Source organism: Prionailurus viverrinus, chromosome A2 (assembly GCF_022837055.1).
Source record: "Prionailurus viverrinus isolate Anna chromosome A2, UM_Priviv_1.0, whole genome shotgun sequence".
NCBI classification, from domain to species: Eukaryota; Metazoa; Chordata; class Mammalia; order Carnivora; family Felidae; genus Prionailurus; species Prionailurus viverrinus.
The window spans coordinates 4,978,140-5,094,768 of NC_062562.1; the positions used below are offsets into that span (position 1 = coordinate 4,978,140).

The 116,629-nt window shown below is 57.4% G+C and overlaps 11 protein-coding genes across 23 annotated transcripts in view; 4 read left to right on the forward strand and 7 right to left on the reverse strand.

The window, feature by feature from the left end:
- CLEC4G (C-type lectin domain family 4 member G) overlaps window positions 1–1,443 on the forward strand; it is a 3,303-nt gene extending 1,860 nt beyond the window's left edge. Inside the window, exons 6-9 of the mRNA XM_047827134.1 lie at window positions 1–16; window positions 238–386; window positions 518–633; window positions 902–1,443. The exon at window positions 1–16 is cut by the window's left edge and continues 74 nt beyond it. Coding sequence (XP_047683090.1) covers window positions 1–16; window positions 238–386; window positions 518–633; window positions 902–1,040 — 420 coding nt within the window. The 3' untranslated portion in view covers window positions 1,041–1,443. The remainder of the gene's footprint in view (window positions 17–237; window positions 387–517; window positions 634–901) is intronic.
- A 12,571-nt stretch (window positions 1,444–14,014) lies between these two features.
- Window positions 14,015–24,791, forward strand: FCER2 (Fc epsilon receptor II). 7 transcript variants are annotated; one of them, XM_047849992.1, is made up of 14 exons: window positions 14,015–14,114; window positions 14,211–14,262; window positions 16,647–16,733; window positions 18,545–18,665; window positions 18,899–19,021; window positions 19,672–19,791; window positions 20,116–20,169; window positions 20,703–20,765; window positions 20,982–21,044; window positions 21,148–21,210; window positions 21,311–21,400; window positions 23,222–23,667; window positions 23,794–23,900; window positions 24,127–24,791. In XM_047849992.1, exons 5-14 carry the CDS (start codon window positions 18,964–18,966, stop codon window positions 24,263–24,265), a joined length of 1,203 nt encoding a protein of 400 aa, XP_047705948.1. In that variant the 5' UTR covers window positions 14,015–14,114; window positions 14,211–14,262; window positions 16,647–16,733; window positions 18,545–18,665; window positions 18,899–18,963; the 3' UTR covers window positions 24,266–24,791. The 7 variants fall into 7 exon arrangements, with proteins under 7 accessions (XP_047705948.1, XP_047705946.1, XP_047705945.1 ...); XM_047849990.1 differs by lacking the exon at window positions 14,015–14,114 and having other exon boundaries at window positions 14,121–14,262; XM_047849989.1 differs by lacking the exons at window positions 14,015–14,114; window positions 14,211–14,262 and having other exon boundaries at window positions 16,063–16,733.
- A 3,838-nt stretch (window positions 24,792–28,629) lies between these two features.
- Window positions 28,630–30,901, reverse strand: TRAPPC5 (trafficking protein particle complex subunit 5). The gene is made up of 2 exons (XM_047851068.1): window positions 30,813–30,901; window positions 28,630–29,239 (listed from the first exon to the last, which is right to left on the reverse strand). The coding sequence occupies exon 2, from the start codon at window positions 29,225–29,227 to the stop codon at window positions 28,661–28,663; it is 567 nt and encodes a 188-aa protein (XP_047707024.1). The 5' UTR covers window positions 29,228–29,239; window positions 30,813–30,901; the 3' UTR covers window positions 28,630–28,660.
- A 1,049-nt stretch (window positions 30,902–31,950) lies between these two features.
- Window positions 31,951–34,652, reverse strand: MCEMP1 (mast cell expressed membrane protein 1). Its single transcript, XM_047848998.1, has 7 exons — window positions 34,524–34,652; window positions 34,067–34,204; window positions 33,406–33,534; window positions 33,129–33,179; window positions 32,904–33,050; window positions 32,559–32,624; window positions 31,951–32,449 (listed from the first exon to the last, which is right to left on the reverse strand). Exons 1-7 carry the CDS (start codon window positions 34,615–34,617, stop codon window positions 32,433–32,435), a joined length of 642 nt encoding a protein of 213 aa, XP_047704954.1. The 5' UTR covers window positions 34,618–34,652; the 3' UTR covers window positions 31,951–32,432.
- A 5,238-nt stretch (window positions 34,653–39,890) lies between these two features.
- On the reverse strand, window positions 39,891–41,586 carry RETN (resistin). Of its 2 annotated transcripts, none has more exons than XM_047849646.1 (4): window positions 41,447–41,586; window positions 41,140–41,314; window positions 40,697–40,774; window positions 39,891–40,185 (listed from the first exon to the last, which is right to left on the reverse strand). In XM_047849646.1, exons 2-4 carry the CDS (start codon window positions 41,252–41,254, stop codon window positions 40,049–40,051), a joined length of 330 nt encoding a protein of 109 aa, XP_047705602.1. In that variant the 5' UTR covers window positions 41,255–41,314; window positions 41,447–41,586; the 3' UTR covers window positions 39,891–40,048. The 2 variants fall into 2 exon arrangements, with proteins under 2 accessions (XP_047705602.1, XP_047705604.1); XM_047849648.1 differs by having other exon boundaries at window positions 39,895–40,185; window positions 41,140–41,264; window positions 41,447–41,545.
- Window positions 41,587–54,604: 13,018 nt separating this feature from the next.
- Window positions 54,605–62,906, reverse strand: STXBP2 (syntaxin binding protein 2). 3 transcript variants are annotated; one of them, XM_047850519.1, is made up of 19 exons: window positions 62,826–62,906; window positions 61,543–61,592; window positions 61,194–61,275; window positions 60,612–60,688; window positions 60,361–60,439; window positions 60,175–60,278; window positions 59,630–59,778; window positions 59,356–59,440; window positions 59,136–59,266; window positions 58,941–59,048; window positions 58,571–58,628; window positions 58,367–58,432; window positions 58,175–58,255; window positions 57,701–57,839; window positions 57,068–57,177; window positions 56,085–56,180; window positions 55,345–55,430; window positions 55,072–55,229; window positions 54,605–54,747 (listed from the first exon to the last, which is right to left on the reverse strand). In XM_047850519.1, exons 1-19 carry the CDS (start codon window positions 62,860–62,862, stop codon window positions 54,662–54,664), a joined length of 1,782 nt encoding a protein of 593 aa, XP_047706475.1. In that variant the 5' UTR covers window positions 62,863–62,906; the 3' UTR covers window positions 54,605–54,661. The 3 variants fall into 3 exon arrangements, with proteins under 3 accessions (XP_047706475.1, XP_047706476.1, XP_047706477.1); XM_047850520.1 differs by having other exon boundaries at window positions 61,194–61,300; window positions 62,826–62,894; XM_047850521.1 differs by lacking the exon at window positions 55,072–55,229.
- A 2,799-nt stretch (window positions 62,907–65,705) lies between these two features.
- Window positions 65,706–68,542, forward strand: PCP2 (Purkinje cell protein 2). The gene is made up of 4 exons (XM_047848933.1): window positions 65,706–66,173; window positions 66,706–66,820; window positions 67,113–67,237; window positions 68,423–68,542. Exons 1-4 carry the CDS (start codon window positions 66,123–66,125, stop codon window positions 68,540–68,542), a joined length of 411 nt encoding a protein of 136 aa, XP_047704889.1. The 5' UTR covers window positions 65,706–66,122.
- Window positions 68,543–68,606: 64 nt separating this feature from the next.
- On the reverse strand, window positions 68,607–70,165 carry LOC125160210 (protein PET100 homolog, mitochondrial). The gene is made up of 4 exons (XM_047848934.1): window positions 70,094–70,165; window positions 69,264–69,350; window positions 69,062–69,094; window positions 68,607–68,737 (listed from the first exon to the last, which is right to left on the reverse strand). The coding sequence occupies exons 1-4, from the start codon at window positions 70,118–70,120 to the stop codon at window positions 68,654–68,656; spliced, it is 231 nt and encodes a 76-aa protein (XP_047704890.1). The 5' UTR covers window positions 70,121–70,165; the 3' UTR covers window positions 68,607–68,653.
- Window positions 70,166–70,402: 237 nt separating this feature from the next.
- Window positions 70,403–84,444, forward strand: XAB2 (XPA binding protein 2). Of its 2 annotated transcripts, none has more exons than XM_047849218.1 (19): window positions 70,403–70,481; window positions 76,443–76,591; window positions 76,884–77,007; window positions 77,236–77,433; window positions 78,875–79,009; window positions 79,103–79,267; window positions 80,125–80,269; window positions 80,560–80,711; window positions 80,793–80,912; window positions 81,064–81,195; window positions 81,291–81,422; window positions 81,519–81,632; window positions 82,564–82,726; window positions 82,828–83,018; window positions 83,165–83,287; window positions 83,380–83,551; window positions 83,785–83,914; window positions 84,107–84,216; window positions 84,311–84,444. In XM_047849218.1, the coding sequence occupies exons 1-19, from the start codon at window positions 70,431–70,433 to the stop codon at window positions 84,370–84,372; spliced, it is 2,568 nt and encodes an 855-aa protein (XP_047705174.1). In that variant the 5' UTR covers window positions 70,403–70,430; the 3' UTR covers window positions 84,373–84,444. The 2 variants fall into 2 exon arrangements, with proteins under 2 accessions (XP_047705174.1, XP_047705175.1); XM_047849219.1 differs by having other exon boundaries at window positions 81,294–81,422.
- LOC125160348 (ATP synthase F(0) complex subunit C2, mitochondrial-like) lies at window positions 74,079–74,519 on the reverse strand. The gene has a single exon (XM_047849220.1). It carries the CDS (start codon window positions 74,502–74,504, stop codon window positions 74,079–74,081), a length of 426 nt encoding a protein of 141 aa, XP_047705176.1. The 5' UTR covers window positions 74,505–74,519.
- A 1,133-nt stretch (window positions 84,445–85,577) lies between the features above and the next one.
- CAMSAP3 (calmodulin regulated spectrin associated protein family member 3) lies at window positions 85,578–100,276 on the reverse strand. Of its 3 annotated transcripts, none has more exons than XM_047849216.1 (18): window positions 100,053–100,276; window positions 94,429–94,682; window positions 93,972–94,094; window positions 93,797–93,892; window positions 92,632–92,679; window positions 92,243–92,381; window positions 91,493–91,632; window positions 91,315–91,408; window positions 91,187–91,241; window positions 90,972–91,045; window positions 90,650–90,719; window positions 89,116–90,502; window positions 87,737–87,876; window positions 87,358–87,656; window positions 86,778–86,877; window positions 86,410–86,522; window positions 86,208–86,326; window positions 85,578–86,109 (listed from the first exon to the last, which is right to left on the reverse strand). In XM_047849216.1, exons 1-18 carry the CDS (start codon window positions 100,198–100,200, stop codon window positions 85,804–85,806), a joined length of 3,705 nt encoding a protein of 1,234 aa, XP_047705172.1. In that variant the 5' UTR covers window positions 100,201–100,276; the 3' UTR covers window positions 85,578–85,803. The 3 variants fall into 3 exon arrangements, with proteins under 3 accessions (XP_047705172.1, XP_047705170.1, XP_047705171.1); XM_047849214.1 differs by having other exon boundaries at window positions 89,116–90,553; XM_047849215.1 differs by lacking the exon at window positions 92,632–92,679 and having other exon boundaries at window positions 89,116–90,553.
- Window positions 100,277–116,629: the final 16,353 nt, after the last annotated feature.

Consider the following 116,629-nt stretch of genomic DNA (forward strand, 5'->3'; position numbering starts at 1 on the left):
GCCCGGCTGGGGAACAGTGAGCAAGACAGAGGGGAGAGAGGAGGGGACAGGTGGACCCTACGTGTGGGCCTCGGGATGCGCCCCGTCCTGCCCTTTGACCTTGGCCTGTTCTCTGTGGCTCCGCCCCTAGACCTCGGGGGTCCACCTCCCCCCCGTTTCCCCCCCCCCCCCCCCCCCCCCCGTCTGCTCTATCTACCCCGGGGGCAATTCACCTCTTTGACCTTCGCCATCCCGCAGGCTCCTGTGAGGAGTGCCCCGCATCGTGGCTGCCCTTCCAGGGCTCCTGCTACCTTTTCTCCATCCTGCGGGCCACGTGGGAGGAGTCGCAGCGCAACTGCGCGAGCTCCGGCGGACATCTGGTGATAGTGGGGGACCTGGAGGAGCAGGTGGGCAGTCCCCCCCACCCCCCCCCGAGGTCCCAGGAGGGAGGCGGAATTCACCTGAGGGGGCGGGGCCTGGGAGGGGCGGGGCGGGGGCGAGGCGGACGCCCGCGGGCTCAGTGTCCTTCCCCGCGCAGGGCTTCCTGAGTCGGAACACGCGCGGCCGCGGTTACTGGCTGGGCCTGAGGGCCGTGCGCCGCGCGCGCCAGATCCAGGGCTACCAGTGGGTAGACGGAGTCCCGCTCAGCTTCAGGTGAGGGAAGGGACTTGGGGAGAGGGACGGGTCAGACCCCAGGGGCAGTGCTGTGGCCAGATCTGTGGGGATGGGCAGGCTGGACCCCAGGACCTGGCGGAGGGTTTAAATTCCGGGAGTTTAGAAAGCTGCATCCCAGGTGCACGCTCAAGTTAGACCCTCGGAGTGTCTAGGTTGGACCCAAGCAATAAACAGGATAGATCCTCAGGGCTGGACGCCAGGCCCGTCCTCAGACTCCCAGCAACAGCCCCCCGACAAACCTCCGCAGCCACTGGAACCTGGGGGAGCCCAATGACTCTATGGGGCGCGAGGACTGCGTGATGATGCTACGCACTGGGATGTGGAACGATGCACCGTGCGACAACGAGAGGGACAACTGGATTTGTGAGAAGAGGCGCAGCTGTTGACCCCGCCCCGCGCCCCGCGCGCCCCGCCCACCGCCCGGCGGGCGGTCCCCTGAGCGGTTCACCTTCCCGGCGCCGCCCACCGCCATCGATTTCTTCATTTTCCCCCATCCACGGCTACCGAGAGCCATCCCGCCCAGTCCTGTCAGGTACAGGCCCTGGGACCTCTGCTCCAGCCTCACCGCCGGCCCTCAGGTGGTCATAACCGAGCCTCCACCCGACCCAAACCGCGGGCGGCCCACTGTCCCCACCTCCCTCCCCGGCCCAAACCGGGCAACTCGGAACGAGCTGTTTGGTGTTCTTGCATTTTTTCCCCCCAGACTGGGAAGCCTTACAGACGGGGGTTTTGTGAGCTGTCTTCGCAGCCCTTAGGAAGCATCAATAAATGCTTGAGAAATGAATCTTGGTTCATGGCTTTGGTGAGCTGTTCAACGTTTAATCCCAGAGACCCTGATATTTATCCCTGTGAGTGACCCTGACCTCTGTCAGTGACCTCCCGGTCCTATGGTGCCCCAAAACTCAGGGCGTAACGTGTACTGGGCCAGGATGGCTGTAGGGCACCGGGGACACTGGAATGACTCAGACCGAGCACTCTGATCTAGCGGGGCACTGGAACAATGCTATGATCAGTGACTCCAAGGAGTGGACAAGACCCTGAGGCAGGTGGGAGAGGGGCTGCCCGGACCTGAAGAGCAAGCCCTTTCTGGCTTGGGCATCTAGGTTCGGTGACCACTGGCTGGAGCGATCAGGAAATACATTGCAGAGAACATGGCCTTTCGAGCAACAACGGGAGGACCTGGGAAGGAAGGTCTTTGCAAGCAGGGGGTGTTAAGTATGGCTGAACCCATTCTGGGGGGTGCAGGGTGCACCGAGCCTGGCTTTCACAGCTGGGGACTTTTGATCTGAATTCACCCTGCACTCCCAAAGTTTCCTGCTCCTGTCCTGGAGACATGGGGGCTCTCCCAGAATTTCCAGTGGAGACAGGTCCAACTGAGGGGGAGGACAGGCTAGTGGCCTTTAGTCCCGGGCAGCTTGGGAGCTCCCAGACCCCCTGGCCAGGGGAGACCTCGCTGAGAACCCTGACACTTCTCTGGGTGCTCTCCTACTCTACTGGGTGCTCTGCTCGCCCAGAGCGAAGCACTAACCAGGCTCAGGAGCCACCTCTGTCCCCAACAGATCACCTACCTAGGGGACTGCTGGCCAGACTGATGAATTTCCAGGCAGTCAGCTTGGAGGGGTATGAGTGTTGTGGCGCTGCTGTAACTAATGACCGCCAGCTTGATGGCTTACTAACAACACCCATCCTCTTACGGTTCCGGAAATCTGAAGTCCAAAGTTAGTTTTCCTGGACCAAGATCAAGGTGTCACCAGAGCCAGGCTCCCTCTGGAAACTCCAGGGGAGAATCAGCCTCCTTGCCTTTTCTAGCGTCTAGACCTGCATCCCTCATACTCCCTGGCTCCTGGCCCCTTCTTCCGTTTCCAGAATCGGTGGGGTAGTATCTTGCTTCACTGACCACAGTGCCGTCCACGTCAAATCTCCCTCTGCCTCCCTTCTTACAAGGACGCTTGTGATTGCTGTTTAGGGCCCACCCAGATAATCCAGGAGGATCCCCTGGGATATTGTAAAACAGTTGTAAAACTAATCACCCTGACTTAGCTCAGATGCCACCCACAGGTGAAAGGTACAGTTCCTTTTTCTTTCTAAACATTTATTTATTTTTGAGAGAGAGAGAGAGAGAGAGAGAGAGAGAGAGAGAATCCCAAGCAGGTAAACACTGTCAACACTGTCAGTGCAGAGCCCGACGCGGGGCTTGAACTCACAAAACCGTGAGATCGTGACCTGAGCTGAAATCAAGAGTCGGACACTCAACCGACTAAGCCACCCAGGCGCCTCCCCACCCGCCTTTTAAAAATTTTATTTAAGTGATCTCTACACCCAACATGGGGCTCGAACTCATGACCCCGAGATCAAGAGTCGTATGCTCTTCTGACTGAACCAGCAAGGCAAGATTGCCCTCACTGCAGACACCAGCTGCAAGTTTGGGGTTGCTTAGGCCACCTGCTCTTTGAACTAACTGATTCTGACCGACTGATAGAAATTCAGAGGATCTCACAATCCCCCCTCTCCCCGGTTCCATCATTCGCTAGAATGACTCATAGAACTCAGGAGAGTTTGCTACAGTTCTTACAGTTTTATTATAAACGACACATCCAGACTGGCCCAATGAAGAGACCCGTGTGGCGACGGCCAGGAGGGTCCCAAACACACAGCTTTTGTGTTCAGTCCCCAGGGACTCAGGTCATGTCACTTTCCGGGCACAGTGATGTTTCCACCAACCAGGAGGCTCCTCTGAGAGTTGGTGTCCAGAATTTTTATTGGGACTTCATTTTGAAGGCGTGGTTGATGGAATCAGAGGCCACACGATCCCGTCTCTGGAGCTCAGGCGGTCACAGCTGGTCTCTCTGGCATGACCAGCCCCCGCCCTGAGTTATCCCCTCCGTATAACTCAGGTGTGGCCCAAGGGGCCCCCACAAACGACAAAGACACTCCTATCACTCGAGAAATCCCAAGGGTGCAGATGATCCCTTCCAGGAACAAGGGACAAAGACCCTCCAAATTCTGAAATATCTACATCTTCCCACCTCTAAATTCTTAGTCACATCTGCAAAATCTCTGTTGCCATGTAAGATGACAGTCAAGGTTCCAGGGATCATGACGTGGATATCTTTAGGGACCACTGTGCAGCCTCGCACCAGATGTGACCAGCTGACAAACAGACTCGCAGGTAGGGCAGCAGCCAGAACACCTGCCTGGTGGCCCAAGTGCTTGGTGAATGGGGTCAGTGATGGTCTGGAGGACAGATACCCCGCAGCACAGATGGGCAAAGAGGCCCAGGTGTCTCTCCCGGGAATGGAGCTGAATGGGCACCGTGGTTGAGGCAGAAGGGGGTGGCCCCAGAGTTAAGCAGGAGCTGCCCCGGGATCTTTTATTTATTTTGTTAATGTTTATTTTTGACAGAGAGAGAGAAAGTGGCAGGGAGAGAGAGAGGGAGACACAGAATCTGAAGCAGGCTCCCGGCTCTGAGCTGTCAGCCCAGAGCCCGACACGGGGCTTGAACACACAAACTTCGAGATCGTGACCTGAGCCAAAGTTGGATGCTCAACCGCCTGAGCCACCCAGGCGCCCCTGCCCTGGAATCTTTCAGAGACCCGGCTCCGGCTAGAGCAAGCCCCTCAGCTCAGACATTGGGGTCTGGGGCCTGAGGGCACCCTGGATAGGAGCCCAGACAAGGTAACTGGCCTAGAGCCCCCTCTCATGCCCTCTGCCATCTGCCCTGCCCCCTCCCGGTCAGCTCGCAGGCACTGCCTCCCCACTGCCTGGCTCAAACCTGTCAGCATCCAGTTGGCACACGAAGACCCTGCATGAAAGGGTCAGGGTCAAGTTCCCCAACTTTGGCTTCTTGGTCCCAGGCCCTCCCTCTTCCAAGATTCGACCTCCCTGGGAAGCAATGCGTCCCTGGAGCCTAACCTAATCCCAGAACAGACCTCGGCCTTTGGTTGGCTTTTGTTTTCCTGGAGAATCAGTCTTGCCGGAAAGACTAAATTCTAAAGCTGACACAGGCGGGGACCTGAATACTGAGAAGCCCTGTGATGTCTCCCCCGCCGAGAGGCTGGCTGGGCCCCAGCAGTCTTAAAGATGGACCTCCTTTCCTGGAGACCCCAGAGGCTCTGAGAGCCCCCGTAAGATCCAAAATACACCTGTAATGTGCCCGGGACATAACAGTAATTGCTCAGAACACCTGATAGGCCCGTAGCGGACAGAACAACAGTCCCCCAAAGATGTCCGTGTCCTAATGCCCTGAACCTATGAATATGCCGCCTTATATGGCCACAGGGACTAGGCACGTGTGATTAAATTAAGGGTTTTGCGGTGAGGACATCATCCCGGGTTGTCCAGGTGAGCCCGTTGTAATCACAAGGGTCCTCGAAAGTGAAAGGAGGAGGCAGGAGAGCATGGGGGGGGGGGGGAGACGTGGCTATGAAATTTTTAATTTAATTTAATTTAATTTTTTAAATCCTTATTTTTTTTAATGTTTTTATTTACTTTTGAGACAGAGAGAGACAGAGCGTGAGCAGGGGAGGGGCAGAGAGAGAGGGAGACACAGAATCTGAAGCGGCTCCAGGCTCTGAGCTGACAGCACAGAGCCCGATGTGGGGCTCGAACTCCCAGACAGTGAGATTATGACCTGAGCCGAAGTCGGAGGCTTAAACGACTGAGCCACCCAGGTGCCCCCAATTTTTTTTTTAATTTTAAAAATAACGTCTTAACCTCCCACCCACCCCCAAAAGGATAAAAAAACAATTTCCCCCCAGAGCCTCAAGACCAATGCCACTCTGCTGACACCTTGACTTCGGGCCAGTGAGACTGATGTCAGACATCTGCTTTCCAGAACCGTGAGATATGAGTCTGTGTTGTTTTAAGCCACTAAGTTTGAGGTAATTTATCACCACAGCCACTGGGGACTAAATAGGAGTTTCCCTGAAGGTCACCCATAACTCAGCGGTAACCAGCCCTCTGTGATAATCCTGCAACATACCTTAACGTGTCTGTGGGTGCCTATACCCCGCCGTAGAAGCATCTCGACTTCACAGAAGCCACTGGAAACACCAGTAACAAACTTTAAGCACCCATAACATGGCAGTCACCACTTGAGATCTAACCGTCACCTCCCGTCAGCTGACAACATACATATACCTCCTACCTTGACTAAGGTGGCCACACGTCTCTACTTGTCTCACGTGGTCCTTGTTTGCACTTGCTCCCCATATAACTATTTTTTAAAAAATAATTTTAGAGGCGACTGGGCGGCTCCATCGGTTGAGCGACCGACTCTTGATTTTGGATCAGGTCACGATCTCATGGTCACGGGATCGAGCCCCGCCTTGGGCTCCTGCTGAGCGTGGAGTCTGCTTAAGATTCTCTCTCTCCCTCTGCCCCTTTCCCCCACTCCTGGTCTCTCTCTTTCTCTCTAAAAAACAAATTTTTGTAAATTATTTTAAAAATCAACTTTGTTGACGTGCAACTGATACACAATAGAATGTACCAACTTATCACACCCATTCGGACAAGGTCTGTCAAAAAACAGCAACAACAAAACGGCAGGTGCCGGCCAGGATGTGGAGAAACTGGAACCCTCATGTATGGCTGGTGGGAGAGAAAATGGGGCAGCCGCTGTGGAAAACAATATGGCGGACCCCCCCCCAAATTAGGAACAGATCACCATTGATCCAGCAATCCCATTCCAACCCAAGCGTCTGCTGCCAGATGAACAGATACACAAAATGCAGTCCATCTATATGATGGAATATGATTCAGCCTTAAAGGAAAGACATTCTGGGGCACCTGGGTGACTCAGTCGGTGAAGCGTCTGCCTCTCGATCTGGGCTCAGGTCATAATCTCACGGTTCATGTGATCGGGCCCCATGTCAGGCTCTATGATGACGGCGTAGAGCCTGCTTGGGATTCTCTCTCTCTTTTCTCTGCCCCTCCTTCCGTTGGGTCTCTCTCTCTCCTGTCACTCTCTCTCTCTCAAAAAATAAACTTTTTTTTTTGAGAGAGAGTGTGCAAGTGAGCAAGGGACAGAGAGAGAGAGAGAGAGAGAGAGAGAGAGAGAGAGAGAGAAGAGGGGCTCACCCACCGTGGGGCTCAAACTCATGAACCATAAGATCATGACCTGAGCCAAAGTCAGAGGCTTAATGCCTGAGCCACTCAGGTGCCCCCCAAATAAATATAAACTTAAAAAAAAAAAGGACATTCTGACACCTGCTACAACACGGATGAAACTTGAGGACACTATGGTCAGTGAAATAAAACCGGTCACAAAAGGACAGATCGTGTACTATTTCACTTACGTGAGGTATCTAGAGCAGTCCAACTTGTAGGAACCGAAAGTCGAATGGTGATGGCCAGTCCCTGGGAGGGAGGGAGAAACGGACAGCTGTTGTTTCATGAGTATAGAGTTTCAGTTTTGCAAAACGAAAAACTTCTAGAGATTGGTTGCCCAACAATGTGAATATACTTAACACTACTGTTAAGTGTATGCACTATACCACACGCTTAAAAATAGCTAAGACACGGGGGGCGCCTGGGTGGCTCAATGGGTTACGCCTCTGACTCCTGCTTTGGGCTCAGGTCAGGATCTCACAGTTTGTGAGATCGAGCCCCACGCTGGGCTCTGTGTCGACAGCATGGGGCCTGCTTGGGGTTCTCTCTCTCCCTCCCTCTCTCTCTCTCAAAATAAATAAACATCTGTTGAAATAGCTAAGATGTGTATTTTGTTATGTGCATTTATACCACGATCACAATTTTAAAAAGGTAACGCACCCACTTCAAGCTTACAATTCAACAAGGTTCCAGACGGAACATTTCCAACCTCCCCTCACATTCCTTCCCGACCCCCTGCCCCAGGCCACTGCCACTCTGCCGTCCATCGTGACTCGCTACGCTTGCTTTTTCTGGATGTCGTCTGAATCGAGCCCCACGGTATGTACCCTTTTGTGCCCGGCTTCTCTCTCCAGGCGTGACGTTTTTGAGATTCACCCATGCCCTTGTGTGTATCCAGTCTGTTCCTTTTCGTCTCTGTCTCGTCTGCCATCGCGTGGCTGGACCACAACGTGCACATCCGTTCACCTGGTGACAGGTGTTTGTGCTGCTGCGATGTTAATTAGTATGAATTAAGCTGCCGCGAACACTCCTGCACAGATCTCTCTACGGATTTCCATGGTCGCTTCTCTCGGGGGAATCTCTAGGCGTGGATCGGATGGTAGGTGAACGTGAAAGTTTATAAGACACTTCCGGTCTCCCAAAGGGGTTGCGCCATCTTGGGTCCCCACGCTCAGCAATGTCTCGAAGCTCTGGCGGCTCGGGGAGGGTATTTCTGACCCAGGAAAGCCTTCAGCAGTTCTAAATCCAGGTGGAAGAGTTTATCTAGAGAGGCGCAGGAAGGGAGGAAATGCTGCTGGAGGTTGAGGCAGATAAAGGGGGAAAGCAGGAAGCTGGTGGTAACATGTGCCTGATAATCCGTGTTCTCGTGGGAAGATAAGCCTGGGGACCGGGAAGCAGGAGGTGGGGGGGGGGGGGTCTCTGCTATTTGGTATTACAGCCCCTGAACCAAGACCAAGGAGGAGGTTGGTGAGCAAAGCTGGAGAGAAGGAGTCAGATCAACTCTCTTGTGAGCAAGGAGCAATTTCATTCATTCATTCATTCATTCACTCACTCAGTGCAATTATTCCCCTACCCATAAACACTCCTCAGCATTTATGAAATGCCAGGCACAGGGATTCCAATGGAGAACAAGAGGTCAGGGTCTCTGGCCACAGAGGAATCCGAAAAAACAGGCAGAGCGGAAGCAGCCATTTGTGAAATATTATAGACTTTACGAGCCCGTTTATATGAAATTATCGAAACAGGCAAAACTACTCTGGGGTAAAGGAGACGTGAGAACTGTAGCTATGTGGGAGCAGAGGCAGGGGTTGCTTAGGGAGAGCCATGAAAGAACTTTCCGAAGGAATGGATACGTCTTCACAGGGATTTGGGTTCCACAGGCGAATGCATTGGTCAAAGGTCGAAGACAACGCACTCGGGATTTGCACGTTTTATGGTTTTACTCAAAAGGAAAAAAAGTCAGAATGGCAAACATTGGACTCTAGTTGGTGTTTTGTGGGCTAGAGTTTTAGGGGGGAAATGAGCTGATGTCTGCAACTTACTTTGAAAAATGCAGAAAAATTTAAGATGGGGATTGAGGGGCGGAGGGATGCGTTGATGTGTAATATACCGATTATGCAGTCTAGGGGTGGGTTTCTCATCCTTAAACTCATTTTTTCTGTATGCTTGAAAATCGTCATAATGAGGGGCGCCTGGGTGGCTCAGTCGGTTGGGTGGCCGACTTCGGCTCAGGTCATGATCTTCTCGGTCCGTGAGTTCGAGCCCCGCATCGGGCTCTGTGCTGACAGCTCAGAGCCTGGAGCCTGTTTCCGATTCTGTGTCGCCCTCTCTCTGACCCTCCCCTGTTCATGCTCTGTCTCTCACTGTCTCAAAAATAAATAAAACGTTAAAAAATTTTTTTTAAAAAAAAGAAAATTGTCATAACGCAATGTTGGGGTTCAGGTTGTGGTTGGTGCCTTTCTGGGGCTCCCAGTCTGGTGGGCAGAGGGGCAGGTGATGAGGAGGGATAGAACATGGTATGCTCCCATGATAAGGTTGCAGGTGGAAGGTTCTGGAAAAGCAACCCCCCCCATACCCTGCACTTCTAGCCTGAGGGGGGAAGGCAGGGGAGGGAAATGAGGGTCTGTCTCCGAGGGGCCAAGGGGTCTTGTGCGGGGAAGCAGGGAGTAGGGGCATGGAGGGTACCCCGGTGCCCTCTGACCCTTTCCCAGTGGGTGTCCCCACCAACAGCCCCCTGAGTGACACACGACCACACTTTCTGGGGCTGAGTCAGCAAGTCAGTGGTGACCCTGAAGCCCAGCCAGGTTTCCTGGACAGACGGGCCCCACCCATCACCCCACTTTCCCAGGAAGTGACCTTGTGACAGAATAGACTGTTCTTTCCAAACTCCGACTGCCCTCCCCCCATCCTAGGAAACCCCCTGAGATCCCAAGGCCTCTTACCAGGTTGGCTGAGGTGTCTGGGGAGTCCCCCAAGGTAGGGCAGGACACACTCTCCTCAAGCCCTTGCTTGCCACTTACACACCGGGTGAGGCTGGGCACGTGACTTTCCTCCTCTGTGCCTCTGGTTTTGCATCCACCAAATGGGATGACAACAGCAACAGCATTTTCGAGTATTGCGATCGGCTGAATAATGGCTCCCAAAAGGTGTCCCTGTCCCAGTCCCCGGAACCTGTGATGATGTGGCCTTACATGGTGAAAGGAACTTTACAGACGGGATTCGTTAAATCAAGGATCTGGAGGTGGAGGCCATCCCGGGTTATCCGGGTGGGCCCAATGTCAGCATCACGAGTCCTTATAGGAAGGAGGCAATCAGAGGGCGCCTGGGTGGCTCAATGGGTTAAGCATCTGGCTCTTGATTTCGGTTCAGGTCATGATCTCACTGTTCGTGAGTTTGAGCCCTGTGTTGGGCTCTGTGCTGAGGGTGCAGAGCCTGCTTGGGATCCTCTCTCTCTCTCTCTCTCTGCCTCTTTCCTGCTCTCTCTCTCTCTCAAAATAAATAAATAAGTTAAAAACTGAAGAGGGAGGCAGGAAGATCAGAGTCTGAGAAGGAGATGTGACAACAGCAGCAGAGTCGGAGAGAGATCAGAAGTTCTCCGCTGCCGACCTCAAAGCTGGAGGAAGGGGCCACAAGCCAAGAGGTGTGGGCCCCTGTAGAAGCGGAAAGAACAGCAAGGAAACCGAGTCTCCCCTTGACTTTCCAGGAGCACAGCCCTGTGGACGCCTTGATTTTAGCCCAGTGAGGCCTGTGCTGGGACTTCTGACCTCCAGCTCTGTGAGATAATAAACTTATGTTGTTTAAAGCCGCCAAGTCAGCGGCTGGTACTTCCCTAGTGCAGTCCTAGGACGCTCACACGGCTGTGACGCCTCGTGGTGCAGCTACGGCGTGCCGTGTGCCGAGCCCTGGGCTGGGGACGCGGTGACAGTCCTGCCCCTCCCACTCCCGGAGCGCACCTTCCAGCGGGTACCGGTAACAAGCAAACCACACGCGTCCACACACAGGAGGTAGGTCATAGAGACCGTCCCAGGGGTGACTGTCACCTCCCTCAGAGAGCAGACACCTGGAGGACGAAGAAGGGCCACGGAGAGGCCTCGAAACCCAGAGAAGCCTGTGGGTGTGGCTGCAGCAAAGGGGCAACCGTGCAGGAGAAGGCGCCAGCCACACAGGGCCCGGCTGGCTGCGGGGGGCCGGGGCTTCCTTGGAGGGGCCTTCGCGGGGCGGGGTGTAGGGGTTACTCACGGGAGAGGCTCCAGCGCTCCCCAGGGGCTTGTCTCCGTTCGGCACCCGTGGAAAGCTTTAGGAGCACGAGGCCCTAGGTAGGAGGATTGTGTTTATTCCCACTTTACAGATGGGGAAACTGAGGCCCGAGAGGATACAGTCAGCCCGCAGGGAAAAGGGGTGGAGCTGGAACGCCACCCGCCCTCTCCTCTGTCCACCCAGTGGGGGGTCGCCCAGTGGGGGGGCAGTGACCAGATGTGTCCAGCAGGGGGCACACGCCTCCTGTGCCGGCCCAGCTGGAGAACCTTCGCGCAATAAGGCCCGATGGAGTAGAAAAAGCAAATGATCTAGACCAAAGTCTTACGGGGCTGGGGTTCTGGGTCTTTGAGGGGCCGGGGACCTGGGGCCTGGATTTCTGAATCCCTGAGGGGCTGGGAGCCATCCTTCAGCCTGGTCCCCACACGGTACCCTGTCCCCTCAAAGAACCGTGGACATTGTCAGAAAAAATCCCCGAATCTCCCAGTGTGGGCCTGGAATGTTCTCAGGATTCCTGGGATGAGCTGGCTCAGCCCCCCAGTCACTGGGGATGTGCTGGGGTCTGGGGGGCGGTGTGGAGGTGCGGGCAGTGGGCCCCGGAAGGCCTTCTGAAGAAAGGATGTGGACAAGCCGACTTCTGGACCCCCTCAGCCTGAGCCCCCCTCCAACCTCTCCCTCCATCCCAGCAACACACAGGAACAAAACCAGCTGGGCTCCAGACCCCCAGGCTCCAGGAAGATGAAAATGCAAAGCCAGCCTCCTCCTGTCCCACACTGGCCTTCCCTCTTCCTGTTGACAAGGTCACTGCAGGGGTGGGGGGGGGGAGCAAGGAGGGGTGTGAGTGAGTGGGGGGGGGTGTGGCTGGGAGCTGGGACTAGCCCTCTGGCCCCTCAGCTCCCAGTCCTGGGGAAGGTGCCCATTTAATGTAGGAGCTCAGGGCTGGGGAGAGGGGAGTGCAGAGGGCTGTTGGCGGAGGTGGGGGGGGGGGTGGGGTTGGGCCTCTGAGCCTGTGAGTGAGGAGTGAGTTCAGGACCAAATGAAGGTCAGGGGAGGGGGCTGGGCAGAAGATGGAGAGTAGGAAATCAGCAGGGGTTGGGGGTGATTGAAGCCGAGGGGGGGTCATGGAGAGGCAGAGAGAAGTCCCTGAGGGGAAACTGAGGTGGGCATGGGGGCGGGGAGGAGAGCAGAGGCAAACAGGAGGGCTGTAAGTGGAGGAGAGCTACTTTTTCCCCATCAGCCTCTCCTCTGGGACAGCAAAGGGGACCCTCGTGCGTGTCTGTGTGACCGTGTATGTCTGTGTCTGTCTGCACGTGTCCGTGGGCCTGGAACGTTCTCCGCGTGTCTGTGTGTTTCGTTTCTTTGTATGTTTCTGTGCGTTTATGGGGGGGGGGGGGTTGTGTTGGTACGTGCGATTGTGTTACTTGTGTCTCCGAGCACATGGGGTGTGTCTATCTTGTGTGTGGGGGGGTGGCCACATTTGGACCTGTGTGTGTGTCCCTACCCCCGCGCCTACCTGTGCGTATCCCTCCTGTGATTCGTCGTGCGTGTGTGTGTCTGCGGTTAAGCCGCGTAGGGACCATCGGTCTCTCTGTACCTGCGTGCCTCTGCCGATGACGGTGTCACGTCACCCCGTGTGTGTGCGTGCCTCTGTGTGCCTGCGTGTTGGGGGCCCCCACCTGTACCCCTCACTCGGCTCTCACGTGAGCCCGACCCCGGCCCTGCAGAATTTCCACTTTCCCAGAGCACTGGGGTCCTTCCTGCAGGAGGTGATAAGGCTTCCGTGCCTGTCAGGGAGGCGCTGGCCAGGACCCAAAGCCCGGTGCCCTCCTCCGTCGGGGAAACTGAGACCCAAAGAGGGCAGAGGCTGTGGAAGCCACGTGGCCAAGCTGGGGGAGGCCGCAGGGCAAGCCCCTCTCTGGGACCTGGGGCCTCTGGGAAAAGAATGAATGGATTTCCCCTGTCTGGGAGGGGGCGGGGCACCACTCAAGGCTTTGAGGTTGCAAAGCCCCGGGAGAGGGCCTCCGGCAGCCAGCGTGAAACAGAAGGAAAATCCAACCTTCCCGAGGGGTCTGCTCAGACCTCACTTCACGTCCCTCAGGTTCAGAACCCTCCAGTCTAAACTAGCCCTTCTCCCCCTCCCCCACCCCCACCCCCACCCCCAGGACCCTAACCCTGCTTTTCCAGCACCTAAGACTGTCCTGCGGATTTGTGAATTTTAAACTTTGTTTTTATGCTGCATCGTGGATGAACCGTGAGGGTGTCATGCTAAGTGAAAGGGACTAAACACCAAAGCACAGACCCTGTAGGATCCCAGTTAGATGCCGTCCCTAGAGGAGTCCCCTCCGCAGAGACAGGAAGTAGATGGCGGGAGCCAGGGGCTGGGCGAGGGCAGGGGGAGTTGGTGTTTCGGGGGGGGGACGGAGTCTCAGTTTGGCAAGATGGAAAGTTCTAGAGACTGAGGGTGGGGATGGTGGCGTGGTGTGAGTGTGCTTAACGCCACTGCAAATGATTCAAATAGTAAATTTTGTGTTCTGTATATTTTATCACGATGAAAAACCGAAACCTCCCTCGCAAGAACTGGGCCTTTGTTCTCCGAACCTGGCACCCAGTAGGTGCCCAAATAATGGTTGTTGAGTAAATGAAAGAGGAGAGGTCATCTGTCCCCAGCAGATGGAGGGACAGACAGAGACACAGAGAAAGCGTGTTCAAGCCCGAAGCCAGAACCTCCTCTTTGTCTGTAAATCATGCTTCAAAGCAGTGGTTCTCAACTGGGGGTGATTCTGCCCCTCAGGAGGCACTCGGCGATGTCTGGAGACATTTTTGGCGGTCGTGACTAGGTAGAAGGGGGGACTACTACTGGCAGCCAGAGGCTAGAGGCCAGGGATGTTGCCAAAGACCCTGCAATCTACAGGACAGCCCCCCACCCCAACAACAAGGAATCATCCGGCCCCAGTGCCAACAGAACTGAGAATGAGAAACCCGGTTTTAAAGCCACCTCCGCCTGCAAGCCCTTTGGGATTTGACACACCCACTTCCCTCCCGCCCACACACCCCCTCCTTCCTTTCTCCCTTTTGCAACACCAGGAGGGACCGATCAGGTGGGGAGAGCCGGGGGCTGGGCCACCAGGGTGGGGTTGGGGTCAGCGTGGATGTTCCTTCATCACGTTGGAATTGAACGCGGGGCCCTGTCCTAGGTGCTGAGGTTCTAAATTTAGAGGTTGAGGCTCCTCTCCGCACAGAGCACAGGTGAGAGGGTTGGGGATCCGAACACCCTTGGGGGTGAGTCGGGGTTGAATAGTGTCGGGCGGGGGCCAGGGTGGGGACCCTCCCGGGGATCGTTTGTGGTTGTTGCAGGACCCCTGACTCGTTCCTCCTGCGTCCAGATCCAGGTCTGTGCCGAGCGGGGGCCGGGGCGGGGGGGCCGGGGGGGGGGGGTGGGCTGCCCCGGGCTCAAGGATCCCAAACGTGAAAGAAGAACTGACACCCTCGATGGGGGCCCACATCCGCACGGTTTCCTGTTTTTCCCTTGAAGTGAACAGAGCCCTGGGTCGATACCGCAGAAGGGAAGAGGGAGGGGTCAGTCGCGTGACAGGGTTTACTGCAGCCCCGAGTAGGGGGGTTGAGATGTCACCCCCAAAGCATCCTCTTGTCTAAGTTCAGTCTTGGCAGGGACCCAGCTTCGCAGGAGCCGTGGAACCTTCCGGAAGGACACGGTGGAGACAGTGGGCACCAGTGTGGACGGGGGCTGGGCACCTGGGCTGCAGAGCTCTCAGAGGCTCAGGAACACCAAACCTCATCCCCACCCCCTCCTCGATTCGACACCTCCTACCCCGTCCTGTGTCTTCACTGCCACCCAGCGAGGCTTCTTCCCAAACTTTCTCCTCTTCCTTCCTGTGTCCTCAGCACTAGGACAGCCCCGCTGTCTACCAGAGGCTGCGACTGAGACCCAGTCAATTGTTACAGCATCTTCCGGGTGCCCCCCCCCCCATCCTCACCCATCACCAAAGCCCGTCTCTTCTCAAACCCGTCCTGTCATTCCCACAGCCACTGCCCCAGACACCTCCTCTGGTGCCTGGACCTGGTGACAGCTCCCCCGTGTCCCCACCCCCACCTGGCCCCATGATGACACTCAGGGTCCCCCCCCCCGCCGCCAGGACTCCTGCTGCCTTCTGTCCATCCAGCAGCCCCAGTGACCGCTCTCTGGTGCCCACCTGACCACTCTCTTCCCTACAATGACCATCCCCTGTCCCTTGGCAAAACACGCCGTGGGTTCAAGTCCCCGCAAGTAGCCCAGATCGAGTTGAGAGGGACAGTCGGGGCCCTGAATGAACAGCCTCAACCCAACAGTCATTCAGGCAGTACACATGTACTGAGGGCCACCCCTCCATGCTGGAAACACAGTGTGACACATGAGGCAGCTTCGTGCCTGCTGTCCTGGAGTGCAAAGTCCAGGGGACATGTCGGGCCAGGCCCCTCCCCACCTGGTGGTTGGCCCAGATCGGTCCCGGTGGGAAAGTGGGACACAGGGGCCCAAGTGGGCATCTTCCAGAGTGAGAGGCAGAGCATCAAGCCTGGAGGACGGAGGCAGCCCTTCCCGGCATGGGGATTGGCCTGGGGTGTCCCCCAGTCAAGAATGGGAAGAGGGTTAAGGATCAGAGGACACAGTTTAGGGAGGAAGGGCAGGGTGTGAGGTGTGAAGAAGTCCCCATAAGGGGCGCCCGAGTGGCTCAGTCGGTCAGGCGTCCGACTTTGGCTCAGATCATGATCCCACAGTTCGTGGGTTCGAGCCCCACGTCAGGCTCTGGGTTGATGGCTCAGAGCCTGGAGCCTGCTTCTGATTCTGTGTCTCCCTCTCTCTCTGCTCCTCCCCCACTCCTGCTGTCTCTCTCTGTCTCTCAAAAATAAAATATATATATATATATATATATATATATATATATATATATAAAAGAAGTCCCCATAAATCCAAGGCTAGGGGCACGGGGGTTAGGACTGCTGACTTGGGGCCTGCGCTGCCTGGGTTCAAATCCCGGCATTGCCATTTATGAGCTGTGCAACTTTGGACAAGTTACCTAACCTCTCTGCGCTCCACATTCTTCACCAAGAAGGCAGCATGAGGAACAAAAGCATCTACCTCATAACGTGCGAACGTTAAATGTTTCGATACACCTGGGACACCGGGAACTGTCCCCCCCCCCCAACTCCCTGGCACACACTGGTATTAAATTCAACCCTGCAACAAAATTGTTACTATTTGACCAGAACGTTATCTCATGGATCTCTCTGTTTCCTCCCTACCTCCGGGCTCCCTCCTTGCTCATCCCTCTCTCTTTCTCCTTTTCTTCCCTCTTCCCTGCCACAGTGGTACAATGACTTAGCCACGTTAGTTCAGTCCTGGCTCTCCCACTTACTTCCTCCAGCACTCTGGGAATGTGGCTTAGCCTCTCTGGACCTCAGTTTTGCTCACCTGCGTAATGGAGATAATAATAGGACGGACTTTACCCGGTTGTGGGGAGCATCAGGGGAGGCCATGCGTGTAATATGGGTAACCAGGTGGCAAGCCCATAATTAGGCCTGTGAAAATAGAAGCCGTGGGTGGGCCTGCTTTCAGAAGAAAACTGTCTCCCCAGGCCAAGGTCCTCACCACCGCCCGCGGCCCCGCCGGCCCCTCCAACCCGCCCCAGCGGACCAGGACAGCGACGCCGTTCGCAGCGCATGTGAGTGCGAGATACGTGTGAGTGGGTGGGCGTGCGACTGCGTGTCTGCGTGTGAATGTGGGAGCACACGCGTGTGACCCTCTGTGCGTGTGCGTGTGCGTGTGTGTTGGGACGTGGGACGTTGAAGGTTCCTTGGAAGGAGCGGCCTCGGGGCTGGGTCTCAAGGGACAGAAGGGCGGTGGGCAGCGGGCAGCGTGGACAGAATCGGCAGGCGCGCGGTGTCCTGGGTTGGGGCAGTTGAAGCCAGCGCCTGGCGTGACCGAGCAGAACAGATGAGCTTGGTGGGTGCACCGGGGGCTGATCGTGCGGATCCCGGAGGGCCGCGGAAAGCCGTCCGCAGGGCTGGGAGCTCCTAAGTCAGAAAGACGGCCCGGCATCAGGACCCTGCCCCCTGGCACTCACTGGCAGACACCCATCAGGAGGCCGTGTCCCCAGGTGGTTGAGCGAATAGGCTCCGATGTCACCTGTCCTGGGTTCAAGTCCCCGTTCTACCATCGTGTGGCATGGACAAATTACTTACCTCCTCGGAGCCTCAGTTTCCCCAGCTCCCCACCAGCAGGTTAACCGAGCGCCTGCTGCGTGCCACGCCCATCGTGCTTCATCCAGTGGGCTTGGCACGGTCACCCCTCATTGACAGATGAGCAAACTTAAGTCGCTCGTCCTGGGAGAAGCCGGGACTCAGCCCCCAGTCTGTCCAGCTTGGGCTCAGGCACGTTTGGCTGCAGGACGGTCAGGCCTCTGGCCTCTTCCATGATGGCACAAGGTCCAGTTGGAGCTGCCGTTAATCAGAGCCTGGTCACTCCCCACACCCACCTCCCCGGGGCTCAGAGAGAGGAAGCATATTGCCCATAGTCCTACGGCAAGAGAGGCAGCCTGTAACCAAACCCGCCCTCTTTGGCACAAAATAGGTGCTCGAAAGACTTTGGGGTGGCTGGGTGGCTCCCTCGGTTAAGCCTCTGACTCCTGATTTCGGCTCAGGTCATGATCTCACGGTTCATGGGCTCGAGCCCCGCGTCAGGCTCTGCGCTGGCAGTGTGGAGCCTGCTGGGGATTCTCTCTCTCCCTCTCTCCCTCTCTCTCTCTGCCCCTCCCTGCTCACTCCCTCTCTCAAAATAAACAAATAAACTTAAAAAAAAATTTTTTTAAAAAGTCAAGATACTTTAAAGATGCCTTGGGCACATTGCAGAAGAGGAAGCTGAGGTCTGGTGACGGAGTTTCTGCACCGCCCAGCAAGGCCTGACACACAGCAGGTGCCTGATAAGTGTTTAGGATCTGAAGACCCACTGTGCGCGCACGGCATCTTGCCGAGACACTCACCTATGTTGTCATCTCATTTGATCCTACCTCGACCTCGTGAGTTGGGTGCGAGCGTCCCTCCCATTCTATAGAGGGGACACTGACGCTCAGGAAGGTTGAGTCCCAAGCCACGCTGGCAACCGGCGGTGACAGCAGCAAGCTGCTGATGATATTTGTGGGGCGATGGACCAGCCCTTGATCGAAGCACCTGACACATCCGTGAAGGGCACGTCACCACTCTGTGGTGCGGGTGTTACTGGCGTTTTATGGATGAGACGGTTGGTTTTGAGGTTCGGTCACTCGCTGCATTTATGAGGCACCTGCCATGTACCCGGCCCGCGTCGGCTCTGGGGCGCCCACCTCTGGTCTCAGGCCTGTGTCTCCCAGTGAAATGCCGCGCTGACTCCTGGTCACGGACGAAACAAAATCAGCCAATGGTCACCGAGCTCCTCGAGTCCCAGACGCTGTCCTGCACCCGTAACCAGAGCCTGACGTCTAACCTTAATGCTCCCCAGAACCCGGATCCCGGCCAGAGCCGCGACGACACCCGCTAAGTGGGCTGCCTTGGGAGGTGGTGAGCAGCCTGTCACTGGGAGAATCCAAACAGGGCGGCCATGGAGGAACATGTCTACTCAGGTGAGAGGGCTCTCTGGAGCTGACCCTGGCAAAACCGAGCACCTGGCCTCCTCCCTTCCACCCAAGAGAGGAGAGGGGTTCCTGGGTCTCTCCCTGGGAAGAAGGCCCAGCAAGGGGTGAGGGGGAGGTGAGCCCCGACTGGCCTTCTGGGCACAGAGCCAAGCAGGAGGGGGAAGCCGCAAGCCCCTCCCTGCCCTGACTCAACGCCCTCCAACAAAAAAAATCGGCTCCAGCTCGGGTGCTGGGAGCCCGATAGATTTGGAAGAACGGGGACTCAGAGCAAGTAGAATCCAGCACGATGAATCCTCACGGCCAGGGCGAGGGCAGGGGGCCCGGACCCACGGTGGGGAGTCAAGGTAGAGTCCTGGGGGCCCCAGGGATTGTGGTGAGGCTCCGGGGGGTCTGACATCCGGGGAAAAGGCTGGGGAAGGGCTTGGATATGGAGGAAGAACACAGACCCGGCGTCCTGGGTTTAGAGAAGGGGTGCGGGGTGGAGGACAGCCACAGGGTGAGGGCAGGAGGTCCAAGGGGAAGGAGGACCCAGCTTCCCGGGCATGAGGCTGGAGCTCGAGCGTGAGGGGGTAGGGGAAGAGGGTCACAGCGAGAGCTGGGTGGCAGTCGGCCACCTGATGGGGGACCATGGAGGGAGGGTCTCAGCTCCCGGCCCCCCACCCCGGGCTGCCTTTCTGGACGGCGCCCTGGCCCCAAGTCAGGCTTGCTGACCACTGGGGTGTGGGCAGAAGGGCTGGACGGGCGGAGGGACATTTTCAGAGATGCACAGACGCAGAGATGGATGGAGTCGGGGTGGGGGGCCACCGGTGGGGCACGAAGGCGGCATGTGGGGAAGGTGTGCGGAGCAGGCTGGGGGTCCACTGAGACCCACGGCTTTAGTGTGGGCTCTGGACAGGCTCCCAGGACTTAGGGGCTGTGGGTGACGGGGAGACAGGCAGAGCCAAGCCCCGTCTCACGCTGCACCCCTTGGCGCTCCCCCCTCAACGCCCGGCAGAGTTCCCAAACCTTCCCGGAAGGCGGCGGTGGTGCTGTGGGCAAGGGACCCAGATGGCACTGTTGGGGCTGGTGACCGTCATGCTGTGGGCCGGGCTGCTGACCCTGCTTCTCTTCTGGCGTGAGGACACCCCCAGCCCCATGCAGCTCCTCTCTTGTGCTCTCTCCCAGAACCCCACTTTCAGATGCTGGGACGTCACGCCCCTCCGAGTCCAATTTCCCCATCGTGCCTCCCACCTTGTCCCCAGCGGCCCCCTCCCGAGGCCCTCTGCCCGCCCCCCACCCGAGAGCTCCCCACCCCGTCCAGCGTGTCTGTCTCCCATCCTTTCTGTGCCTCCCGAGTGGTATATACCCAAGGCCTCCCTCCCCAGCTGACAGGTGGGGGGGTGTGTGGTCGGGGGCTCCTGAAAACCCGTCTTTGCCCCTCCTCTTCTCCCCTCCCCAGACTGGGACGCTGTACAGAATCTGAAACAGCTGGAAGAAACCGCTGCCCAGAACGGTAGGGGGGAGGGGTGGGGGGGGAGAGGAGGCAGGGAGGGGGGCTCTCGTCCTGCTTCGGCCACTGGCCACTGTGGGACATGGGAGAAGGACTGGGCTCCAGCATCCCCTGCCGGGAAGTGGGGGTCAGCCTGCATTGCCCCCTCCCCTTGGGGTGAAAACCCGGAGCCTCTGGGAGAGACGGGGGCTCTACGAGGTGTCTGATGGGCTGTTAAGTAATGGCTCCAGGCCTCGGTTCCCTCACCTGTAAAGTGGGCATCGTTTCAGGGTGTCGAGGCAGAAACGAGCTGAGACTTGGTGAAGCATTTAGACCTGCCTCCAGTGAGCTTTCAGGAAACGCCGGCTGCTTTTACGTTGCGTTCTGGGTGGGGGGAGGGTGCACGTGTTCATCCTATTCTTGCCTGCGTCTTCCTCGGTACCTTGTCCCCAAAATGAAAATGTGAGGGGACCCTGCACTCGGGGCCAGGGAGGGGAAGGATTTGAGGACGTGCCTTCCTGGTTCCTGAGGACACACCGTCTTTCCTGCGGTCCCAGTCTCCCAGGTTGCCAAGGACTTGGAAAGACACAGAGGGGACGAGATGGCCCAGAAATCCCGGGGTGAGTGATGTCAGCTCAGGTCGAGGAGGAGGAGTGGGGTGGGGGTGGGGGAGCCTGGATTAACATGTGGACAGAGTGCTCTAGGCCACCTGTGAATGGCAAAGTGAGCAGGGGACCCCGAAGACAGAGGCGAGAAGGACAAAGGGGCCAGCGGGGGAGCTGGGGGGGGGGGCCCTGAGGACCTGCTTACCACTGAGCCCCCTCCCCTGCACCCAGCTGCCCAGGTGTCACAGAACATGGAGGAAATCCAAGCTGAACAGAAAAGAATGAAAGCTCAGGGTGAGAGGCTGGTGGGGACGGGGGTCCTAGAGCTGGGAGGGACCGTGAGGCTGGGGGCCGGGCTCGGGGACTCCCAGCCCTGACCCTAGCCCGGCCCCGTCAGACTCTGAGCTCTCCCGGAACCTGGATGGACTTCGTTCGGACCTGAGCAACCTCAAGTCCCAGAGTGAGCCTCGGGAGGGGACGGGGTAGAGGGTGGAGGGGGGGGGGCGGAGGGCGCGCTCCAAGCTCGTCTCTGACCACCGTCCCCCACCCAATCACCCGAGGCTTGAACGAGAGGCGCACAGCCTTGCACTCGTTGGAAAGGCTCCAGCAGGAGGTGGTAAAGCTGTGGGTTGAGCTCCACGTGTCCAACGGTGAGTGTGCTTGTGAGTCTGGGCCTGTGGTGTGCCGGGGCGTGCGAGCGACGGGACGGGTGTGGGGGGTTGTGTGCTAGAGGGCTGCACGTGACAGCGTGGACGGGTGTGGGCTTATGTGTGCGGCAGGGTCCATGGGGGACACGCGGCAGTTTCTCTCTGAGTCCGGCCACCTCTCTCCACGGAACTGGAGCGGGGGGGGGGGGGGGGGAGCTCGCACGCTTTTTTCCCTCCTTCAGGTCGAAGCTTCCCTGTGTGTCACCATCTCCGGGTTCACTTTGCTTCTCCTTCCTCTGCCCCTCGTGGCTCAGAGGAGGGTCATCAGTAGGACGCCCTCAGCCACAGCCCTCCCAGAAGATTGTCTGACCAGCCACGGGGCTCAAGGGGGCGGGTCCCCTCTGCAGAGACGGGGCAATGCTGGTGGTGGCAAGGCTTGGGGTGAGGGGTGGCCCCGGCAGGCTTCAGGAAGAGCAGAAGTCCCGTCAGCATGCCTTCGACCTGGGACAGGAACCCGGGCGCTCCCCACCCCCACCCTTGGTTTTTGACTTTCCACCCCTGGGAAGCCCCTGCTGCCCTAGTTGGCGAAGAGAAGAGGAAGGTTCTGTGCTTGGTGTGGAGTGCAGCCCCCCGGGACATGCCGTGGCTGTGGGAATCCCAGCCAGAAACCCGGCAGTGGTCCCTCTGGGGAGGGCTCTGGGCCACGTTCATGTGGATGGATGACCTCCCAGTTCCTACCCGGTCCCTGGGGTGACCTGGGGGCTGAGGCCAGCTCCAGGGCTGTCTCTTGATGGGGACACAGGCAGGGTACCTCCCTCCAGGTTTTCTTCAAGTGCCCAGGGATACCCCCTTCCGGTTTTAATGTTCCCCACCCCCCTGACCAGTGGCCACATACTGGTTACTGGCCCATGTGTGAGAAACACATCCAGCTTTGATCCCCCAGAGGTTGGGGACCCCAGGTCTCTTTTAAAAATTCCTCCCAAGCTCTGGAGCCCTCTCTACACATCATTCCAAGAAAAGCTGTTTTCAATCAAGAGTGAGTCAACCCAGTAACAGTGGGTTTAACCCCCCATCTGGGAGTCCTGGGTGGGAGGTGTGGTGACAGTGCCTAAGAGTTTCTCCGGGATGTGGACAAGAGGAGACAGAGACCAAGGCAGCCCCAGGTCAAGGCCATGCGGACCCAGCCCTCCCTAAGCTCTCCTGCTCGGTCCCTCCAACTAGACAGAAATCGTCGCATTCTCCCCAAATCTGGTTAACAAGGCTGGTTTTGAGGGTGCCGATAGCAATGGCCACCAGGGTTGTCACTGGAGCTGTTGGTGGGGACAATACAAGGGAACCATGATGCTGGCAACCGTGGCCTCGGCAGGTCGGCCCTGGTGATTAAGCCGTGGCTGGTGTGAAGACGGTGTTGGCCGTGCTGGTGGCACTGGAGAGAGGTTGCTGGCGATCCTGGGTCCCCCCGGTGATGGCGGTGGGACTGAAGGTGCCGCTGAGAGCAGTGGGGTTGGTGGCCATGGTGTTGGAGGTTGACACGCTTCTGACTGTGAACGTGTTTGTGGTGATGCCGTTGGTGGTCGAGGGGCCACGGGCCACAGAGCTGGTGACGTGGTGATGCCGCGGGTCTCTTTGTGGGGCTGATGCTGGCAGAGGCCAAAGAGCTGCTGGCCAAGAGGTGTCTACGATGACGGTGTCGGTGACAGGCATTCTTGGGGGGGGGCGGGGAGGGGTGATATTTGTGGCAATGGTGCGGGCAGCCGAGGTGCTCCCGCCGGGCGGCTGGTCTGGCCAGGAAGAGGGGCAACCTGCAAGTTGGTCTGCTTTCAGCCCGGACCCCAAGAGTGACCCCAGGAGAGACGCTGCCACCCACCCTGCCTATTGTCCCCACGGTGCCGGCCACGGCGCCGGCCACAGCGCCCGCCACGGCGCCGGCCACAACGTCCGCCACCGCGCTGGCCACAGCGCCTGCCACGGCGCCGGCCACAGCGCCCGCCACGGCGCCGGCCACAACGTCCGCCACCGCGCTGGCCACAGCGCCAGCCACGGCGCCGGCCACGTCCGTCACGGCGCCGGCCACAGAGCCCGCCACGCCCGCACCCCTGAGCCTCTCCTCCGCCCCAGGCTCCACGTGTAACACGTGCCCCGAGAACTGGGTCAACTTCCAGAGGAAATGCTACTACTTCGGCGAGGGCGCCAAGAAGTGGATCCAGGCCCGGTTTGCCTGCAGCAAACTGCAAGGGCGGCTGGTCAGCATCCACAGCCAAGAGGAGCAGGTGGGCGGGGCTCTGCAGAGGGCGTGGCCAGCAGGGGGCGGGGATCCCACCGCGACCTCTTGTGCGGTGGCGGGGGGGACCCCAGGCACAACCCCGCGGCCCCTCCAGCCCCGTCCTGCTCCCCAGGACTTCCTGGCCAAACGCGCCAACAGGAAGGGCACCTGGATTGGCCTTCGGGACCTGGACATAGAGGGGGAGTTTATCTGGATGGATGAGAACCCCCTGAACTACAGGTGAGGCCCAGACTCCGACGGGGGGGGGGGGGGGTGCCTGTCCGCAGTGGTCGGGTTGAGGGGAGGGGATGTGGGCAGCCGGTGTCCCTGGGCTTGCAGGGCGTGGGGAGTGGGGATCCAGGGATGGGGGGAGGGGCCCAGACCCCGAGGGATGCGTCTAGGCCGAAGGCAGTAGTAGGGCTCCTGACCCCGACCCCATCCTCTGACCTGAAGTCTTCTGCTCCAGCAACTGGCGGCCGGGGGAACCCAACAACCAGGGCCAGGGCGAGGACTGTGTGATGATGCAGGGCTCCGGGCAGTGGAACGATGCCTTCTGTGGCAGCCGGCTGGACGGCTGGGTGTGTGACCGGCTGGCCACATGCTGACCGCCCCTCCCCCGCCACCTCGGCCCCCTCCCTGGGGTTCCCCGGGAGGTCCTTGGAGACGCAGACCCTGACGGCCCCCTGCCCACCTGCCAGGTGCACCCCTGCGTTGCTCCCCCAGCTCAGACACAGGAGCAGCCGGGCCCACGGCGGGGCCCGCAGCCGCGGCCTGGATGCCTGTTTTGTGGCTAAGGCCCCAGCATCCCTTTCTCCTGCCCAAGAGGAAGAAGGGCTGTTGACCCCTCCCCGGCTCCTGCCAATGCCCCTGAGGGCCTGTCCCTTACTCCTCAGCCCAGCAGGCTGTCACCATGTCCCTGCCTTCAAGGGCTCAGAGTACCCACCTCGAGAACTTTCCAGAGAGCTTCAGACCCCTGTGAGCTTCCTCTGTCGGGCCGCCCCGCAGTCTGCTGGAGTCAGGACCACACCCCCGCCCCACCCCTGGCCTCCTTAGATGCAGCCCCCGTGCCTTAGCACCCCAGGGAGAGGTCCCCAGCTCAGGCAGCCAGTCCCCTTGCCCCCAGCCCATGTCAATAAAATGGGGGCGAAGATGGCCCCATCTCAGAAGCCTCCAGGCGTGGGAGCCGGGAGTTCCAGAACCTGGTGCCTGAGTCCGTCTGAGTATGCAGAGCAGCTGAAGCAGCACTTGTATCTCTCCACCGTTTCCTCTCTACTTTATGACAAGGAGCATGTACTAGGCAGGGCTGGAGACAAAGACTCTGGGATCTAATGGAGCAGAGAACACCCTAGACGCCTAAAAGTACCGCAGGGCAGGGCAGTGGGCTGGTCCCCGCCCCCCCCCCCCCCCAGGCTGCTGGCAGGAGGGCACAAGCTCACGCATGGGAAGTGCTGAATGGACCCGGTATACAGAAGGCACTCAGGAAATGCTAGCAGGCCCAGGGTGGCCTGGCCACCCAGGTCCAAAGGTGCTGGTATGACTCTGACACAGGTTTTGAAAGAAACAGGTGGCACCAGCCCTGCACCAGAGGCTGAGGAGGGAGGCGGGCCAGGATCGCAGGACACCCCTCGTCAAACTCCTCACCTACCCACCCCATCCCCAGCTCCCGGCCTAGGAAGAAAGAACCAGGGGCGCCTGGGTGGCTCACTTGGTGAAGGGTCTGGCTTCGGCTCAGGTCATGACCTCACAGTTCGCAGGTTCAAGCCCCGCATCGGTTTGTGCTGAGGGCGGAGCCTGGAGCCTGCTTCCGATTCTGTCTCTGCCTCTCTCTCTCTCTCTCTCTGCCCCTCCCCTGCTTGCACTCTCTCTCTCTTTCTAAAAATAAATCAACATTAAAAAAAGAAAAGGAAGAACCAGATGGCTCACGTGATTCTCAAGCCTCCTGGAGGGGAATCTGTGGGGGGAGGACCACACTGGACCACCTTGGACCTGGGAGTCAGTGGCCCGGGCCTAGGGGGCTGGGGAGGGCCCTACAGTGGCACCCAGGAGACCTGGGGCCGGGAAATGGCAGGGATAGAGCTCGTCCTAGGTCACCTGTTACCAAGCCATTGTCCCTCCCCCCCCCCCACCAATTTCTGCCTCCTCCAGACCCCTCCCAGCCCCCAGGCCAGAGCACAACTACCTACCTGAGCTCCGCAAAGGGGACTCCCAGCCCCACTCTGCAGGTCACCCAGGCCCATGTTGGGATGACAGTCATCACCGGTTTCCCTCACTGAACCCTCCAAATCCTCAGGGAAAGCCATGTGCAGAATCTGTCCACTCCTCACCCCTCCAGCAACCGCCTTGGTATAGCCCCTGCCCTAGCTTGCCTCAATCTCTTCTTCACTGTCCCAGACCTTCCAGAAGTTTCCTTCTGGCTCAGAGGAAAACAAAACCCACAATCTTACAGGGTGCTTTGCAATTGCAGAATCCCTGCAGCTTGCCTTGTCTCCCCAGCTTCACCTCCTCTCTGCCCTCCCCCAACCCCAGCACCTACACCAGCCTCCTCACTGGCCCTTACACATATAGGCTTGCTCTTTGCCTCAGGGCCTTTGCACGTGCCCCCTCCCCTGCTAGCTCTTCAGTGAGGGCTATCCTGGGCTCCCCGTCCTTCCTGTTTAAAATGACACCCCTGACTCCGGCTCCCTTTTACCTTTGATCTACTTTCTCACCAGAGAACGTTTCCCCTTCCAACCAAACTTGTCACTCACGGATCTGTGTGTGCTCGCCGCCCCCCCCCCCCCCCCCAGGGCTAGCATGTGAGCTTCAGGAGGGCAGGAGCATTGGTCTTGCTCTCAGCTGTGACCCTAGCAGCTGACACAGAGTAGGTGTTCAATAAATAGCTGTTGGATAATCAATGTGTGTCCATGGGCAAATGACCTCTTCTCACAGAACTCACTTTGTGGTCTGTTCAACGAGGGGGAGCCTCATGTCTGGCTGGCTCACCGAGGGCTGGTGCTGGGTTCCTCCTCCTCACCCCCCACCCCCGGGCCCCGGCCAACCTGTCTGGGGGCTTCAGGACTTCAGCAGGGACTTTACTTGCAGCTCACAAACCCCCGCCCCGCATCCCGCCCTCGGGGACCAGCCCATCTCTTCCTCCCCCTGCCCTTTCTCTCTGGCAAACTTCACTGCCAGGCCTCTGGATGCAGCAGGCTGGGCCATCCCTGCCTCCCGCAACCTGCCCCTCACCCAGCAGACCCTGCAGGCCAAGCTCGCCAGGGTCCCCGGGGGACCTGAGGCTGCTAAGCCCAAAGCCTCCCGAAGCTCCCCCTGAAAATCTGGCTTCGCAGGCACCAGGTGCCCTGCCCACTCCACCCAGACGGGCGGCACCCGCCACTGTGCTGACTCCTGGACTCCAGACCTCCGATCCTCCTTGGCTTCCTAGACATTGACCCCTCGCCCCCGATTCAGACTGCCACTGTGACCACCCCCTTCCCCAGACAACAGCTATTTCCTGACCATGGCCATCCCTGTGCTATACACGGGAGGCGCCCCCAAGTTCCATTTATGGACCACGTATCTTCGAGATGTGCCGACACCCCCCCCCATCACCCTGGTTGGAATTCCCGAAACTGCCCCCTGACCAAACCCAGCACCTCGGCCCCCCCATGCCCGCCTCCACCATGCACCCCAAAAACGCAATGGAAAAGCTGCATCCGTCCCGCCCTTAAACCCTCCATCAACAGTGAGGGGACCCAGCCCAGGGCACCGCCAAGTTCTCCTTCACATCAGGCTCACTGAAATCCAGGGGAAGGGGGAGGGGGAGGGAGGAAGAGACCTTTGAAAAGTTTCCCCCCAGAAGTCTGGCAGGATGGACCCTGGGGAGGAGGAGCTCTCAGGAACCCCGTGAGGGTGGTGGGCAGAAGGGAAAAGCAGGGTTGCCTCAGGCGTCAGATTTTACTTTTTCAACAAGGCACACACGGGGCACCTGGCTAGCTCAGTAGGTACGGCATGCAACTCTTGATCCTGATCAGGGTTGTGAGCTCGAGCCCCGTGTTGGGTGTAGACGTTACTTAAGAGTAAAATCGTAAAAAGACACAACAAGGATATGTTCATGTATCATCGATATCAACTTCAAAATACAGTAGGCGCCCCGAGATTTCGGAAGGGAGCCCATCCATTTCCCCAGGTCTCCAGGGGGGTAATTCTTAAAATGCGGCCCCCCGGAGCATCAGCCAGTTCCTGGGAACTTCCAGAAATGCAAATCCTCAGCCCACTCAGATCTGCAGAATCGGAAACTCTGGGGGTGGGGCCCGGCCACCCCAGTTGGAACATACTCTGTGCCCTAGAGCACCGCTTCTCAAAATAGGGTACACAGGAATCCCCTGGGGATCTTGCCGAATGACACGCTGTTAGTGGGCCTTCGGGGGGGCCCGAGAGTCCGCATTTCTGACAACCTCCCAGGAGATACGGAGGCTGCCTGTCGTGGGCCACACTTTGAGAGGCGAGGCTCTAAAGCAGGGGTCAGCAAAGGATCCCCCTCCGCCTGTTTTCTAGACACACAGCCGCACCCAATCCTTGGCATACTGCTGTCTACACCGCGGAGCAGAGTGGCTGGACAGAGACTTCTAGGCATAAACTCCTATCTGGTCCTTTACAGAAGAAGTGTGCCCGCCTGATGGAGCCTCTCTCCACCTGATCCCTCACCCCCCACCTCTCCGGCCTGGCCTCCAATCGTGATTCCAGAGAGGGTCAGCATCCTCCTGCCTCCAGCCACGCCAGCAGCTCCTTCTGCAGACTTCTCTACACACTGCCCCCGCATTCCCCTGGCCCCGTCTGGAAGCCCACCCCCACCGCAGCCCCACGGCATCCCAAACAGGCTTGGGTCCCGGCCTCCCTCACCAGCCTGAGGCAGGGACCTGGGTCGAGGCGTTGAGCGGATCTCTGAGCCCCCCCCCCTCCCCCCCCCAAGACACAAGACACACTTGGGACGGAGGCTCTCTGCATCTTTATCTCCCGCGGGGTCAGCGGCCCTCCAGCGCCCGGTCTCGGGCTATGACGGCCTCCTCAAACTTGATCATGAGCGTGGTGCCCTTGTGCCAGTGCGCCGTGACCTTAGCAGGAAAGCCGCTGTGCGTGAGCACCGCCTCCACGATGCCCGCCGTGAAGCTGGCGCAGTTGAGCGTGCTGTTCTCCTTGGGCACGGAGATGTAGGTGTTGATGAGCGGCTCCCGCTCTATGATGTAGAAGGTTCGCGCGTCGTCGTTGGCCTGCTCCAGCTTGTCGGCCTCCTTGCCGAAGAGCGCCTTCCACACGGCGCCCTTGACGAAGAGCAGGGCGCCCAGCACCTTGGTCTCGCGCCGGGCACCCTTTTCGCGGGCCACCAGGGCGTCCAGAACGCGCGCGCCCACCTGGCGGCCCAGCGCGGCCAGGCGCGCCTGCAGCTCGGCCACGGAGAAGACGCGGCTCTGGCAGTGCTGTACCAGCTCGGAGAAGAGCAGCGCGAAGGCGCTCAGGCTCACCTCGGTGCGCGGCCGCACCAGCGCGCGCTCCAGCAGCGCCGACTTCCCGCGCGTGAAGCGCGCCTCCATCCTGCCGCCGCCCTGCGGGGACACAAGGAAACGCGTGTGGGGCGGGGAGGGGGGCGCGGAGAACACGCTACCGGGTCTGTGTGCTCCACTGCTGACCTCCCGTGTAGGAAGAGAAGAGGGGGAAAGAAAGGGGGGCGTCCGCCTGCGCGTAAAGCACGCCCCCTCCATGAAGCCTAAGCCCGTGAAGGAAGACGGGGAAAGAGGCAGGTTTGCACCTTTGGGGGAAGGGGGGAGGTGGGAAGACACAGAGGGGGAGGGGAAGGGGGCGCTGGAAACCACTCTTAAGTTCCAGGCGATTGCTCCTACGTGGAAAGGACCTCTGTGCCCTGCCCCCTCTGCCACCTGTGGGAGCGACTAGAGAACCAGTGCATGGGGGGGGGGGGGGGGGACGGGACAAGGATGGGGGGCCGTGAGAAGACTCGGGTACTGTCCCCTGCAAGCGCTCCAGCAAAAACAGCGCCGACTTCTGCAGATGAAGAGAACATCCCCGCCTCTCCCCTGCGGAAAGTCAGAGAAACGAGAGAAGGCAGTAGGGTGCGTCAAGACCCATGGCGGGGGTGGGGGTGGGGGGCTGCGGTTTGGGGGACGAACAGTGGAGATGCGAGGGGCAAATTAGGAGGAAACGGCTCTGGCAGCGCCCATGTGTCAGGCACGAAGCACGCCTCCTTGAGACGTGGGCGGGCCTGCGTTTGTAAGGAAGACTGCAGGGGGGGCGCACAGAAGGCGTTGGGAACCCCTCCATCTCCGCGCCCTCCAGAAATGTAGCTGGACAGCGGAGGACAAGGTGGAGGAGGCCGAGGCCGACTGTGAGACCCGAAGTTTGGGGGGCCCAGGAGGGGGCGCTGTGATCCTCCCATCCTAGCGCCCCAAGCCAGTGGTCAGTGGGGGAAGAGACCCGGAAAAGGCTGTTGGAGAAAACCCAGAGGGGGCGCTAAGATCTCCGCAGAGCGGATCTACGGTGGGGGTGTGGGGGACAGGAGCTGCTGGGGGGAATCCCAAGGGCGCGGAGACACCCTCCCTCCCCGCCCCGCGTCCTCGCCCATTCAAGTGTGAAGCCTCTGCCAAGGGTGGGGTCGAGAGGAGGAGCGGAGAACCCCCTTCCCACTACCAGGGAAGGAGCCAGAGGCCGGCGGGGTCTGGGGAGGGTGGGCCTGCCCCAACGAAGTCTGCGTGGCGGCGGGGGGGGGGGGGGGGGGGAGGGTAAGGCCAGCGGGGGAGGGGGTCCAGGGGCTCCAAGACGCCCCCCAGGTGCGCAGCCGACTACAGGAGGGCCCAGAGCGTGAGACGGGGGCGGGGGGGGGGGGGTGTTGAGACCCCTCCACCGGGCTGTGATGGGGGCCAGTAAGCTAAGCCCCGGAGAGGCGGGGGCCCCAAGCCCCCCACGCCGGCGTGAACCGGGCAGAGGGCCGGGGAGGGAGCCCACCCTCCTCAAGGACCCCCCCCCTTGAGTGGGCCGAAGCGGACGGACCGGGGATCGGGGGCGCCGAGACCTTAGCCCGGGATCCCCAGGCCCACCGGGCGCGGGAGGGTCCGAGAACGGGCGAGGCCCGACGCGGGTAGGGGTCGCGGGCGGGCGGGGTCTCACCAGGGTACTGAGGCCTTCGGTTCGGCCGAGCAGCTTTACGGCGCCGTAAAAGGCCTTAAGTGCGCAGGCGCTGCGGCGGACAGGCTCGTGGGCGGGGCGCGCGCGTTCACGGAGATTCCAGAGAGCGGCCGCCTGGGGGCGCGCGTGTCCGGGGCACCCGACGGAGGGGTGTGGCCCTGAGGCCAAGGGCCGGGCTGGCGTGGGGTGCCAAGCGCTCAGGCAAACTGCACGGATGGCTACCGGCTCAAGGGCACACAGTTGACGATGGGCCCAAGTCTCGGTCTCAGGGGCACATGTGTGCCCTTGGGCATACGTCTATTTGGCCTGGGAGCACACCTATGCCTTGGGGACACAGTCTCTGGTCTTAGGGACACGTGTATATCCTTGGGCACATGTTCTCTCAGGGACACACGTCTGCCCGTGTGCACATGTCCATTTGTCTTAGGGACAAACGTTTGCCTGTGGACACGTTCTCTTAGGGGACATACGTCCACGAGCCAGGGCACAGTGCACTTAGGGGCATGCGCACTCACGAATACATGCTCAGTGGGCATATACACTCAGGAATAGTTACACCCGTGGGGACATGCTTAACGGTTCAGATGTATCTGTGGGTCCCCCTACAGTTAGGGAGACATTGTTAATTTTTTTTAATGTTTATTTTTGAGAGAGAGAGAGAGAGAGAGAGAGAGAGAACGCGAGTGGGGGAGGGGCAGAGAGAGAGGGAGACACAGAATCCGAAGCAGGTTCCAGGCTCCGAGCTGTCAGCACAGAGCCGGACGCGGGGCTCGAACCCACGAACTGGGAAATCATGACCTGAGCCGAAGTCTGACGCTTAACCGACTGAGCCACCCAGGAGCCCCACTTAGGGAAACAGTGTATATCTCGGGCCACAAACCCTACTGGGCACACAGTCTTAGGCACGGAGACTGTTCCTCGCTGGGTACAAGTTCATGGGCACAAAAGGACCCATTCAGGGCATTCATGCTCACACATGCTCGTGCCCCCAGGGCTCCTGGTTATCACGTCCGCGTGCTTGCTGTGTGACTTTCCTCATCCCTTAATACTTGCAGACCCTCCGCCACCGGGTCCCCACCCCCACCCCCAGATGCTCCCAGGAACAGATCTGAAAGCCACATTCTTTCCCATTGGCCTTTATCGTCACAAATCACAAAACGTGAGTGCAGAAACAAGGGAACGACAAATGTACCCGCTCTGCACACCCTCGGTGACATAATCAGTCACACACTGACACCCACCTGTTCACACAACACAGGGAGTGACGGGGTACACACTCAACACCCTCAGTTACAGTGATGTAGGGGGTGCTCCACACACACACACGCATGCACACACACACACACACACACACACACACACAGAGCTCCATGACATTCACACACAACATACCACAGGACATTCACACGTGTTCACAGTGCAACACGTGTTACCAACACCCGCACCCAGGCTGACACACTTCTGCGGTCCTTGCTGACACAGCCGCCCACTGTGTCATGTGTTATCGCTCCCATGACGCCATGAGGCACACATGCGGCCGTCTTCACGGGGAAGTGCAGCCCCGTCCTCCAAGCTGCAGCCTGGGTGTCAATGTCTTCTCATTTATTGAGCTGTGGGCTCTGAGCAGGATGAAGACCCAAGGTCAGGCAGATACCTCCCCCCCCCCCCGAGAGAAATCAGGGCCAGAAATGTGGCTCCCTCCTCATCCACCTCCCTAGCCCAACTTACGTGGCTGCGGCTTCTTCTCTAGTATCTTGGAGATTTCATGTAATTTAGTCTTGATTTGGCTTAAGTCTGGGGGCAGGGGGACAGGAGAAAGCTGGTCTGGGCCTCAGACAAGGTCCTCACCTTTATTGGAAGCCTCTTCCCTGCCCACCCCGCCCCCGCCCCAGCCTGGGTGTTGCAGAGCCCATGTACTTGGCCTTCCCTTTTTAAATATCCCCGCCCAGAGGGTGACATCCATCACCCCCTAAACCCTGAGCACTGGGAGGGCAGACCCCTGCTGTCGCCTCCCCCAATCCCCCAGCGCCCAGCATGAGACAAAGCCCGCCCAGTAAGGGTCTGCAAGGGCACCTGTTGACAGCGTCTTCACTTTCTCATTCCCCATGTGGACATTTCTCTTGATCATGTCAATGTCCTGCCTGGCCTCCGTGATGAGCTGCCGGATGCTGCTCCAGCCCTGTTTCTGCTCCTCCTGACACTGTTGTCCCGAGATGGAGACTGAGGCAAGAAACAGACACGTGTGAATCACCGCTGCCCACCCCGACCCCATGGGCCTCCGCCAGGTTCCACCCTTACCATTCTGGAGCTCCCTTTTCACGACCAGCAGCTCCTGGGACACCTCAGAATCTGTTCAGGAGGAGGGGCGGGGGAGGCAGGAACACCCTTGAAGCGCTCCCAGTTGGGCTGTCCTGGGAACAAGGGTGGGGGAAGGGAGAGCAACGAGGGAGAAGGGAGACAGGGTGGGAACACGGGGCCTCCCCCACCTCCCGAGGCCCCCCTTTACGCCGCCCCAGCCCCTCCCCACCCACCAAAGAACGACAAAAAGGAAAGTGAAACCGAAGACCCTACTCACTCTTCACCAGGACCAAGGCCAAGAGAACGATGCAGAACAGGGCAAGGAGGATGTACAGGCTCAGGGTGGCTCTGTGCAGCCAACGAGGGACCTGGGCAGAGTCTGGGGCCGGCCTCGACCAGGCTGGGACTGGAGCAGAGGCAGGACAGGTGACCTCCAGGGCCCAACACTGCCGCTTAGACGGTCGGCACGGACTCTACACTGAGCTCCGACTCAGAGCTGTCTCACCTGCTCCCACTCCTGCTGATACAGCCACTGCGACCACCAGCATGCACCCCGCCCACAGCCACCAGTAGTTGTCCATAACGCTGTCACCATCAGGTCTCCCCCTTGCCATCCCCTTCACCAGCACTCACAACATCAGCAGCAGCTGTCACTGAAGCCCATCCACCTCAGTGCCTGTCGTTATCAGCACTGTCCCCAGCAACAAGTCTCATCAGCTCTTGTCTAGGTGGTTCCTTCCTGATATCACCTCACCAACATTACCCACACTGTCACCAACACTGCCACCAACACCAGTACCACTCGCATCATCATCACCACCACCTGCGGAGCTACCCCCCCCCCACCCGCGACTGTAACTCACAAGCCCTGACGCCACCACGCCCCACACCATTGCCCCAGGCCTCCTCACAGTGCCCTTGTTCCCGTGATGTCCTACCAGGGGCCCCTCCCGAGGCTGTGAGGTGCGGGCTGGCAGGTGGCTGCTTGCCTCGATTCTTGGGTGGTGAATGGCTGCCCCTTGGTTGCTCCTGGTTTCTGAAGGTCAAGGTGATGTTCTCATAGTCAGGGTCTGCACCTGTAGGTGGGTCAGTGAGAATGGAAACCTGCCTGGGGCTCTGGGGCTGGGGTGGGGGTCGGAGGGGGGCTCAGAGATCTTGGCTCAACCAAACCCCTGCAGATAACAGATTTCTGGGGATAAAAGAGAAGGAATGAGGAAACAAGATCTGCTTCTTGGTTAGGTGGAGAGGGCGTGTGTGAGTGTTTGGGGGGTACACGTACACACGTGCCTTTTGGGGTAGGGGAGGGAGCCCTGTGACCAAGCTTTCATCCCCTTACCTCTCCCATCCCAACCTCTCCCTCCTGCCGTCTCCCCTCCCCGCCTTGAGGTACCGAACCTTCCTTATGGTCTGGGGCCCTCTGTTTCTTGTCTTTGAAGGCTGCTGCTTGCATCCTGACCTCCTGATTCAAGCAGATTTCCTCAGACCCCATGGTTCCCAGTCTGCCAATTTGCCCACACACACCCCACCCACCGGAAGGTGTCACGGCAGATGAGGAAATCTCTGGGTTGAGGGTGGGGGGAAGAGAGGTCAGCCTCCTCTTTTCGGTGATCTGGGACCCTCTGACCCTGGGGCATCCTCTCCTCCCCTCCCAGATCCAGAGGGTCTTAGGAGTCCAGAAGTCTCACGGAGGGTCAAGCAGAGAAGCCCATGGACCCAGAGACAGGACAGAACGGTCAGGAACCCGTGGCAGTCATCCTGTTGCAATATACAAATGTATCATCAGGCTTACACAATGTGACATGTCAATTTTGCTCAATGTAAATAAATTCAAAAGAATTTAAAGGATGATCAAGAACTTTACAGGAAGCTGTGTGTGTGTGTGTCTCCCCAAATGAACTTTGTCCCCTGCCCCTCTCAGGAGAAAACCTGGGGCACCTGGGATCCCCACCTTTTAGGTTTGAGGCAGCCGGGCTTGGAAGCAGGATTCCTGAGCCTGCCACGTCTTTCTCCCCCCGGCCCCAGTCCCACCCCTCAGCTCCACCCCAAGAATTCTGCTTCTTTAAGGCCCCATGGGACGAAAGGAACGGAATTAAGGCAAGAGGACCAATTACTGGAGCCCCACCCACATCTGGGACTGAAGCCAGACCCACGCCTTGACCTAACCCTGGATGTGGTGTCCCCTGTCCCCGGGTCCCCAGACAGAGACTAACTGGAAACACTCACTCTCATCCACACATCTGCTCATCTACCCACACTCACACACACTCCCAAATACCCTTATGCATCTGCTCACGTATTCACATGGCTTGCTCATTGGCATGCCTCTACATGTGCTTGCCCTAGAGAAATATCCATATTCATGCATTCACAGGGTGGCACTCTGTCTAGATGTCTTAGAGCTCTCTTTGTCTGTGACCTTGAAGACTGGAGATAAAAATGAGACAACGTGTACAGGGAATTTTCTCTTTAACTTTAGAACAGTGCCTTCTGGTAGAAATGTAATGTAAACCACATCTCCAGTTTAAAATTTTCTGGGGGCGCCTGGGTGGCTCAGTCCGTTAAGTGTCCGACTTCAACTCAGGTCACGATCTCACGGTCCGTGAGTTTGAGCCCCGCATTGGGCTCTGGGCTGATGGCTCAGAGCCCGGAGCCTGCTTCAGATTCTGTGTCTCCCTCTCTCTCCCTCCCTCCCCCATTCATGTTCTGTCTCTCTCTGTCTCAAAAATAAATAAACGTTAAAAAAATTTTTTTAAAAATCATCTTAAAATTTTCTAGCAGCCGCATTAAAAAGATAACAAAAAGACAGACAGTTAATTTTAATAATGTATTGTACTTAGCATAGTACAATTATCACTTCAGCATGTAGACGAGACTAAAAAATTATTGAGATGTTTTTGGTTTTTGGTTTTGAGACCTTTTTTTTGGTACTAAATCCTTGAAAACAAACGTGTCTTGTGTTTACACTTAAGGCACATTTCAAGTATTTGATGGCTGCCCTACTGGACGGCGCTGGTCTAGACTATTGATGAAGTTTTGGGGTGATGGATCCAGAGCCGACGGCCAAGAAAGAATTCTTAAAGATGTCTTGGTGCAAAAAAAGGTGATTTTATTAAAGCATGGGGACAGGACGCCTGCGCAAAAAGAGCTGCGCTGGGGTTGTGACAGGTAACTCAAATATATCCTCATTTGGGAGGGAATCAGGGATGGAGTAAGTCTCTAAGGAATTTTGGAAGCAAGGGTTCCAGGACCTTGCGGGGGGGGGGGGGGGGGTGGCTGTAGCTAAGGAAACACCATTTGTTACTGTTTGATAAAACCTCAGTCACGAGACCCTTCAGATGTATATGGGGGAGGGGCCAGAAGCGGGAGGATGGTTGCCAGCATATATCTTGGGGCAGTTGAGATAAAGGAAGTTGATTTACAGGATCCTTGAGGTAGGGATCGTGTTAAGCTAAGGGGTTTTTTTTTGCCCCCAGGAAAGTGTCATCCTTGAGGCAGCTGAGCTCCTAGAGGGAGGTCCCTCTGCTGGTTTCAAGGACTTATCAACGGGCTGTAGGCAGTAAGCGGATTTGATTTTTCATTTGCCTTAGTTTCCCACCTCACCACGGCAAGCACTTAAACCCCTTTCCTTTGTTCTTGGGTAGCTGGGAGTGTCCAAGGAATATCACACAGATCCCACCGGGCGAGGGGGGTGGGGTGGGGTGGGGTGCTAGCTTGTGCTCAGCCTGCCTGGTGCTCCCTCATCAGCTACCCTAGTTTCCTCCCTTTGGAACAATAAGTAAAAGAGAATTTAAAAGACTTTTATGTGTGAGAAGTATGTTTTAGCTCTTAAATGTGTGATTAAACTGTTCTCTAAACTATTGCCAACCTTGTCTGCTCAGAGATTGGTTTAGTAGTGATTAGATGGCAGGGGCGCCCGGGTGCCTCAGTCGGTTGGGCCGGCCAACTTCGGCTCAGGTCATGATCTCATGGTTCATGGGTGCGAGCCCCGCGTCGGGTTCTGTGCTGAGAGCTCGGAGCCTGGAGCCTGCTTCGGAATCTGCGACTCTCCCTCTCTCTCTGTCCCCTTCCCAGCTCATGCTCTGTCTCTCAAAAAATAAATAGACGTTAAAAAAAAAATTAAAAAAAAAATAGTGATTAGATGGCAGCTCCTCCCTCTGACCTTAGAAAGAAGTCAGCAACTGAGGAATTCAACTCCCTTTCCTGATGTAACAGCCGCGGAGGAGCCGGACCAATGGGCAGCTGGCTCTGCTGTGATGGACAGGTGCAGGGGGTGGGGCCGAAGCACCGCACCTTACGGAAGCTCAGTTGAAGCCAAGACCAGACTCCAGCCCTCTGGCAAAATGGTAGCTGTGAGACTGGAGGCCCACAAGCAGTCATGAGAGGGCTCTGTGGGGTTCCCTGACCAGCCCCTGCCATGGAATAATAGTCTCAGTTTTCTCTTAAGAAAGAATATGCGTCTCAAGTCCAACCGACCGTAAACCAGAGGTTGGTTTAGAGTGGGCACATGATCCAGGCCCAGCCAATCAGAGTCTAAGATTTGACACAGGGGTGGGCAAATGAGCCAGAGTCAGCCAATGAAGCTCAGGCCCGGGACTTTTGTTGCATTTACCAGGAAAAAAAGGCATTTCGTCTTTTTTTCCTCTCCACTGGGACTCTCAGAGACTGGGAAGATGTAAGCCTGGAGCTGTGATGGGGAAGGAGCTGCTGAGAGAGAAGCCAGCACTGAGGAAAGCAGACCGGAGAGGCAGTCGGGTCCTGGAGGCATCATCTGATACCTGGATCCAGCCATACCTGAATCCATTGTTCTACCCTGAGCCTCTCAGTTACATAACCCAGAAATTTCCTTTTACTTTTGCTCACACTAGTTTGAAGTGGCATTTGTGGCACTTGCAACTAGACCAATCTTGGCTGCCTCAGGGGGCTGGGCAGTTGGCAAATGAGGAAATGGAGGCTTAAGAAAGGAGCTTGCCTGTCCAAGTGTGCACTGTGGGACTGTGTTGGAAGTGAAGTCTCTGAAGAGTACCTTCTTGGGGTCCAGATACAGGGGGGCAATTGAGTGGGACTTGGAGGTAAAGACTCATTCTGATCAGAATCTGGGGACAAAGGAGGGCACCCCCCTCCACATCCGTGAGGGGGCGGGACAGGCCAGGTACTAGACTCAACTTCTCTCCTCCTCAACACACTTCTGACTCAGTGGTCCCACCTCAACCCCATGGCCGCCGTGGGGTTAGGAGGGAGGACCTAGGAGAGGAACCTCTGGATTGGGGTCTGGGTGGGCTCCAGGGGCAACAGGACTGTTTGTGATGTCAGCTTATGGCCGCCAGGAGCAGACAGGAGGCTGTGGCATCGTAGGAGGTGGGTGGCGGTGGAAGAAGAGTCCAAAACATCTTGAAAACCAGGGTCCCACTCCATTGCCCATTCCCAAGTCCCTGGAGCGTGCTGCTGGGGACTGTGACATTTGAGGCTGGGGTCCCTTTCAAGACCGGGCACCAAGTGTTCTGAAGTCTGAGTCTGTGTCTTTCAAGGGACTGGGTTTTAAGATAATTTAAAACTATCTTAACTAATAGGATTATTATTTGATAATAATAACAATAATAATAATAAATTAGGATTAGGAGTCCCAGGGAACTGGACTCTGAATCACCAGATTTGTGCCCCCAGAAAGCTGTGCAGGGGTCACACGTGACTCATCTTCTGGGTCAGAATTCAGACTGAGATCGCTGTCATTCCAGGCTGGGATGGGGACTCTGTCCAGGGCTTAAATATGTCTATGTGTCTATGCTCCTCTTTCCACGGGCACACCTTTGTGATTCAGGGGTGCCTCCTTGTGCCTACGTGTGTGTATGTGTGTGTGTGTGTAGGCGTGGTGTATCCCTGTGTGACCATAGTAACTGGGTTGTGTACTGTGTGTACATGGCCATGTGTAACTGTGTCTGGACATGGAGGGTGTGCACCTGCGTGGGGTATCCACGTGCGTATGTGGTTATTTATTTAACAGACATTTCCTGAGTGCCTACTATGTGACATGCTCTCTTTGAAGCGCCAGGGATACACCAAAGAGCGGACAAGTACCCTGCACTCTGTTTTCATATTCAAGTGTCTGTGAGGGTGTATATACCGCGGGTTGTTGACTAACTCCTCGAAACTGCGCCTGCAAGTGTGAAAACGTGAACTCGCGGTTCGTGGCCTCAGGTAAGAGTTCTCAGCCGGCTCCGGTGGAGATTCCTGCCTGTCCACGGCCTGGCTTTGCCTGTGCCTTGAGGGACCCTCAATGAGGTTGGGGAGTGAGGGATGGGGGCTCAGGACTCTGGGCTGAGACGTGATTCAGGGGTCCACCTTGACCCTGGGCCTACTGGGGGCTTGGGGGGCCTGGAGTGTATGAGGGATGGCGGGGCGGGGGTCCCCGTGCCGTCCAGACCTAGACCCCTGATGAAGCCTCGTTGTGGGGGCTGGGGCAGAATGAACCAGCGCCTTCCTGGAAGGCCAGAAACCCGAGGGTGATCGTCAAAGTGGCCTCAAAGGTAACACCCACTTCCCCTCCTGAAGGAGGCCATGCTCCTTGGGTGTGAGTGTCCTTATAGAGGAAGTTGAGGCCCTCTTCTCCGAGGCAGAGGTGGGGACAAACATGGCAAGAGGGGGATGGCCAGAAGAAAGCCACGGGCGCCGCCCCCCGGCCACCGCCTCCCTCCAGCGTCTAGGTGCCCCGGTCTTTTCGGAGACGCCAGCTCTCGCCCCCAAACCCCACCAAGACGGCGCGGCGCCCAGCCCCTAGCCATCGTCTTCTCAGGGTTTATTTCCAGCCCCGCCCCTCCGAGGCCCGTCCCCGCCCCTCTGAGGCCTGGCCACGCCCCATCTGAAGCCCGTCCCCGCCCCTCTGAGGCCTGGCCACGCCCCCCAGCCCGAGCCGCGCTCGGGCGACCTCAGGCAGGGGCCTGCACGCGACAGCAGCGAGCCCCCGTCCAGTCCATGCCCGCGCACTGGCAGTGGCAGGTGGTCTCGGCGCGCACGTCCCACGAGCCGCAGGCGGAGCCACAAGTGCAGGCGGTGACGGCGAAGCCTGCGGGCGACAGGGGAGGGAGCTTGGCCCCGAGCCGGAGGCTACGGGCCTGGGGGTCGGAGGGGGCTGGAGGCTCCAACACCTGGGAATGGGGGCCGCAGTGCTTGCGGCAGGGAGGCCGGCGGCTGGGGGGCCTGGACTCTCCAGTGTCCTAAGGAAATGCGGTCCCGGAGCGGGGGCGCGGGGAGGGCTGGGGCTGCAGACCAGGACTCCAGGGAAGTGGACTCAAGCAACCGAGGCTGGGGGCGCCTGGGGGGGGCTTAGCTGGTTAAACCTCGGACTCAGCTCAGGATCCCAGGGTTGTGGGATCGAGCTTCGCGTTGGGCTCCTGCTGAGCCTGGAGCCTGCTTGGGATCCTCTGTCTCCCTCTCTCTCTGCCCCTCCCTTCCTCTGTCTCTCTCAAAATAAAGAAACCTTTAAAGGGAAAGAAATAGAGGCTGGTCTTAGGGGGAGGGGGTACGGGGTACTGGGAATATAACTGAGAGCCTGGACAAAGGACTTCTGTACTCACCTAAGGGGCAGGTGGCCAAGTCACCCCTGGAGGTGACGGTTAGGCAGTTCAGGCCGATGGTCCTTATTGTCTCAAGGACTGTGGGAGAAGAAGGGACCGAATGAGACCAAGCTGCCCCTCCCCCACTCTCATGCTGCCGGGGTGGTTTGGAGACCCGCCCAGGGGGTCTGGAAAGCGCTTTGGAGGAAGGCCCAGGTGGTTGGGGGGGGGGGGGGGTGCTGGTGGAGAGCGAGAGCCGTGGGCGGGCAGCTCACCGCCTCCCAGACTCCCATGAGTGTTTTAGAGGAAGGAGGATTTGGGGCTTCTTTTGAAGGCCCAGCTGCATGGGGGCTGCGGTTGGGTCGGGTCTGGGGGTGAGGTTTGGTTCTAGTTGGGGCTGGCTTCATGGTGGCTCTATGTCAGGAGTTAGAGGGGTTTCTGAGGCCCCTGCTGAGGGTCCTCACTTGAGCGGGTGCCGTCCTGGATCTTCTCATTGATGGCTTCCTCCACCGGACACAGAGACCTGCCACACACCAGCAGCCCCAGGACAGGGAAGAGGAGGAGGGGAAGAGCCTTCATTCCGCAGGCACTGCAAGAGGGAACCAAGACGCCCACAGCTGGGTCCGGGGAGGATGGGGCCTACAGAGCAGGAGGGATATGGAACCCTGGGTCCCTGTAGGGGACGCGGCTGGAGTCCCCGCTTTGCCATGGCCCCCTCGGGCTGGGGCTCTGGGCTGAGCCAGGGCTGGGCTCTGGGCAGCCGTCACTTACCCTCTGGATGGACTCAGCAGGCCAAATCTCGGACACTGATTTCGTGCCCCTGCCACATATCCCTCTTTAAAGCTTCTGAATGTGGAGCTTCCTGTCTTGGCAAAGTTTCTTGGCCCCCTGACCCTCCCATCCCATATCCGGGGCCAAGAGGAAGCCCCCCCGGCCAGACTCCAGGGGCCTAGGGGTGGGAAGCCCTGCCCCCCTCTCCCCCTGCCACGGTTTCCCCATTCAAGAGCCCCCCCCCCCCCCTTGTCACATCCGGGCTGGGGCTGGTCCAGGAGGTAGTGCCTGGGGCATGATTCCAGAAGCCCTGGTTCCAGACGCTGGGAGTTTGCATGCAGGGGTGGGGAGTGCAGGCGTGTCCAAAATAACCTCCCCGTGTGTGAACTGCATAGGAGGTTTATACCTGGATGCCCATCAACAATGGAATGGATACATTCATGGTTTATTTTCCTTCAATGGAACGATCCGCAACAGATGGTGACAAACGACAGCCCATGGGACAAATCTGGCCCACTGTCTATTTCTGTGCAGCCCAGGAGTTAAGCATGGTTTTATGTTTTTGGGTTTTTTGCGTTTTTTTTTTAAAATTATTTTTTCAGGGCAAGAGAGACAGAGCGGGAGCGTAGGAGCAAAGAGAGAGAGAGAGAGAGACGCAGAATTCGAAGCAGGCTCCAGGCTCTGAGCTGTCAGCACAGAGCCCGACTGGGCGCTCGAACTCACGAACCGTGAGATTATAACCTGAGCTGAAGTCGGACGCTTAACTGATCGAGCCACCCAGGCGCCCCAGAACCTCATTCCTTTTTATGGCTAATATTCCTCTGTATGGACAGGCCACCTTGTGTTTATCCATTCTTCTGTTAGTTGTCGTGTGCATTGTTTCCACCTATTGGGTGTCGGGAATGATGCCTCTGTAACCATTGGTGTATAAACATCTCTGAATCCCTGCTTTCAGGTTTCTTGGGTATATACCCCGGAGTGGGATTGCTGGATCATATGGCAATTCTATGTTTAACTCTTTGGGGAGCTGCCAAAGAGTTTTTACATTTTTAAATCGTTGGGGGGAAAAAATGTAATCCTTAGTGACATATGAAACGTATATGAAATTCAAATCCCAGCGCCCATAAATAAAGCATTCTTGGAACGTGGCCATGGCCACTATTTTATAGATTATCTGAGGCTGCTTTTCGTAGGTCAGTGGCAGAGTTGAGAGGTTGTGACAGAGACTGACTATATGGCCTACAGAGGCGAACCTGGCTATATCGGGCCCTTTACAGGAAAAAAAAAAAAAATTGCCCAACCCGGTCAACAGAAATAAGTATGAATGAGAGATCACGCTGTATCGTTTGCAACTATATGCAACAGTCTGGAAGATTCTCACCATTATAATTGTGAGCAAAAGAATCTGGGCCAGGGGCGCCTGGGTGTCTCAGCTGGTTAAGTAAGCATTCGACTTCGGCTCAGGTCGTGATCTCACAGCCCATGGGTTCGAGCCTTGCTCTGTGCTGACCGCTCAGAGCCTGGAGCCTGTTTCAGATTCTGTGTCTCCCTCTGTCTCTGCCCCTCCCCCGCTCATGTTCTGTCTCTCAAAAATAAACATTAAAAAAAAAGTAAAAAAGTGAAAACAATCCAGACGCAAAAAAGAATATACCACACAAATTCATATACTAAAAAGGACCAAAAATGGGTGCCTGGGTGGCTTAGTTGGTTGAGTGTCCAACTCTTGGTTTTGGCTCAAGTCAAAATTTCACGGTTCGTGGGTGTAAGCCCTGCATGGGGCTCTGTGCTAACAGCACGGAGCCTGCTTGGGATTCTCTGTCTCCCTCTCTCTTTGTCCCTCCCCTGTTCACACGATCTCTCTCAAAAATAAATTTGAGGGGCGCCTGGGTGGCTCAGCCAGTTGAGCGACCGACTTCGGCTCAGGGCATGATCTCACTGTTCGTGAGTTCGAGCCCCACGCCGGGCTCTGTGCTGACAGCTCGGAGCCTGGAGCCTGCTTGGGATCCTGTGCCTCCCTCTGTCTCTGCCCCTCCCCCACTCGTGCTCTATCTCTGTCTCAGAAATAAATAAACATTAAAAAAATTAAAAAATAAATTTGAAAAATATACATTAAAAAAAACAAAAGGACCAAAAAAAGAAGAAAGGGGAAAAAAAGCACAACGAATCTATGCTGTTGGAGGATGGAAGTTTCCTGGGGAGTCTGACGAGAAAAGGGCAGATGGAGGGTTTCTGGGAACGGAGTGAAAAATTTGAGCTTACGCTCCGATCCACACCTGTGTCTTTCTGTATGTCGTATTTTGGTGAAAGTGATAGGTGTGTGTGAAATCCCTACGTAAAAACAGCCGTGTACACGAGCCAAAGTATAGGCAATGCTTATTGAGCACCTACTATGTGCCAGATGTGATGTGGTGGGGAGCATGGGGACACCCCTCCCCCCCCACCCCGCCATGCACTTTGCCCTGTCGGAAGAAGACAGACACCAAGAGAGTGCTCAGTCAGCCTCAACCCCCACCAGTCACTTGTGCCCTGAAGGACAGGAACCCGGTTCTGGGAGAACTTCTGACATTAGAATGTCCCACCCAAGGGACGCCTGGGTGGCTCAGCTGGTTGAGCGTCTGACTCTTGATTTCGGCTCAGGTCATGATGCCACGGTTCATGGGTTCGAGCCCCGTATCGGACTCGGCGCTGACAATGCAGGATTCGCTCTCTCTCCCTCCCTCTGCCCCTCCTCTCCCCCTTTCAAAATAAATAAACTTAAAAAAAAAAGAAGAAGAACATGGCCCCCAGTGGAAGAATCCAGGGAGGGTTTGTGGAGGAAGAGATGGCTGAGAAGAAATCAGAGGATGAGACAAGTTAAGCAAAAGAACCAGTGAGGGGAGGCTTTCTGGGTGGAAGGAACAGCATGTCCCAAGGCCCTGGGGAAGGACAGGGTGCACCGGCTTTGAGGAACTGAAAGAAAACTAAGGGGCAGGAAGACAGAGAGCTTGGCTGGGATAAGCAATGTCACAGGCTCCCTTCCTTGAAGGGACAGACACAGCTTGGGCACAAGGGTGACTCAGGAGGCAGCAAAAGTCATCGTTTGAGAGTTCTGGTTCTTCAAACCCTTTGGTCTCAGAACCTTTCGGGTAAAAGCTTTTGAGGGGCACAGAAGTAGGCAGCTCTGACTTCAGGTTGGGTGAAAAGCAGGGGGAGTATGAGGAACCCCTAGGATTCCTTGGGATCTTAGTTTGAAAACCCTTAGTTAAGTAACAGGAAAGGGCCACAGGCCTTTTCATTGTCTTTAAAGAAAAATAAAATATTTTCGGGACGCTGGGTTGGCTCAGTGGGAAGAGCATTCGACTTTTGATCTCTGGGCTGTGAGTTCCAGCCCCACGTGGGGTGTAGAGATTACTAAAAAAAGGCAAAGTTAAAAAAAAAAAAAAGAAAAGGGGCACCTGGGTGGCTCGGTGGGCTGAGCATCTGACTCTTGCTTTAGGCTCAGGTCGTGATCTCAAGGTTCATGGGATGAGTCCCTCACCAGACTCTATGCTAATAGCACGGAGCCTGCTTGGGATTCTTCCTCTCTCCCCACCCCTCCCCCACTCATGCATGGGCTCTCTCTCTCTCTCTCTTTCTCTCTCTCCCTCTCAAAATAAATAAATATTAAAAAAGAAAGAAAGAAAGAAAATAGAAGTGCCTGGGTGACTCAGTCGGTTAAATGTCTGACTTCAGCTCAGGTCATGATCTCTGGGTCTGTGAGTTCGAGCCCCGCGTCAGGCTTGCGTCGGGCTCTGGGCTGACAGTTCAGAGCCTGGAGCCTGCTTCAGATTCTGTGTCTCCCTCTCTCTCTACCCCCCCTCCCCACCCCCCCCACACAAACACGCTGTCTCTCTGTCTCTCAAAAATAAACGTTAAAAAAAATCTTAAAAAAAGAGAAAATGTTTTCATTATCCCTGACTTCTTTTTTTTAAGTTTATCTATTTATTTTGATAGGGAGCGGCAGAGAGAACTCAAGAGGGGGAGGGGCAGAGAGAGAGGAGGAGAGAGCCCAAATCAAGAGTCAGACACTTAAGCGACCAAGCCACCCCTTTTTACCCACCCCCCAGGTTTCTATCAATGAAACTGAGTTCTAGTGGCCTCGATTTTGCATCAAATGCTATCAAATAAAATTCCAGAGCCAGGCCTTTAAAATGTATAGTATGGCAATCACACACTTTATTGAGGTATGATTTTCTTTATTCAACGTTTATTTATTTTTGGGACAGAGAGAGAGACAGAGCATGAACGGGGGAGGAGCAGAGAGAGAGGGAGACACAGAATCGGAAACAGGCTCCAGGGTCTGAACCATCAGCCCAGAGCCCTACGCGGGGCTCGAACTCACGCGAGATCACTCGAGATCTCGCGAGATCGTGAACTCACGGACCGCGAGATCGTGACCTGGCTGAAGTCGGACGCCCAACCGACTGCGCCACCCAGGCGCCCCTTGGTATGATTTTCTTTAAATAAACCACATCTATCTTAAGCATTCAGTTGGATGCATTTTGCAAACATATATACCTGCAGGCAGCACGAATGTTTTGTTTTTCCCAAGCATTGTCTCTTTGAAAAATAAGGTGTAATTTACATAAAGTAAAATTCATCCTTTTTACTGAGGTCTATGAGTTTCGAACAAACGCATAGAGCTGTGTGATTCAATACCAAATGCGTTTTTCTTTTAATGTTTATTTATTGTTGAGAGAGAGAGAGAGACAGAGTGTGAGCAGGGGAGGGGAGAGAGAGAGGGAGACACAGAATCCGAAGCAGGCTCCGGGCTCCGAGCTGTCAGCCCAGGGCCTGATGCGGGGCTGGAACTCACAAGCCATGAGATCATGACCCGAGCTGAAGTCGGACGCTTAACCGACTAAGCCACCCAGGCGCCCCCAGCACCAAAGTCTTCTAAGTTAAATGATGGTTGGAAAAAAAGGAGTTTCCCAACAATCTGAAGGAAACCTGTGTCCTGAAGTCTACTGCAGACAGAGAGGATTTTTGTGCCCCGTACAACTGGTTTTCCTGGGTGGGGCAGCAGATCCTGGAAATATTCACAACTGTTAGCGGCTTATGCTCGCCTCGGTTACTGTACATGTGCCCTTGAAGGATTGTTTTGCAGGCACGGAGCCTGGGGAACTGACCTCTAGAAGCAACATGAGCTTCCGGTTGGTTGCTCGCCTCCCTGGGCAACAGACAGCTTGCTGTTCTGGTGACAGAGCTGAGCTGACAGGTGGCTGAGCCAAATCAGGAAAGAATCATTGACACTTGCTTCCTGTCCCGCATGAATGACAGGAAAGTAAAAGCCTCGGAAGGCTGCCCGATTTCTTTAAGCGAGAGCTGGCGAGCCTGGCTTCATTTATAAACACTTCTGACCTGGTGGGGGAGGGGTGGGGCGGGCGGGGAGTCTGCAGGGCAGAAGGGGGAGTCTAAGCAGCGGCCAGCAAACAGCACAGGTTTGGAGACGATAAGCTGTGGGCTCTGGCAGGAGCTGACGGGGCCAGGCTGTCCCCTGGGGCAAGAAACAGAGTCTGGAGGCCCGGTGGTAAAGATCGTGAAGCTTTCCAGTGTTAACTCCCTGAGATTTTCCTTTGCAGAGACCTACTCCTGCCTCCCAGCGTCCCTGGCTCGGTTCCTTGGGCCTGTTGCCTCCTTCCGGAATATTTTCCATCGTGGAGGCTCCTCAGGGAGCTCTGAGGTGATCCCGTCTACTGTTTGTGGAGAAATTTACACATGTGACCACCATCCTGTCAGGCAGATGAGGTTATTATCTCGACAAAAGGGGTTGTTCAGGCTCAGAGAGGCTAAGTGATTTGCCTGAGGTCACACAGCAAGTTGTCCCCGCTTTCCTTAAAAAATAAAAAGAAGGGTAGGGTCCCCTGGGCGGCTCAGTCAGTTAAGTGTCTGACTCTTGATTTTGGCTCAGGTCATGATCTCAGGGTCGTGAGATGGAGCCCCATGTCAGGCTCTGTGCTGAGTGTGGAGCCTGCTTAAGATTCTCTCTCTCCCTCCTACTCCTCCTCTTGCTCGAGCTCTCTCTCTCTCTCTCTCTGTAAAATTTTTTAAAAATAATAACAATTGGGCACCTGGGTGGCGCAGTCGGTTAAGCGTCCGACTTCAGCCAGGTCACGATCTCGGGGTCCGTGAGTTGGAGCCCCGCGTCGGGCTCTGGGCTGATGGCTCAGAGCCTGGAGCCTGTTTCCGATTCTGTGTCTCCCTCTCTCTCTGCCCCTCCCCCGTTCATGCTCTGTCTCTCTCTGTCCCAAAAATAAATAAACGTTGAAAAAAAAAATTTTTTTTTCAATAAAAAAAAAAATAATAATAACAATTAAAAAAAGAGAATATTCCTACAGCTTTTCTTTTTCTGTTAAAGAATGACAGAAGGGGCGCCTGGGTGGCTCAGTTGGTTGAGTGTCCGACTTCTGCTTAGGTCATGATCTCACAGCCTGTGAGTTCGAGCCCTACATCTGGCTCTGAGCGGTCAGCACAGCTGAGCCTGCTTTGGGTTGTTTCTCCCTGTCTTTCTGCCCCTCCCCTGCTCACGCTCTGTCTCTCTCTCTTTCAAAAATAAATAAACGTTAAAAAAAATTTAAAAAAAGAAATGACAAATAAAACATCCGTATTTAAAAAGGAATTCAAAGGGGCACCTGGGTGGCTCAGTCGGTTAAGCGTCCAACTTCTGCTCAGGTCATGATCTCGCACTCTGTGAGTTCGAGCCCCGCGTTGGGCTCTGTGCTGACAGCTCAGAGCCCAGAGCCTGCTTCGGATTCTGTGTCTCCCTCTCTCTCTGCCCCACCCCCGCTCATGCTCTGTCTCTCAAAAATAAAAATAAAAATTTTTTTGGAATTAAAATATTAAAAAAAATAAAAGGAATTCCAAGAATACAGAAGTTTATAACATAAATGTCCTCCATATTCCTACTCATGCAGAGTAATCAAAAAATGGGGGCGATTACAGAGCAACCTGCACCCCCCCCCTTCAGCTGAGGAATATGAATATAAGGGGATAGAGGGGAGGTCTCATCTGGCCAGAGCCTCCACACCCCGCCTCCACCACAGCCCCCCGCGCTCCCTACGACTGCCTTCCCAGTTCTCCAAGCAGCCATGTGAAGTTTTGCAAAACGGGAAAACTCACCTGGGTGAAGTCGATCACTTTCAAGGGGGAGATTTCAGGCTCAGATTTGCCCAATGCCAAAGTCTTCCCTTTTAACTAAGGCATGTTCCCACCCAAACCATGGGGAGTGGGGTACATGGACCAGGGAGGGGGTGCGTGGAGAGCAAAGTCAGGGGGGTAGAAAGAGTTTTGTAGAAACTGTCTCCATCCAGGCTGGCTTTTTTAGATTTCACATATTAATTTTTTTAATTGTTTTTAATATTTATCTATTTTTGAGAGAGAGAGAGAGAGAGAGAGAGCAGGGGAGGGGCAGGGAGAGAGGGAGACACAGAATCTGAAGCGGGCTCCAGGCTCTGAGCTGTCAGCACAGAACCTGACATGGGGCTGGAACTCACAGACTGTGAGATCATGACCTGAGCCAAAGTTGGATGCTTAACCAACTGAGCACCCCGGGCGCCCTTCAATCTTTTTTTTTTTTTTTTTTAGTGCTTATTTATTTTTGACAGAGAGACAGAGACTGAGAGAGAGTGGGGGAGTGGCAGAAAGAGGTAGACAGAGGATCTGAAGCGGGCTCAGTGCTGACAGCTGAGATCCCAATGCGGGGCTTGAACCCATGAACCACAAGATCGTGACCTGAGCTGAAGTCAGATGCTTCACGGACTGAACCACCCAGGCGCCCCTAAAATAGCTTTTATAAGGCAAAGCAACTGAAATGTTAGTTTCATTATGCTCATCGATTCTGGGGCTGTGAAAGATGATCATTTTGCAAGGTCCTCCAAAAGTCCTAAAAATACAGAAAATTCCTTGACAGCTGTAATCAGGTCATAGAAAGTCCTAAACCATTTTACCTTTTCCTGGGACCCTATGGCTGTGGAAAACGCCTCCCGCTATCTTGCGTAAACGTCATACGCTCATCTGGACGGTGGACAGTTTACCAAAGTAAACAGAGGAGAGTAATAAAGTGCAGTAAATAGTGTCCCATTCTCTAGGAAGGTGGTTTTTTTTGTTGTTGTTGTTGTTTTTTAATGTTTGTTTATTTTCAAGAGGGGGAACAGAGGATCCGGAGTGGGCTCTGTGCTGACAGCAGAGAGGCCAGGGCGGGACTCGAACTCGCAAACCTGTGAGATCATGCCCTGAGCCGAAGTCAGATGCTTAACCGACTGAGCCACCCACGTGTCCCCCATAAAACAATCTTAAAAAAAAAAAACTCATAGAAAAAAGAACAGATAGGTGGTTGTCAAGGCGGTTCGGGGGGAGGGGTGAAGGTGAAGGTTGTCAAAAGGTCCAAACTTCCATCTAGAAGATGAATAAATTCTGGGGACTACAGTTAACATTACTGTATTGTATATGTATTCTTTTAAGTTTGTTTCTTTTTTCCGAGGGGGGAGGGGCGGAGAGAGGGAGAGAGAGAATCCCAAGCAGGCTCAGTGCTGCAAACTGCCTTATAAGAGAATAGATTGTAAAAGTTCTCACCACACACGCGCACACACGCACACACACACACATTCACACACGGTAACTATGTGTGCGGTTGGATGTGTTAACTAACCTATTACAGAAATCGTTTTGCAATACATCCATATATCAAATCACTACCTTGTACACCTTACATTTATACAGTGTTATATGTCAATTACATTTCAGTAAAGTTGGAGGGAGAGAGAGTCCACACATGAGGGAAACCATACAGTGTTTGTCTTGCCCCTTCTGACTCACTAAGCGAGGCTTGACATGGATCTGCAGAACCATCCAGAATGAGGCACCACACAGAGTGACTGCTTCGTACGTGTTGCCTTTCCTTACCATTATTCCATTATTTCCCCAGAATATCCCCAGCTGCCGACAGGGATTGAGGCTCTGAGTGGTCTCAAAAAGCACTGTGGTCACTAGAGGCAGGGGGTGGGGGGTGGGGGGTGGGGCAGAGCCCCAGCCAGGACCTCCCTGTCCTGTCCTGTCCCCACCGGCACCCCAGCCCTGATGACTCCGTCCGTCTCTGGCCCCCGCTGGAGCAGAAACTTCCCACTCACAAGACAATTTCTTCACTCCAGATGCCTTTTCACAATATTCTTGGCAGCTGTTGGTTAACTTGCGTTTTAAGATTTTGAGTAACTTTAGAACAACAGAAAAGGGAAGCTCGCCTCGCCTCCTCACTGTCTGGGCTCCCGTGGAACAGATATTCTCCTTTGACGTGCCTCCCTGCCTGGAGGTTTCTTGGCTCACTGAGTCACACTCACTTCCCATTCCTGCTCTGGGGCCACGGAGCCCCTTCCTACCAAGGAAGGCGAAGGCGTGGGGCATTCCTTCCTCTGCCCCTTCCTCTGCGGGGGTCCTGCCTGTCCCCAAGTGGCCACCACCCCTCCTGCCCAGCTGGCAGCTCCAGCGAGCCCTGGAGCCTCACGTTTGCTGTAAATTGAGCAAGTTCGAGACCACAAACCTTTCCCTTCCTTGTATGACTTGGATGAGGTATTATTCTAGAAGAGGCCCCCGGGCACGGCAAGGATGGAGAATTCCCACTCGGTGCATTCCTGATGCTGAGAACCTTAGTCCTCACTTCGTCTGGGGCGGGCCCTCGGACCCTCCAAAGCGCTGATGTTAGCCTATGAAATCCTTTTTTGCTCCCTTTGTGGGGCCCTCCTTCGTAGCCTGCCCAGGGCTGGTCCCCATTAGAGTGTTAAATAATAATAATATTGTATCAATAATGTATTATTATGATGATCATCATTAAGGCAGCCAGAGTTTCCTGGATTCTTCCTAGTTGCTTACAATGTGACCGTCCATCACCCTGAGGTCTGTCTCCACCCCAGACCTCCCTGATAAACTCAGATCCTGCTGCCTCCTGGGGATCCTGGGGAGAATACCGAAGACAATGTATCAGGTTGTTACTTTCTGTGGCTTTCTATGTCCAACTGGTTGCGGAGGGAAAGGTCATTTGAGAAGGATCCCAGCTAATTCCAGTGGAAGGATTAATAAGGTTGGAAATAAGCCTCAAGAGATCATGGGTCCAGGCGTTGAGACTTCATAGCAGCTAACACCTTTATGGGGAGAACTGGTGGGGACAAGGGGGCATTTGCCCCACTTCCCCCAACCCACAGATCAATTGAAGCATCATGCCATCATGGATCCCCTGAGAAGGTACAAGTATCCAGCTCCACCAGGGAGAGACGATTCTCACCTACAGCTTAAGCTGATCTAGGCTATTGTGCTAACCACCTGTTGACCGAGGAAACCGCACGGTGGGGATGGTGGGGACAGACGCTAAGGAACAAGTTGCATAGGGTCACGAAGAAGCAGCCAGCCAAATCCAGAATGGGGGCCATTCCCCGGGACAGGAAGACAACCCCAAAATGTCCTAGTTGGGATAAATGTCCTGAGGAGATAAGGCACCGTGACATTTGAGCTAAAACGAGAAGGAGGGAGGGATATGGAGATTGGGGGAAAGAGCATTGTAGGCAAAGAGAACAGCAGGTGCAAAGGCCCTGTGGCTGGAACAGCGTGGTGTGTTTGAGAGACAGCAGCACGTCCAGCCTTGCTGTGGCTGAGGGAGCCAGTGGAGTCACGGAGGGACCTTGTTAAAGCAGAGAAAGGGAGGTTGGATAGTACTCCCATAGGAAGGTTTTGAGAAGTCTGAGTAATGCCTGCAGAGGGCTTGGCATGATGCCTGCGACACTGTCAGGGCCTGACACTGCTGGCTGCTGTGGCCCAGAGGGGTCTGTGAATATTTGTTTGAATAAAAATGTCCTTAAGTGGGAGACGTTACATCTCCCAGGTACAGATAAGGGGCAGAGGCCGGTGTAAGCAACAGTTTTGTTGCTGCGGGGAAGCACGGAGTCACCGCTGGCTTACTTCTTGTCGTTTCCAGCCAGGGCCACCCAAACTCCAGGCGCAGACTGGAAAGCGCGAAGAAACCGAAAAATTGGGCCACAGCGCCCCCTGGTGCTCGCAGCGCTCACCTGCTTAAGCGACTTCCCCCCCGGAAAGCGAGTTTAAATATTAAACTGTGAAACTATCTCCCTCCCGCTCCGGCTCGGCCAGTTAAAAGGCTTCCCTGCCGAGGCCTGGCGGGGAGCCGCGCCTCCAGGGCGGGCGTCTCACCGCCACCCCGCACCCCACGCCCTCGACGGACCCTGTGCATCTTCCCGCCCTGGTGGGAGTTTCGTGTAAACCCTAGAAGTAGAACTGCGGGGTCAGAGTGTTCAGCGCTTCTCCAAGGCCCCACCTGCAAAACTGCGTGTGCGATTTTTTCTGGGGGAAAAAATGTCCTTAGATTTCCCGAATTCTCAAAAGGATAGGGGGGCTTAAATCAGGGCCACGTCCTCCAGGGCTGGTGAGGAAGCGTCCTGTGCGTTCTGCCTCTGCCCATGCCTTCCCGGTCCCAGTCTTGGACGGGCCACATCCCGAGGTGATACAATGGAAATAAGCAACGCTCCACTGGGGGGCGCTGTACCCACCCACCCAGACGCCCTCCCCTGGCACCCCACCAGCGGAACCTCTTCACCAGCATTAGATGCGGTCCCCACCTGTCCTGGCTCACATCCCTTCTGTGGTTTCCCACTGCACCAGCAGAGGCCAAATCCTCACCCTGGGCCCCCAGAGGCCCCGTGTGGCTCTCAGATTTTATTACCCCTTAATATCTCTTTTGCTCCGTCTCAATCTCTTGCCTTTGTGTCCAGGTGCCCTCCCTCCCTTCCCTGACTCCTTTTTTTTTTTTTTTTTTTTTTATGTTTACTTTTGAGAGTGTGAGTAGGGGAGGGGTAAGGGGGGGGGTGCTGGACAGAGGATCCGAAGCGGGCTCCGTGCTGACAGCAGAGAGCCCGACACGGGGCTCAAACCCATGACCCGCGAGATCACAACCTGAGCCGAAGTCAGACGCTGAACTGACTGAGCCACCCAGGTGCTCCTGACTCCTCCTTCCATTCTCAACTCAGACTTCCCCTTCCTCCAGGAAGCCCTTCTTGACTGCCCCCAGACTGGGTGGATTAGGGTATCCTCTGGGCTCCCACAGCCCCCTCTGCTTGCTGTCCACCTGGCTCTGCATCTGTGCCCAAGAGAGAGCGGTCACCACGTGTCCTATTCACGCTGTGAGACCCGTTTCTCCTTTCGGCTGAGTGTTACGGGCTGAATTGTATCCGCCCAAAATTCATGTTGAAGTCCTAGCCCCCAGAACCTCAGAATGTGACTGCATTTGGAGACAGAGTCTTTTACAGGATAATTAGGTTAAAATGAGGTCATTAGGGTGGGCCTTAATCCAATATGACTGGTGTCCTTATAAGAGATTAGGACACAGACAAGCAGGTGAATAACCATGTGAGGACACAGGGAGAAGACGACATCTAGGTATCACTTGTCAAGGTGTGAGGCCTCAGCCGACACCTTGACCTCGGACTTCCAGCCTCCAGAACCACGAGAGAATACATTTCTGGTGTTTAAGTCACCCAGAATGTGGTACTTGGGTATGGTGGCCCTGTCACACTCGTGTACCCTCTGAACACCCCGGGCGGGGGGAGGACGATGAGCAGAGTTCTAACTCCGGGGTGGGAAGCGGGCACGGTTTGCTGTGTGCCGGTCCTCCCACCGAAGACGACTCTGATCCCAGGAGCTGGAGAAGCCCCCAAGCCTTGTACGGCTCCAGGTCTCAGGAAGACAGTTCCCGGGGGGCGGGGGGTGGGGGGGCAGGATGCAGGGTCCGTTCTGCTTAATAACACTAAGAGTCCCATCAGAGCCACCAAGAGAACTCTAGTGACAGTGGAGGAACAGCAGCTGTCACACTGTTTTGCTATCAGCTTTCTGGCACCGTCCCTTATCTCCTCTGCAAAGCTGCTGCCGTCACTGGCCCCGATTTTTGCATGCACGGAGAAGCCAGCAGGTCGGCCAAGGAGCCAGTGTTCAAACCGAGCCCAGTCCTTAAACTTGGCCCCGGCTTAAGATGCCATCTGGCGGGACGAGTCCTGGGTCCTGGGTCCTGAGACACAGGTCAGGGAGGCGGGCCCACGGGAGGCTGGCCCAATAGGGCTCCCTCGGAAAGAAGGCGAGGTGGGCACTGGCTGTCAGAGAGAAGGGAGGATTTTATTTCTCTGGAAGGGGAGGAGGAGGGGGAGCGGGTCAGGGCAGGGCAATGTCCTCCAGCTTCTGGTCCAGCGTCTTGAGGTCATCCAGGAAGCGGGTTGGAGTGAGGATGTGTGAGGAGCCTGGACAGTAAAGGAGGGTTGGGGTGGGGGGGGAGGCACTGTCTCAGGACCCCCAGCTGAGGTCCTTGGGAAAGCAGCCTCTGATTCTGAGGACACAGGGGCCTTTAGAAACACAGGGGTCTGGCCTGCAGGTGACCCCCTCCCTGGGAGGCCCAGCCCCGGCGCCAGCCCCCGGGAAGCTCAGGATACAGGCAGGTTGAAGCCCCGCGTGGGCTCCAGGCTTTGGGGACCCAGCTGGGAGTCCAGCTGTCAGCCCCCCACCTTCCTCCAAGGCACCTAGGAGTCCAGCCCCAGCACCCAGGGACCCCAGTCCCGGCTGCTCACCAATGAGCACCTCCCACTTGCCATCGGTGGCCCTGGTCACCTCATAGGCGGCCCTCATCTCTGACATGGCCACGCCGCCCATGACATAGATGATGAGCCGGGGCCCCGCCCGTGCCTCCAAACCGGCCTTGTTCTTGTGCCAGTGGCCGAAGCGGGCACTGTGCAGGGGGAGGAGGGCAGAGGTCAGTCTCCGGGCAGGAGACTCTCCGCCCGCCCTCACAACCCTCAGCTAACATGGGCGGGGGTGGGGGGGGTGTCCCCTGGGGCCCTCACCTGACTGCAGCCTGGGAGCTGGAGGTGGGGGCGGGGTCGGACACAAAGGGCCACAGCTTTCTGTCCAGCCGGTCCTCCACGGCATCCTGGGGGCCACAGAGGGAGCCTCAGGTGATGGGGCCTGGGGTCTGGAGCCCCCCTCCCCCAGGTTTGTTCAGGGGCCAAGATCCTGGCAGACAGGAGCCCCCATCTGTATCTCTAGCCTTTGGGGACCCAGAAGTCTGTATCTGCAGTTCCTTGGGGACCCAGGAGTCCAGGCTCCAGAGTCCATAGGGATGGGAGGGGGAGGCCTGCTGGGCCCCTGAGTGGGGAGAGGTACCAGGTTCCAGAGGAACAGCAGGCAGGAGGCAGGCCCCTTGGCCTGGTCCTTTTTGCTGTTGCTGTTTTGCGCCCCTAGGATGGGCAGGTGGTGGGGAGGGTTAAGGGGGAGCAAGGGGACTTTTGGTGGGGGCAGCAGGGGAAGAGAATAGAGGGGGACACAGGAAGGAGCCAGCGGTTGGACACGAAACGGGGCTCCCCCACGAGGTGCCCATCTGGTCCCAATTACTTGGATGTCAGCTTGGGACACTCCCCTGGCAGAGCAGATCCGATGCCAGAGGGATGCCCATAATGAGGGATATTCCCTTAAGCCCTGAGGCTTAGCACCATGACACGAAGAGGACTGAGCCCCCACCTAGTCAAGGGCAGGACTTGGCGGGGGTGGGGGGGCACAGGGGGAGATCAGGCCCCACCAGTGGTACCTCCATCACGTCCTTGATGACTGGGGTCCAGCGGGATAACTGATAGGTGGGCTCCAGGCGCTCCCTCCGTTCTAGCCGACTTGAGGTCCCAGAGCCCTACAGGTGGTGGTGGGATGGAGGGGGGAGTGGTGGGACAGTGGGAGGATGGGGGAGAAGGAGGCAGGTCACAGATGGGGCTGGGGCTCATCTGGCTTGGGGGAAGGGCTGGAGAAAAAGATGGAGAAATGGAACAGAGGAGCAGAGAGACAGGGAAGAAAGAGAGAGAAGGAGAAAGGGGCAGGGAGAGGGAGAAAGAGGGAAGGAAAAGGGAGGGAGGGAGAGGAGAGAAAATGAGAGAGAGAGAGAAATACGGATGAAATGAGACCAAGTGATGGGGCAGAGAGAAAGACAAGGAGAGGAGGTGGGGATGAGAGGAGGTGGGCACAGGGCGACAGACAGGGGCTGGGAGGGGGATGAGGGACAGGCGAGGGGGACACGAGAGCCTCCCCGGCAGTGGAGGCAGGGTCAGGGAGGCGGGAACACATAGGGCCAGAGGGAGACAGGAGCGGCTGGGCAGGCAGCTGGGCGCAGGAGGCTGCTGAGTGTGTGTTTTGGGTGGGAGGTCGTCCAAGACCTTCAAGAGACCGGGGTCGACCGTGTGCCCTGATCCCAATGCTCGAGACCCTGCTGTCTGCCCACCGGGGCCTCAGGCCACACACCCCACCCCACACCATCACCAGGGCCAAGGTTCTGACTACACCTCGCCGCCCTGCGTATCATGTGACCCAAGGCCGATGACGGCTGTGGGGCCTGCCGGTCCCAGACCTGACCCTGCACAGACCTCTCTGTCCTCCAAGAGCCACACCAAACCCTGTGCCCTGGCCCCGATGATGTGCCCTCCGCCCCCCGGGACCCAGGTTCTGACTCTCACGGGCACCCCCCCCTCCCCATACCCACATTTGCCTCCTGCCCAGTCTCTGACCCACAGCCTGCTCCCGGCATACCCCGGGGTTGGTGACCGTGCCCCCCAGCAGCTCTAGGTTCCGGATGAGGCTGCTGTGTGCCTGCACGTTGGCATGCTGGATCAGCTTGGCCAGATTCTCCTCACTCACACCTGGAGGAACAGGACGGGGGAGGGAGAGGCTCCTGTAGATGGGATTCTCAGGAGGGGGGCCGGCTTGGGGAGGGCGGGGGGGACAGAAGGTGGCCATGGGGCTCCTGGGTGGTGGCGGAAGGAGGTCCCCAGACTCTGATGGGGGCATCCTGCATTTGGGGTGGGGGTGGGGTGGTCCTCAGGACCGAGGGAGCCACTGGGGCAGGTGCTAGGAGGATCCCAGAATTCTGGATGGAGATCCCAGAGAGGACAGATGGGGGAACCTCTGGAATTAGTCGAGGGGGCTAAGTTCGGAGGAGTCATAGATGTGGGGGTCCCTGTGTCAGTGGAGCCCTCGTGTCAATCAAAGTTCCCCTAGGTTAACGGAGGGGGGTTCCCAGGGTCGAGAGGGGTATCGGCGGGGTCCAGTGTGCTTGGGGAGTGGAGGCGGCCCAAGGTCAAGGAAATTATGGGGTAGAGACAATCCCAGGATCATTACAGACCCCAGTGGACGGGGGTGTCCGGGGGCCCTCCCCCAGCCCACCGTTCCGCAGAAGGATGTAGAGCAACAGGGCCCGGATCTTGTCATAGGCTGGCACCGCCGCGTCCAGCAGCACGGGCACGATCAGCTTCATGGCGTCCTTGATCTTCTCACCCTCTGCATCTGAGCCCATGGCCAAGTCCTGCGGGCCGGGGGCGGGGCCAGGGCTGGGACACCCGCAGGGTTCTCGGCAGCACCCTGGGGACCCGCTTCATCCTACTACCGGGTCTCCGAAGATTTCACCCCTGTCCATCAACAGGCCCCGCCCCTCACAAGGCCCCACCTCTCCACAGGCCCCAACCTCGGGTCCTGCCTCTCTATGCACCTGCCCACACCCATGTGCCAGGCCGGCCTCTGCACGGGATCCACCCCTCTCACAGGCCACACCCCTACAAGGCTCCTCCCCTGCAGACCCGGCCTCCTCACGACAGGCCCGCCTCCCCGAGGCCCCGCCCCCTGCCCCAGGCCCTCGCCCACCTGCTCCACAGCGCACAGTTTCTCCACTGAACCCTTGAAGCGCTTCATGCAGTCGTCGGCCAAATGCAGGTGCGTAGAATACTGCGGGGTGGAGGGTGAGGATGTGGGAGTTGGGGGTAACAGGCACTGAGGCCCAGCCAGGAGTGTGGCGGCAGGGGGGGAGGGGCCAGGTTCTCCCACCCCCGCGCTCACCTTGTTCAGCTCCTTCTGGTATTGAGGCATCTTTTTCAGGATGTGGGACAGGTCTTTGATGTTGGCCTGGGGACAGGGAGGCCGTGAGGCCCCGCCCTGCCCACCCCAGATCCCACTCCAGACCCCACAAACAGATTGGGGCCCCGGCCCTCTCTGTGGGGGCAGGGCACTGTCCTGCCCATCCCGACGCAGGCCTGCCCCTACCTTGTCGGTGGTCAGCCTCTTGCTCTCACAGAACGTCTTCAGGAGCTCCGTGACCCTCCTGGCGGTGACAGCGGGCAGGGATGAGGTTGAGGGCTGGCGCCAAGGCTGTGGTTTGACGGCAGTGGGGGGGGGGGGGGTCACACAGCCCGGGGAGATGGGAGCCAAGGGACACGCGTCCCTGTACCAGGCCATGTGCCAGCCCACGTTGAGGAGCCCGGTTGAGAGCAGTGGCTCGTAGTGGGGGGGCTCACCCAGAGCCAAAGGCTACGCACCTGGCCCACGACGGGGAGGAGGGGATGGGAGTGGGGACATGGGCGGGGAGCACAGGACAGAGCGGCCCACACCCTCAGCGCCCGCCGCGTGCACGCACTTGGACACGTCGGCGATGTGCATGTGCCGAAGCTCTACCCACAGGTCATCGTCCTCGTCCAGCAGCACGGCTTTCTCGCGGGCCTCACTCAGCCCTGTGGTCTCGTACCTGCGGGACACAGAGGGTCAGGGTGGCTCGCTGAGGGCCAGGGACCCAGGTGGTGACGGGCGGACGGTGTTTCTGGGGTCCGCCCACCTGTACGTGTCCTGTTGGATGTCCAGCAGGTCATAGGCCATGGCCTGGAACGTCAGCTCATGCAGCAGAGGGGACACAGGGTCCGCCGCCCGGTCCACGATTAGTAGCTGTGAGCGGGTTTTTTCAGGGCCCTGGGAAGGGGGTTTGGCAGGGATGAGGACACTGACCCCGTCGCCCTTGGCTGGGGCTTCACCCCCACCTCCCCAGCACACCCTCTCACCTCGCCCAGACTGGGAGTGTCCGCCTTGAAGGCATTCAGCTTGGCCAGGACGGCGTGGGCCAGCTGAGCTGTGTCCTCTGGGCCCCTGGGGGTGGGGTGGGCAGACAAGGGGGCTTAGGCTTGGGGAGGGCCGGGCACATGCTGGAGGTCAAGGATGGGATTAGGGATGGAAGTCGGGGAAGGGTGAGGACCAGGACGGGGGTCAAAAGTGAGGTTTAAGGCTGCACGTGGGATGGGGTCAGGGACGGGGGTGGCCTCGGGCTGGGGTCCCCACTTGCGGTAGCGGATGGCCGGGTACTCCTGCAGCGTGGCGCACAGTGTGGCGATCTGCTGGGCCAGGGCCTCGATCTGCCGTGCCCGCTCCCCCGCGCGGAAGGGGCAGTAGAGGTTGTAGGTGCTGTGGGGGGCGTCCAGGGAGAACACCTGCGAGGGCACAGGTGCCAGGGCCGCCGCTGTGGGCACACACCTGGCCAGCTCGCAGCCTCCAGCACCCGCCGCCCCCTGAGGCTTCCCTGCTCTGCTCTGCCCTGGTGGGGGTGCGGGGTGCGGGAGACAGGCCTGGGGCAGCTTCCAACCAACAGGAGGCGGAGAGATACCCAGCCCCCTCCCCCATGGGCAGGACCCCTCGGAGGTGTGCTCTATGCTGCCCCTTGGGACAGAACTCCAGGCGCCCATGGTGGTAGGAACTCAGTTGCTTTCCTTTGTGACCTGATGTCCCCTTTCCTTGTTTCAGTGTCCGTTTCTGACGGAACGCAGGACGTTTGATCAAGGACTACCCCCCTCCCCGCACCCCCAGCCCTGGACTAGCTTGGGCTGTACCTGGGCCTCGTAGGGGAGGAAGGCCAGGTCGATCTCCTTCAGTGTCTTCACCACCTTTGCTAGGCGGGAGCGGCCCAGCTCACTGAACAGGGGCTCCGGGCAGGCTGGGGTGAGCGAGCGGGGGCATCAGGCCAGAGCGGCCTCTACGCCCCGACACCCCCCCGGCCCCCAGCCCGCGGCACTCACTGTCAGTGAAGAAGACGTGTGCTGCTTTGTAGGTAAAGGTCGGGGTCCCCCGGAAGTCTGCTATCAGGGCCTGCACTGACTGGGGAAGGCAGGACATTGTCCAAGCCTGGCCCTGCCCCCCCTCCGGACCCCTGCCCCGGCCCCCCAGCCACTGCCTGTCCCCCAACACATGCGCACACACGCACAGAGGCATGTGTACACGCACACGCACGCACACACACACACACACACACACTAGCTCGCATAGGCACCTTCTCTGTGGGGCTGAGCAAATAAATGGCTTCCAAACTGGGGACGGGTTCTCGCCGTTTGTTAATGTCTTCGACAACTAGTAGAACAGAGAAAGGGACATTGGCATTGGGGCCAGGGTTCACGGAGCGTCTCCGACTCGGGAGAGTTGGACACATGGGCAAGAGGGCTGGATGCTAGGGCAGGGGATGCTGTACTCCCTCGGGCACCTAATGGGGAGGTACCTGCCCATGGGTCACACAGCTAAGAGTTACTGGGCAGGGTTCTGCACGTCTCAGTTCACGGCCAGGCTCCCAGGGATCCCCCACAGAAAGTTACACGCTCCGAGAGGCTCACACTGAGTTCACCCTGGGGTCCTACACGGGGATCCACACACAGGGGGTGCAGAGTCAGGGAGGCTGACCCCTTAGGAGTCGCAGCTGGGGAGTCCTGCACGGGAGGTCCGCCTGCCACAGGCTCCCACACCGAGGAGGGGGAAGGGCTGTCTATGCAGGGTGCTGCGCACTTGGGAGTTCTGAACAACTTTCGGGGATCCAATACTTTAGGTCCCATCTGGGCAGCATGGGGTGGGGGTGTCCACTCACTAGTAATGCCCTCAGCCAGGATGTCTGACATCTTGCAGCAAGAGGACAGGATACGCATGCTCGGGTGGTCCATGATGAGTACCTGTCCGGATGGATGGACAGACGGACTGATGGACAGAGGAGCGGGCAGGAGAGGTTGCGGTGGGGCTGGGGTAGTGTGAGCAGGGCCGGCGGCTGCACGAGCTGGCTGGATGGGAGGACCCAGGACCCCCCACCCACCCCCACCCTGTCCCAGACCCTCCCCCCACCCCCACCCCGGGGGCCAGCAGCCTCCTCCCGGAGTTCTTGTGGGTCCCACAGTCAGGGCCCCCCACAGGGGCCTGGACAAGGCATTCTGCCAACCCCATACCTTCCACTCGCCATCCTTTTTGACACTCCGGATGACTCCGCTCAGAATTTCTGCAGGGGAAGTAGGGTGGGCTCAGAATGCTGGGTTCTCTGGCCCCGACAAGCCCCCGCGCCTTCTGGGCGTCGGGGCTGGGCCTCCACCTCCACTCCTGTTTACTTCTGTCCTCAGTCTTGTGAGGTCACCCCTGGTGTCACCCCCGGTTTACAGGCAGGGAAACACGTTGAGAGAACAAGTGACTAGTCTAAGCACCCGCAGCCCCAAGTGGCTAAGTGGCCACTCGATAAATACACGTCAGATGAACAAATAACTGAGAAGCCAGCGCTCACATACGGTCCACCTCCCTCCAGAGCCGGGATCTCGCCTCCCCATCGACAACCTCGGGTTCTCTGGGTGGGGACGTTGCAGCCAGACCCCCGCCCCACCTCCATCGGTTTCCCTGAAGAACCCCTGGCTCCCTGCTCTGAGACGGGCCTAGCTGTGGTCACCCCATTGCCCGACCTCCAGCCTCAGTTCCCTCATCTGTAAAATGGAACCAATGGTTTCCCCTCTCCGCATTACCCCTGTGCAGAAGGCTCCGATTGTTGCTTGGGGTGCTGGGGTTTGAGCCACAGTCGGCCCTGCCTAGCGGGGGGAGGAGGGAGAAGGGACAGGGCGGCCCCGCCTGCCCACAGGGTCATGTCCACTGTTATCAGGACCGACAGGGCGGAAGGAGCAGGAAGGAGGTGCTGAGGCCGGAACTACCCGAGGTGGGGGAGGGGACGACCTCCACCCCTCTCCCAAGATCCCAGACCCACGCGGCCCAGTCGCCCGAGTCCCCACGCCGCATGAGGATCGTGGGGGACCTGGGGTCCCTCACCCCTGGGCCTGAGCATCGGCCTGACCACGTCCCCTGAGCTCTCACACCACCTGGGGTCGTCGACCAGCGCACCCAGCCCGGCCCCAGTCCAAGAGTCCAGCCCCCCGGACTTTGCCAGGCTCAGAGACGCGGCAGTCTGGGCGTCCAGTTGTGCCCTCTCCCTGCCGGCACCCTAGGGGGTCCAGGAGTGCGAGCCCTGGTGCCTGTCTACGGCCACCCCTAGCCCGTCCCCTTGAGCCCCCGGAGTCCAGCCTCCCAACTTTGTTCCGCTCCGGCACCGGAGAGCGGGGACGCCCCGCAGGACCAAGGTCCCGCCCGCCCCCTCGAGGATCAGGTGCTCGACGCCCAGCCCGGCCGCCAGGTCCCCGCCGCCCAAGTCCCAGGGTTCGTGCGCCCCTGGCCCCCGCTCTCCGGGAGACGCACTCACTTTCCCCCACCACCGCCTTCAGCCCCGAGGGCGCCATCTTCCCCCAGGGGCGCCACGGCCGCTTCCGGGTCTGTCCCAAGGTGGGGGCGTGGCCCCGCGCGTCACCCACGTGGACCCCGCCCCGCTGGGCCGGCCCCGCCCCCCCCGCCCCCGGTCCTCGGGGAGGAAGGTGTGTACCTCGCCGAGCTGGCAGGTGTGTCCCCCGCAGACGCGTGTGAAGTCCCTCGAGGGGCACACCCCGACGACGCGCACCGACGTGAGCTCAGACGCACCTTCCCTGCTCGTGTGCGGCGAGAGCGCGGGATCGCCGGGGAGCAACGCTTTAATCCTCCCCAGACACAGCCACCACCCTGCCAGAAGTTTCTCCGTGGTTGACGGATGCTGTGTGCCCAGCCGGCGCCTCGGGGGCCATACGCCTGTGACCCACTTGCCTTCCGTCCCCCAGAGTGCAGCAGCTGGCTGGACAGCATTTGATAAAGTCAGGAGGAGGCCTGGAGGGAGGCTTGAGGCTAAGCCAGCACCTACTGTGTGCCAAGGGCCCGTGCCAGAGTCTCACCCAGTCTCCTCAGAAACCCTGACGGGGGGGGGGGGGGGGGGAGTGCGGTATAGACGGTGAAGCTGCGGCTCAGCAGGGCCCTTGCCCAAGGCCACGTGACGAACAGGCCCGCTGGGATCTGAACCCCAGGACTCTGTCCCAAGAGGACTGCCTGTCACATAGCCTAGCCCTCACCAGGGGCACTCACACCCTCATAGGCTGCTCGTCGCATTCATCAGCTGATGACATCGTGGGTTTGGAGGCACGCTCAACCCCCTGCACGCTGACACACACACGTGATTCACATGTGACCTGAAATTTTGCGGCCTGCTCCTGCTGTGCGCCAGCGAAGGGTGGCCACCTTGTCACACAGAGGGCACAGGCAGCAGCACCCGCGCAAAAGAGGTCCCGGACGTCAAGCGTGATGCACGTGTGTGAACGCAGAGTCCAGAACTGGGTCCTTCATTTGGCCGTGTTTCTTGAGGCTTGGTCTGGCGCCTGGCCCTTTGCCACTTACACGGGAAAGGCGGCAGTGAATGACTCTCGGGTCTGCCAGGTGGCGCTTAAAGTTGAATGGAAGGGGGAGAGAAAATAACTCTCTCCACCAGAGGGGTACCCTGACAGGGTGGCCTTTAGATTTAACCTGAACGACATCACGAAGCAGCTCTTCAGCGGTCCAGGCAGAGAGAAGCAGGGGGTGTGTCTCGAGGGGCAGAGGGAGGGAGGTGAGCTTGGAGGGACTGCAGAGGGCTCGACTTGTCACTTGTCGTGGGACAAGATAGGACTAAGCCAGTCCGATTTGCCTGGGATTGAGAGGTTCCCCGGACACAGGACTTCCAGCCCTAAAACTGGGACGGTCTCGGGCAAACCGGGATGGCTGGTTACTCTACGTGGGGCTTTGGGGCTTTCTTTCATTTTTTCCTCCCTCTGTTCCTCCCTTCCCTGTTCTCTTTTTCTTTCTTTCAAAGCTTTATTGAGCGATCATTCACCTACCACACACGTCAGTCACTGAGACTGGACAATTCAATGCCTTGTAGCAGACGCAGAGATGCGCACCCACCCCCGATTTTAGAACATTCCATTACTCGGAGGTGTTTGAGTTGTCTCCTGAGGACAATGGAGGCCAAGGTTGAGTTCTGAGCAGGGGAAGGAGGGGGTCCCTGCAGCTCCGGAGGGGAAGGATGGATTGCAGGGGCAAAGGGAGTTGTTGGGAGACCGGGAGACCCCCCACCCCAGCCTCTCAGCCTGTCCCCTGGGGGTGAAAGTCTGTAGGGCCTACCACCTCCTACTGTACACTGTGAGAGTGACCAGGGTGCCCGGCTGTTTATGGGCTGCATGGTATCCTGTCCACCCTCCGCCACCAAAAAAGGTTGAAGCCCTAACCTCTAGTTCCTCAGATTGTGACCTTATTTGGAAATGGAGTCGTTGCGCATGCAATTAGTTAAGAGGAGGTCACACTGCAGTAGGGGTGGGCCTTTATGCAATGTGACTGGTGTCCTGTCTTATGACGGCCTTGTGCAGACAAGGACACAGAGGAATGTCGTGTGATGACAGAGGCAGACTTTGAAGTCCTGCAGCTCCCAGCCCGGGAACACCAAGGGCTGCCTGCGACCACCAGAACCCGGGGAGAGGAAAGGAAGGACACACACACACACACACACACACACACACACACACACACAGGTTCCAGAGCATGGTGCTGCCACACCTCAACTTCAGGCTGTACAACGTCTGTTGCTCTCGGCCACCCAGTTTGTGACTTTGTCAAGGCGGCTCCAGGAGACCAGTACATCCGCGGAGGAGCAGAGCATCCTGCTGGCATCGAGGACTTGGGGCTGTGGAGGGGGTGTAGACGTGGGCCCTAGGTGGGGAGGGGGGGGCTGCCTGGGGAGGAGGGCCAAGCTTCGCGCTTAGGGAGGTGTGGGGACGGTGTGGCCCATTTATTCCAAGAAGAAATCTTAACTGTTTCCAGAAAGGCATCTTGGGGAGGGGATGGGGTGCCAGTGACAGCCTCCCAGTGGCATCCTCTCCCAGGGCACTGAAAGAAAGCCATAGCTGCTTGGGGGAGGGGGCAGGGACTTTCCTCCTTGCCTCCAGTCCCCAGGCACTGAGATGACAGATCACAGGAGACAGCTCAACCTGACACTGGCGACAGGACAGGAAATCCCAGACCTTCTTGTCTCAGGGCCTGTGGTGGGCAGTTGGACCCAGGGCCAGTGACCAGGAGGCGTGGCCTGGAGACACAGAAGGAGCCAGTCTGCCTGGCGGCACCTCAGTGGTCCTGGGGTCCAGCTTCTTCCCCCAGCACCTGCAGATGACAACCGCCCCTCCAGCAGGCTGATGCCATCCTGCACTGCTTCCCACTGGGGGGCTCCACATCCTGCCCGAGCCGCCCTGGTGGCCCGTGCTTTCCCGATGGGGCCAGCCAGTCCCCGCTCCCCACCATGGGGACGCTGCTCTGGCTTGCTGTTGAGCCCCACCTGAGAGGCCCTGAGGCCCAGTGAATCCTGCTGGGCGAGGTCCAAACCCGGGTCCCCCTGCCTCCTACCCCCACAGCAGCACCGGCATCCTTTTGCAAAAACAATGATCTGGATCATCTTTATGGGGCTTAAGCCTGGGTGGGAGCAGATGGGGCGTGAGCTGGGGATTTGGGGCTGGGTATCCGCTCTCCCCACGTCACAATCTTTTAAAAAGCCTTCTCCGGCACAGGGCCGGGTTAGAGGCCAGCAGAGAGGGAGACCCAGGGGAGGGGAGCGGGGACCATGATGGACCAGGAGGAGAAGGTGGACGGGAGCTCAGGCCCCTGCGTCAAGGTAAGCACACCCCCACACACCCCCAACTCAAGGGCCTGTGAATGACAAGACTAATTAGTTTGTAGGGCACCTAATTAGCAGGCAGGTCTCCTGGGACCCCTGACCCAGTTGCCACGGCCCGAGGAAGTGCTGGTGGGCACGAGGGTCCACGTGCCTAGTCCAGCCCCAGGGCAGGGGTCGGGGCTCTCAGTGCCGACCCCTGTGAGGTGGGAGATGCAGATTTGGGGGCAGCCCCTTGTATGTTTCCCTGGCCCGCATCCCAGCCCCCAGGCTCCCCTGCCGTCAGGCCCCAATTTAGGACGTCAGGATGCTGGCACCCGCAGCCTCTCCCTTGAGGCGGCACCACGTGAAGTGGCCCCGCTGGCCGGGCCCCTGGGGCGGGGGCCGGGCTCGGGAAGGAGGCTCAGGTCTCATTCTGAGCAGCTCTGCAGAGCAGCACGTCGGCGGGACCATGGTGAGAGCCGGGGAGGGGAGGGGAGGGGTTCCCAGCTGAGAGGCCGGCTGGACTGAGCTGAACGTGTCTGTCCCCCAGGCTGGCTCTCCAGACCAGGAGGGCTTCTTCAACCTGCTGACCCACGTGCAGGGTGACCGGATGGAGGAGCAGCGGTGCTCACTGCAGGCAGGGCCGGACCCGGCCTCCGAGAGCCGTGAGAGCGGGCAGGGGGTGCATGGGAGCGGTGTGATGTCTGGGGGGGCACGAACAGGGCAGGCCGTAGGGGTACGGGGAAGTGGCCGTCCGGGGGGCCCGTGGGCAAGAATCTGCGACAGCACCTGGGAACCCAGGGTAAGGGACGGGGCGGGGGGGGGGGGCGGGGAAAGACGAGCGTGTTTCCTAGAGAGCACGAGTGGGGGTGCAGAGGCAGGTTGGGGGCTTCAGCTGGGCCGCATCCCCTGCAGTCTGTGCATACGTTCATCCCCACATGCCTCTGCTTAACACAGAGAGTGGCCCTGCACCCGAGATGGACAGTCTCATGGACATGCTGGCCAGTACCCAGGGCCGCCGTATGGATGACCAGCGTGTGACAGTCAGCACCCTGCCTGGCTTCCAGCCCATAGGCCCCAAGGTAGGTGACCTCCTGCTGGGGCTGAGCCGAGACCCTGCCTCCCACCCCCCAGCCAGGAGGAAATGGGGCCTCACCCTCACCTACCCATGAGTTGCCCCCTAGGGATGAGTGCCTGGTAAGAGTGCCACCCTGTGTCCCTGCCAGTCACAGGACCCTGGTCAATCCAATACCCAGCTTCAGGTGGGATGACAAAGGTTCTCCCCGATGGGGCTGGGAGGGGCCCAAGGTCAGGCCGGGGGCACGTTAACGTCAGAGCCATGGCTGGAACTCGCGACTCCTGCCTCCATGTCTCAGGGTGTCCGAGAGGACAATGAACAGCCCCTCTCCCTGGGGAAGTTCCCTCCAAGGAAGAGGGCACAGGCGCTCATACCAAGGACACACGCATCCATACACTCCTGTGTGTCTATGACACACAAAATCACAGCAGCCTGGGTTCTGATCAAAACCCCAAATACCACCCTAAGTGTTGAGTAACTAAGGTGCCTAGAGGCTGGGAGATGGGGGTGCCTGGGTGGTTCAGTCGTTTAAGTCCTCGACTCACTATTTTTTTTAATGTTTATTTATTTTGGAGAGAGACAGAACACGAACGAGGGAGGGGCAGAGAGAGAGGGAGACACAGAATCCCAAGCAGGCTCCAGACTCTGAGCTGTTGGCACAGAGCCCGGTGTGGGGCTGTGACTCACGAACTGTGAGATGATGACCCGAGCCAAGGTCAGATGCTTAGCCGGTCATTTCCCTCTCTCTTGGGATCCCCCCTTTCCAGAGTCTCCATAAGCCCCCGACTCTTGATTTCAGCTCAGGTCATGATCTCACAGTGATGAGATCGAGCCCGTTGGGCTCTGCGCTGGGCATGGGAGCCTGCTTAAGATTCTCCCTCTCCCTCTGCCCCCCTTCACTGGCATGCACACATGTACACTTTTTTTTAAAGTTAAAAAAAGGGGCGCCTAGGCGGCTCAGTCGGTTAGGCGTCTGACTCTTGATTTTGGCTCCGGTCATCATCTTGCGGTTCATGGGTTCGTGCCCCGAATCGGCCTCTGCGCAGACAGTGTGGAACCTGCTTGGGATTCTCTCTCTCCCTGACCCCTCTTCTCTGCCCTCCCCACCTTGCACTGTCTGTCTTTCCTGTAAGATAAGTAAGTAAACTTGAAAAGTTCCTCCCTCTCGCTGACCCCTCTTCATCCGCAGGATGGAATGCAGAAACGAGCCGGGACGCTCAGCCCCCAACCCCTCCTCACCCCTCAAGATCCGAGTGCTCTCAGCTTCCGTCGGAACAGCAGCCCCCAGCCCCAGACCCAAGCCCCCTGAGGGCCTGACACGTCCTGGGCCCTACTTGGCCCCTAAAAGCAGACAATAAAACACTCCCACGAGAAACGAGGAACCGCGTGTGTGTTATTTCGTGGGTGGAGGGGCTAGGACTCAGGAGCTCTGCTGGGCGGCACGAAGGAGTTTCTCCTCCCGCTGCTTCCGTATCCTCTCTTTGAATTCTTCTAGCTCTCGGCGCTGGGGGTGGAGCGGGAAGGAAGGGGGAAGAGGGCACACACCTCAGGGGCCTGGACCCCGATCCCACCACCCGGCCTGCCCCCTACTCCCCTAGGCCACAGCTTCAGAGTTCATCATCTACACTGGAAGCCCTGTGCCAACTACAACCAGGGTCTAAGTGGGATCGGTTTCATCCAGGAAGAGGGCACTAAGGAAACCATACGCCCCTCTGCTCTCAATTCTTCTTCTTCATGACTGGGGGTAAAATTTTCACTCAAACCCATTATGGTCACAGGGACCCAGGCACCCCCATCCCTTCAGGAGGCAGAAGAGTATGTTACTTACTTGGTCCTCCTTCTCAGGTGGCCACAGCTCCCTCTGTGGGGACAAAGTAACAGCTGGAAGCAGGAGCCAGGAGCTCCCGGAGACCCCCCACCCAGGGCAGGGTCGGTTCGTAAAAGGCAAACATTGCTCCCCAGCAGGTTGGTGCCCCACGCTCTCCCCCACCCCCTGGAATGAGCCCGTGAATATTCTCGTCTATGCCCACCTTGCGCTGTATGACATAATCCTCAAACCACTCGGCCTGATTGGCAATCCAGAACATAGCCACAGGGAAGGTGAGGTAGAGTGTCATCTAGAAGGGCAGGGGGTAAATGAGCAGAGCCAGGGATTAAACCCCTTCCGCAGTGTGCATAGGCTGCTCAGAGCCTGGAGGACCATCCTCCCGCAGAGCCAGGGACCTCCTCGGGACCCCCAAGGACCCCTGAACTCCCACCAAGGGTAGAGAAGCCTCACACCTAAAAGCCTAGGCCCCTAATAATAATAATAATAATAATAGTAATAATTTAAGAGACCTCAAAGGCCCCTCCGAGTCTGGGTTAGGGTTAGGGTTAGACTCCTTCTCAGAGAAAGACACATACACGCACACGCACCCGACTCAGAATACAAAAGTTCGTACTACAATCAAAAGCATCTGCCCGAGGCCTCATTACCCACCCGTTCGTCGGATCTCTGAAACACCTCCAAACCCAGGAGGCCTCACTATTTACATTTAGTCTATTTCTCTAAACATAGGCGTCTCCCTATCAGAAACACACATGCCACCCAGAGCCCCACGAGCTCCCCAAGCGTCTGGAGCCTTCCTTCTTGGAACCTCTTCCTCAGATCACTCCTCTCAGAGGTCCTTCCTCCCACCAACCCTCCCAGAGCCCCCTAACCCGGCGCCCCCTCCTCTAGGCTTCCGACCCTAAACACCCCTCTCAAAACTCAGAAGCTGTCTCCTCAGATTTCCCTCTCTCTTGGAATCCCCGCTTTTCTGAGCCTCCTCGTCAGATCCGGGAAGAACCCAGCCGCCCATCCGCTCCAAAGATCACTGACCCGAAACACCTCCAGCTTCACCCCCATCTCGCTTCTCCTAGGCTACAAAGCCGCTTCCGCCCAAGGTCAACCCTCCAGCAAGACAGCAGCTCATTGGGCGTTCGCGGGCTCCACTACTGAAGCTGATTGGTCGAGGAGCTTTCAAGATGACGTCATCTTCGGGAGCCTCTTCTCTGCTTCCGGTCCCTGGAGCCGTCCACGCGAAAGTCAACAAACGTCGTCCGCTCGGTCGGAAAAGGTTCAACCAATAGGAAATAGGTCTGGCCCTGGGGGGCGGGCCTTCAGCGGGAGACGTCATTATAACGCGACTTCTGTCCGTGTCTGGAGAGCCAGGAAAATGGTGGTGATGGCGCGTCTTTCCCGGCCGGAGCGGCCGGACCTTGTTTTTGTGAGTCCGCGGCGGGGCCGGGGGTGGCCCGCGTGGGAGAACCTGGGCTTGGATACTTCAGGGGTTCGGGGCCTGGCCGCCTGGGGTGTCTGGGCCAAAGCTCTGTCCGCCCGGGGGCAGGACCTACGGACCAGGGTGTCCAGGAGCAAAAGTCTGGCAGTGGAGTCCAAGTGGTCTAAGAGTTGCAGTCGAGGTTCAGGGCCTGATAACCGGACCTTTGGTGGAAATAGGAGCGCGCGGGAGCGGGGGAGGGGAATCGCATAGCGAAATCTTGTAGAAGTCCGGAGTCTGGAATTAAGGCATAGTGATCAGGCCGGGGTTCTGGTTTCTGTGGTAAAGCCTTGGTGCTCTGAGTAACGGCCTAGGTCAAGTCCTGAGCGTTGTAGTTTGTGGAACGAAGGTTTGCTGTCTGGATTAGGAGAACTGTGGAGTCAACTGTGGTCAGGCAGTGGCCATTGGGATTCTGAAGAGTCCCAAGACTTGGTATCTGGAGCACAGACATACGACCTTTCATTGCACTTTGTAGCTACTGTGGGGTTTTTTCTTCTTTTCTTTCTTTCTTAAACACAAATTGAAGGTTTGTGGCAACACTACATGAAGTAAGTGTGTTGGCACCATTTTCCGACAGCATTTGCTCACTTCATGTCTCTGTGTCACGTTTTGGTAATCTCACAGTATTTCATACTTTTTCATGACTTTTGGGGCGTCAAGAGCCACACCCATGTAAAACCGGGAGGTTAATAATTGTTGTGTGTGTTGGGATGGCTTCATAGGCTATTCCTTGGGCCGCCCTACTCCCTCAGACATGACCACTTTGAAATTACTAAGCTTACAGTGGCCTCTAAGTGTTTAAGTGAATGGAAGAGTCACCGTCTCACCTGAAATCAGAAGCTAGAAATGATTAAGCTTAATGAGGAAGGCACGTTGCAAGCTGAGAGGGGCTGAAAGCTACTAGGCCTTTGGCACCAATAGCCAAATTGTGAATGCAAACGAAAAGTTCTTGGAGAAGATTAGAAGTGACAGACACATGAATGATAAAAAAAAAAAAAAAAAAAAAAAAGGCGAAACAGCCCTTTGCTGTTACAAAGAAAGTTTCAGTGGTCTAGATAGAAGATCACACCAGCCACAGCATCCCCTTAAGCCAAAGTCTCCTTCAGCCAAAGCCTAACCCTTCGGTTCTGCGAAGGCTGAGAGAAGTAAGGAAGCTGAAGAACACAACTTGGAAGCTAACAGAGGTTGGCTCTTGAGGTTTTTGGAAAGAAGCCGTCTCCATCACAAAAGTGCAAATGAAGGAGCGAGTGCTGATGTAGCCATCTGTGGCAAGTCGATCGCAAGATCTCATTAAGATAGTTAATGAAGTGACTGCACAGACCGAACAGACTTTTAATAGAAATGGGAAAGCCTTCTGTTGGGAGAAGAGACCTTCCAGGACTTTCATTGCTGGAGAGGAGGAGTCACTGCCTGGCTTCAGCGTTTCAAAGCACAGGCTGACTCTGTTGTCCGGCTAATGCAGCTGGTGGCTCGAAGTGGAAGCCAGTGCCCTGAAAAGCCTAGGGCCCTTAAGAATTAAGCTAAATCAGGGGCGCCTGGGTGGCTCAGTTGGTTAGGCGACCAACTTCGGCTCAGGTCATGATCTCACAGTTCATGAGTTCGAGCCCTGCATCGGGCTCTGTGCTGACAACTCAGAGCCTGGAGCCTGCTTCGGATTCTGTGTCTCCCTCTCTCTCTGCCCCTCCCCTGCTCATGCTCTGTGTCTGTCTGTCTCTCAATAATAAATAAACGTTAAAAAAATTAAAAAGAATTAAGCTAAATCCGCTTCGTGTTATGTAAGTGGAACAACAAAGCTTGGATGATGGTATGTCTGTTTAGAACACTACTTACTAGATATTTTAAGTCCAGTGTTGAGGCCTATTGCTCATGAAAAAGATTTCTTTCAAAATGTTGCCGCTCCATGACGATGCACCCTGTCACCCGAGAGCTCTGATGGAGATGTACAATGAGATTAATGTTGTTTTCACGCCTGCTAACATAACATCCTTTCTGTAGCCCATGTATCAGGGTAATTTCAATTTTTTAAAAACAATTTTTGCCTAATGTTTATGTATTTTTGAGAGGGAGACAGCATGAGCAGGGGAGGGGCAGAGAGGGAAACACAGAATCCGAAGCAGGCTCCAGGCTCTTGAGCTGTCAGCACAGAGCCCGACGCGGGGCTCGAACCCATGAGCTGTAAGATCATGACCCGGGTTGAAATCAGACGCTTAACCCACTGAATCATCCAGGTGCCCCTACCGTTTCAAGTCTTATTATTTAAGAAATACGTTTTGGGGCGCCTGGGTGGCTCAGTCGGTTAAGCATCTGACTTCAGCTCAGGTCATGATCAAACAGCTTGTGAGTTCAAGCCCCACGTCGGGCTCTGTGCTGACAGCTCAGAGCCTGGGGTCTGCTTCGGATTGTGTCTCCCCCTCTCTCTGCCCCTCCCCTGCTCATGCTCTGTGTCTCTCTGTCTCTCAATAATAAATAAATTTTTTTAAAAATGTAAAAAAAAATGTTTCATTAAAAAAATTTTTTTAACGTTTATTTATTTTTGAGAGACACACAGACAGAATGTGAGTGGGTTAGGGGCAGAGAGAGAGGGAGACACAGAATCCGAAGCAGACCCCAGGCTCTGAGCTGTCAGCACAGAGCCCGACGTGGGGCTTGAACTCACAAGCTGTGAGATCACGACCTGAGCCGAAGTTGGACGCTCAACCGACTGAGCCACCCAGGCACTCCAAGAAATACGTTTCATAAGGTTACAGTTCTAGATAGTAATTACTCTGATAGATCTGGGAAAAGCAAATTTAAGACCTCCTGGAAAAGATTCACCACTCTAAATGCCATTAAGAACATTTTGATTCATGAGAAGAGGTAAGGATAACAGCATTAACAAGATCTTGGAAGAAGTTGACTCCAGCTCTCCTGTATGACTTTGAGGGGTTCAAGACTTCACTGGAGGAAGTAACTACAGATGTGGTGGAAACATGGAAACAGCAAGAGAACCAGAATTAGAAGTGGAATCTGAAAATAGGACCGAATTGCTGCAATCTCATTATAAAATGAGGATGAGGAGTTGCTTTTTTTTTCTTAATGTTTATTTTTGAGAGACAGAGAAAAACTGTGTGAGCAGGGGAGGGGCAGAGAGAGAGGGAGACGCAGAATCCGAAACAGGCTCCAGGCTCTGAGCTGTCGGCACAGAGCCCGACGCGGGGCTTGAACTCACGGACTGTGAGATCATGACCTGAGCCGAAGTCAGACGCCCAACGGACTGAGCCACCCAGCCATCCCAGCCAGGAGTTGCCTCGTATGGATGAGCAAAAAAAGGCGGTTTCTCAAGATGGAATCTACTGGTTATGATGCTGTGAAGATTGTTGAAATGGCAACAGAGCTTCTAGAATGTGACATAAACGATTTTGTTCTTGTTAGTACAGTATTTGTCTTTCCTCTGTCAAACCCTGAGCCAACCACTTTCCCCAGGCTGCCTGGGGAAGTATAGGAAAAGGAACACCCAGGGCAGACGAAACACAGGAGAAAAACTTATGGGAGGTGGAGATGGCTCCTTCACATGGCAATGAGGATACAAAAGGCCGCCATCAGGCAGAAGAGCCTCGTGGCTTCTGGGAGGGCAGAGCCCAGAATGGTGGAGGAGAAGAGCTGTTGCTTCAGAGAGGGCTTCCTGGCATAGCCAGTGATGAGGCTCCCAGACACAGTCCCAATTCCAGCCCCAGAGCCAGCCACCCCAACTGTGGCAGCCCTAGTCCCAATGAACTTGGCTGCTGTGTCGATGTCCCTTGAAGCAACACTGGTTTGGAAACTGCGGCTAGGAATAAGTGAGGTCAGGGGACGTGGGGCTGCCCAGCTGCTGAGGCTCTCATCTGTCAGTGTCTCTGGGGGTTTTAATGCCACTGCAGACAGTGATTGGCTCAACAGCTGACAGGTGCTCCTGACCAAGGAGGGGGCGGAGACGAACTTTGCACAGGCGGACATTTTCAGAGGATGAGGGGCTGTGGCCAGAGAGCTGCTCCCAGTGCGGAGAAGACAGAGAGGGAATATGACATACGCTTAGTTGACAAAGCAGCAGGGTTGGAGAGGAGTCCAATTTGGAAAGAAGGCCTGCTGTGGGTAAAATGCTGTCAAACTGATGGGGCACCTGGGTGGCTCCGTTGGGCGCCCGACCTCGGCTCAGGTCGTGATCTTGCAGTTCAGTTCTGAGTTCAAGCCCCGCGTCGGGCTCTGTGCTGACAGCTCGGAGCCTGGAGCCTGCTTCGGATTCTGTGTCTCCCTCTCCCTCTGCCCCTCCCCTGCTTGTGCTCTGTCTCTCTCACTCTCAGAAATAAACATAAAAAAAATTTTTTTCAAGGGCTGTCAAAAACCGAGTCACATACTACAGAGAAGTTGTTCGTGGCGGCAGGATTCAGTTGATGTGGCAGGCTTTATTTTGTTTTATTTTAAGAAATTGCCACAGCCACCCCAACCTTCAGCAGCCACCACCCTGATCAGTCAGCAGCCATCACCCTTGAGGCAAGACCCTCCACCAGCAAAAAAAGATTACAACTCATTGAAACCTCAAGTAGTGGTTAGCACTTTTTTTGTAAGGAAGTATCTTTTAATCAAGTTATAACACTTTTTAGACATAATGCCAATGCAAATTTAATAGACTGCAGTGTAAACATAACTTTTATGTGTGTCGGGAAACCAGAAAATTCATTTGACTTGCTGTATTGTGATGTGTATTGTGGTGGCCTGGGGCTGAACCAGCAGTATGTGTGAGGTGTGTCTGTAGAGGCCTAACATCTTCACAGGTGTTTGGTGTTTCGTACTGGGGAGTCTTGGGGTTTGGTCCATACCTCTCCTTCTGATGTAAAGGTCTAGCTTCTGTCGACTTGGAAAATAAAACTGCCAGTGATTTTATCAGCAGAGTGGGTTTGTTTAGGAACGGCAGAGGAATTTTAATTCAGGATATGCAAGCTATGGCAAAACCAAAGGCTAGTCTGGAGAACAAAGGAGAGGAGCATCACTTTATTTTATTTTAAAACTTGTTTGTTTATTTTGAGAGAGCACGTGCACGTGCCGAAGGGGCAAAGTGAGGAAAAGAATCCCAAGCAGGCTCTTTGCTGTCAGCACGGAGCCTGATGCAGCATTCCAGCTTACAAACCGTGAGATCATGACCTGAGCCGAAGTTGGACGCTTAACGGAGCCACCTGGGTGCCCAAGTAACGTCACCTTATAGAGAAAAAGGAGTAAACTAGGAGGGGCTGGTTTGAAGGAAAATCTGTTAGGTGAAAGTGATAGTTGAGGGTGGTGATGGCTTCTCATTGGCTGAGTTGTGGCGGCTTCTCATTGGCTGGGCTGTTGCCGGGCAAGGAGAAAATCTTGCTGGGGTAGTAAAGTAAGCTTCTTTCTGTTGGGAACGCAAGGTGCCCTTCTTCCTGCGGGGGGGCGGGGGGGGGTCTGCAATTGACAAAGAGATGGTAGGCATGGGAGTGCCCCCCTTCAGGGCTTCCTGACTTCATGGCAAATAAGGTTTCCGTGTTCACTTTCCGAGTTCTGGGACAGCTGAGTAGTTCTGGATAATGGGAGCCTGAGATGCTGAAGGCCTGGTGTTTAGGAAGAGGCGTGTTGTGCGGAGTTAAAGCTTGGCGTCCAGGTCCAGAGAGACCTGGCAGTGGACGGGGAGTCTGAGAAATCTGGTGACCTGGGCCAGAGGGTAGGTGGCTTGACTGGGAGGGCCAAAAGAATGGTGTCTGGATGACAGTCTCAAGTCTGGCCCGGAACCCTGTGGTTGAGGAGTCTGATGACCCGGGTCAGACTGTAGGCAGTAAGATTTCGAGGAGTGAAATCCAAACCTGAGTCCTGGTATGTGGCTGTCTGGTGCCCTGGCTCTGAGCTCAGGTCTCTCTTTTCCCCGTTCCCTGGCTCCCGCAGGAGGAAGAGGACCTCCCCTACGAGGAGGAAATCATGCGGAACCAGTTCTCCGTCAAATGCTGGCTCCGCTACATTGAGTTCAAGCAGGGTGCCCCGAAGCCGAGGCTCAATCAGCTGTACGAGCGGGCCCTGAAGCTGCTGCCCTGCAGGTGGGAACGGTCCCAGCCGCCCTGCCCGGCCCCCCACCCCACCCCACCTAATCTAGCCGTAACGGAACTGGCCAGTAGGTCCCAGGTGATGGCTGTCGTTCGGGCACTAAGTGTACATCCCCTGACGGCTCAGCACACCTTCCCTGGTGTCCTGGCCCGTGCCCCCCAATGCTGAGACTGGCCGTCCTTCCCCAGGCCCCTTTGCCCTGCAGTCACTTCCCGGCACAGGGCAGAGGGTTCCAGGGGTATGTGAGGATGACCGGTCGTTGTCTGCCCCTCCCGCGTTCCCCAGCTACAAACTCTGGTACCGATACCTGAAGGCGCGCCGGGCACAGGTGAAGCATCGCTGCGTGACCGACCCGGCCTACGAAGATGTCAACAACTGCCACGAGAGGGCCTTTGTGTTCATGCACAAGGTGGGAGCGGGGGGCAGAGGCCGGGCGAGGGCTGAGGGGGAGGTGCAAGTGGACGGGGACCGGGGGATTGGAGTCCTGTCGCCTCGGTGTGCCCGAGGTTGAGCTGGATTAGCCCTAGGGGACGGGCTCCCGGGTCTTGCTGCATTTTTGGCCACAGGACACGTGCCGTCTCTGTGGTCGAGCCGTGGCGCCAGCGGTTCAGACCCTGCCCGTCCCCCACGCCTCCAGATGCCACGGCTGTGGCTGGACTATTGCCAGTTCCTGATGGACCAGGGCCGAATCACACACACCCGCCGCACTTTCGACCGCGCTCTCCGGGCACTGCCCATCACGCAGCACTCTCGCATCTGGCCCCTGTACCTGCGCTTCCTGCGCTCACACCCGCTACCTGAGACGGCCGTGCGGGGCTACCGGCGCTTCCTCAAGGTACGCCTGTGGGGGTGGGGCGGGACCGAGCGGCGAGAGGCCGCTTCACGAGGTTCCCAGCGCCGGCTTACTGGGACACTGGCCCCTCGAGGGGTGTCACCCGACAGACGGGAGGCGGGGAAGGCTCTCGTTGGCGATTTGTTTTCCCTCCAAATAATCTGCCAGCACCTGCTGCATGTCTCGCATTGAGACAAGTGCTGGGACAGCGTGTGACAAAGACAGTCCCTGCCTGCACGGAGCTTTTGATCTAACTGGATAGACAGGTGCCCACGAGCTGACCACGTCTCCTGGTCACATCTTTAAAAAATTTTTTTTTTCACGTTTATTTCTGAGACAATGCAAGAGACAGAGCACAAACAGCAGAGGGGCAGACAGAGAGGGACACAGGACCCAAAGCGGGCTCCGGGCTCCGAGCTGTGAGCCCAGAGCCCGACATGAGGCTCGAACTCACGAACTGAACCGTGAGATCATGACCTGAGTGGAAGTCGGATGCTCAACTGACTGAGCCACCCAAGCATCCCCCCCTTCTGCTTCTTTATTATTTTTAATTTTTTTTAAATGTTTTTATTTATTTTTGAGACAGAGACACAGCATGAGCAGGGGAGGGGCAAAGAGAGAGGGAGACACAGAGTCCGAAGCAGGCTCCAGGCTCCAACGTGGGGCTCGAACTCACAAATTGCAAGATCATGACCTAGGCTGAAGTTGGATGCTCAACCGACTGAGCCACCCAGGCGCCCCAAATTTCTTTTAATGGTTTTTTATTTATTTTTGAGACAGAGAGAGACAGAGCATGAGCAGGGGAGGGGCAGAGAGAGGGGGAGCCACAGAATCCGAAGCAGGCTCCGGGCTCTGTGCTAACAGCTCAGACGTGGGGCTCGAACTCACAGACTCTGAGCCGAAGTCGGACGCTCAACCGACCGAGCCACTCAGGCGCCCCTCCTGGTCACATCTTTTAAACCAGTAAAACCACAACCGTGGGAGGGCAGGGAGCGGGAGACGAACGGCTGTGGGAATGTTTCCAGGCGGAAACAGCATGGGGGGGGTGCCGCCCCCTCACGCTTCTAACAGCTGTCGAACGTTGTGAAACTCCGCACGGCGCCGTCTGGCCGGGGGACTTGGGGTAAAGGCCGGGCCCGGACCGTGCCGGCTGTGCCTTTGTTGTCTAAGCCGGACCGGTCAGGGCTGGGGCTGCACCAGAGGGGCCCAGACCGGATTGGCGGGGCCTCGGCTGGACCGCCGGTCAAGGCCGCCCCCGTGGGGCTGAGGCCGGACTGGTAGGGTCCAGGTGGGACACGTGTGGCTGAGGCTGGGTCGGCAGGGCTGGCGCCAGGTCAGGGCAGCGGTGCGTGGCTGACCCGGAGCCGCCGAGTGGGAGCGGGGGGTGGACGGTGGGGTGGCTCTGCGGCCCCGCTGACTGCTGGTGGGGCCGCCCGCTGCCCAGCTGAGCCCCGAGAGTGCAGAGGAGTACATCGAGTACCTCCAGTCCAGTGACCGGCTGGATGAAGCCGCGCAGCGCCTGGCCACCGTGGTGAACGACGAGCACTTTGTGTCCAAGGCTGGCAAGTCCAACTACCAGGTGGGCTTGTGGGGGGATGGGGTTGGGCAGGAAGGCTTGCCCTCCCCCCGCCCGTGGGGCACGGGGCTGAGACTCCTCCTCCTGGGTCCGCAGCTGTGGCACGAGCTCTGTGACCTCATCTCCCAGAACCCAGACAAGGTGCAGTCACTCAATGTGGACGCCATCATCCGCGGGGGCCTCACCCGCTTCACCGACCAGCTGGGCAAGCTCTGGTGCTCGCTGGCTGACTACTACATCCGCAGCGGCCACTTCGAGAAGGTGCGCAGGCACGGGAGGCGACGAGGGGAGAGGGGGCGGGTGCCACGCAGGTGCCTGACACAGCGGTCGCTCCCGAGGTGTCAGTGTTCTCGTCAGCGTCCACGTTAGCTTGCTTGTCGTCAGGCGGTGGAATGGGGGGGTGCATGGGGCGGACGGGTCCCCAGAGTTGCTGGCTGGAGTCGTCGGGGCCTCGTGGAAGAGGAGGCGAGAGGAGCTGGAGCAGAGAAGGGGCCGCTGATGGGCTAGGGGAGGGAGCGCCCTGCGGGCTGAGGGGTCGGCCGTGCCCTGCTGAGGGGCGCCGCCAGCCAGGCGTGAGCAGGACGAAGGCAGGACCGGCTGCGCGCTTCACAGAAACCCTTCAGGCCACCACAGGCTGAGGCTGGCGGCAGGGGACTGGTCAGGAGGTGGGCGGAGCCAGCGGCCGGGGTGGGACGGACAGTGGAGCATGACTGGCCAGGAACAGGGGTAGAGGGATGGGGCCCAAGCTTAGGGGCGGGAGTGACCGAGAGAACATGAGCTTCAGAAGTGGGGTGGTTGAGCATCTAACTCCATGGCCAAGTCCGGGGTCCCCGCAGCGGGGACCTGTGGGGGCGTCGGGGTCGGTCACCTCTCGAGTCTTAACCGGGCGTCGGCCACCTCACACGTGTCTCCCTTGAGCTTCATAGTCACTCTGCATGGGGACCGTCACCGTTTACTGGGGAGGAGCTGGGGCCCTGCACTCTGGGAGGGCAGGGGGCGGCTGTGGCTCTGCTGGGTGTCGGTGCTCCGGGCGGTGCGGCCAGGTCCCCTGCGTCCACGCGGGCAGGCCCTCGCGGCCCCCAGCCAGCACTTTCCTTTTACCCCGCCCGTGCCCATAGGCTCGAGACGTGTACGAGGAGGCCATCCGGACTGTGATGACCGTGCGCGACTTCACCCAGGTGTTCGACAGCTACGCGCAGTTTGAGGAGAGCATGATCGCAGCCAAGATGGAGACGGCCTCAGAACTGGGACGGGAGGAGGAAGGTGAGGCAGGCCTGGGCCGGTGAGGGGAGAGGGCTGGGCCGGCAGGCAGGGCTCTGAGAGCCCCAAGGGACAGCGACCCGGGGGGGGGGGGGGGGGGGGGGGGGGTGTCTGTACGACAGAGGGAGGCCAGCGTGGGTGGAACTTTGGTGAGTAGCCGGGACTAGCACTGCATCTCTGGCCGGAGTGGCCAGTGGCGTGAGTCTGCCAGGCCCCGGACAGTCGGGGCCCTGGTGGTGCAGAGGTGGGGGCGGGTCTGCTGTGCTGAGGCCCCGCCCCCATCTCGAGCGCAGATGACGTGGACCTGGAGCTGCGCCTGGCCCGCTTCGAGCAGCTCATTGGCCGGCGGCCCCTGCTCCTCAACAGCGTCTTGCTGCGCCAGAACCCACACCACGTGCACGAGTGGCACAAGCGCGTGGCCCTGCACCAGGGCCGCCCCCGCGAGGTGTGTGACGGCCCCGCCCCACCCCCCTTCCCCTGCCTGCCGGCCCCGACCGTCCAGCCTGATTCCGTCCTTCCCACCCAGATCATCAACACGTACACGGAGGCCGTGCAGACGGTGGACCCTTTCAAGGCTACAGGCAAGCCCCACACACTGTGGGTCGCGTTTGCCAAGTTTTACGAGGACAATGGGCAGCTGGACGATGTGAGTGCCCTGCGTGTGTGGGTTTGTGCGTGTGTGAGTAGAGGCATGTGCTTGGCCAGAGGACCCAGGAGGCACAGACACGTGCGCTCTCGCGGGGGCGGGCGGGGGCCCGAGAGACAGCATCCCAACCTGCCCTCTCCCACCCCTGCAGGCCCGCATCATCCTGGAGAAGGCCACCAAGGTGAGCTTCAAGCAGGTGGACGACCTGGCCAGCGTGTGGTGTGAGTGTGGCGAGCTGGAGCTCCGGCACGAGAACTATGACCAGGCTTTGCGACTGCTGCGGGTAAACGCGAGCCCATGTTAGGGCGGGGGCGTGGTGTGCTGTGTGGCCATGTCCGGCTGTCCCCAAGCCCCCGCCCTGCTGCCTGCTCCCTCCAGAAGGCCACCGCGCTGCCTGCCCGCCGAGCCGAGTACTTCGACGGCTCGGAGCCCGTGCAGAACCGCGTGTACAAGTCCCTGAAGGTGTGGTCGATGCTCGCCGACCTGGAGGAGAGCCTGGGCACCTTCCAGGTGAGTCGGGGGGCCGAGGGCCCGTGGCAGCGTGGAGCCGGGGGCAGGGCCGCAGTCTCTGCCCCGGACGTGCCCTGACCTGCTGCTGCCCCGCAGTCCACCAAGGCCGTCTACGACCGCATCCTGGATCTGCGTATCGCCACGCCCCAGATTGTCATCAACTACGCCATGTTCTTGGAGGAGCACAAGTACTTCGAGGAGAGCTTCAAGGTGAGGGGGGCTGATCTGGAGGTCCCGGACGGCGGGGTCTCATGTCCCGGGGCCCCGGCCGCAGTGTCCGTGTGCTCCGGTGGCCCTAACAAGGTGTCGCAGAGCAGGGAACTCAGACAGCAGAGACGTACCATCCTCGTCCTGGGGGCTGGAAATCTCAGACTGTGGTGCTGGCGGGGCTGGTCTCTCCCAAGACCTCTGTCCTTGGCTAGCGGGCGGCTGTCTTCCCACCGGTGTGTGTATGTGTCTTAATCCCACAGGGACTCCAGTCATCTCGGGTTAGGGCCCACTGTAACGACTCCCCTTCATTTCCTCTTTAAAGGCCTGGTTTCTAAGTCCAGTTACATTCTGAGGTCCTGGGGTTGTGGCTTCAACAGGAATTTGGGGGACACAGTTCACCTCTTAACAGGCACCGAGTCTTGTTTCTGGGCGGCGGGTGTGTGCGGGCTGTCCCTGCTCTGCTCGTGTGACAGCTTGTAGGTACGTGAGGTCCTGCACGTGCACGTGTTGGGAGGCCCTGCCTCTCTATTGAGAGGTTTCGGTTCTAGGCGGAGACCGCACGTATCCAGATGACATACACGTGTGCCTCCCCCCCCCCCCCCCCCCCCCCCGCCTGAGTGACACCGGCCCTGCCCCTGGCCTGGGCATGGGAACCTCTTCCCAAGGCCGTGGGCTCCAGTGTCCACAGAACTGAGGACCCCCCCGACTCCCCCGCCCATAAGGTTACCTACCGGTGACTTGGTAGGTCCTAGTCCTGGTCCGTTGAGGGAGACGTACAGGCCCCCTTGACTGCGCCGTGATCGTGGGGCAGGGTGGACGGGGAAGGGGCCGCCATGACCAGCCCGAGGGAGACGTGGGGACCCTCCTGGCAGGCTGGACGCCACGTGTTCTTGCCCTGGGTTCCCGCACACGACACCCTCTCTCGGGGCAGGCGTATGAGCGTGGCATCTCGCTGTTCAAGTGGCCCAACGTGTCTGACATCTGGAGCACCTACCTGACCAAATTCATTGCCCGCTACGGGGGCCGCAAGCTGGAGCGGGCGCGGGACCTCTTCGAACAGGCGCTGGACGGCTGCCCTCCCAAATATGCGAAGAGTGAGGCGGGCGGGTGGCCGGGCCGGGCTGGGCAGGGGATGGGTTGTCTGGGGCCGGGCACCAGCCTCTGACCCCCCCCCCCCCCCCGCCTCGTGTCTCAGCGCTGTACCTGCTGTACGCCCAGCTGGAGGAAGAGTGGGGCCTGGCCCGGCACGCCATGGCAGTGTACGAGCGCGCCACCCGGGCCGTGGAGCCCGCCCAGCAGTACGACATGTTCAACATCTACATCAAGCGTGCGGCGGAGATCTACGGGGTCACCCACACCCGCGGCATCTACCAGAAGGCCATCGAGGTGCCCTGTGGGGCGGGGCGGGGAACGGGGGTGGCCAGAGGCTCTGAGCATGCCCCCCACCCGTGGGACCTCCGGGAGCCTTCCGGAGGGCCCGGGGTACGGGGAGCCCGCTCACGCCCTGCCCCCTCCTGGCCACCGCCACCCAGGTGCTGTCGGACGAACACGCCCGGGAGATGTGCCTGCGGTTCGCGGACATGGAGTGCAAGCTCGGCGAGATCGACCGGGCGCGGGCCATCTACAGCTTCTGCTCCCAGATCTGTGACCCCCGGGTAGGACGCGGGCCCGGGCGGGCGGGCGGGCGGGCAGTGACGGAGGCTGCAGCCGAGCCAGCCGCTCACGCCGTGCGCCCCACCCCGCACAGACCACCGGGGCTTTCTGGCAGACGTGGAAGGACTTCGAGGTCCGTCACGGCAACGAGGACACCATCCGGGAGATGCTGCGGATCCGCCGCAGCGTGCAGGCCACGTACAACACGCAGGTCAACTTCATGGCCTCGCAGATGCTCAAGGTGTCGGGCAGCGCCACGGGCACCGGTGAGCAGCTGTGGGCCCCTGCTCTCTGCCCGCCCTTGACCGCCTGGTCTGAGAGCGTTGAGCGTCCACCTCCCCACCCCCTGCCGAACCTGGGAACTCCTTGAGGGCTGGGTCCTCGGACGGATGGGGGTGGGGTGCCCGGTAAGGAGCAGAGCGGCCTGTGGGCTGTGGCGGGGGCCGGCGCGGGTGTGGCCTGGGCAGACTGGTGCGTGACCCCCACGCTCCCCCACCAGTGTCTGACCTCGCCCCCGGGCAGAGCGGCATGGACGACATGAAGCTGCTGGAGCAGCGGGCAGAGCAGCTGGCGGCCGAGGCCGAGCGGGACCAGCCCCCGCGGGCCCAGAGCAAGATCCTGTTTGTGAGGTGCGGGGGCAGGAGTGGCGGGGAGGCTGAGCGGCACGTGTCCCCCTCCCTCCCCCCTGCCTGCCCCCTCCCTCCCTCCTTCCCTCCGTCCCTGCCTGCCCTGTCCCTCCTTCCCTCCCTCTCCCCTGCCTGCCCCCTCCCTCCCTCCTTCCCTCCCTCACCCCTGCCTGCCCGCCCCCTGCCCACCCCCAGGAGCGACGCATCCCGGGAGGAGCTGGCCGAGCTGGCCCAGCAAGCCAACCCGGAGGAGATCGAGCTAGGGGGGGACGAGGACGAGGACGAGATGGATCTGGAACCCAACGGTAGGGGGCCAGCCAGGTGGGCAGGACGTTTTGGCGGAGGCACGGGTGGGGCCCCCCCCCTCCCGGAATGACCGTGGCCTCTCTCCTTTCCCAGAGGTGCGGTTGGAGCAGCAGAGTGTGCCGGCTGCCGTGTTCGGGAGCCTGAAGGAGGACTGACCCCAGCCCTGCACCCCTCATCCCTCCTCCCCCATTCCTCTTCCCCCAATAGAATCTATGTTTGTACACACAGTCTGAGCCTCTTTCCTGCCCACCCTTCCCGCTGCCCAGGTGCCTATGGGGACTGCCAGCTGGGTAGTGCCCTGGCCTTGGGCCCGGCCCCCCCCCCCCCCACCCCGCCCCCAGATTGGCTGATGCGGGAGGTGGGGCAGCTGGGCTTCCAGCCAGGGCACATGCCCCACCCTCCCCCTGCAGAGCCAGTTCTCAGAGGCCTGTCTCTGCCGCCTGAGGCCTCCTTGAGGGCCTTCCCAGCCCATTCCCACATTAGGTAGAGAGACACAGCCTTCCCTCTCCAGATTGTTTCATTCTGGGCCAGGGCGCTGACCTCCCCCTCAGAAGACTGGTCTGAGAGCCTGTCAAGGTACTTCTCACCCTGGATGGCAGCCAGGAGCCAGACCTCAGCCCTGGGTCAGGGCGTGGTCCTTAGGCCTAAGCTCTGGGAAGCCATTAGTGGGCTCTGGACTATTAAGGGATTTTAAGCATCAAGAGACATAATCAGATTTGTGCTCTGAACAGGCCATGTGGGCTGTGGGGGATTGGTTGGTGGCGGGAGGTGACGTGGGGCGGGGGGGGGGGGGGAGGCCCGGGTTGGTGGCCTGGACTGGGGGCCAGTTATGGGGATGGAGAGAGGCTAGCGAGACAGAAGCGGCCATTAGGTGAACTGTGCAGTGTCGGGTGGGGTTGGGGAAGCCGGTCTCGTGTCTGGGCCACGGAGAGCAGCAGCTCAGGCAGGCTCGAGTTACGGCCTAGGGCCTACATCTGAGCTGTCCCCAGCGATGCCAAGGGCACACCTGGACCCTTGGGTGTGGGGCTCGTAGGAGAGAAACATGGGAATCCTTTCCAGAGGCCGAAATGGGGGCAGGCGGCTGGAGGAGAGAAGGTCAAGCTTAGCAGCTGGCCGCAGACCAAGTGCCAGGAGGGGCCAGTAACATCCGCACGGAGGAGGGAAGTGCAGTGAGCGGCGGGTGGGGAGGCCACGGGGAGAGGCTGGTCAAGAGGCAGCCAAGGAGCAGCCACGAGGGGCCTTGGCACGAGCCGCATCAGGGCTCTTGCGGCGGCAGGACATGGCGGGCGAGGCTGGAAAACCCCCTCAGAGAGGTCACTGGACGCCCCAGCCAGCCTCAGGGAGATGCCAGCACTCGAGCTCTTTCTAAATGATTTTATTCAAGAAGGTGGGGAGGACAGACAGGGGACTGAGCTGAGCCCTGAGTCCCTGAACCTCCCAGCTCAGCCCCCACAGCAGGACAGGACAGAAGTTAGGGGGTGGGGACTCCAGCCCTACCCAGACAAGGTTGGGGACAGACGAGACCCAGGAATGCCAACTGATTGTCCTCCAGGCTGTCCTCTGCCCTGGGAACCACCGGGACGAGGCTACTTGGGGGTGCTGCTGCCCTTCTTGGGGGTGGTGGGCTTCTTGCTCTGCCAGAGGTGGCCCTGGATGGTGAAGGCGTCTACACTCATGGACATGGTCTTGGCAGGGATCTGGGTAAAGCGCTTGCGGTCCGAGTTGTACTTGTAGATGCCCTCGACCATGGCGGGCGTGACTGTGCGGGGGCCGTAGCCGGCCAGCCTCGTCAGCTCCTCTGTCTCCCCGGACAGCGTGTAGAGGGCCCGGAACTGGCAGCTCGAGTCGCGGAAGAGGATCAGGAAGTGATTGGCCTTGCTCTTCTCAATTTCCTGGTCGGGTGGTGGAAGCGGTTCACCGGGGGTGGGGGGGGTGGGCGGCAGGGCCCTGGCCCCAGCCCGCCCGCCCCCACTGCCAGCCCCAGGCTCACCTCCAGAATGCGGTTCTTCTGCGGTTCGTTCACCTTGCCCGCGAGGCAGCAGTGCGACAGGGCGTTGTGGATGATGAACTTGTTGGACTTGGCGCTGGGCTCCTTGTACAGCCGCGGACCTGGGGTGGGCAAGGTGGTCAGCGGGGGTGACAGGGGGCGGGCAGGGCCTGGGGGGGTGCTCGCGATCCCCAGCCCCACTTACCTGTGTACTCGGGCACCGACGCCGGGGACGAGGCGTTGCTACCATTCTCCCAGTCACGTTCCCGGCTACCAGGCAGGCGGCTTGGGGACATGAGGCCGGATGGGGATGGAGCCCTGTGGGGGGACAGGAAGAGATGGGGATGCACTCGGTGGTGGGTGAAGCCTTCCCACGCACAGAGGGACCGGGGAAGGGCCGAGCCCAGAACACCGCACAACGGGAGGCAGGTGCACCTGCCGGAGCCCTGCTCAAGTGCAGAGGACAGAGCCCCACTCGGCCTCGAATGTGTCCTCTAATCCCTTCGGCGGAAGAGAACACACAGACTCAGGGCACCTGAGACGCGGGCACCTGCCCACCCCGGCCAAACTCACCGAGACGTCGGCCTCTTCACGCCAAGATTATTGGGGGCCTCGTTGGCCACGGTTGACAGTGACAGGGTGGACTGAGAGTAGACTTTGCTGAGCCGGGAGCCTGGGGGAAGATGGCACGGAGTCATCCCCACCCAAAGCCCCTGGTGTCCCCAAATGCCTGGGGGGGGGACCTTACCTGGTAGGCTGTGGAGGGCACGTGGGGTCAGCCCTTCCCAAGACCCTCACCCTGTGCCTTCCAACTGAGACCTCCCCCTACCCACGGGGGCAGGAGCTGTGCCCAGCAGGCTGTGGGGAAACCCCCGCTAGAAAGCTGTTGCCCCTGAACGTACCCGAGGGGGCCTCATCCACGAAACCCCGGAGACAACTCTGGGCCAGCTCTGCCCAACACGCCTTACCCCCACTGTAGCCCCCACATCCCTCTGGAAGTCTAAAGGGCATGGGCAAGGCCCCCGTCACCCCACGCACAGTCTTCCCCTCTCCCACATACTCGGGGGTGGGGGGGCGCGGTCTCTACAGCCCTGGAAAAGGGCACTGAGCAGGCACCATCCCTGCGCCCCACCCCTCCCTACGGGCTCCTTACCCAGCAGGCCACGGGCAGGGCTTCGTGCCAAGGCCGAGTCGTCACAGCAACCGGAGCGCGGCCGGGGGCCCCTCCGCCCACCCCGGCCCGGCCCCCCGGTCCCCGCAGCCCGTGGCCGTAGCACTTTGTCAAGGTCGTCCATCAGCTTCAGCTGGGCCCGGCGTTCATACTCGAGCCGGGTGAACTCCCCCCTCCTGGGGCCCACCTCCTCCTCGACGGGGGCCCTGGCGGCAGGGGCCGGGGTCGCTGCGGGGGCTGGGGGGGCTGGGGGGCCCGGGGCCGCCTCCTCCTGGGCCAGCCTGCAGACCGAGAGTTATCAAGCGGTCAGACAGGCCGCGGGTTCGCGGGGGGCCGGGGGCCCGGGCAGCACTCCGCTCACCGGGCAGCCTCTTCCCTCCGCTGCTCCTTCTCGGCCTCCTGCCACTGCTTCCGCCGCCGAGCCTCCTCCGCCCGCCGCTGCTGCCGTTCCAGCAGGCTGGCCCGCTTTTGGGCCATCTCGTCCTCGGGCTTGTCTTCATCCTGGGGGCAGGCTCGGAGTCCGGCTGGCCGTCCCTCCCCTGGTACGTCCATCAACCCAGCCTGGCAACCACTCACCCACCCTTCCGATTTTGTTATTGGGCTGAGGGCGTCCCCTTGGCTCCTGCTTCGTGCAGAGTTCTACGTGCGGCACAGGGACCAGAGTGGACCCGGGTGCTGTTCACACGGAGCACTTAACCCAGGGCGGGAGACGACCTGATACATCAGAAGCAGCTACCAGTCTGGGGCACCTGGGAGGCTCAGTGGGTTAAGCATCTGATTCTCGGTTCTGGCTCAGGTCATGATCTCACAGTTCATGAGTTTGAGCCCCGCATCAGGCTTTGCACTGACAGTGGGGAGCCTGCTTGGGATTCTCTCTCTCTCTCTCTCTCTCTCTCTCTCTGCCCCTCCCTCACTCTCCCTTCTCTCTCTCAAAATAAATAAAAACTTAAAAAATATTAAGATAAAACAGCTACCAGTCTACAGGGCGGGGAGGGATCTATCCCAGCCTGGGGGCACTAAGCAAGGCTTCTTGGAGAAGGTGACCAGGGAGAGAGAATGACAAGGAGGCGAGAGGTAAAGAGAGTATCCCAGGCAAGAGGGAACAGCAAATGCAAAAGCCCTGAGGCTAGAACAAGCCTAGCAGGCCTGGAATGGGGAGGCCGGTGTGGCTGGGATGGGGGTGGTGGGTGGCCTGGGAGGGTCAGAGGTGGGCAGAGCCTAAGGCCACGGAAGGACTTTTATTCTGAGAGCAAGAGAAGCTACCGAAGGGTTTAAACGGGATTGACAAGGTCCAGTTCATAGTAAAAAAAAAAAATCTCTCTGGCTGCTCAGTTGAAGATGGCCAGGGATGGAGGGGTGGGGTGGACAGCAGAGGCCGTTCAAGATGCGGGTGCAGGTGTCCAGGTGAGAGCACCGGGCCAGGATGGGGGTGCCGTGAGGATGGGGAACAGGGACCAGACATGGGAGAGCGGGGAGGGGAACCGGCAGGGCCGAGGTGGGCAGAGCGTGAAGGAGAGCATGAGACAGAAGGAAGTGGAAGACCCCAGCCCTGCTTATCCGACCGCCCCTGTCCGTCTGTCACCCACCCGTCTGTCCACCCACGCCCACCCCGTGCATCTGTCTATCCACCCACCCATCTGGCCACGCCCACCTTGTCCTTGCCCACTCCCACCTGGCTCTCCGCCTCCACGCCTGTGCCCACCCACCCCGCCCCTTCCCCAACCTGCTTCCGCGACTCACCTTGTAGAAGAATCCCAGCCCGGCCCGGGGCTCTCCCTCCGAAGACGCCTCCTCCTCTAAGGAATCCTCAGCACCAGGGGGGCTCCCATCTCCCTCGTCCTCGGCCGTGGGCTCTTCCAGGCTGCCCAGTGGGATCTCGATGAGGCCAGGCCGGGCCGCGGGCTCCTCTGGAGGCGACCCCTCCGCCAGGAGGATAGAGGAACGGGTCTGCACGGGCACCTGGCTTGGCGAGAACTTGCGCAGGTGGGGGAGGCTGTCTACATCATGGGGAGGCGTGAGCACTCTCGTCAGGGGAGCCAGCCGCAGCTCCGCCGGCCGTGCGTGTTTCGGGCTTCGGGGTGTTGGGCTGGGGCCGGGCCCGGGGCTGCGCCGGGCAGCCGGGGCGCGCCGAGCAGGGCTGGGAGATGCGGCTTTGGGACCCACCGTGGGACCAGGGATGACCCACGCGGCGGGCGGCGGGGCAGGCCCAGGGGCCTCGGGCGGAGCCAGGAGCCGCTGCTGCTGGTCCGTGAGCCTCTGCATGTCCCGCTGCAGCGAGCTCAGTGCGGCGCTTAACTTGCTGACCGCCCGGTTATAGTCCCCCAGCCCCTCGGGGGGCACTGGGCCCAGTTCGGGTGAGAAGGTCACTGCCTTGGGCCGCGGGGATGGCTCGCCCTGGCCCTCACCCGCCGGCCGCTCCCCACCGGGGACTGGGCCTGGCTCCGCCTCTGCCTCCGCTTCCCCTCCGGCCTCCCGAGGCTGCACCTGCAGGAAAGCGCTCTTGCCCAGTCGCTGGCGGTGCTTGGCAAAGATGGCCTCGATCCGTCGCTTCTGAGCCTCTATGGCTCGCCGTTTCTCCTCCAGCCGGGCTCCCAGCTCGCTCATCTCGGAGCTCAGGGCCTCTGGTGCCGCGGGGGTGGCCGTCGGGGACCCTGCCTCGGCCTCAGCCCTCACCAGCTGCTTCTTGCGTTCAGCAAAGCTGGTCATCTTCACTTCGGAGTTGTTGGCCGCTGGGGACGAAGCCGCCGCCTTCGGGGAGCCCTCGGATAGGGCCAACGGTTTCGACATCTCCGCCACCGTGCAGGGAGATGGTTTCAAGGGGGCCTCGGGGTGGGGCACGTAGGCGGGTGCTTTGGAGGCCCCCTCGAGTGGGTAGGAGGAAGCCAGCGGCAGTTTGGAGGGCCCCTCGGGGGAGTGGAGGTAGAAGCTGCCGTCGGCAGCCCCATCTGGGAGCAGCCGGGGCTCGGCACTGTGGATGATCTGCAGGGCCTCCTCGATGGTAGGCAGGTCGCCAGGCTCCGGGGCTGGCTGCACGGGGGTCCGGGCTGGCACAGGGCGCGGGGGGCCCAGGCTGTCTGAGCTGACCGAGCGGAGTAGGACGGGGTCTCCCATGACGACATCCACGTCGCTGTCCAGGCCAAAGGGGGTGCTGAACGACACTGCCTGGGAGAGGGGACGGCTGGGCGGCAGGAGGGAGGGGTCAGCCCCTGGGACAAGCCCCGGCCCCACCCCTGCCCAGCCTGCTCCACCAGCCAGGCCCCTGAGACGCACTCACCTGAGCTGACGGTTCCAGGCCTTGCCGAGGGCCTCCATGTGGGACATGGACGGGGAGGACTTCAGTGAGCCTGGGGAGGGGTGGTAAGCGGTCATTCAGTGGCCACTACGGCGCTGGGCACCCTGGGTGGGGTCCGCCGGGGGGTGTCACTGATGGGCATTATGTGGACAGATAGCTGGGGGCCACTGTGGGGGTGAGTGTCACCACCGGGTCATTCAGGCGCCTGAGGGACCCAGTGGAAGGATCAGGAGGAGAGACAAAGTCAGCCGGGGGTAGTGGCTGCGTAGGGGTCTCCAGTGACAAGCTGTACCCCTGCCCTCACCTGTGGATCCACGGAGTGGGGACTGGGAGCCGCCGGGTGACAGGAGTGGGTGGCGGAAATTGAAGACAGGAGAACTGCCAAGAGATGCACGTCAGCCAAGGGCCCCTCCCTGCCCCGCCCCTGCTCACCTCTCCCAGGAGCCGAGAACAGAGAGCATCCCCTAGCCCTGTCACAGGGCCACGGCCACGGAGACTCACCCAATGGGGAAACCATACCTGCAGCCACTGCTGTTCTGGGCGGAAGAGGCCTCCGTGGCCCGGGGGGAGGCCGCTGCAGCAGAGAGAGGAGGGTCAGGCAGGGCCTGGCCTCCCTACCCCGCCCCACACCCCGGGCCAGGCCTCACCATGACCATCAGGAAGGTCCTTAGCCTGCACGAAATCAGGTTTCAGCACCTCAAAGCACATGAACATCTCGGCGAGCAGCACCACCAGGTTGATCTGGAGGCAGAAGGTGGGGTCAGCCACTGGGACCCACGGCCCCGGACGCCAGCCTCGGCCCACGAGGCCTCGAGACGGCCTTACCTTGAGGGGCGGTGGGACGTACAGCAGGTCCTCGAGGGACAGTGGGCAGCCACGAGGAAGGCGGGAGGCACAGAAATCCTGCACCAGCTGGAGGTTGTAGAGGCTGTCCGCCACAGACATGGGGTCCTTGAGGCACACCTCTGCGGGGACAGGATACCTGGGTCCCCAGCTCTATGCGGAGGAGGACGGGGCCCTGGGGAAGCGAGGGCCCAGCAGGCGACACGCACAGAGGCTCTCCTATGGGCCGGGCCTCAGGCCAGGTGCCCTTTACAAAGCGGATACTACAACGGGCTGTTCCTCCGGCCTCTGCAACTATTCCCAGCTGCCGGGAAAACTCGTCCCCCAGGAACTCAAGTCAGAAAGCTTCTCCTAACTACCTCGCCCTCCCTCGGAGCACCTAACGTCCAGAATGTTTTTCTGGATGAAGTTATTGTCTTTCTCTGCCGACCAGGATGTGAGCTGCCTGAGGTCAGGAGCATGTCCGTATTGTGCACCCTGGGTCTCCGGCACCTAAAACGGGATCTGGCACACAGCTTGCATTCTATAAATATCTGCTGCAGGCGTGAATTCGATGAAGCACAGAGAAGCTTAGACACTTGCGCAAGGTCACACAGCTAACGAGGGGAAGAAATGTTCAAACGCAGGCCCGCCAGTTCTGAGAGCTGCACTCCTAATCACCGCAGCACTCTGGGGCGGACGCCTGGGTGTCGAGCTCCCACGGACAGGTGCGGCCCAGGCCCGCTCACTCACCCTCGAGTCGCAAGAGCTGGGGACAATAGCAGTGGATCGTGGCGGCCAGCGCGGCCCCGCTCGCCAGATCCTGGAGGGTGGTCACGGTTGGAAAGCAGGGGGCGCGTCGGGCCACAGCTCGGTCCTTGCGGTATCGGATCTGTGGGTGGGAGCCGGGTTAGGTCAGAGGTCAGGCCGGCCCCCGGGGCAGCGGTCATGCAGGCTGGGTGGGGAGGCCTGGGGTTTCCGCCGTGAGGGGGCGTGAAGCTGGGGGTCCCGGAGCCAGAGTGGGGCCAGCCTGGAGCAGGGGAAGGCAGCAGCAAGAGGCAAAGGAACTGTCTGCGAGCAGCCAGGCCAGCAGCGAGGGCTGGGGCAGGACTCCTGGGACCCCGGGGCGGGGGATACATTACCATGGGGGGTTTGCTCCCCGACTCCTTCAAACAGAAGGCAATTGCGTGCTGGGGGGAGAGGAGCAGCCGTCAGCGGGGCGGGAGGGGCGCTGACTTGCTGGGCCCCCAAGCACACCTCCAGGGGAGGGGAGAGAGAGCCCTGACTCCTGTCACGAGCCCTGGCCGTCCAGCTCCCTGACTGCGCTCTGGCCGGCTTTGGGGACCCCAGCTCCTCCCAGCCTGGAGGGACCCCACACAGCCAGCCTCCCATGCAGGGAGTCATCCCCCCCCCCCCCGCCCACAAAAGACCCAGGCCCCAGCTCGGGGAGGGGTTGCGGAGGAAGCGGGGAGGCAGAAGGAGAGGAGCCCCCAACCCAGGCCACAGAGTGGAAGGAGGGAGGCTCCCGAGTGAGCAGAGGCGGGACTCCGTCCACCCGAAGCCCCCACTGGCAGTGGCCACTCGGCCCTTGTGTTTCAGGGATGGACGCCCCCTCCCACCCAAGCCGGGCTTGTCCTCAGGGAAACTGGAGTCTTAGGAAGGTTCTTCTACCTTCTTCTGGGTCTGGGGGCCTTCCTCTTGGCTAAGGGGTCAGGATCCACGTGCCTGATGGGCTAGGGACCCCCTTCAGGGGTGCCGGAAGTCTCCCGCCTCAGCAAAGATGACCGAGCCCAGAAGCTCTGCCCTCTTGATTACTGGAAGGAGAGGCTCATTCCCTCCCATCCCCCCCACCCCCACCCCCACCCCCGCCTCCCCGGTCAGGTAACTGGGGAGTGATCTGCCTTCTCAGTTAACACGCTTCTCTTCTCTTGGTCTACGGAGAGGTTCCCTCTGTCCCCTAGGGCCGGGGTCCCATATCCTCTGCTCACAGCTGGGAGGAGGTAGGAGAGGGAGCAGACAGGCAGGCAGAACAGACAAGACAGACCAAGCGACAAGCGAGGCAGGCAGACGGGGCGGAGGAACAGCCCCACTTACAGGAACCAGCTTCCAGTACCAGCGTGTGGGGCACTGATGCCAGAGAGGCAGAGGGGAGAGCAGCGGGAGAGGCACAGGGGAGATGGCAGAAAGAGAGAGAGAGTCACCTCCAGCCCCCCCCCCCCCCCCACCCAGTGCAGCCCTTCCCCTCCCACCCAGCCCTCCCTCCGACCGTCCTCGTGTCCGTCCATTCGTCCGTCGCCCTAGTCTCACCGAGGGCTGTGCGGGGGCCACCCCATCTGCAGGGGCCGCGGGAGAGGCTCTCTGGGCAGCTTCCTGCTCAGTCTTCTCCTGCAACCGCCGGATGGTCTGGGGAGCAGGGAGAGGTCAGCACTGTGCTCCCTGGGCAATGCCGGCCCCCAGCCCATGCCTGCCTGACCCCACCTACCGTGTCCACCCAGAAAAGGAGCTTGTGCTCCAAGCTGGCCAGGGCCAAGGGACCGGGCAGTGTCTTTGTCCACTCGAAGGCGAAGGCAACCATGAGGGCGTCAATGACAGCTAGGTGGGCTCCCTGTGCAGGGAAGGGCTCAAGAGTGAGACCACAGCGAGGGGTGGGGGTTCCCCTGGCCGCTTCTGAGGGAGAACCAGAGGAAGAACCTCGAGGTGTGTGGGGAGGGGCCTGAAGTAGGAGGGGCTTTGGGGATGAGCCAGGGTTAGTGGGTGGGGCTTCGGGGAAGGAGCCAGGACAGGGGTCCGGGAAGAGCCACTCCTGGTGGGCCCTGTCCTCAAGCGCGTCCTCAAGCACCAGGGTGGCGTCTCTGGGGAGGAGCCAGGCCTGGTGGGAGGAGCCCGGGGGAGGAGCCGCGTCTGGTGGGCGGGGCCTGACGGACCGGGGCGGGGCCTACCATGAGGATAGGCTGGTGCCTCAAGTCGGCCTCCTGCACGGGACGCTCGGGCAGCGCGGGCACCGTGCCCCTCCGCGCCAGCAGGGCCAGCAGCGCGGAGGGACTGGGGGGGGTCTCGAGCTGCGGCAGCACCTGGCGCCAGGCCCGGCAGTAGAGCTCGGCCGAGAGCAGCAGCCGTGTCACCGGCGGCTTCACGTGCTCCTGTGCGTACTGGTCGGTGTAGAAGGGCTCCCACAGCTCCGAGGGCACATGCTCTGCGGGGCGAGGCGGGTGACGGCGGGTCAGGGCCCAGGCATGCGTCGGAGGACGGCACGGGACGGGGAGGCTAGGGGACCCGGGCGCGGGTGTGCGGGAGCTCGCCACAGGAAGGGGCTCCAGGCGGAGGGGCAAAGGCCAGGAGGCGGGACAGGCAGTGGCCCGGGGGGTGGGGGAAGGGCAGTTCTGGAAGGGGAGAGGCCACCGGCGCAGGGGCTTGTTGGGAGGGCGGTGGTCTTGCAGGCCCTCCGAGAACAGCAACGACGACGACAAGATCCCTTAACCCACCTAACTCCCCGGGTGCCCTGCAGGCCTAGGAAGCAGCAGCCAGGGCACAAGTGGTAACTCCAGAAACCGAGGCACAGAGAACGAAAGCAACCTGCCTAAGGCCACACAGCTGGCCAGTGCCGGCACCGGGATTCAAACTCAGGCCTTTAGCAGCACCCCCCTCCCCCCGCACCCTCTGTCAGCTTGGAAGCGGGGGTGGGATGAACTGTGGAGTCGGGGGGTCTGGCAGGCGGGCCAGGGAACCGGAAAGCCGGCCAGACTGCAGACCTTCTGAGGGGGGTGAACGGTCGGAACCTGGCGACTGAAGGGAGGCGGCGGGGGAGGGACAAGGAGGCGTCCAGGGGCCCATCAGGTGTGAGTGGGAAGGTGGGTGTACAGGCGGTGAGGCAGCAAAAGCGGAGCGTGAGGGGCCGGGGCTCTGGAGAGAGGTGAGATCACCTTGCGGAGGCGGCCACAAACCCCCTGAAGACGTTGAATGAGACGGGCAGGGCAGGGAGAGGCTTGAGGAAGCCCCATGTGGGGGGGTGGGGGGGCACGGAACCCCAAGCAGGATCCATGGGTGGGGAACAGAAAGACCAGAATAAGTCACCAGGACGATTCTCTGGGAGGGTCCAGGAGGAGGTGACTGAAGCCAGCCTAGGGGACCTGCCCTCGTGGGGGTCTTTCAGGGAGGCCCTAACTCTTATTCCAACCAGAACAGCTGTTTTGTCTACTGGGGTTCTATGTGTCTGAAATAACGGGAGGGGGCAGATTTCTACCGCTTAAAAACATCGGCACACAACACACCAGGCCTTTCTCACGCGCTTGTCTTCACAGCCAGGCTCCCCGGAGACCCCCTGCCCTCACCTGTAAGGACCCAGGCTTCCTTGCCTTCACTCCACCCCGCCCCCTGAAGTCACACTTGACCTTCCCACGTAACGCTCCGCCCCTGTGGATAGCTGTGTGCACTCTCTGAACAGACTTCTCCTTCCCCCCGCCCCCCCCCCAACCTGCCCTCCCAGCTCCCAGCCTCCCCAAGGCCAGCAGCGGCCCTCCGACGCACGGTTGTGGACTGTATCTCGCCCGGGCGCTCTGCCCAGCACCTCCTTGTTCCGGAAACCTTCCTCCCCCGGCATCTCCCCGCTTTCCATCTTTTTCTCTGTCCCGCCACTCAAGCCAGGCCTCTTCCCCTCGTGCCCCTTCAATGCCAGGTTCCTGACAGCTCGGTCGGAACAGCCCTGTAAGTGGACACGTGCACCCCCCACCCCTGCCTGCCAGCCCGCCCGCCCAGTGATAGCTTCCGTGGCCATCTGAGCACTGCCACCTGCTGCAGCCCAGGCCGTGTGTCCCACTGCCCTCTGGGCATCTCCCATGATGCTCGGTACCTTGCTCCAAACCTGCTCCTTCTCCATCTCCCCAACCCACACCCTGTTCCCCGTCTCCCCAGCCCCTGCTCATTTCCTGCTCCCACTGGCAAAATTAAACAAGTTTCTTTCCTGCAGGACTTGTCAGGGCCTTCGAGATGAAAACACGTGAGCTAGGGCTACCCAACAGCTCATGTTTATCAAGCGCTTCCTCTATGCCTCTATACCGCACCACGGCCGGCACTTGGGGGTGGATAATTCTTTGTGTCTCACAGGGGGCGGGGTAGGCTGTCCGGTGCTTCAGGATGGTCAGCAGAGTCCCTGGTCTCTAGTCACAAAATGCGAGTAACACCCTCCTTCCGGAGCAGTGACAACCAAAGAGGTCTCTAGACACTATCAAAGGTCTCCTGGAAGGCAAAACCACCCCCGGGGTTCAGAGCCACCGCTCTCTACTAAAAATGTTTATGGATCATTTACCATCGGATAGTGCTGGCCGACAGAAATACAATTTGACCCGCATATGTAGTTTCAAATTCTTTTCTAATGTTTATTCATTTTTAAGAGAGAGAGAGAAACAGAGCACAAGCAGGGGAGGGGCGGAGAGAGAGGGAGACACAGAATCCGAAGCAGGCTCCGGGCTCCGAGCTGTCAGCAACTCAAACTCATGCTCAAACTCATGAGCCACGAGATCATGACCTGAGCCCGAGTCAGACGCTCAACCGACGGAGCCACCCAGGCGCCCCAACCCACACATGTAGTTTTAAACTTTCTAGGAGCCACATTAAAAAGGTAGAAACGGGGGGCACCTGGGTGGCTCTGTCGATGAAGCGATCGACTTCGGCTCAGGTCATCATGATCTCACAGTTCGTGGATAAGAGCCCTGCATCGGGCTCCGTGCTAACAGTGCACGGCCTGCTTGGGATTCTCTCCCTCTCCCTCTGCCCCTCCCCAACTCGCGCTTTCTCTCTCTCAAAAATAAATAAATAAACTAAAAAAAAAAAAAAAAGAAATGGAGAATTACCTTAGTATATACTTAACACAATATATATCTGATACTATCATTTCAACAATCGACATAAAAACATTGTTAGTGAGGTATTTCACTTTTTTTTTTTTTTTTTTTGTATCAAGTCTTCGGAAGCCACTGTGTGTTTTTTACATTCATAGCACATCACGATGAACACCGGCCACGTGTGGCCATGGCTACCAGACCGGACCAGACAGCTCTAGAGCGCCTCTGACATACACGGCCACCTCGTATGCGTTCGCTCGTGCAATCCTCACGACGCTTCTTCTTCTCCCCACTGTACAGATGAGAAGACCAAGGCCCAGAGAGCTAACTCGCCCAGGATCACACCGCTAATAAACATCCGAGCTGACGTGAACCCAGTTGCCCTATGGGTCAGAGTGACGTTCAGGCGTAAGGGACTTAGGTGGTGTCTCCCAAACTGGGTAGAGATGGCACCCTTTCTTATCTCTGAGCTTCGGTCCCACAGAGGCCACCTGCCGGCACTCGTGCCCAGCCTCCTTACACCTGTGCCCCCAGGCTGCCAGGACCACCTCCCCCCCCCCCCCCCAGCCACCATTCCCCAGGGGGCAACTGCATAGCTGATCTCATTTTGTCAGTCCCCAAACCCAGTCCATAGCTCCCCAGCGCCCTCACATCCCCCCACCTCCCGGCCACAGTTCAAGAGGCCCCCTGTCCCGCCAGCCTCTCTCATCTCCCCCCTCCCTGGGCCCCCACCCCACCACTGGGCCCCGCACATTTTTCTCTGAGAACTCCCTGATGGGCCAACCCCCAGGCCTTTTCACATGTGGCCTCCCCCTGGCAAACTCCTATGCGTCCCTCAAGGCTCAAACTTTCCCTTCCCTCCCCTCCCCTCCTCGGCAGAGTTCGGGGCTTTCCTCCCCCAGCCCCACTGCTGGCCTCTACAACGCAGACCTTATCACCCTAAGCAGCCGAGATCTGGTTTCGGGTCCCATCCCCCATTTTCCCAACTCCACCCCCATCGGCTCTGTCCCGGCACCAGCCTGGCACCCAACAGGCATCGGTAAAAAGTCCCAGAGTTCGTGAATCAAGCAGAGCTCTGTGGCCCACTTCCCCCTCTGGGCCAGGCGTCCCACCTGCCTCAGCCCCCTCTGTTTAGAAAAGGTGGGTACGAGGCTGACTGAACGTGACCCTCACCCTGACCCTCACCCTCGGGGAGGAGATCGAACAGTGCAGGGAGCTGGGTCAGGGAGAACAGGACTGGGTGAGTCAGGGCATCTCCCCAGGAGACCTCCCTTTCCTTTCTATGAAATGGGACGGCATTTTCTGCTCCACGATAATATTAATGTTATTAATAACAGTGCCACAACGGGTCACAGCAGCAGTGACAGCGAGTAGCTGTTTACCAGGCACTGTGCGCCAGAACCAATCTGAGGTCTGCTGTCCAGCAACCTTGTGAGGAAGGTGCCGGGATCCCAGCCGCCCGAGCACTGCCCTGGCACTTAGTGGGCGCCCCACAGACATTTGCGAAACGGATAAATGAGTGAACGTAAATGCCTTCTTACACACAGGGGAAACAGACGCTTAGAGAATTGACATAATTGGTCCATAACCCGGTGGAGCTGGGACTTAAGCCCAACTCTGATTCCCAAAGTCGAGCCTTCTAACCAAGGCCACATAACCCGGGACGGGAGAGGCTGGGGCAGACCCAGATCTCTGCCTACCAGCCCCCTTTCTTCCTCAAGCAGATCCTCAGGGAAAGGCAGGCCCCAGAGTGGACCCTGCATGGGAGGGTGTTGGGAGAAAGACACAGGCTTGGGCGGACCCAGGACATGGGCAGCTGTCCCCGAGCCCCACACCCAGAACAGGTTGATCTGGGAAGGCCACTGAAGGGGTGGGGGGATGGGCTGTGCTCAGCAGGTGCCAAGACCAGTGGCCAGGCGGGTGGGAGAGCAGACGTCCCCCTTAGGACGCCTGGGAAGGCCCAGACCTTAATTAACCCCGCCTGCCCCACAGCAGGCCCTGGCTCCCAGCTCTGGCCTGGGTGATGGGGTTGCCCTAGGGCCCTGACTTTGCCCACACGCGCCCTTGAATCCCGGGGACCCACCCGCACCCTCCCCCTTGGGTTGGCCTGACTTCCCCACACACGTGGCCCTAGGGGAGGGCTGGAGGCTCTGCCCCGGGTGGGAGAAGGCCTTACACCTGCGCCCCCACCCCCGCCGATCTCGGACAAGCCAATTCCCTTCTGGGCTCCCAGGCAAAATGGGGTAATAAGTCACAGCTGCCAGCCGCTGGCCGGGGCCATGGAGGCGAAAGAAGAGGCTCCCAGAGCTGCCCTCGCCGCCCGCAGCGCAGGGAGGGCTGACGCGGGGTGTGGGTTCGGCTGCGGGGCGGTAGGGGTGGGGGGGGTCCTCGGGGGCGCGTGATGTGAATGTGTAAAGGGGGGGGGGTAGGGCGTGCAAGGCCCGCCCGGGAGACCCCGCCCCGCTCACCTGGGCTCCCGGACGCCGGGGTCCCGGCCCGGATCTGGGCCGCCGGCCCCACCCCCACCGCGCTCCCGCAGCCGGGCGGGCAAAGTCCACCGCCCGGGCCGAGCAGGAAGCCCGGAGGCCCGGCGCGGCGGGGCCCGAGCCCGGGCCCCCCGCCCCCCCACACCCGGCGGCCGGCGCTATTGTTCCCACGGCCCCGGCCTCCGCGGCCCGGCGCCCCGCCCCCCGCACCTGCCGCCCCTGCCGCCCCCGGCCCGGTACCTGCGCCCCCGAACGCGGCCCGCAGCACCCACGCCAGGCTGGCCGCCGCCTTGGCCCGCGAGAAATCGTACTGGTCCAGCGACTTGATCTCGGGCACCAGGAAGGTCCTCCTCAGCGGCCCGGGCCCGGGGGGCGCCGCCTCCACCATGGCGGCGCCGGGGCTGCGGGAGCCGGCTCCGCGCTCGCTCGGGCTGGGCTGCGCCGCGCTCGCACCCGGGCCGGGCCCGCCGCCGCTGCCGCCGCCGCCGAGCCAGGTGCGGCCGCTCGCGCTCGCGACGCAGCGTCGGCCCCGCCCCGGGGCGGAGCCCAGGTGCGCCCCGCCCCCGGCCCGGACCCCGACCCGGTCCTCCCCGCCCCCCTCCGGCTTCGCCTGGCCGCCTGCAGCGGGTGGGGCGGGCCCGGACTGCGGTGTTGGCGGGAGGCTGCGGAGGAGTGCGTGTGCGTGTGCGTGTGCGCGCGTGCGCTGGGGAGGACGAGGGACCCTCTGTTTGCGGATGTGTGTGCTGGCCCGAGCGTGTACGCTTGGATGTGAACGTGAGCGTCCGTGCGTGGCTGCACCTGTGTCCGATGGCGAGTTGGGAGCGTAGAGAGCGTGTGTGTTTGTAGCCGTGTGTGCGTCTCCGAACGCATTCGGGTGGTGAACGCGCGAATTTGAGGGTGTCTGCGTGTGCTCTCTGGGTGGGCGTGTGACAGCACCTGTGTGTGTGTATGTGTGTGCGTCCGTGTTTTTCATGTGTGTGCAAGGATCGTATGGTGTAGGTGTCGGTGTCCAGAGGATATAGTGGTGGCGAGTGTGCGTGTGCATTTGTGTTTTGTCAGTGGATTTGCGAGTGTACGTGTTTGTGAGCATCTAAGGATGTTTTGTATAAGGTTGTGATCGGTGTCGATGAAGGAGCACGCGAGAGAAATTGTTTGAGAGCAGGTGTATTTATGCAGGAGTGTGTTTACTTATATCTATGAATGGGGCTAATGGCAGTTACTGGGGACCCTTGCAAATGTCTGAGCCCTTTTTGTGGATATTTGTTTAATATTTGCTTGTGTCAGGGCGCCTGGGTGGCTCAGTTGGTTAAGCTCTGACTTCGGCTCAGGTCACGATCTCACGGTTCGTGAGTTCAGGCCCTGCGTCAGGCTCTGTGCTGACGGCTCGGAGCCTGGAGCCTGCTTGGGATTCTGTGTCTCCTTCTCTCTCTGCCCCTCCCCTGCTTGTGCTCTCTCTCTCTCTCTCTCAAAAATAAATATTTAACAATTTTTTTAATTGCCGTGTATCCCATTGTGTTTTTGTGTCAACACATCTGCCACATGCCTCTCAGCTGTGTATAACTGTGAACATAGAATCGTGTGTTAAGTCTTTGCAGACCTGTATATCCGCGGTGTGTATAACCGGGCGTGATCACATGTGTATAGTAACTGCACATACGTATCTGGGTTTGTATGTTATCTTTTCACAGGAGTGTTGACATGTATGACTTTCTGCGTGTTTTTCTGTGAAGCTGGTGTTTACATTTGAAGTTTGGGACGTTTGCACGGATCTGTGTGGAAGCATGAGTGTGTCAGAGTGTCCATGGGTATCTCTTTCCTGAATGCAAATTGAGTCTCTGAGCTTCCCTCTTTGCGTGCAGGTACATGTGCGCCTGGTGGCAAATCGAAGACTGTAGTGTACGTGTAGGTATGCACACGCAATAAGTTAGGTTTTTCACATTTTTTAAAATTTATTATTGAGAGAGCATGAGCGTGGGAGGGGCAGAGAGAGAGGGAGAGACACAGAATCCGAAGCGGGCTCCGGGCTCCGAGCCGTCAGCACAGAGCCCGACGCGGGGCTCGAACCCACGAACCGCGAGATCATGACCTGAGCTGAAGTTAGACGCTCAACCGACTGAGCCACCCAGGCGCCCCAAGAAGTTGGGTTTTGAATGGCTCTGTGAGTGTGTAAGGGTATGTGTGTGTACCTAGATGCAATTGAGTGCCATATATGAGTGAGGCTGGGTGGGTGAATCCCATGTAAGGGAATGTAAATGTGAGTTTCTGCATTCACAACTATAGAGGGAGTTTCATTCAACACACACCTATACACACACACAGCAATCGGGGGGCTCTTGACTCTGTAAAAAGCACAATAGCGAGTCAGTTTCCTGAGACAGCCCCCCTCTCAGGCTCAGATGGTCCCCAAAGCCTATTCTTTGTAGAAATTCCTGGGGCCCCTTAACATACATTGCACAGGTGTGTTTGAGGCATGGGTCTCATGGTCCAGAGCGTGTGACTGGAGAGGGGGTGGGTGTGCCCAAGGGAGGGGAGCTGGGGCGTCGGCCCTCCTGTCTGGATGTGCCCGTGCAGGAGTGGGTGTGGGCGCACAAAGGGGCCAGTGTGCTTGTGTTTTCGTGCACGTGTTGATATGCGCGATGCACGTGTCTCAGCTCCTGTCCCAAGCCCCCTGAATGACCTGGACATGTCCTTTCCCCACCGGGCCTTGGTCTCCCCATCGGTGGCACTGCTGGGGGGTCCGGGGCTCCTGGCATCGGGAGGTGCCCGGGAAGGGAAGGGCACACCGTCACGAGGTGCCACTCCCATGAGCGTGGCACGTCCCGCTGGCTCACATGCGTGTTTGCTTTTCTGGGAAGGTTCTCATGACCTCTGTGGACCCCAAGGACAAACACGAGCTGGGACACACTCCTGGGGATGCTCTGTAAACACACATGCACAAGGCTCCCGCCCCGGGAGGGAACCCGCAGGCCCTCGCCTGTCCTGGACTGGAGGGCCTGGGGGAGTCTGCTGGTGTCAGAGTAGGAACTGGGCACGGTGCCCCCCCCCCTGGGGCGCCAGGGGCCTCCTCAGGCCCAGCCCCCACACTGGGCCAACTGGAACTCCTGGCTGGGCTAGACTGCCCCACCCACACACAGCCGGCTGGAACCGAGGTCCCACCTGCCCCTGAGGGCCAGTTCCTGGGGCCCACGCAGCTCCAGACACACTGGCTCCCCTGTGAGCAGGTGGCCTCCTCCCCTCAGACCCCCTCTGGCCCTCCCCAAGCCCTTGCCTGCCACCTCCTCCCTCACCTGGGGCTTCCTTTGGTTCTCACACCTCCTAACTCATCAGACAGGCTCTGGTTATGAAGCTGGAGGTGGGGATGACTTAGAAGGTTCATAGGTCGGAATTCAGGACTAGGTTTTGGGGAAGTGTATGAAGCCCCCAAAACTCACCTGCAAAATTCTGGATATGTGTGCACTTTGGGGATCGTATCAACAGGTAACAGTTTTTGAGGCTATTTTATACCCAGCACGATCTCATTTAATTCTTACAACATCCCGAGCGTAACGAGTATTAGACCCATTTTGCCGACAGAAAAATTGAGGCCGAGGGCCCCAAAATGACACAGCTACGAGAATGAAGGAGGCTTTGAGCCCAAGGCACCTGGATTCACCCACCCATGCTGCCTTTCCGTTCTGAGGCTGGCCTACCTTCCCTAATCGTTCGTCACCCTCAAATGGGGTTGGATGAAGCCCGAGGCTGGGGGGCCTCCGAGTAGAGGAAGGTTGGGATCTCCCCTCAGTACCTCTCGTCCACACTGAACTATAGTGATGGGGATTCAAGTCTGGCCACTGATTTTGTCTACCCGCCCACACAGTGTCCCATGGCGGCCTTTCTGAAGTTTGGCCTCAGTAGAGGGAGATTATTCTCGGACTCCCCCATCCAGGGATCTCAGGGAGACAATTCTGAAGTCTTTCAAAATAACATTAAAAAGCAAAAACAAAAACAAAAAAAACCAGGGGTGCCTGGGGGGCTCAGTCGGTTGAGTCTGACTTCAGCTCAGGTCATGATCTCACGGCTGATGAGTTCGAGCCCTGCGTCGGGCTCTGTACTGACAGCTCAGAGCCCGGAGCCTGTTTCAGATTCTGTGTCTCCCTCTCTCTGAGCCCCTCCCCCACTCACACTCTGTCTCTCTCTCTCTCAAAAATAAAGATTAAAAAAATTTTTTTTTAAATACAGGGGCGCCTGGGTGGCTCAGTCAGTTGAGCGACTGACTCTTAATTTCGGCTCAGGTCATGATCTTGAGGTTCGTTAGATTGAGAGTCACGTCAAGCTCTGTGCTAACAGTGTAGCCTGCTTGGAATTCTCTTTCTCCCTCTCTCTCTGCACCTTCCCAACTCATGTTCTCTCTCCTCCCTCTCTCAAAATAAATAAATAAACATTTTATTTTATTATTTTCTAAGTTTATTTTTAAGAGAGAGAGAGGGGCAGAATGCAAGCAGGGGAGGGGGCAGAGAGAGAGAGGGAGACACAGAATCCGAAACAGGCTCCAGGCCCTGAGCTGTCAGCACAGAGCCCGACGCGGGGCTCGAACTCACAAACTGAGATCATGACCCGAACCGAAGTCGACGGAGCCACCCAGGCTCCCCCTGACACATGCATTTAGAAGCAACTGTTAGTACGCCAAAGAGATGACTTCAGCAGGGGGAAAAATATTGGGACGATAATAAAACAAAGCAAGAGTTCGAGTGCTGAAGGCAGCTGGGGTGAGGGCTGCTTCAGCTTGGGAGGGGGAGGCGACTCTGTGGGTGGGACAGATGGACAGAGACAGGAAGGATGAAAAGGAATAGTTGTGGTGGGTTGGGCGGCTTAGTCTGTTAAGCGTCCGATCCGGGTTCTAGCCTCGCATCAGGCTCTCTGCCGTCAGTGCAGAGCCTGCTTTGGATTCTCTGTCTCCCTTTTTCTCTGCTCCTCCCCCACCCTCAAAAATAAATAAACAGTAAAAAAAAAAAAAAAAAAAAAAAGGAACAGTTGTAACAAAAGCGTTCCAGGCTCGGAGAAATGCAAGAGCCCTGGGGCAGGTGCAAGCCTGGCCTCCTCAGGGAAGGTCACCGCAGGGGACGTGCAGAGAAAGCTTCTTTGAAGTGCTTCTCAAATTCTCTCCAGTGAGGAACGAGTCGCCTCCCCCCCATCCATAAAATGCAATGAAAATTAATCTCTAGAAGAATGACGTTGAAAAACACATGCATAGTGCCAGAAAGCGAGGAACGACCTGCAAGGATTGGGTGTGTCAGAGGCCGTAGGAGCCCCGCTGAAAGAAAGAGCCCCTAGTGGCCACAGCTGGAGCGATCTGAGTAACGAAATTAATGTAACATTGGCTTATAACCCCAAGAATAAAGTAAATTATCCATGAGTTCGCACCGATGCAAAGAAATGATCAAACACGTTAACGGCTGAGGGACAAGAGGCAAACTTGATGTGCAGAATTCCAAATCGTTCGTGAACATGCTGCACCCCCCAAAAGAGGTCCAGCTGCACAGCGTGATGTCTTTCCAAGAAGGATGTTGTAGAAAGAGAGGAGAAAAGAGTAAGTTTTCAGTGGAGAAGCCTCGTGACAAACACCCACGTCACCTGCTGGCTGGGTGATCAAGGCCACCATCAACAGTCATAATTAGGCGGACAGTACGTCCTCTCGTGAAAAAATGCAATGAAAATGGCACTTTGCCTCTGTGATCTTCCCTCTCCAAACCCATAACCCTAGCCTAACCGTGAGGAAAAGATCGGAAAAATTCCAACAGAGAGGCACCCTTTGGGATCCCTGACCAATATCCCTCAAGATTGTCAAGGTCGTCAAAGACGAGGAGAGAGCTCAAGAGACCATCCCGGCCAGGAAGAGCCTAAGGAAGCGAGCCAACTCAGTCTCGTGTGGGATCCTGGACCCCCCAGAAAGGACATTCTGGTAAAGCTGGAGAAATCTGGATAAAGCATGTGCTTTAGTTGATACTAATGTATCAAAATTCGTTCACTAATTGTAACAAATGTCGCATACTAGTCTAAGATGTTACTAAAAAGGGAAACCGTGTGTGCGCGTGCGCGCGCGCGCGCGCTCACGTGCGCTGGGAGAAGGGCGTCTATGGAAACTGTGCTATTTTCTTAATTTTGCTTAAACCTGTTCTAAAGCCTGATTTTAAAACATTTAAAAGACAGGCAAAGCATGAGCCCAATGGTCAAAATCACTCTATCAAGTTACTATAAAGCGTCTCTACACTTACTGTTTTCTATACTTTCTCATCTGGACGGTGGTCAGCAGCTCGGGACCGGCCCTGGTCTGTGGCAGGTTTTGAGTGGTTCTAGACAAGGGTTCCTCACCCTCACCGCTATTGGCCTTTGGGGACAGATTATTCTTGGGGGGGGGGGGTGCCTGTGTATTGCAGGGTGTTCAGCAGCATCCCTGACCTCTACACAACTGGATGTCACTTGCAGCCCCCTCCGACCGTGACAAGCAACAATGTCTCCAGACATTGCCCCAGCAGGTCAAATCACTTTCCCATCGAAAACCACGCACGTGCACGCACGTACGCAGGCAACCAAGTCAAATCAGGAAACGTGGTCCAGGAAGCCCCGTGCGTGTTTGGGAGTTCCAGGTCTGCCATGAAGGGCCTGGTGTCTCCAAAACAACCCTGCTGATGCCGGCTGGTTTGTGGCAGCTTCGTTCGGAAGGCCCATCCTAGGGTGTGGCTCTGGACCCGGAGAGAACGGAAAGATTCAGAATGTGTTTGGGAGAGAGAGGTGACGGGACTTGCCGATCGATGGGGGCAGGAAGCGAAGAGGGGAAGGGAGGGGCTTGGGGTAGATGCACAGATTGCTGCCGCCTTTCGCAACTGGGTAGATGGCGGTGTCATGTGCTGAGATGGGAACGTGAGATGAGGGGCCAGGCTGGGCGAGGGAGGGGTGGGTGAGGAGTTTCGCCTTGGACAGGTGGAGTTTCAGGTCCCGGAGGGCCATGGAGGAGAGCGGAAGTTCACGGGCTGGTACACATCGTGATGAGGGACGCCCCACGGGCCTAATGCCATGCACAGTGCTCCCCGAGGGGCGAGGCCAGAAGAGCAGAGCCCCCTTCTCCCTCCACCTCTCTCGTCACCTGCATCCCCTGCAACCATCACGTTGGCTGCTTTTCTGACGTGGCCCCTTGGGGAACACTGTGCATTTGATTGGGCACGTGGGGCATCACTCATCATGATGTGTACAGGTTCACGAACTTCTGCGCTCCTTCCCCGCCCCTCTCCTCTCACACAAAAACGCAGTGGGACTCGGGAGGCTCCGAGATGTCCCGCAGCAGGTACATAGATACATAAACTGCGCTCGAGTGGGACACTGGAATATCATTCAGCTCTTGAAAAGAATGCGCTTTCACACCACAAAAAGCCATGGGAGAGTCTTAAATGCTTGGTTCTAAGTGAAAGAAGCCGATCTGGGAAGGCTCCAGAGGGTCTGATCCCAACTCTAGGGCATTCTGGGAAAGGTGAAACCGTGGAGACAGGAAAAGGATCAGTGATTGCCAAGGGGTTGGTGGGGGCGGGAGGGATGAAAAGCCGGAGCACAGAGGAGTTTCGGAGCAATGAAAATACTCCCTAGGAGACTATAATTGTGATCACCTGTCATTACACATCTGTCAAAACCCACAGAATGTATGACACCAAGAGGGATCCCTGACATAAACTATGGATGCTGGGTGATGACGGTACCTCAGTGCAGGTTCATGTCGATAGTGGGAGAGGCTGTGCTTCTGTGATGGCAGGGGCTCTCTGGGAACTCTATATTTTCTGCTCAGTTTTGCCATGAACTTCAAGCTGTTTTTTTTTTTAACATGATTTTAATTTTTATTTCTTTATTTATTCATTTACTCATTTATGTTTATTTCTTTAGTTAGGGAGAGACAGAGACAGCACGAGTGGGGGAGGGGCAGAGAGCGAGGGAGAGAGAGAGAGTCCTGAGCAGGCTCCACACTGTCAGTGCAAGGAGCCTGATGCGGGGCTCAACCTCACAAACCATGAGATCGTGACCTGAGCCAAAATCAAGAGTCGATCGCTTCATCGATGGAGCCACCCAGGTGCCCCCCTCCCCCCAAAACTGTTTTTTAAAATCGTCTATAATACACACACACACACACACACACACACAGTCTGTATTGATGTAGGTCAAGGGAGACAGATTATCTCTAGAATGCCTCCTATGTGTTGCACATCGTTGGTGGGAAGAAATTTTCTGTCCGCTTCGTCTCTGTTCTTCCTCCCTCTGGTAGGAGACGGTCTTTGGGCAGAGTGAGGCCATCACTTTGCACGTACAGAGCATGAAGACCTACGTGATTGCAGGGGATGGAGGGTAGAGGGAGAAGTGGAGACAGGAGGGGGGCTCTGGCTGTTTCTCTGACATTGGTGAAGCCTGTGAGGACTCAACCCGGATGAAGCTTGCGTAGCACCCCCAACTCGTTGCTGCGCCCCACCGGCCCTTGCCAACCCTGAGGGCGCAGCAGAAGGACACACTGGGAAAAAAACAAGTCGCATATAAACTTTGGGTCCCATGATGCCGCCGTCTGCCAAGACCCTTTGGCTCGGGAGCTCTCAAGAGTCATCGTGGCCAGGACCTGGGATGTCCGCGTGGGAGGCAGAAATTGAACCCCCATGGAAAACAAGACCCAGGCTGAGGACAGAATCTGGGAGAGGAAAAACAGAGGGTGGGGGTTTCTGGAAGGTGGGAGTGCTCCCCGGTGTTTGGGGCCTGCTGGAGAGTTCACAGTAGATACAGGAACAGAGAGTCCAGCAACGACCTTGAGGAAGGCAGATTCAAGGGTATGTGTGTGGGAGATACAAGGGACGGAGTCAAAGAAGACGAGAGGCAGTGGAAACTTCGTCTAAAATCTTCCCTCTGCAACCCCTCTGCGTCTCCAACCACCCTCCAACTGCTCCCCAAAGCTATTCTTCCCCACGACCCCATCCTTCCACCTCCGGGAGGCCTCCCTTTGCGTGCCTTTGCCACAGCCTAGCTTTCTCTGCAAGTCAATCCCTGCTGTGGAATTGCAGGGTATTGGAGAGGAAAGGAACCGTAACCATCGGCTAGTCCAAACCTTCCCCCCAAGCTAAAACAAGCTCCCTCTACAGCATCTCTGTCCCCTGTTGTGCAGCCTATCTTTGATTCTTTCTGTGGGAAGGGAGCTCACTACTGAGAAAAACAGCTCCTTCCAGCACTAGAGGCTCCAAATCTATTCTTCCGGGAGAATCATGCACGCAGTAGGTCCTCAGCTCCTGTTTGTGGAGTCTGTGTCACTGTCCCCCCGACTCACTTCTTAACCTCCCTAGCAAATTACATATCCCAGACACGAAGCTAATTGCCAATGTGCGGGGTAACTTGCAGATGACAGGTTTCCATTTCAAATACATGGATCAATACAGCCACCTACTATGTGCCAGGAGCTGGGGATTCATCCTGGATGAAGACAGATGCTGTCTCTGTCCTCATGGAGCTTATGTTCCTGTGGGAACACAAGACACAGAATAGCCAAAGACACAATTATTTAATTACAGTTGTGGTGAGCGCTCTGGGAGAGAGAGATGTAGCCTGGATTATAGACAGGGAGACCATACGACAAGGTGGTCTTAATGAATGTTCAACACTCTTGTTGAACGTGCGGGCATGAAACTCGCCGCACGAAGTTGCCAAGCAAGTCATAAGAACAAATCTGTTCCTTAGGGGCAGAAACCTTCTGCAAGGAGGTTAGTCTATGGCAGACTGTTGAAGTTATGGCTCCCAATTTGTTCACATCTGCTTGTCTCCACCCATTCAGGGGATCCCCATCCACACTGAGTCAGGGCTTAGCCCTGTGACTTATTTTGGCCAATGGGACGATAGGATAGGTGACAGAAGCAGAGGCTTGAAAAGTACTTACATAGTGGAATAAAAGACGGGAGATTGCTATAGGTCCTCGGACATTTACAAGGATAGTGAGGGAAGTTTATGAACAATTTTATGTCAACAAATCAGAGAACTTACATGGCATAGACAAATTCCTGGAAATGCAGATGCTTACTTAGGAAGAAATGGATGACCTAAATAGTCCTCTGTTTAAAAATGGAATTCAGAGGGCACCTGGGCGGCTCACTTGGTTAAGTGTCCAACTCTTGGTTCCCGCTCAGCTCGTGATCTCATGGTTCTTGAGTTCCAGCCCTGCTTGGGGCTCTGTGCTGACAGTGCAGACCTTGGGATTCTCTATCTCCCTCTCTCTCTGCCCCTTCCCCATAAAAATAAATACATGAAAATTAAAAAATAATAAAGATGGGGGGCGCCTGGGTGGCTCAGTCGGTTGAGCATCTGACTTTGGCTCAGGTCATGATCTTACAGTTTGTGGGTTCGAGCCCTGTGTCGGGCTCTGTGCTGACAGCTCAGAGACTGGAGCCTGCTTCGGATTCTGTGTCTCCCTCTCTCTTTGCCCCTCCCCTGCTCATGTTCTGTCTCTCTCTGTCTCTCAAAAATAAAGAAAAATGTCAAAAAATTTTTTTAAGTAAAAAAATAATAAAGATGGTCAGAAGAGTGATTTTTAAGTAAGTAAGTAAATAAATAAATAAATAAAATTTATGATTAAAAACCTTCCTACAAAGAAGGGGTGCCCGGGTGGCTCAGTCAGTTAAGAATTTGGCTCTTGATTTCGGCTCAGGTCACGATCTCATGGTTTGTGAGATCAAGCCCCACATCGGGCTCCTCACTGAGAGTGCAGAGCCTGGTTGGAATTCTCTCCCTCTCTCTGCCCCTCCCCTGCTCACGTTCTCTCTTTCTCTCTCTCTCTCAGAATAAACTTTAAAAAAAAACAGCCTTCCCACAAAGAAAACTCCATGCCCAGATGTCTTCATTGGTGAATCCGACAAAAATATAAAAAAGACATAATACTGATTCAACACAAGTTCTTCCAGAAAATAGGAAGGTGCATTTCCCAATTCATTCTAGAAGGGTAGTATTATCTTGGCACCATAACCAGATAAGGATATTACACGAAAAGAAAGCAACAAAATGGGGTGCCTAGTGGCTCAGTCAGTTAAATGTCTGACTCCTGACCTCAACTCAGGTCTTGATCTCAGTGTAGTGAGCCCAAACCCTTCATTGGGCTCCACATTGGGTGGGGAGCCTACTTAGAAAGAAAGAAAGAAAGAAAGAAAGAAAGAAAGAAAGAAAATAAAAGAAAACCACAGACCAATATCTTTCATGACTATTTACACAAACAATCCTTAACAAAATATTAGCAAATAGAGTCCAGCAACTTATAAAAAGGAAAACACATCATGATCACATGGTGGCTTATTTAAGGCATGGAAGGTTGATTCAGCATTTGAAAATCAAATCAATCTAATTTGCCATACCAAGAGATCAGAAAAGAAAAAATCAGATGAGAATCATCATCTTAACAGATGTAGAAAACTTATTTGACAAAAATCAAAACGATTCCCGCTACTGAAAATGCCTCTCAGCAAACCAGGAATAAAAGATTTCCTCTATGGGCTAAAAAGCACCTATGAAAACTTGTAGCCAAAACAATATATTTAATAGTGAATGCTGGGGTATTTTGCCCCAAGACTGGAAACAAGCAAAGGTGTCAGCTCTTATGGCTTCTATTCAACATTGTGTTGGAGGTCATAGCCAGTGTAATAAGACAAGAAAAGAAATAACAAAGCACAGATTGGGAAGAAAAGTTAAATGTGATAATCTACATAAACAGAAAGAAAGAAAACAAGTAAAATACAATAATCTACATAGAAAATCATAAAGAATGGACAAAATCATAAAGAATAGACCTACTGTGAGTTTAGCAAAGTTATAGGATACAAGGTCAATATATAAAAATGAATTCCAGGGCGCCTGGGTGGCTCGGTCGGTTAAGCGTCCGACTTCAGCTCAGGTCACGATCTCACGGTCCGTGAGTTCGAGCCCCACGTCAGGCTCTGTGCTGATGGCTCAGAGCCTGGAGCCTGCTTCTGATTCTGTGTCTCCCTCTCTCTCTGCCCCTCCCCCGTTCATGCTCTGTCTCTCTCTGTCTCAAAAATAAATAAACGTTAAAAAAAATTAAAAAAAATGAATTCCATCTCTACAAACTAAAATAGATAATAAGATGAAAATTTGAAAAATCATTACTATTTTCAATAGCATCAAAAACATGAAATACTCGGGGCGCCTGGGTGGCGCAGTCAGTTAAGCGTCCGACTTCAGCCAGGTCACGATCTCGCGGTCCGTGAGTTCAAGCCCCGCGTCGGGCTCTGGGCTGATGGCTCGGAGCCTGGAGCCTGTTTCCGATTCTGTGTCTCCCTCTCTCTCTGCCCCTCCCCCGTTCATGCTCTGTCTCTCTCTGTCCCAAAAATAAATAAACGTTGAAAAAAAAATTAAAAAAAAAAAACATGAAATACTTAGTGGCATCTGGGTGGCTCAGTCAGTGAAGCATCTGACTTCAGCTTAGGTCATGATCTCACAGTTTGTGAGTTTGAGTCCCCCACTGGGCTCTGTGCTGACAGCTTGGAGCCTGCTTCAGATTCTGTGTCTCCCTCTCTCTCTCTGCCCCTCCCCTGCTCATGTTCTGTCTCTCTCTCTCTCTCTCTCAAAAATAAACATTAAAAATTTTTAAATATGAAATACTTAGGGATAAATTTAACATAGACCTTTATGTTGAAAACTAGAAAGCATTATTCAGAGAAATCAAAGAAAGCCAAAATAAACATAGAAATAGGGGTGCCTGGGTGGCGCAGTTGGTTAAGCGTCCGACTTCAGCCAGGTCACGATCTCGCGGTCCGTGAGTTTGAGCCCCGCGTCGGGCTCTGGGCTGATGGCTCAGAGCCTGGAGCCTGTTTCAGATTCTGTGTCTCCCTCTCTCTCTGCCCCTCTCCTGTTCATGCTCTGTCTCTCTCTGTCCCAAAAATAAATAAACGTTGAAAAAAAAATTAAAAAAAAATAAATAAACATAGAAATACACTACATTCATGGATTAGAAAATTCAGCGCTGGTAATATGTTATTTCTTCCTAAAATAATCCATAGTTTCAATGCAATCCCAATCAAAATTTCAGTAAGGTTTTGTTTTTGTTTTTGTTTTTTGTAGAGGTTACTGAGCTCATTCTAAAATTACAGAATTGTGAAAGACCTAGAACAGCCTAAGCAACTTGAAAAAGAATGAGGGGCACCTAGGTTAAGTATCAGACTGTTGACTTCAGCTCAGGTCATGATCTCATGTTTGTGGGTTCAAGCCCCACTAGGGCTCTGCATTGACAGTCAGAGCCTGCTTAGGATTCTCTCTTCCTCTCTCTCTCTCTCTCTCTGCCCCTCCCCTGCTCTCTCTCTCTCTCTCTCTCTCTCTCTTTCAAAATAAATAAATAAACTTTTAAAAAATAAAAAAAAAGAAAAAGAATGAAATTGTAGGACTTAAGTTACCTGGTATCAAGATATAAAGTTACAGGTATAAGGTAAACGTATCTATCAATGGAATAAAGAGCCCATAAAATATAGACCCACACATATATAATCAATTGATTTTGATAAAGCTGTCAAGGTAACTCAATGAGAAAAGGATAGTCTTTTTGACAAATGGTATGGAAACAACGATGCATCTATATGCAAATATATATAAATAAATAAACCTAGATCCTTACCTCACGCCATATATAAAAAGTAACTCAAAATAAGGGCGCCTGGGAGTCTCAGTTAGTTAAGCATCTGACTTTGGCTCAGGTCATGATCTCGTGGTCCATGAGTTCGAGCCCCTAGTCGGGCTCTGTGCTGACAGCTCAGAGCCTGGAGCCTGCTTCAGATTCTGTGTCTCCCTCTCTCTCTCTCTGCCCCTCACCTGCTCATGCTCTTTCTCTCTCTTAAAAATAAACATTAAAAATTAAAAATAATTTATTATTAAATATTACTAAAATATTTATTAAAATAATAAATGAAAATGAAAATATTTGCAACGTAACTGACAATGGGTGTAACATCTTTAGTATATAGGAAATATCTAAAACAGGGGTGGTAAAGTATGACTCAATGCTTTTTTTTGCATGGCTTGCAAGCTAAGAATGGTTTTGACATTTTAAAATCATTTTTATTTTTTTAATTATTTTTTACGTTTATTTTTGAGAGAGGGAGAGAGTGCGCATGCGAGCAGCGGAGTGGCAGAGAGAGAAGGGGACAGAGGATCTGAAGCAGGCTCCGTGTTGACAGCAGAGAGCCCCACGTGGGGCTGGAACTCACGAACCACGAGATCATGACCTGGGCTGAAGTCGGATGCTTCACCGACTGAGCCACCCAGGCGCCCCCCGACATTTTAACATAATTTTTAAAATCTGAGGTGCCTGGGTGGCTCAGTCCATTAAGCGACCGACTCTTGATTTTGACTCAGGTCATGATATCACGGGTTGTGAGACCAAGCCCCACACTGGGCTCTGTGCTGACAGTGTGGAGCCTGCTTGGGATTCTCTCTCCTCTCCTTCTGCCCACCCCCCCCCATTCACTCTCTCTCTCTCTCTCTCTCTCTCTCAAAATCAGTAAACTTTTAATTGATTTTTAAAAATCAAAAGAACAATATTTGACAATTCCTGAAAATTATATGCAATTCAAACTTCCATGTGTCCATAAATAAAGTTCCACTGGAGCACAGCCATGCCCACTGACTTACATGTTGTCTGACTGCTTTTGAGTTACGAGAGCAGAACGGAGCAACGAAGACTGGCCCTTTATAGAAAAGTTAAGGGGTGCCTGGCTGACTCAGTCAGGGGAACGGGGGAGGGGAGGGAGCGTGCGACTCTTAATCTCGGGGATGCGAGTTCGAGCCGGATGTTGAGTGTAGAGGCTACTTAAATCTCAAAACAAAACAGTGCAAGCAGCGGAGGGGCAGACAGAGGGAGACACAGAATATGAAGCGGGCTCCAGGCTCTGAGCTGTCAGCCCAGAGCCCGACATGGGGCTCGAACTCACAGACCATGAGATCATGACCTGAGCCAAAGTCGGACACTTAACCAACCGAGCCACTCAGGCGCCCCTGGGCTTCTTATTTAAAAAGTCAGACCAGGGGCGCCTGGGTGGCGCAGTTGGTTAAGTGTCCGACTTCAGCCAGGTCACGATCTCGCAGTCCATGAGTTCAAGCCCCGCGTCAGGCTCTGGGCTGATGGCTTGGAGCCTGTTTCCGATTCTGTGTCTCCCTCTCTCTCTGCCCCTCCCCCGTTCATGCTCTGTCTCTCTCTGTCCCAAAAATAAATAAAAAAACGTTGAAAAAAATTTTTTTAAGTCAGACCATTGGAACACCTGGGTGGCTCAGTCGGTTGAGCATCTGACTTTTGATTTTGGCTCATCTCGAGGTTCGTGGGTTTGAGCCCCATGTCAGGCTCCACCCTGACAGCACAGAACCTGCTTGGGATTCTGTCTGTCTGTCTCTCTCTCTGCTCCTCCCCCACCTCCGCTCTCTCTCTCTCTCAAGAATAAATAAATAAATTTTTTAAAAAATCAGACCATCCACCAAGTCACTCCATCATCCTGTGCCTCAGTTTACTAATAAAGCAAAGAGCAAAGTAGGATTGTTGTACACAATAAATTTAAAAGTACGTGTGAAACCCTTAGAATGGAACCTGGCACAATAATACCACTACATGAATGTGAGCTAGTCTCTTTTCAATTGCATCTATAGATATTCTAAAATTGCAATCCTGCCTGGTGTTTTCAAGTGTTCTAGGAGGCAAGACTTTGCACCCATTCCCAGGGATGTATATTACTTTCTCCAGGGCAACTTGTCAAAATGCATCAAGAAGTATAACAAAACCAATATTTTGGATCAAGTATTTCCACATCTGAGATGTTTTTCTAAGAACACAAGCAGAGAAACAATAAATATGTGCTCGTTCATTCATTTCTTCACTGATGAATTGGGAGAGACATAAAGAGTTCATCACGGAGGCACAGAGATGAACAAACATGAATATTCATCCCAATTTCCTGTAAAAGTGTGAAAAGTTGCAACCAACCTAAACGCCCAGCAGGAAAGACCAGGTTAAATAACTATGCAGCCATGGAAGGGGACAGGGGAGAGGGGGAGGGGTCCTGCTTTAAAAGAATATTTAACAAGATATTTTCTGGGGCTTTAAAAAGTAACAAAACAACACAATCTCACTGTAAAAGGCTCAAATAACAGAAAAGAAATCCGCCCCCCCCCCTTAAACTCTCACCCCGCCTCTTCTTCCTAAGAAGGAGCCACTGTCAACTGTTTGGAAGAGATTTTCAGGGTGTTTAATGCGTGGACACACTTGTATACATTCATGTTCTCCAACATCAATGCAATCATACTATAGTTAATGTTACGTGGCTTTTTCTTTTCCCATGGAGCAGGTACACAGGGATTTTTCCATGTCGGTGAATATAGGTCTGTCTCATTCTTTTTAATGGCTGCAGAACGTTCCCATAGCATGCCGTGCCCTAATTTGACTAACTATGCCCCTATTGTCAGTCTTGGAGACGGTCTGCCACGTTTCACTTTTACAGGCAATGGCATCATTGCAAGCTGGGCTGTGATGAGCACACATATCATTAGGCACACATGTTTATGGGCTCCCTTGTTGGGTGGAGAGTGGCCAGGTCAAAGGTTATGTGCTTTCATATTTTGATGAACACATAGTACCTTTATTTTTATGCTTCATTTGTTTTTTAAATTTATTTTAAACACACCAGCAGTCATTTTATGATGAGAAAAAGCGCCCCCTCCCCAGGAAACGTTTACCACGAAGGCCAAAAAAGCAAGGAGTTAGCCAACTGTTGCACCCCAACCTCCCCCAGCCGGCA

Coding starts and splice junctions, on each gene's coding strand:
- FCER2 (XM_047849992.1), top strand. CDS start 18,964: ATGAATCCTCACGGCCAGGGCGAGGGCAGGGGGCCCGGACCCACGGTG. Junction 19,792..20,115: donor GACCCTGCTTCTCTTCTGGC/GTGAGGACACCC, acceptor TCCCCTCCCCAG/ACTGGGACGCTGTACAGAAT. Junction 21,401..23,221: donor TGAGCTCCACGTGTCCAACG/GTGAGTGTGCTT, acceptor GTCTGCTTTCAG/CCCGGACCCCAAGAGTGACC.
- TRAPPC5 (XM_047851068.1), bottom strand. CDS start 29,227: ATGGAGGCGCGCTTCACGCGCGGGAAGTCGGCGCTGCTGGAGCGCGCG.
- STXBP2 (XM_047850519.1), bottom strand. CDS start 62,862: ATGGCGCCCTCGGGGCTGAAGGCGGTGGTGGGGGAAA. Junction 61,276..61,542: donor AAAAGGATGGCGAGTGGAAG/GTATGGGGTTGG, acceptor CCATCCGGACAG/GTACTCATCATGGACCACCC. Junction 60,440..60,611: donor TGCTCAGCCCCACAGAGAAG/GTGCCTATGCGA, acceptor TGCCTTCCCCAG/TCAGTGCAGGCCCTGATAGC.
- LOC125160210 (XM_047848934.1), bottom strand. CDS start 70,120: ATGGGGGTGAAGCTGGAGGTGTTTCGG. Junction 69,351..70,093: donor TGAAGCTGGAGGTGTTTCGG/GTCAGTGATCTT, acceptor CTGCCCTTCTAG/ATGACACTCTACCTCACCTT. Junction 68,738..69,061: donor CACCTGAGAAGGAGGACCAA/GTAAGTAACATA, acceptor CTCCACCCCCAG/CGCCGAGAGCTAGAAGAATT.
- PCP2 (XM_047848933.1), top strand. CDS start 66,123: ATGATGGACCAGGAGGAGAAGGTGGACGGGAGCTCAGGCCCCTGCGTC. Junction 66,174..66,705: donor GCTCAGGCCCCTGCGTCAAG/GTAAGCACACCC, acceptor TCTGTCCCCCAG/GCTGGCTCTCCAGACCAGGA. Junction 66,821..67,112: donor GGACCCGGCCTCCGAGAGCC/GTGAGAGCGGGC, acceptor TGCTTAACACAG/AGAGTGGCCCTGCACCCGAG.
- MCEMP1 (XM_047848998.1), bottom strand. CDS start 34,617: ATGGGGTCTGAGGAAATCTGCTTGAATCAGGAGGTCAGGATGCAAGCA. Junction 33,535..34,066: donor AGCCTCGGGAGGGGCCCCTG/GTAGGACATCAC, acceptor CCTCTGCTCCAG/TCCCAGCCTGGTCGAGGCCG. Junction 33,180..33,405: donor GGCCTTGGTCCTGGTGAAGA/GTGAGTAGGGTC, acceptor CCTCCTGAACAG/ATTCTGAGGTGTCCCAGGAG.
- RETN (XM_047849646.1), bottom strand. CDS start 41,254: ATGAAGGCTCTTCCCCTCCTCCTCTTCCCTGTCCTGGGGCTGCTGGTG. Junction 40,775..41,139: donor CCAGGACGGCACCCGCTCAA/GTGAGGACCCTC, acceptor CTTCTCCCACAG/TCCTTGAGACAATAAGGACC. Junction 40,186..40,696: donor CTTGGCCACCTGCCCCTTAG/GTGAGTACAGAA, acceptor TGTCGCCCGCAG/GCTTCGCCGTCACCGCCTGC.
- LOC125160348 (XM_047849220.1), bottom strand. CDS start 74,504: ATGTCCGCCTGTGCAAAGTTCGTCTCCGCCCCCTCCTTGGTCAGGAGC.
- CAMSAP3 (XM_047849214.1), bottom strand. CDS start 100,200: ATGGTGGAGGCGGCGCCCCCCGGGCCCGGGCCGCTGAGGAGGACCTTC. Junction 93,893..93,971: donor TCCTTTTCTGGGTGGACACG/GTAGGTGGGGTC, acceptor CCTGCTCCCCAG/ACCATCCGGCGGTTGCAGGA. Junction 91,409..91,492: donor ACGTCCCACCGCCCCTCAAG/GTAAGGCCGTCT, acceptor TTCTGCCTCCAG/ATCAACCTGGTGGTGCTGCT.
- XAB2 (XM_047849218.1), top strand. CDS start 70,431: ATGGTGGTGATGGCGCGTCTTTCCCGGCCGGAGCGGCCGGACCTTGTT. Junction 80,270..80,559: donor ACTGGGACGGGAGGAGGAAG/GTGAGGCAGGCC, acceptor TCTCGAGCGCAG/ATGACGTGGACCTGGAGCTG. Junction 83,552..83,784: donor GGGCAGCGCCACGGGCACCG/GTGAGCAGCTGT, acceptor CTCCCCCACCAG/TGTCTGACCTCGCCCCCGGG.